Source organism: Leucoraja erinacea, unplaced genomic scaffold (assembly GCF_028641065.1).
Source record: "Leucoraja erinacea ecotype New England unplaced genomic scaffold, Leri_hhj_1 Leri_51C, whole genome shotgun sequence".
Taxonomy (NCBI): domain Eukaryota; kingdom Metazoa; phylum Chordata; class Chondrichthyes; order Rajiformes; family Rajidae; genus Leucoraja; species Leucoraja erinaceus.
This window is the reverse complement of record NW_026576421.1, coordinates 701608-843682: the sequence shown is the minus strand read 5'-3', so window position 1 is coordinate 843682 and position 142075 is coordinate 701608. Positions and strand designations below refer to the sequence as shown.

General features: G+C 50.8%; 4 protein-coding genes across 5 annotated transcripts; all 4 read left to right on the top strand.

The window, feature by feature from the left end:
• Positions 1 to 1391: 1391 nt before the first annotated feature.
• On the top strand, positions 1392 to 11947 carry LOC129694000 (coiled-coil domain-containing protein 50-like). Its single transcript, XM_055630723.1, has 7 exons — positions 1392 to 3004; positions 6487 to 6549; positions 8119 to 8236; positions 9148 to 9215; positions 11289 to 11419; positions 11458 to 11750; positions 11833 to 11947. The coding sequence occupies exons 1-7, from the start codon at positions 2917 to 2919 to the stop codon at positions 11945 to 11947; spliced, it is 876 nt and encodes a 291-aa protein (XP_055486698.1). The 5' UTR covers positions 1392 to 2916.
• Positions 11434 to 19160, top strand: LOC129694019 (serine/arginine repetitive matrix protein 1-like). Its single transcript, XM_055630745.1, has 5 exons — positions 11434 to 12952; positions 14047 to 14184; positions 15582 to 15694; positions 17306 to 17365; positions 19039 to 19160. The coding sequence occupies exons 1-4, from the start codon at positions 12020 to 12022 to the stop codon at positions 17352 to 17354; spliced, it is 1233 nt and encodes a 410-aa protein (XP_055486720.1). The 5' UTR covers positions 11434 to 12019; the 3' UTR covers positions 17355 to 17365; positions 19039 to 19160.
• Positions 19161 to 23165: 4005 nt separating this feature from the next.
• On the top strand, positions 23166 to 52028 carry dvl2 (dishevelled segment polarity protein 2). Of its 2 annotated transcripts, none has more exons than XM_055630744.1 (15): positions 23166 to 23438; positions 36904 to 36973; positions 39167 to 39288; positions 40351 to 40457; positions 40658 to 40787; positions 41781 to 41871; positions 42697 to 42766; positions 43893 to 44032; positions 44785 to 44861; positions 46702 to 46769; positions 47920 to 48054; positions 49211 to 49342; positions 49989 to 50165; positions 50341 to 50568; positions 50924 to 52028. In XM_055630744.1, exons 1-15 carry the CDS (start codon positions 23278 to 23280, stop codon positions 51361 to 51363), a joined length of 2148 nt encoding a protein of 715 aa, XP_055486719.1. In that variant the 5' UTR covers positions 23166 to 23277; the 3' UTR covers positions 51364 to 52028. The 2 variants fall into 2 exon arrangements, with proteins under 2 accessions (XP_055486719.1, XP_055486718.1); XM_055630743.1 differs by having other exon boundaries at positions 47878 to 48054.
• Positions 52029 to 62684: 10656 nt separating this feature from the next.
• LOC129694021 (RNA-binding protein FXR1-like) lies at positions 62685 to 117825 on the top strand. The gene is made up of 17 exons (XM_055630747.1): positions 62685 to 62856; positions 80698 to 80750; positions 90694 to 90787; positions 92116 to 92187; positions 94393 to 94541; positions 95013 to 95106; positions 96843 to 96959; positions 98182 to 98352; positions 101110 to 101188; positions 103382 to 103491; positions 105233 to 105319; positions 110253 to 110433; positions 111628 to 111843; positions 113086 to 113286; positions 114583 to 114677; positions 115196 to 115315; positions 117222 to 117825. The coding sequence occupies exons 1-17, from the start codon at positions 62806 to 62808 to the stop codon at positions 117342 to 117344; spliced, it is 2013 nt and encodes a 670-aa protein (XP_055486722.1). The 5' UTR covers positions 62685 to 62805; the 3' UTR covers positions 117345 to 117825.
• Positions 117826 to 142075: the final 24250 nt, after the last annotated feature.

Sequence of the window (142075 nt, the reverse complement as noted above, 5' to 3'; positions counted from 1 at the left end):
TGCGTCAGCTCCCACGCTGCGTGACGTCGTACGCCAAGTAATCCCGCCCCCCTCGACGTGACGCATTACGTCAAGTTTCCCCCCCTTGCGTGACGTCGTACGCCAAGTAATCCCGCCCCCCTGGACGTGACGCATTACGTCAGTTTTCCCCGCCCCCCCCTCAAGTGAATCCCGCCTCTCTACGTGACGCATTGCGTAGGGCAAAGATCTTAGAGCGAAGCCCCGGGGCAGCGGGGAGAGAGAGTGCCCCAAGACAATGTTTCTTATTTAATGTCCCTTGTCTAGTCTGAAATAAAGTTCATTGTTGGTTTAGAAGAAATATAATTGTGTGTGTTATATACATTTATATAATTTTCATGTATGTGTGTTTATAAACATTTTATTCCTTAACAAGAATCAACAGAATTATGAACTAATTGAATTATGAATCTAACCCTATAATGACGCACAAAAAGTTCCCCCCTGTCAATCACCCTGCGAGTCGGGTCGGTTCCGGTTACTACAAAATCAACTCAAACACTGTTTGTGAGCCATTTAAAAAGAAATGATTTAATAAAACGTTAAAAAAGACAATTACCAGAATCAAATTTTATTCTTGACAAGAAGTTTGAACTGTCAGATTTATGAATCTGACCCACACAAACTGTTGCCCCGCAACATTGATTACAGTGCGAGTCGGGTCGGGTTAGGTAGGCTCAGGTTGCTAAAATGGGCGTGGAAAAATGCCCATGATCCTCTCCATAGCGTACTACACGTCAGCCCATTGCATTTAGCAGGAGTAGCCTATCTTGCTCCGCTATAAGATCTTTGGCGTAGGGTATCCTCGGAGTGACGCGTTACGTCAGGTAACCCCGCCCCTCTGCGTGACGCATTTACGTCAGGTTTCCTCGGAGTGACGCATTACGTCAGGTAACCCCGCCTCCTCACTGCGTGACGCTTTACGCCCAGGTTGCCTCGACCCGCCCCCATCAGTGAATCCCGCCCCTACGACGTGACGCATTACGCCAGGAGAAGCATTACGTCAGGTAACCCCCCACTTACGTCACTCCGTAGACTAGTAATCCCGCCCCTCTGCCTCGACGAGTAGCATTACGTCAGGTAACCCCGCCCACTCTTACGTCACTCCGTAGTCTAGTAATCCCGCCCCTCTGCGAGAAGCATTACGTCAGGTAACCCCGCCCACTCTGACGTCACCCCGTAGCCTAGTAATCCCGCCCCCCTGCCTCGACGTGACGCATTACGTCAGGTAACCCCGCCTACTCTTACGTCACTCCGTAGTCTAGTAATCCCGCCCCTCTGCCTCGACGTGACGCATTACGTCAGGTAACCCCGCCTACTCTTACGTCACTCCGTAGTCTAGTAATCCCGCCCCTCTGCCTCGACGTGACGCATTACGTCAGGTACCCCCGCCCTGCATGACGCGCTCCGTGCGTCAGGTGAGGCCCCGGCTCCAGGTGAGCGGCGGCCCCGGGGACAAGAGCCCGGTCGCGGGGAGAGGCCGAGCCGGAGCCCGGGGACAGGAGAGGCCCAGCCAGGCCGCGCACTCAGCCCCTGCCCCCTAAACCCTCCATAACTCACCTTTAAACCAAGCCAGCCGCCCAACACAAGGTATTTGACTAACTAACCATTAATACTAGCGTAACTAGCGATGAAAACTACAAATAACTAACCAGTTAAAGTCTGGGGACTAAAATAACTAACTGTTGCTGCTTAAAAACTGGTGAATGTAAAATAACCTGGTGTTTGGGAACAGTCTAGAGTAAACTAACTAACTATTGGTGTATGGGACTGATTAGTGTAACATAACTAGCTCTTAACCTATGGAGATTGTAAACAAAATAACTATTGGTATCTGGGATCTATTTAAAGTAAAAGAATGAACTATTAACCCATGGAGTTTGCTTAAATTAAATTACTAACCATTAATGTAATGTTATTGATTAAAGTGAATCATCTCCTGGTGTCTGGGGCTTGACTAAAGTTAAGGAACTAAACACTAACCTGTGGAAGCTGCTTAAGGCAAAATAATTAACCCTTAACCTTGGTTTAGTTTAGAGATACAGCACGGAAACAGGCCCACCGAGTCCGCACCGACCAGCGATCTCTGCACACTAACACCACCCTACACAAACTAGGTACTATTTATATTTATACCAAGCCCATTAACCTACACGCCTTTGGAGTGTGGGAGGAAAGCGAAGACCTCGGAGAACGTGCGAACTCCGTACAGACAGCAACCATAGTCGGGATCGAACCCGGGTCTCCGGCGCTGTGAGGCAGCAGCTCTACCCGCTGCACCACCCTCTGATCAAAGTAAAATAACTAATAAGTAACATCACTTAGTCATTTATAGCTGGGGTATTTGCCCGATAACTAGATTATTGGGGCTAATTGTTTGGTGGTGGGAACTAATTTTAAACTTCAGTAGCTAGTTAAACTAGAGTAACTAGTTATTAAAGGCTAGTTGTTAACTGAACAAACTGCTCCGTAATCAAAGGGAGTTTGTTGTTAATGTAGGGCAACCAGGGGTAATATGTGCAACTAACCGATTACCCCAGTAAATAGTTGACTAAGCAAGCTGCAGTAACGGATTGTTGGTCAGGGAGTCCACTAACTCGTAACTGGAGAGTGACCAGCCTTTAACTCAGCGGTTCAGGCAGCATCCCTGGAGTAAAGGAACAGGTGACGTTTCGGGTCGAGACCCTTCTTCACACCCCATTTTGGAAGTCTTTCATGAGCTTGGTTTGGACGTGGCAGAGAGTGATCGGTCACTGGTTGAAGGGACAGAGTTACCTGGTGGTTTCGGAGAGAGCCGTCGGGGAGGGGGGAGTGGTCCTGTCACAAGGGGTGTCCTGACTACATGGTTCTGAGGGACACTGGGTTTCAGCCGCCCTGCAGCAGTCAGGACAAGAAGACATGCCGATTTGGTGGAGGCCACCCAGGAAAGATGGCTGGCAGCTGACTCAGACGGAAACGCAGGCCGGGAGGAATCGAGTGAAGGAAGGTGAGAATGTAGATGGGTAATGTGGAGGAAGGAACTGCCGATGCTGGTTTAAACCGAAGATAGACACAAATAGCTCGGCGGGACAGGCAGCATTCCTGGACGTCAGTAGAGGCCATTTGGCCCTTTGAGCCAGCACTGCCATTCAATGTGATCATGGCTGATCATCCCCAATCAGTACCCCGTTCCCTCCTTCTCCCCATATCCCCTGACTCCACTATCTTTAAGAGCCCTATCTAGCTCTTTCTTGAAAGCATCCAGAGAACCAGCCTCCACCACCCTCTGAGGCAGAGAATTCCACAGACTCGCCACTCTCTGTGAGAAAAAGTGTTGTCTCGTCTCCGTTCGAAATCTCCGAGACATCCGGAGGAGGCGCTGTCCTGAACGGCTGCCTGTCCTGCAGCTGTCCGTTTTTTTCCCCTTCTTTTTTGTTATTTTTAGTTCGTTTAGTGTACAGTCAGGGGGTCTAATCTTTTTATGTGTGGGGGGTGGTGGGGGGGAGGGGGAAACTGCTTTTCCAAGTCCCTACCTGGTCGGAGGGGTTGCCTTCCTCCGAGCAGCGTCTTCGACCCGTCCTCGCGGCCTAACAGCGGGTCCTGGAGCAACATTTTCCTGAGGGGCCTGCCCAGAACATCGGCTTTGGCGGCGGCGCGGCGCTGGAGCGCTGTCGTGGAGCGGGCGATGCCTTTCCTGGGTCGCCGCGCTGGGACTCCAGTATGCTGGGACTGCCGAAAACATCATCGGTGAGCCGCGGTTCTGCGGAGCGGCCAGCTGCGACGCTGAACTTTACATCCCGGAGCCTGGGATCTCTCGCAGAGATCGCCAGTGTGTGGAGCTCCGTCCGGCGCGGTCAGTTTGGCTTGGAAGCCGCGGGCTCCGTTGGGAAGGCGGCCGTTCCTGGCACCTCAAGCCGCTGGGGGTTCTCCCGACGCCGGAGTACCATCACCCGGCGAGAACATCGGGCGCCGTGGCGGCGACTGTGGAGGCCTCAATAGGCCCGACTTTGGGTGGACAAGAGGGTGGGGACTGAACTTTGTGCCTTCCCCCACAGTGGGAATCACTGTGGGGGGATGTTTTATGTTTGGTGTTGAATTTCTTTATGAATACTTTGTTGTATTTTTTTATTAGTGTGCTGCAAGGACATCAGAATTTCCCCTTGGGGATTAATAAAGTTTATTCAATTCAATTATTCAATTCAATTCAATTCAATTCAATTCAATTCAATGAAATGGCTTGCCCCTTATTCTTAAACTGTGGCCCCTGGTTCTGGACTCCCCCAACATCGGGAACATGTTCCCTGCCTCTAGTGTGTACGAGCCCTTAACAATCAATGGAGAGAAGAAATGGGTGACGTTTCGGGTCGAGACCAGGGACTCGACCCGAAACGTCACCCATTCCTTCTCTCCAGAGATGCTGCCTGTCCCGCTGTTACTCCAGCTTTTTGTGTCTATCTTCATTTAGAACAGTAACTCGGCTTTACATCCTTGCTTTTATATTCTAGTCATCTCGAAATGAATGTCAGTGTTGCATTTACTCCCAACTCATAATGTCATAAGTATTAGGTCATTCGGCCCATCAAGTCTACTCCGCCATTGAATCATGGTTGATCTATCTCTCCCCCCACCTGACCCCCTTCTCCCCATAACCCCTGACACCCGTGCTAAATCAAGAATCTATCTATCTCTGCTTTAAAAATATCCACTGACTTGTGGCCTCCGCAGCCGTCTGTGGCAAAGAATTCCACAGATTCACCACCCACTGACTAAAGAATGTCCTTCTCATCTCCTTCCTAAAGGAACGTCCTTTAATTTTGAGGCTGTGGCCTTTGGTCCTAGACTCTCCCACTAGTGGAAACATCCACTCCACATCCACTCTATCCAAGCCTTTCACTATTTGGTACATTTCAATAAGGTCCCCCCTCATTCTTTTAAACTCCAGCGAGTACAGGCCCAGTGCCGTCAAATACGCCCATCACTCTCCAGCACTTTTGTAGAGTGGTGAATCTCTGGAACTCTCTGCCACAGAGGGTAGTTGAGGCCAGTTCATTGGCTATATTTAAGAGGGAGTTAGATGTGGCCCTTGTGGCTAAGGGGATCAGGGGGTATGGAGAGAAGGCAGGTAACGGGATACTGAGTTGGATGATCAGCCATGATCATATTGAATGGCGGTGCAGGCTCGAAGGGCCGAATGCCCTCTACTCCTGCACCTAATTTCTATGTTTCTATGTCTTAAGTTAACCCACTCATTCCTGGTAGACAAAAGTGCTGGAGAAACTCAGCGGATGCAGCAGCATCTATGGAGCGAAGGAAATAGACCCGAAACGTTGCCTATTTCCTTTGGGTTTCGGCCCGAAACGTTGCCTATTTCCTTCGCTCCATAGATGCTGCTGCACCCGCTGAGTTTCACCAGCATTTTTGTCTACCTTCGATTTTCCAGCATCTGCAGCTCCTTCTTAAACACTCCTTCCTGGGATCATTCTTGTAAACCTCCTCTGGACCCTCTCCAGAGCCAGCACATCCTCCCTTAGTTATGGTGCCCAAATATTGCTCACAATGCTCTAAGTGCGGCCTGACGTGCGGCCTTATAGTGCCTCAGCATTAGTTCAAGTTCAAGTGAGTTTATTGTCATGTGTCCCTGTATAGGACAATGAAATTCTTGCTTTGCTTCAGCACACAGAACATAGTAGGCATTTACTACAAAACAGATCAGTGTGTCCATATACCATGATATAAATATATACACACATGATAAATAAACTGGTAAAGTGCAAATAACAGATAATGTGTTATTAATAATCAGAGTTTTGTTCGAGACGGGTTTAATAGCCTGATGGCTGTGGGGAAGTAGCTATTCCTGAACCTGGTTGTTGCAGTCTTCAGGCTCCTGTACCTTCTACCTGAAGGTAGCGGGGAGATGAGTGTGTGGCCAGGATGGTGTGGGTCTTTGATGATACTGCCAGCCTTTTTGAGGCAGCGACTGCGATAGATCCCCTCGATGGAAGGAAGGTCAGAGCCGATGATGGATTGGGCAGTGTTTACTATTTTTTGTAGTCTCTCCCTCTCCAGGGCGCTCAAATTGCCGAACCAAGCCACGATGCAACCGGTCCCGATATATCCCTGTTTTTGTATTCAAGCCCTCTTGAAATAAATGCGAGCGTTACATTTGCCGCCAACTCATCCTGCGGTAAAATTGAACTGCAGATGCTGGTTTATACCAAAGATAGACGCAAAGTGCTGGAGTAACTCAGTGAGTCTTTAGCATCTCTGGAGAAAATGGGCAGTGACGTTTCACACCGGGACCCTTCTTCAGACTCCAAACATTTTGTGTCTATCTGCAAATTAATCTTTTAGGAATCCTGCACCAGCACTCCCAAGTCCTTTTGCGCCTTTGTTTTCTGAATCCTCTCCTCTCCCCATTTAGAGAGTAGGGTCTACGCCTTTATTCCTTCGACCAAATGATTTCTCTTTTCCGTTTCCTCCCTGCAGTTTGCCAGAAGTTCCAGATTCTGGGAGACCAAACAGTCGCGCACGTCTTACAGGAACAGGAAGGTTAGTGGAGGTGTGTGCGTGCGTGTTTGTGTGTTTGTGTGTTTGTGTGTGTGTGTGTGTACGTGCGTGTGCGTGCGTGTTTGTGTGTGCGTGCGTTTGTGTGCGTGCGTGCATGTGTGTTTGTGCGTGTGTGTGTGTTTGTGTGTGTGTGTGCGTGTGTGATCTTTCTTCAGACTGTAGAGGAACAGCGCGCAAACAGGCCCTTCGGCCCACCAAGTCCGTGCCGACCAGCGATCACCCCGTACACTAACACTGCCCGACCCACTAGGGACAATTTCCAATTTTACCGAAGCCAATTAACCTACTAGCCGTCACGTATTTGGAATCTGGGAGGAAACCGGAGCACCCGGAGAAAACCCACGCGGTCACAGGGAGAACGTGACAACCCATTTTCGGCCCCATTTCCGTAACCGGCTTCCGTCTCCGCACCAAAGACCCCGTAGCGTAGCAAAGATAACTAGTGCGGAGACGGAAGCCGGTTACGGAAACATCCTCGTAAAAATCTTCTGCACATTTTCAGAATTTTAATTTATATATTAACACAAACTGTTCCCCCGCAACGTTGATTACACCACGGGTCGGGTGGGGTCCGGTTACTGAAATGGATGACAAAAAGGCCCACGTTCCGCTCCGTTGCGTACTACACGTCAGCCCATTGCATTTAGAAGGAGTGGTCTATCTTGCTCCGCTATAGGATCTTTGCTCACCTGTGCCCCCCATCCCCCCCCCTCACCTGCGTGAATGGTCTTGTGGTTGCCCCGGTAGCGGAAGGCAGCCCGGCAGGTGATGCCCGAATACAAGACTGCCCGCGTCTCCTTCACCTACACCTGTGCTAGTACCTGTCCCGTGTTACCTGGTGACCAGGGTGGATAGGGTGAACTGTTTTAAATATCTGGGAGTCCACATCTCCGAGGATATGACATGGGCATCACACGCCTCAGCACTCGTGAGTAAGGCAAGGCAGCGCCTTTACCACCTCAGGCAATTGAGGAAATTCAGAGTGTCTCCGAGGATCCTCCAGTGCTTCTACGCAGCGGCGGTGGAAAGCATCTTATCCGGGAACATCACCATCTGGTTTGGGAATTGCTCTGCCCAGGACAAGAAGGCTCTGCAGAGAGTAGTGCGTTCGGCCGAACGCACTATGGGGACTTCACTCGCCCCCCTGCAGGAACTATACAACAGGAGGTGCAACTCCAGAGCAAATAAAATCATGGGAGACCCCTTCCACCCCTGCAACGGACTGTTCCAGCTGCTACGGTCAGGCAAACGCCTCCGTTGCCATGCGGTGAGAACGGAGAGGTTGAGAAGGAGTTTCTTCCCAGAGGCAATTCGGACTGTAAACTCCTATCTCACCAGGGACTAACTCTACTGAACGTTTTTCCTTCCATTATTTATTATGTAAAATAATATGTGTGTTATGATTGTGTTTATAGTTTGGTTGTTTTGTTTGTCTTTTGCACAAAAGTCCGCGAGCATTGCCACTTTCATTTCACTGCACATCTCGTATGTGTATGTGACAAATAAACTTGACTTGACTTGACCACTTGACCAGTGTCCTTCATCCTGCAGTGGAGGAGCACCTGTCTGCCAACAAGCAGAAGGCTCGGCAGGACCGGCAGAGCCTGAAGGTGGCCCTGACTCTGCAGGAGCAGGAGGATGCACACAGCTGCGATCCCGACACACCCAGGTGAGGTGCTTCAGTGGTAGCAGCAGCATTCGGCCCAACCAGTCTACTCCGCCTTTCAATCGCGGCTGATCTTTCTTTCTTTCTTTTAAAATCTTTTTATTAGTTTTTTTCCAAAAAACAAATCCAAACAAAAAGAATAATGATAAACATAACAATGATATTGATACATAGGGATCAGGATTATATTAATAACAGGAATAACCTAAATATGAGCCCTGTATCAAAATACACATTGAATATCGACTTCCCGGTCTCTAAGGGGGGTCTTATAGAAACTTACAAAATTCTTAAGGGGTTGGACAGGCTAGATGCAGGAAGATTATTCCCAATGTTGGGGAAGTCCAGAACTAGGGGCCACACACAGTTTAAGGATAAGGGGGAAATCTTTTAGGACCGAGATGAGAAAATTATTTTTTACAGAGAGTGGTGAATCTGTGGAACTCTCTGCCACAGAAGGTAGTTGAGGCCACACAGTTCATTGGCTATATTTAAGAGTTAGATGTGGCCCTTGCAAGTACAAGCCGAGTCTATCCAGTCTTTCTTCATATGAAAGTCCTGCCATCCCAGGAATCAGTCTGGTGAACCTTCTCTGTACTCCCTCCATGGCAAGAATGTCTTTCCTCAGATTAGGAGACCAAAACTGTACGCAATACTCCAGGTGTGGTCTCACCAAGACCCTGTACAACTGCAGTAGAACCTCCCTGCTCCTAGACTCAAATCCTTTTGCTATGAATGCTAACATACCATTCGCCTTCTTCACTGCCTGCTGCACCTGCATGCCTACCTTCAATGACTGGTGTACCATGACACCCAGTTTGCGTGTGCTGGTCTGTGCTGCTGGTTTGATGGTGATACAAGTGATGCAGTTGACCTCTCGCATGGCTCCAACTCTGCACCCTGTCTCTCCGCAGCAAGGAGATGGAGATGGCGTCTGGACCTTCGGGGGAGAATGAGGAGCCGGCGGGCCGGAGAGACGAAGGTAAACGCAACTCCCCGGAGCAAAGTTCCCGTTCCCTCCCACTGCCCAACGATGCTGCCCTGTCACACGCACAATCACATATACAATTATAAAAGGTCTGGACAAGCTCGATGCAGGAATACTGTCCCCAATGCAGGGCGAGTCCAGAACCAGGGGCCACACACACAGTCTTAGAATAAAGGGGGGAGGTCATTTAAGACTTAAGGGACAGATGTTTAGGGGTAATATGAGGGGGAACTTCTTTACTCAGAGAGTGGTAGCGGTGTGGAATGAGCTTTCAGTGGAAGTGGTGGAGGCAGGTTCATTGGTATCATTTAAAAATAAATTGGATAGGCATATGGATGAGAAGGGAATGGAGGGTTATGGTATGAATGCAGGCAGGTGGGACTAAGGGAAAAAAAGTTGTTCGGCACGGACTTGTGGGGCCGAGATGGCCTGTTTCCGTGCTGTAATTGTTATATGGTTATAAGCCTGAGGTGAGAAAAAAACTTTTTCAGTTGTGAATTTGTGGAATTCCCTGCCACAGAGGGCAGTGGAGGCCAAGTCACTGGATGGATTTAAGAGAGAGTTAGATAGAGCTCTAGGGGCTAGTGGAGTCAAGGGATATGGGGAGAAGGCAGGCACGGGGTATTGATAGGGGACGATCAGCCATGATCACAATGAATGGCGGTGCTGGCTCGAAGGGCCGAATGGCCTCCTCCTGCACCTATTTTCTATGTTTCTATCTCACGATGACATTATTTACCAGCGGACCTAAGCCATAGAAAATAGGAGTAGGCCATTCGGCCCTTCGAGCCAGCACCACCATTCTATAGGATCATTTAAACTCCAGCGAGTACAGGCCCAGTGCCGACAACGCTTGTGATGGATTCACCCACTCGTTCCTGGGATAGACCTCCTCTGGACCCTCTCCATTCCCTTATCCCCAACCAGTCTGAAGAAGGGGCTCGCCCAGAAACGTCGCCCATTCCTTCTCTCCAGAGACGCTGCCTGTCCCGCTGAGTTTCTCCAGCATTTTTGTCTACCCACACACACTGTCATTGCTGCTGCTTGAAAACTCCCTGCAGTTCTAGTCTAAACAGTCAGCTCAGGATATCCCCTTCTGCCTTAATCACTCACCTTGCTGTTCTTCTTTTCCCTCCCTCCTTCCCTGCCTCTTCTCTCTCTCTCTCACCTTCTCTCCCTCTCCCCCTCTCTTCCCATCTCTCACCCTTTCTCCCCCTCTCTCCCCATCTCCCCTCTCTCTTCTTTCCCCCTCTTCTCTCTCTTTCCCCTCTCCTTTTCCTTTCCCCCCTTCCCCCTCCCTCTCCCCCCCTCCCCCTCCCCCCCCTCTCCCCACCCTCCCCCCCCCTCTCCCCCCCCCTTTCCCCTTCCCCCCCCCCCCCCCCCCCTCCCTCTCTCTCCCCCCCCTCCCTCCCCCCTCTCCCCCCTCCCCCTCTCTCTCCCCCCTCTCCCCCCCCTCCCCCCTCTCTCCCCCCTCTCCCCCCTCTCTCCCCCCTCTCCCCCCTCTCTCTCCCCCCTCTCCCCCTCTCTCCTCCGCCTCTCCCTCTCTCTCTCTCTCTATTCCCCCCTCTCCCCCCCTCTCTTTCCCCCTCTCTCTCTCTCTCCCGTCCTCTCCCCCTCTCTCCCCCTCTCTCCCCCTCTCTCCCCCCTCTCTACCCCTCTTTCCTCACCACTCTCACCCCCTCTCTCTCTCTGCCCCATTCTCACTCCTCCACTCCCTCTGCCCCATTCACTTTCCCCTTCTCTCTCTCTCCCCCCTCTCTCCCCCCTCCTTCCCTTCCTCCACCCCCCCCCCCCCCCCCCCCCCCCCCTCCCCCCCCCCCTCGCTCTCCCCCTCTCGCCTTCTCTTCCCCTATCTCTCTTTCCCCTCTTCCCCTCCCAATCTCTCCCCCCCTCTTTTTTTCCTCTCTCTCTCTCTCTCTCTCTCTCTCTCTTTCCCTCCTCTCCCCCCCTCTCTCTCTCTCCCCCATCCCCTCTCTTCCCCCCTTTTTTCCCCCCTCTCTCTTCTCTCCCCCCTCTCTCCGCTTCCGCTCTCCCTCTCTTCCCCCCCCCCCCCCTCCCCCTCTGCAGTCTTCATACTGTGTGATCGGCCCCGATCTCGCCACCCGTTTGTTGCGCGCCCCTCCCCGTGCGAGGGGGAGAGCGAGGAGTCCGGGCGGAGCGGACGGGGACCAGCGCCCAGCCCCGGGACCACCCCCTCGGTACCAGAACCCCTACCTCGGCGCTGGCCCCCCGCCAGCACGGGGAGCCCGTCTGGAGGCCGCGGGGCGTAGGCGAGCGGCGCGGAGACCGGGGCGAGGGGGAGCGCCGCGCCGATCGGAACGCCGCCTCCGACTCGGAGATTCGGCCGCGGCGCCGCCGGCAGCAGAGACGGGGACCCAGGGACGGGGGGCGGGCGATGTCGGAGCTGGGGCGACGGCCCCAGCGCAAGGCGGCGGAGATGGACCCCGGCTCCAGCCGGCACCTCCTCACCGTCGACTCCCGGAGCGAAAACCTCCATCACTCCCCCCTCAACCCTCCTGAGGGGCCACGGCAGGATAGGTGGAAGGATGCGAATGGCCCTCGCCCATTGGCTACGGAAGAGAAGAACGCCCAACGCTCATTGGATGAGCAGAAGCATCCCCATCACCGATTGGCCGCCAATGAGAAGCAGGTCCGTCACCCATTGGTCAATGGGAAGCACGGCCAACACCTATTGGATGTTGAGAGACAAGTCCGTTACCCAATAGCTGATCAGAGAAACGTCCATCACCCATTGGCTGTGGAGAGACAAGTCCATCGCCCAATGGCTGATCAGAGAAATGTCCATCACCCATTGGCTAATGAGAAGCAGGACCGTCAGCCATTGGCCAATGGGAAGCACAGCAATCACCCATTGGCTGTTGAGAGACAAGTCCGTTACCCAATGGCTGATCAGAGAAACGTCCATCACCCATTGGCCGTTGAGAGACAAGTCCGTTACCCAATGGCTGATCAGAGAAACGTCCATCACCCATTGGCTGTTGGGGAACAAGTCCATCGCCCATTGGCTAGTGGGAAGCAGGTCCGTCAGCCATTGGCTGCTGGCCAGAAGCGTGTCCATTGGCCGCAGGCGGTTGGCCGGAACCAAGATGGCCGCCCGTTGCCCGGCAACCCCGCGGCAGCGTGGGTCCCTGCAGCAGGCGGGCGCGGACATCCTTATCCGTCCGGGGGCCGCGGCAGTGGACGGTGGTGGCCCCCCCACGCGCAGCAAGGCCCGGGTCAAGCAGGTCCACTTCCGGCTGTCCCCACCTCCAGCCCCCGGCCAAAACCCATCGGCCAACCAGCCGCGGGCAACCCAACCGCCATTGGACACAAGGGCCGAGCAAGCCTGGCTCCCATTGGCCGGCCGTCCGAAGCGGGTCCACTTCCCATTGGACAAGGAGAGCGACGGCTTCGACCACCCCTCGGCCCAATTGGCCACCTCGGCCGGGCCTCCGACCCCCGTCCAATACCAGCCGGGCAGCAAGGAGGCGGAGGCCATCATCGACTATGTGGCGGTCAAGCGGATCGAGGGGGGGTCTCCGTCCCGGTCCCCGAAGCCCCTCCCCAGCTCAGACCCCGCCCGGCGGTCACCGGCTCATCGCCACTCGCCACAGGCAGCAGAGGGCCGAAGGCAGCCCGCGAGGGGGCCCGCTAGCAGGAGCAACGATGGGCCGAACGGCGCGGTGGACCGAACCCGGGCAGAGAAGACAGCGGCAGTGAGCAGGCACAAGGTGAACTGAGGATTGTATTCACTGGAGTTTAGAAGGATGAGGGGGGGGATCTTATAGAGAAGGCAAGTGAATGGGGTTGAGAGGGAAAGATAGATCAGCCGTGATAGAATAAACGGGGGGTCATTTAAGGCTGAGGTGAGAGGGGATCTTATAGAAACATATAAAATTATAAAAGGACTGGACAAGCTAGATGCAGGAAAAATGTTCCCAATGTTGGGCGAGTCCAGAACCAGGGGCCTCACACAGGCTTAGAATAAAGGGGAGGTCATTTAAGACTGAGGTGAGAAAAAAACTTTTTCTCCCAGAGAGTTGTGTGAATTTGTGGAATTCCCTGCCACAGAGGGCAGTGGAGGCCAAGTCACTGGATGGATTTAAGAGAGAGTTAGATAGAGCTCTAGGGGCTAGTGGAGTCAAGGGATATGGGGAGAAGGCAGGCACGGGTTATTGATTGGGGACGATCAGCCATGATCGCAATGAATGACGGTGCTGGCTCGAAGGGCCGAATGGCCTCCTTCCTGCACCTATTTTCTATGTTTCTATAAGGAGGGGGGAGAGTGGGGGTGAGTGGAGGCTGGGATAGGGCTTATCTTGTGGTCGGAGAGATGCCAAGAAGTGGGTGGGTGGTCTTTGGTGCGTTTAGAAGAATGTGGGGGGGGCTCATTGAAACGTACAGAATAATGAAAGGCCCGGATAGAGTGGATGTGGAGAGGATGTTTCCACTAGTGGGAGAGTCTAGAGTCTAGGACCAGAGGGCACAGCCTCAGAATTAAAGGACGTTCCTTTAGGGAGGAGATGAGGAGGAATTTCTTTAGTCAGAGGGTGGTGAATCTGTGGGATTCGTTGCCACAGACGGCTGTGGAGGCCACAAGTCAGTGGATATTTTTAAAGCAGAGATAGATAGATTCTTGATTAGTGCGGGTGTCGGGGGTTATGGGGAGAAGGCAGGAGAATGGGATTGAGTGGGGGGGGGGGGCGGACTCGACGGGCCGAATGGCCTAATTCGACTCCTGTAACTTGTAACAATGGAGCGGTCCTCGTGGGTGAAGCCAAGTTGTGATGGCCCTTCCTCTGACGTTCCCACCTCCCACCTCCAGGTGCTGGGCGGAGGGGGGGCCGCGAGCAGCCCCCGGCGGGAGGGGCCCCTGGACCCCCGGAGACGGGACGGTGTTGCCAGGAGGGGCGGCCCCCGCAGACGGGCACAGTCGGCAGACCCGATCACCAGCGGGCACAAGGTACGAGGGGGGAAGTAACCTGGGGGGGGGGGGGGGGGGGGGGGGTGCCCCCCCAACTCCTTGGCCCCCTCCCAGACCATTCCCCTCTTCCCACCTGATTTCCCCCCCCCCCCATTCCCCCCATTCCCCCCCCTCCCCCCCCCCCCCCCCCCCCCCCCCCCCTATTCCCCCTTTCTGCCCCTCCCAGCACATCAAGGGCAGTGGAGGCCGGTTCTCTGGATGCTTTCAAGAGAGAGCTAGACAGGGCTCTTAAAATAGTGGAGTCAGGGGGTATGGGGAGAAGGCAGGAACGGGGTACTGATTGGGGATGACCAGCCGTGATCACATTGAATGGGCGGTGCTGGCTCGAAGGGCCGAATGGCCCTCTACTCCTGCACCGATTGTCTATTGTCTATCAACACGCCTCCCCTCCTCCCTCCCCCAATTCTACCCCCCTCCTCCCCTCCCCCCCCCCTTTCTTCCCTGACCTTTGTGGCCCAATGCCACCCCTCTATGCCCACTCCCACCCCTTTCCAGCCCAATCCTGCCTGTACCCCCCCCATTCCTGCCCCCTCCCGACACATTTCCTCCTTCCCCCCCACCTTTCACTCTGTCCCCTCCCCAATCCACATCACCCCCACCTCTTCTCCCCATTCTCTTGTTGTCCTCCCCCCCCCCCCCCACCCTCCCTGTCCGTCTCTGTGTTAGGTAGACACAAAACGCTGGAGTAACTCAGCGGGACAGGCAGCGTCTGGAGAGACGGAACGGGCGACGTTTCGAGTCGAGACTCTGCGTGTCATAGACATAGAAACATAGACAATAGGTGCAGGAGTAGAGGCCATTCGGCCCTTCGAGCCTGCACCGCCATTCAATATGATCATGGCTGATCATCCAACTCAGTATCCCATCCCTGCCTTCTCTCCATACCCCCTGATCCCTTTAGCCACAAGGGCCACATCTAACTCCCTCCTAAATATAGCCAATGAACTGTGTGGCCTCAACTACCTTCTGTGGCAGAGAATTCCACAGATTCACCACTCTCTGTGTGTGTGTGTGACAAAAAAATGTTTTCCTCATCTCGGTCCTAAAAGATTTCCCCCTTATCCTTAAGCTGTGACCCCTTGTCCTGGACTTCCCCAACATCGGGAACAATCTTCCTGCATCTAGCCTGTCCAACCCCTTAAGAATTTTGTACGTTTCTATAAGATCCCCCCCCCCTCAATCTTCTGAATTCTAGCGTGAGCTGTCCCGCTGAGTTCCTCCAGCGCTTTGCGTCAGCCTTCGATTTTAAACCAGCGTCTGCAGTTCCTTCCTGTTCGTATCGATGGTCGTGCCACTGGCCCGGATGAAAATGTGGGGGGGGGTGGGCTGTACCTCTGTGTAACCCGTGTTTATCTCTCACCCTCTCACCCCCACAGATGACAGGTGGGACCTGGCGGCCGACAAGGAAAGGGGCCCAGAAAACGGCCTCACAGCCAACCGCTGGTGCAGCGATTACACACTCAAGGCCATGCAAGCAGTCGAACTGCGGGTGGGTTACCTGCCTCTCCCCCTCCCCCCCCCTCTTCACCCCCCCTCTCTCTCTCTTCCTCTTTTCCCTCTCTCCTCACCCTCTCCTTCCCCCTCTCTTCACACCCCTCCCTCTTCCCCCCCCATCTTCTTCCCCCCCTCTCTTCCCCCCCCCCCCTCTTCCCACCCTCTCCTCCCTTCCCCTGCCCTCTACCCCTCTCCTCTCTCCCCCCTCCCCTCTACCCCCCTCTCTTCCCCCCTCTTCCCCTCCCTCTTCACCCCTCCCTCTCCTCTCCCCCTCTCCCCCCTCTTTCCCCCCTCTTTCCCCCTCTCCCCTCCCCCTCCCCTCTTCACCCCCCCCCTCTCTTCCTCTCCCCCTCCTCTTTTCCCCCCTCCTCCCCTCTCTTCACCCCTCCCTCTTCCCCTCCCATCTCCCCCCCTCCCTCTTCCCCTCCCTCTTCCCCTCCCTCTTCACCCCTCCCTCTTCCCCCTCCCTCTTCCCCCTCCCCTCTTCCCCCTTCCCTCTTCACCCTCCCTCTTCCCCTCTCCCTCTCCCTCTTCCCCCCCTCCCTCTTCCCCCCTCCTCCCCCTCCCTCTTCCTCCTCCCCCCTCTTCCCCCCCCCCCTCTTCCTCCTCCCCCCCCTCTTCCCCCCCCTCTCCTCCCCCCTCCCCCCCTCCCCCTCTCTTCCCCCCCCCTCCCTCTCCTCCCTCCCCCCTTCCCCCCCCTCTACCCCCCCTCTCTTCACCACCCCCCTCTTCTTCTCTCCCCCCCCCCCTCTCCTCTCTCCCCCCTTCCCCTCTTCCCCCATCTCCCATCCCCCCCCCCCCCCTCCTAGCGCTCCACTGTTGGCTGTGGGGTGGGTGATAACGAGTTATACAAACGGTGAAACTCAACAGACCGACAGTGAAACTAGCACGAAGACCAGGGTGGGGGGAGGGGATGGAGAGAGAGAGAGAGAGGGGGGGAAGCAAGGGTAACTTGAAGTTAGAGAAGTCAATGTTCATACCGCTGGGGTGTAAGCTGCCCCAAGCGGGGGTGGGAGATCGCAACCTTCGTGTGGTCCGCCCTGTTTCGACGAATGCAATCAACCCGGCGTGCACAATCAAATAAGATCAAATAGAACAAGTTGTCCGACAACTTTAGGCTGTGCACGCCTTAGGCAAGAAGAGGAAACACTTTTTCTGACAGAGAGTTGTGAGTCTGTGGAATTCTCTGCCTCAGAGGGTGGTGGAGGCCCGTTCTCTGGATACTTCTTAAAGATAGCGGAGTCAGGGGAGAAGGCAGGAACGGGGTACTGATTGGGGATGATCACATTGAATGGCGAATGGTGCTGGCTCGAAGGGGCCGAATGGCCTCTACTCTTGCACCTACTGTCTATAAGAAGAAGCTGCCCGAGCAAAACATGAGGTGCTGTTCGTCCAATTTGCGCTGGGCCTCACTCTGACATTAGAGGAGGCCCAGGACAGAAAGGCCAGTGTGGGAATGGGATGGGGAGTTGAAGAGATCGCCCAGAGGTTTAGAAGCACTCTGTGTCCTCTTGTGTGTTAACTGTTTGTCTATTCAGACATAGAAACAGCTCTGTGTTTCTACGCCTGCGTTGATTTCTCTCTCCTTCTCCTTCCCCGGCGCCAGAAAGCTCAACTGCGAAAGGCAAGGACAGCTGACCGACACCTTCAACTAGCTCAGGACGAGGTGAGTGACCCGTATCCGGGAACGATTCTCCCCCCCCCCCCCTTACAACCCCCCTCGCCCACTCTCAAAATACGGGACAAATTCCCCACGGCAATTCGTTGACCGACTGGTCCGTGGCTGGGTGAATGATGAGTTGGCCCCGAGTGCTGGACTGCACACACACACACAAAGCCCAGCCCAGCAGGCCAGCTGAGGAGTTTTAGAAACATACAAATTAGGTGCAGGAGTAGAGGCCATCCGGCCCTTCGAGCCTGCACCATTCGCCATTCAATATGATCAAGGCTGATCATCCAACTCAGTATCCCGTACCTGCCTTCTCTCCATACCCCCTGATCCCTTTAGCCACAAGGGCCACATCTAACTCCCTCTTAAATATAGCCAATGAACTGTGGCCTCAACTACCTTCTGTGGCAGAGAGTTCCACAGATTCACCACTCTCTGTGTGAAAAATGTTCTCATCTCGGTTTTAAAGGATTTCCCCCTCATCCTTAAGCTGTGACCCCTTGTCCTGGACTTCCCCAACATCGGGAACAATCTTCCTGCATCTAGCCTGTCCAACCCCTTAAGAATTTTGTAAGTTTCTATAAGATCCCCCCTCAATCTTCTAAATTCTAGAGAGTATAAACCAAGTCTATCCAGTTTTGGCCCCGGGGTGCCCCGTCCAACTCACGAACCGATGATCGGACATTCGGTAGAGTTGCTGCCTCACAGCGCTAGAGACCCGGGTTCGATCCCGACTACGGGTGCTGTCTGTGTGGAGTTTGCACGTTCTCCCCGTGACCTCCGACATCTTCGGTTTCCTTCCACACTATTAATTGATTAATTGGCTTGGTGTAAATGTTAAGATTGTCCCTAGTGGGTGCGGGAATAGTGTTAGTGTGCGGGGATTGTCAGACTCATCAGGCAACGGTGAAAGCAACAGGGGTCCTAAACTTTCTGAGGCACAACTTTCATCATTGTATCAAGGAGAAGCTATACTTCACCCTGGTTAGACCTCATTTGGACTCCGCAGTTGCAGCATGGGGACCCATACCCAAATACAAAACATTTCTTCGATCGAACGTGTCCAAAGACAGACAGACAGGCAGCTCGATTTGTTACTAACACCTATGAGAGAGAAGCGAGTGTCACCAAACTTCTGAATTCTCTGGTCAGGGTGGAAGGGACCCTCTCCAAGACACACACACACACGTGAAGCTCACCGTTTGACCTTAACGTTTTTACAAAATGTTAAACGGTCAGCTCGACATAGACTACAAGACCTACACCAAACCCCAAACCAATTAGGAGCAGACGAGGGCATTCGATCCAATTTGTGATCCCAGCTACAAAGACAGACGTGTACAGCAATTCGTTCTTCCCCCGCACACACAATTAAAGCACGGAATAATCTCCACCCAACTATAGTTACCCAACCAGATGCAACTACATTTAAAGTAGCTCTTTCTTCCCAATAACCCTTTCTGGCTTAAGCCCTCCCTTCACCACCTCCACAGTTTAAATTCCATTTGGAATATTTTGGAGGACCCAAGAAACCAAGAATCGCTGGTCGGCACGGACCCGGTGGGCCGAAGGGCCTGTTTCTCTAAACTAAACAGACTGTCCCCTGGGGCAGTGTGGGCGTGCATGTGTGGAAAGGACTGATCCCGGCCAATCTGTCTCCCTGCCGGCAGGAGTTTGCTCTGAATCTGCTGAGGGGGGAGATGATGGCGCTGAGCGTCCGGGAGCGGGAGATGGAGCGGGAACGTCGGGATTCCAGGCCGGAGTGGGACCGGGATCGGGATCGCCAGGATTCCGAGCGTTCCATGGAGATGCCAGACGGGAAGAAGCGGGAGGCGGTCCGGAGCGACAGCCCCCCCTCCTCCTCTGTGAATGTCGACTGGGTGAGTCTGTCTGTCTCCCCCCCCCCCCACCCCCACCCCCCCCACCCCAACCCCCCCCCCCCCCCCCCCCACCCCCACCCCCACACAAGAGCTCCCCCTGACCACCCTTGGTTGGTGGGGGGGGTGGGGGTGGTGGTGGGAGCTGGGGGTGGTGGTGGGAGGGGGGTTTAGAGATGGGGAGGAGGTTGGTGGGGAAGGGGGGGGGATGGGGGGGGGGTGGGGGGAGGAGAGCTGGGCTGATGCTGCATCCAGGGAGCTGACGAACCCCTTCTCCTCCCCACCCTCAGGCTGACGATGAGCAGATGCCGAGGCCGGCGTACTTCTGAGCCAATGTCCGAGCGAGGGAGAGAGAGAGCACTGGGACCCTGCGGACAGCGACCCCTCACCGCGCCGGTGAGTGAACAGGCAGGCGTTCCCCCCCCCCCCCCCCCCCCCCCGACATACACAGGCCGTCAGAGCGTAGAAACAGGGAGCTGCAATGTGGGTGGAAACCAGAAAACCCACACAGTCCCAGGGAGAACATAAAACACGCACACACATGCACGCGCACACACACACGCACTCGCACACACACACGCACGCGCGCACGACGCCAGGTCTGTAGCTGCGAGGCAGTAGCTCCAGCGGCTGCTTCCCGGTGCTGCCTTGTGTGTGTGGGCTCCAGGGCTGGGCCGGGCTGTACTGAGCTGGGCTGGGCCAGGCTGGGCCAGGTTGTACCCCGTGTGTGTGTGTGCTGGGCTGGGCAGTACCCCCGGGCTGGGCTGTACCGGACTGGGCTGGGACTGGGCTGTACCGGACTGGGCTGTACCGGGCTGGGGCTGTACCGGACTGGGCTGTACCAGACTGGGCTGTACCGGGCTGGGCTGGGTTGGGCTGTACCGGGCTGGGCTGGGCTGGGCTGGGCTGTTCCGGGCTGGGCTGTACCGGGCTGGGCTGTACTGGGCTGGGCTGGGCCGGGCTGGGTTGGGCTGTACCGGGCTGGGCTGTACTGGGCTGGGCTGGGCTGGGCCAGGCTGGGCTGGACCAGGTTGAACCCGCTACTGATCGTAGACTCTTCTCTTCCAGGTGTGTGAGAGCGATGGAGAGTTGCAGCCACAACGTGCGTCCCTGTGAATCCACGGCTCCCTCTACTGGGGCAAGGAAGCGCTGCAGCTGTGAAGGTGCAGGCAGCAACTTTATCAATAACCCATGCAGAGTTTTATCTAACTTGTTAAAAGTTATTTATTTTTGGTATAACCGAGTTTCTGTACATAACGAGAGGCTGTATATTTTTGTTCCATCAGAATAAATTGATGTATTCTTCTATCCTGTTGCAGGAGTGAGGGTTTACACGGGTACATCTTTAGGCTTTAGAGATAAAGCGTGGAAACAGGCCCTTCGGCAATCGGAGTCCGCACCAACTAGCGTTCCCCCCCCCCCCCCCCCCCCCCCCGTACACTAGCTCTGTCCTACACACACTGGCTCAATTTGACAACTTTACCAAAGCCAATTAACCCACAAACAAGGAAACCTGAGCACCCGGTGAAAACCCACACAGTCACAGGGAGACCGTACAAACTCCGTACAGACAGCATCCGTGGTCAGGATCGAACCCGGGTCTCCGGCGCTGTGAGGCAGCAACTCTACCCTTCCTTGCTATCCTGGTCTGGATAGGGCTCTTAAAGATAGCGGAGTCAGGGGATATGGGGAGAAGGCAGGCAAGGGTTATTGATTGGGGACGATCAGCCATGATCACATTGAAGGGCCGAATGGCCTCTTCCTGCACCTATTTTCTATGTTTCTATGTAATTTCAGGTAGTCCTTGCTTTCTCCCTCCTTCCCTTCCCCTTCCTAGCTCCCCCACAGCCCACTGTCTCCGCCTCTTTCTTTCTTCTTCCCGCCCCCCCCTCAGTCTGAAGAAACCCGAAACGTTGCTCCATAGATCCTGCCTCACCCGCTGAGTTTCTCCAGCGTTTTTGTCGACCTTCGATTTCTCCAGCATCTGCAGTTCTTTCTTAAACGGTTATATGTCTGAGTTGAATTCTTATTCTGGGCTGGAGATGCAGCCAGTCACAAGGGGCTTCCCATAAACCCCCCCGCCCAATCATCCCCCATCCCCTCCATTGTACCCCATCCCCTCTAACCCAAGTGTAGGAAGGAACTGCAGGTGCTGGTTTACACCGAATATAGACACAAAATACTGGAGTAACTCAGCGGGGCAGGCAGCATCTCTGGAGAGAAGAAATAGGTGACTGTTTCTTCAAACAGGTCTCGACCCGAAACGTCACCCATTCCTTCTCTCCAGAGACGCCTCCTGTCCCGCTGAGTGACTCCAGTATTTTGTGTCCATCCCCTCTCCTCTCCCCCTGTTCCCAATCCCTCTACCCCCCACCCCCCCCCCCTCCCTCCCTCCCTCTCCCTCAATCCCCCCTACTCCCCATCCTCTTCCCTTGGCGCCCAATTCCCTCTGCCCCCCCCCCCCCCCCCATCTCCCCATCTCCCCATCCTCTCAAACCCACATCGCCCCCTCCCCCGTCTGAATCCGCCGTCTGGAAAAATTACAGTGCAGCAAATGACATGGTGTCACATATCTGCGGTTGCTGCATATTACAGGCCCACATGTCAGCTTTACTGTGGCTCACCACATCGTCTGAAGCTCCAGCTTCCCATCAGTCGCTCCCATCCCTGGGACACAACCCCCCCTCCATTACTGGAGCGAGCAGGCAGGACGATACTCTGCCACGCTGATACATTCTGCTGGAATGGGCGCAGGCACATAACAATAAGGAGTAGAACTGAGATGAGGAAAAACTTTTTCACCCAGCTATTTGTGAATCTGTGGAATTCTCTGCCACAGAGGGCAGTGGAGGCCAATTCTCTGGATGCTTTCAAGAGAGAGTTAGATAGGGCTCTTAAAGATAGCGGAGTCAGGGGATATGGGGAGAAGGCAGGAATGGGGTACTGATTGTGGATGATCAGCCATGATCGCATGATCGAAGGTCCGAATGGCCTCTACTCCTGCACTTATTGTCTATTGACTCGAGGCATCGTTTGTCCGCTCCTCTCCACAGATGCTGCCTGACCCGCTGAGTTCCTCCAGCACTTTGCGCTGTGCTCACTGAAACGTTACTGCGCATCTGTACATCTTTTCAAAACACTCCCAATTTACATTTTAGTTCTGAGTGTGTTGTGTGTTGTGTGTGAGTGAGTGAGTGAGTGAGGGAGCAAGCTCACATTCAAGAGTGAGCAAAAGCAGAATCAAAGAACTGCAGATGCTGATTTATCCCAGAGATGTACACAAAGTGCCGGAGTGACTCTGAGTGACTCTCAGCGGGCCAGGCAGCATCTCTGCAGGGGATTTCTCCACACTTGCTGCCTGGCCCGCCAAGTTCCTCCAGCACTCTGGTGTGTGTGTGTGTTTTTTTTTTTGCTCCAGCGTCTGCACAGTTCCTTGTGTCTGTCCCATCGTTGGGTCGGGAATCCCCGTGACGTCATTGGAGTCCAGCGACGTGACGTGGTGGCGCGGTGACGTCACGGGAGGGTAATCCCCCTCCCCCGCACGGGCGGAGGCGTGGTGACGTCATGGGAGGGTAGACTCCCCACGGGCGGAGGCGTGGTGACGTCACGTGAAGGTAGCCCCCCCTCCCCCCCACACGGTCGGAGGCGTGGTGACGTCACATCAGGGTAGCCCCCCCCTCCCCCCCACGGGCGGAGGCGTGATGACGTCTCACGTTGCTTGGGGTGGGGGGTAGAGAGATCACACGTTGACGTTGGTCCCCGTCCGACGCGGTTTCGTCAGACGTCGGGTGGATGAGAGGGAGAGGGGGGGAGGGGGAGAAGAGAACACGTTGACGCGCGGGTCCCCGCTCGACGCGGGTGCGTCAGACGTTTCGTCAGACGGTGTGAGTTGAGGGGAGGGGGAGGGTGAGTTGGGGGGGGGGGGGGGAGCGCTCGAGCCGCAGGAGCAGCTGGAGCTCGAGCTCGAGCCCGGGGCCGTCCGTTAGTCCGCCCGCTCCCGCCATCGCCAACCGCCGCCCGCCGCCCGCCGCCATGGCCGAGACCAAGATCATCCACCACATGGACGAGGCGGAGACGCCGTACCTGGTCAAGCTGCAGCTGCCCGCCGACAGGGTGACGCTCGCCGACTTCAAGCTGGTGCTCAACAAGCCCAACTACAAATTCTTCTTCAAGTCCATGGACCAGGACTTCGGGTAGGGGGCGGGGGCGGGGGCGGCGAGGGCCGAGGCCCGGTGGGTGTGGGGAGAGTCCGTGACTGAGGGGAGAGCGGGCCCAAAACCCAAACCCCTCGACCCCCGTCGACGGGCAGGGGGCTAGGCCCGAGGAGGAGGGGGAGGGGGCGCGGGCACGGCGGGGCTGGAGGGAAGATGGACGCCCCTTATCGTCCATAATTCCCCCAGTAACCACCCCCCCCCCATGGCCAGCAGCCCCCAATACCCCGTCCCCACCACTAAACCCCCTCAAACCCCCCAGTCCTCAGTCACCCCCAAATCCAACACCCATCCTGCCCCCCACACCCCAATCTATCATCTCTCCACCCTGGCTCTCCATCCATTCTGCCCCCCCCCGACCCCCCAATCCACCCAGTTCCCCGCCCCCCCACCCCCGTCCATCCAGTCTTCACCCCCAAATCCCCCCACCCACCCCCCCCCATCCATTCTGCCCCCCTCCACCCCCCAATCCCATCCAGTCTTCACCCCCAAATCACACACCCACCCCCCTGTCCACCCTGCCCCCGTCCCCACCATCTCCCCCTCCCATCTATTCTGCCCCCATCGTCCTGTCATCATCAGCCCCCACCCCTCGTCAATCTTGCCTGTGTCACCCCCCAATCCATTCAGTCTCTTCACCCCCAAATCCCACCCCACCCCCCATCCATTCTGCCCCCCGTCCATCTTGCCCCCTGTCCTCCACGTCAATTCTGCGCCCGCCCCCCCCCCCCCCCGTCCTCACCATCTCCCCCCCATCTTAGAAACATAGAAATTAGGTGCAGGAGTAGAGGCCATTCGGCCCTTCGAGCCTGCATCGCCATTCAATATGATCATGGCTGATCATCCAACTCAGTATCCCGTACCTGCCTTCTCTCCATACCCCCTGATCCCCTTAGCCACAAGGGCCACATCTAACTCCCTCTTAAATATAGCCAATGAACTGGCCTCAACTACCCTCTGTGGCAGAGAGTTCCAGAGATTCACCACTCTCTGCGTGAAAAAAGTTCTTTTCATCTCTGTTTTAAAGGATTTCCCCTTTATCCTTAAGCTGTGACCCCTTGTCCTGGACTTCCCTAACATCGGGAACAATCTACCTGCATCTAGCCTGTCCAACCCCTTAAAAATTTTGTAAGTTTCTATAAGATCCCCTCTCAATCTTCTAAATTCTAGAGAGTATAAACAAATCTTCCTGTTCACCCAGCCCCCACCCCTCGTCAATCTTGCCCCGTCACCCCCCATCCATCCTACCCCCCCCCCAACCACCCTGTCCCCTTACCTCCCATCCATCCTGCTCCCTTATCTCCCCCATCCATTCTGCCTCCTGCCCCCCTCTCCCCCCCAATCCACCCTGTCCCCTTATCTCCCCATCCATCTTGCTCCCTTATCTCCCCATCCATTCTGCCCCCTGTCCCACCCCCCCCCCCCCCCCCCCCACCCCCCCCTTCCTGCCCTCTATCCCTCTGAACCTGAATTTTGTAGTCGCCAGGGCAGTACTCTGCACATCGCCAACTTGGGCAATTTTTACATTTTATCAAGCCAATTAATAGATCCAATTAACCTACAAACCCGCACGTCTTTGAAGTGTGGGGGGGAAACCGAAGATCTCGGAGAAAACACACGCAGGTCACGGGGAGAGAACGTACAAACTCCATACAGACAGCACCCGTAGTCGGGGTCGAACCCAGATCTCTGGCGCTGCATTTTGCTGTAAGGCAGCAACTCTAACGCTGTGCCACCGTGACTGCCCGTATCTCCCCCCCCATCCATTCTGCCCCCCCCCCCACGTACATCTTGGCCCCCATACTTCCTGCCCCCACCCGCACATTCACCATTTCCCCAATACCCTGTATTCTCTGCCCCAATAGCCCCAGCATTGTCTCATACCCAGAGCTTCCTCACAAACACCTTTTCCTGCGCTCATCGTACTGAGCTTTTGACTGTAGGCATGACAATCTAAAAAGGGGGTTCCCAACCTTTTTCATCCGGTTTACCCCCTGGCAACTTTAATAGCGCATAGCAATGTTGTTTCACCTATTTATGAACAACTAATGATGAACAGAACCAAACACAGTCAGTTAATGAGAAAATACCCAAATTTACCCCCTGAGTAAGCGAAATTTGCCCCAGGTTGGGAACCCTTGATCTGAAAGAACCACACCGAACCATCTCCCCTCACCCCCTCCCCCCCCCAAACACACACACACACCATCTCTGGCCCTTACGCCCACTCCCAAAATCCCTTTTCCACACCCCAACTTGCTTCAAGAGATATAATTAGGGCTAACAGAATAGACAATAGGTGCAGGAGTAGGCCATTTGGCCCTTCGAGCCAGCACCGCCATTCACTGTGATCATGGCTGATCATCCCCAATCATTACCCCGTTCCTGTCTTCTCACCATATCCCCTGGCTCCGCTATCTTTAAGAGCCCTATCTAGCTTGAGGAATCGAGAGGTTTGGGGAGAAGGCAGGAACAGGGCACCGGTTTTGAAGATTCGATAGAGTTTATTGTCATGTGTCCCTGATAGGACAGTGAAATTCTTGCTTTGCTTCAGCACAACAGAACATAGTAGGCATTATTGAAAGGCGGTGCTGGCTGGAAGTTTCTATGTTTTTCTCTGTATCAAACTAATTTCCCCGCTTCCCCCCCCCCCCCCCCCCCCCACACCCCGCTCTCCTGCACTGACCCCCCCCCCCCCCACTCGCATAGGCACCCTCCTATGGACTCCCTCCCCCCTGCAAACCTGTCCTCTCATTCCCCACTCAAACTTGTTTCCCCCACTCCAGGGCACACACAACCTTGCCTCTCAGCCCCACTCCCCCCCACATTGCACTCTACTCACCCCCGGACTCTTGCCTCACCCCCCCTCCCCTGGAAACCCCCTCGTCTTCGGTGCTAACCCAGCACCCCGAGGAGGGTTGTCATGTCACCCTCCCAGTGTTGTTCCCCCACTGCACTGCTCCCCCTCTCGATCTGCCACCACCCTCGCCCCACTGCATCCTCCCTGCTCCCATTTCCATTCCCCACCATCCCCCACTTCTCAATTTTGAAATTCCTCCCTCCGACCCCACGGGGATTTGAGGAGCGCTTCCAGTTTTCCTTTCTCCGTTGTCCAGGCTGGTGTGCAGAGGCCCCGCTCTGCCCCTCCCTGCCTGCCCTCTACACAAAATTCCTCCGCTCCCAGCCCACTGTAGTGGTCCCGTTTCGTAATTTGTCAGAAATCTGCAAGTGTTTATAAACTCCCAGCGAGTTCGAGTCTGGATCCACTTAGACCTCCTCCCTCGGAAACCTCCCCACCCCCCTCCCGCAAAAAAAGAAAATCCCGGGATCGTTGTGAAGTTCCCATTCTTATCCTGGTCCAGCTTGGCAGATGTTTATAGTTGAAGGCAATGCACCTCGCTCAGGAGTTGAGGACGTGTGATCCAGTTTCCACCCGTAGTTTTTCCATCTTGCTGACGAGTAACATTCCTGTTTCTCTTGTAACTATTCCTTGGAGTCTGGAATTCTAGCTTGCTGTCTGGGATTCTGGGACATGGTTCTGTTTGGTCTCCAAGCCTTGTGTGTGTTTCTCTCTCTCTCTGTCTCTGTGTGTGTCTCTCTCTGTCTCTGTGTGTGTCTCTCTCTGTCTCTGTGTGTGTCTCTCTCTGTCTCTGTGTGTGTCTCTCTCTGTCTCTGTGTGTGTCTCTCTGTGTGTCTGTGTGTGTCTCTCTCTGTCTCTGTGTGTGTCTCTCTCTCTGTCTGTGTGTGTCTCTCTCTGTCTGTGTGTGTGTCTCTCTCTGTCTCTGTGTGTGTGTGTGTGTGTCTCTGTGTGTGTGTCTCTCTCTGTCTCTGTGTGTGTGTGTCTCTCTGTCTTTGTGTGTGTCTCTCTCTGTCTTTGTGTGTGTCTCTCTGTCTCTGTGTGTGTCTCTCTCTGTCTCTGTGTGTGTCTCTCTCTGTCTCTGTGTGTCTCTCTTTGTATCTGTCTGTCTCTGTGTGTCTCTCTCTGTCTCTGTGTGTCTCTCTCTGTGTCGGTGTGTCCCTGCTCTCTCTGCCTGTCTCTCTGCCTGTCTCTCTCTCTGTGTGTCTCTCTGCCTGTCTCCGTCTCCCCCTCTCTCCCCCCATCTCTGTGTGTCTCTCTCTTTCCCCTCCACTCTCGCCACTCCGAGTGGTGAATTCCTCAGCTTGCCGTACTCCCTTCCCTCGCCCCTTCCTCCCCAGAGGGTGCTTTGGCCGGGTCTGCCCATGGGATGGACGGCCTGCGTCACCGCGTTGAAGGCAAGCTGCAGGAATGCTGTGGGGTTTTTATTGTGAACGACCGCCAGCAGGCCACACAGGACCAGAGCAGGCACCTGGGAATGCAGCCGTGACCGTCTGCCCCCCCCATCCCCCACCCCAGCGCGCTGATGAGACCATCCCTGCATTGATAATTGTCCCTCAGCTGTGCTCTGCCAGACACTGCTTCCTGGGGGCCCGTCTCCTTGTTCAGGCCGGCACTCTGCATTCACACTTGGGTCGCTGAGTCGAATATTGTTGGGGGAGGGGGAGAGGGGGGGGGGGGGGGGGGGGGGGGGCAGGCGCGAGGATGTTTAATTAGTTTGCAGAACACTTAATTAGTTTTGGCTCACACTGGCCCGATGCCATACTGCTGTTCATATCTTACTCTCCTGATCATCACGTGTGTGCATCTTGTGGGATGTCAATTGAGTTTAAGCAACAATAGACAATAGATACAGGAGTAGGCCGATCGGCCCTTCAAGCCAGCACCGCCATTCAATGTGATCATGGCTGATCATCCCCAATCAGTACCCCGTTCCTGCCTTCTCCCCATATTCCCTGACTCCGCTATTTTTAAGAGCCCCATCTAGCTCTCTCTTGAAAGCATCCAGAGAACCGGCCTCCACCGACCTCTGAGGCAGAGAATTCCACAGACTCGCCACTCTCTGTGGGGGAAAAAAGTGTTTGCTCGTCTCCGTTCTAAAAAGTGTTTCCTCGTCTCCGTTCTAAAAAGTGTTTCCTCGTCTCTGTTCTTTTGTGCGAGGATTGCTGGTCGGCTGGGACTCGGTGGGCCGACTGGGCAGTTTCCACGCCAAATCTCTAAACTATACATAAGCATTGGAAAATAAAGTTCAGGAACTGAGGCGGCGTGAATTAAACATGAAAGGTACACAAAAATGCTGGAGAAACTCAGCGGGTGCAGCAGCATCTATGGAGCGAAGGAAATAGGCGACGTTTCGGGCCGAACACCTTCTTCAGACTGATGGGGGGGGGGGGGGAGAAGGAAGGAAAAAGGGAGGAGGAGGGAGCCCGAGGGCGGGGGGATGGGAGGAGACGGCAAGGGCTAGCAAAACTGGGAGAATTCAACGTTCATGCCATCCGGACGCAAGCAACCGCAAAAGGGTTTCGGCCCGAAACGTCGCCTATTTCCTTCGCTCCGTAGATGCTGCTGCACCCGCTGAGTTTCTCCAGCACTTTTGTCTACCTTCGATTTTCCAGCATCTGCAGTTCCTTCGTGAACACCATGAATTAAACATGAGGGGGGGGGGGGGGGGGGGGGGGGGGGGGGGGGTAGGACCCTGTGCCATGTGACAGAAAGCTGTTAGTCCTGATCTACAGGAAGTATTTCCAAGTGTACCAGGCTGGTGTTTACATTTCCACACCAGTTCCTGCTGGTTTTTACTGCAGCCGGAACGAACCATTAGTAACTGTGCTTTTGGCCTACATACACGCTTTCCGAGAATGCGAGTGGGACTGGGCTAAAGCCCTTTGCAAGAGGCCCACGCTGCTCAGAGACGGGAGGGTTGTGCACCATTGTTCGGGGAGTGGAGAGAGAGAGAGAGAGAGTCCAGTCCCAGAGGTGAAGGCAAGGTCTCCTAATCAAGTACATGTTCCAGCATGCCTGCGTTTAATACATCTGGCCACTTCCTCTCCACCAAAGACAGAAACCGATGCTAGTTGGCAAAGAATCTCCAAGTTTCCTCTGTGCTATAGTGCAGCCTCAGCTGAAGGATTTGCAGCAGAGCTTTTAACATGTTAAAGAGCAGTGAATAATTTATTCACAATCTGGCGGACAGAATACTGGCAAGATGAATCTGTTGTATCTCCGCTGTGCGCTAATGGATTGAATAACAGTATGGATTTGGATGAATAAAAGTAGTTAAGTCCATTTGATCCCTCCCCATTCTTCACAAATGTTACAGCACCCAGCTGTTGCCTGAGTGTCCAGCACCTTGGTCTTTGCCCTACATTCTTGGGAAGTTAAACAGAAATCTAGACATCGGATTAAATTTGGGATTGAGTTTTCTACACTAGTTTAGTTTGGAGATAGAATGGAAATGACCATCACCAATTAACAGGCGGCGCAGCGGTAGAGTTGCTGCCTTACTGCGCCCGGGTGAGGCACAGGTTCACTGACACCTCCTGCAACCTCATCTACTGTATCCGCTGTTCCAGGTGTGGATTCCTATACATCGGCCAGGCCGAGCGCAGGCTTGGCGATCGTTTTGCTGAACACCTCCACTCAGCCCGCCTAAACGTACCTGATCTCCCGGTTGCCAAACACTTTAACTCCCCATCCCATTCCCACACTGACCTTTCTGTCCTGACCCCCCCCCCTCCACTGTCAGAGTGAAGCCACAGGTAAATTGGAGAAACAGCACCTCGTATTGGACAACTTACACCCCAGCGGTATGAACATTGACTTTTGTGTTGTGTTGTCTGGAATTCTCTGCCTCAGTGGGCGGTGGAGGCCGGTTCTCTGGATGCTTTCAAGAGAGAGCTAGATAGGGCTCTTAAAAATAGCTGAGTCAGGGGATATGGGGAGAAGGCAGGAACGGGGTACTTATTGGGGATGATCAGCCATGATCGCATTGCATGGCGGTGCTGGCTCGAAGGGCCAAATGGCCTACTCCGGCACCTATTGTCTATTGACTTCTGTAACTTCAAGTAGCCCTATCTCTCTCACTCTCTCTCTGTCCCTCCCCACTCTAGTTCTCCAACTAGTTTCCCCATCCTTCTGATTAATTTTACTTATTTTTTCCCCCTTGTAACTTCCCCTCGGCTAAAAATGAAACATTCTACATTTCCTTATCATCTGCTTTGATATGTCGTTTTCACACCTTACCCCTGCATCACCCACTCCTTCTCTCCAGTGATGCTGCCTGTCCTGCATTTTGTGTTTACTTTTGATCCTGACTACAAATGCTATCTATTCATGGTTGAATAATTCAACGATACTTTATTGTCACATGTACCTAGGTACAGTGAAATCATGTAGCAGAGTATACGAGTTTTGCCACGTTGAAACGTCACCTATTTCTTTTCCCCAGAGATGCAGCCTGACCCGCTGAGTTACTCCAGCGCTGTGTCTCTTCAAAAATGACCAAATGTTCTGCTTTGGTTGTGGCTCTGGGTCAGTACCTCCTCTCCCCCTACCAACCCTCACGGTCCCTCAGATCCACATCAGCCGGTCTCCTCTCCATCCACAAGTCCAACCTCTGCAGTTTTGGGGACAGAACCTTCTCCAGGGCAGCTCCCAGACTCTGGAACTCCCTCCCCCAACTGATCCGCAATTGCGTGTCCCTCACCATCTTCCAGTCCCGCCTCAAGATCCATCTCTTCACCTCTGCCTATCCTTAGCCCCACGTGCCGTCCCTTTTCATCTGTGCATGAATTGCCCCATATTGTGTTTTGAATTGAATTCTGTCTTTACTTTGTGTACTAGTCATGTCTCTACTATTTATTTCATTCCGCTTACATGTTTTTCCTCTACTTGCTAAATTTTTGTAAGGTGTCCTTGAGACTCTTGAAAGGCGCCCATAAATAAAATTTATTATTATTATTATAGTACTGACCCAGGCTATTTTTCCAAGTAGTTCCTTGAAGCCTTTTGCATCTTTTTTAAATTGAACTGCAAATGTGAATATCCTGCATAAAAGTCTGGCGTTTCAACAGTGCAGGGCATCTAATGTTCCACACTGGACTGTTAGCTGAGAGTTCCTGGGTTGAAGTCTCTGGAGGTCACACAGAGCTACTGGGAGAAGGAATGGGCGATGATTCACTATTTAATCCCCAGGAACCCACAACTTCAGTTCAGTTTATTGTCACGTGTCCCGAGGTACAGTGAAAAGCTTTTGTGCGTGCAAACCAGCCAACGGAAAAACAATATGTGATTACAATCGTGCCGTTTACAGTGTGTGGATGCATGATATGGGAATATCTTTCAATGCAAAGTCCGATCAAGGATAGTCCGTAGGTCCCCGATTCAGGACTGCTCTCTGGTTTCGGCCCGAAACGTTGCCTATTTCCTTCGCTCCATAGATGCTGCTGCACCCGCTGAGTTTCTCCAGCTTTTTTGTGTAACCTGCTCTCTAGTTGTGGTAGGACGGTTCAGTTGCCTGATAACAGCTGGGAAGAAAGTCCCTAAATCTGGAGGTGTGTGTTTTCACACTTTTGCCTGATGGGGGAGGGGAGACGAGGGAGTGGCCGGGTTGCGACTCGGCCTTGATTAAGCTGCTGGCCTTGCCGAGGCAGCGTGAGGTGTAAATGGAGTCAGTGGAAGGGAGATAGTCACAAAATGCTGGAGTAACTCAGCGGGACGGGCAGCGTTTCTGGAGAGAAGGAATGGGTGACGTTTCGGGTCGAGACCCTTCTTCAGACTGGTTAGGGATAAGGGAAACGAGAGACATAGCCGGTGATGTGGAGAGATACAGAACGGTGAATGAAAGATATGCAAAGAAGTAGCGATGATAAAGGAAACTACTTTGCAACTACTCTGCTGGGTTGAGTGAGGAATGCCTGCTGTGTGCTCGTGTGAATGGCCAACTCTCTCACCTTTTGTGTTGTGTTAAACTGAGATGGCGTGGGTGGTGGTGGTGGGGGGGGGGGGGGGGAGTGAGATGGGGGGTGGGAGGGGGGAGGCAGGAGCAAGGTGGTTTGACGCTGCCTATTTCCTTGTTTCTGGGCCAACCCATCGCATTCCTTTGAGCCAGCGGATTAGCCGGGCTACTTGAAGTCTGAAAACGTTGCCGCTCGTTACTTGGAGGGTTTGCGGCGTTCCTGATCAATAGACCAGGACCCTTTCAAATGGGAGCCGGGACCCTTTCAAATGGCACCTTCCCTTTTCTTCTGCTAATTAACCACTGGCCGTGCGCTCCAATTAATGGCCCCTGAGGGTCGGCGAGAGAGAGAGACACACGTTCCCCATTTTGCATTTAGCACTGCTGAATAATGTAGACAAAGGTGCTGGAGAAACTCAGCGGGTGCAGCAGCATCTAAGGAGCGAAGGAAATAGGCAACGTTTCGGCACGAAACGTTGCCTATTTCCTTCACTCCTTAGATGCTGCTGCACCCGCTGAGTTTCTCCAACACCTTTGCTTACCTCCGATTTTCCAGCATCTGCAGTTCCTTCTTAAATGCTGAATAATGTATCCGTGCCGCACGCTGTGGAGCAAGTGTTTGAGCAGCTGGGTGCTGACAATGTGCTGCTCTTCATCTTGGCTTTGCGCTCTCTAATTGGGATCACCCGAACTGTCTGATGAAGTAGTCTCCACCCAAAATGTCTGTCTGAAGACGGGTCCTATATCATTTATGGAGGACACCAAAAGTTGGAGTAACTCGGAATATATGAGTCTTCGCATCTCCCTGTGTGTTTTTTTTTTGAAATTCAAGATTCAAGAGAGTTTATTGTCTATTGTCATGTGTCCCAGATAGGACAATGAAATTCTTGCTTTGCTTCAGCACAACAGAACATAGTAGGCATGAATACAGAACAGATCAGTGTGTCCATATACCATCATATAAATATATACACACATGAATAAATAAACTGATTAAAGTGCAAATAACAGATAATGGGCTATTAATGTTCAAGAGTTTTGTCCGAGCTGAGTTTAATAGCCTGATGGCTGTGGGGAAGTAGCTATTCCTGAACCTGGTTGTTGCATTCTTCAGGCTCCTGTACCTTCTACCTGAAGGTTGCGGGGAGGTGAGTGAGTGGCCAGGATGGTGTGGGTCCTTGATGATGCTGCCAGCCTTTTTGAGGCTGGCAGTTTATACATGTGCGTGTGTGTGTGCACATACACATATGTATAAACATACAGAAGGCAGACATATTTCTGGAGTAACTCAGCGGTTCAGGCAGCATCTCTGGTTGAAGGAATGGGTGACGTTCCGTGTCGAGATCTTTCTTCACCCATTCCTTTTCTCCAGAGACGCTGCCTGTCCTACTGAATCTCCCTGTGACCTGCGTGGGTTTTCTCCGGGTGCTCCGGTTTCCTCCAACAATCAAAAGTCGGCTAAGAAAGATTTTTAGATATACAGTGTGAACATGGGCCCTTAAGCCCAGCGACCAGCGATTCCCCGTACGCAAGCACTATCCGACACTAGGGGCGATTTTTACATTTGTACCGAGCCAATTAACCTACCAACCTGTACGTGTTTGGAGTGAGAGGGGAAACCAAAGTTCTCAGAGAAAATTCACGGGGCGAACGTGCAAACTCCGTACAGACAGCACCTGTAGTCAGGATCGGACCCGAGTCTCCAGCGCTGTGAGGCAGCGACTATACCGCTGCACCCCCTGTGCTGAGCTGTTCTATTTTACGGTAATTTGACTAATGGAATTCGTCCTTTCAGAATTCACTGATCGCTACAAATCACAAAAATCTCTGGGATAGAGAATAAAAATTTGCTGGAAGAATTTACAAAGTTTATGTGAGTGAGGAAAATATGTGCTTGCTATTCTTGGCGCATGTCCATATGGTGCAGTTTTCCATGACAGAAAATAGCACTTCAGACCATTATCTGGGAATGTACCCCACCCTGTAATTTGAGGGGCACTTGTCTTAGAGGAAATTGGGTAGTGCCGTGACAGTTTTATGACTTTGGTGATCAGCGGTCTGCTTAGTTCACTTTAACGCAGCAGTAGAGCTGCTGTATCACAGCGCCAGAGACCCGGGTTCCATCCTGGCCACATGCGGAGTTTTCAACCTCCCCGTGATCGCGTGGGTTTGCTCTAGATGCTCAGGTTTACTCCCACATTCCAAAGACTTGCAGGTTTGTAGCAAAGATCCTATAGACTACTCCTGCTAAATGCAATGGGCTGACGTGTAGTACTCAACGCAACGGAGTGGAACGTGGGCCTTTTTTTCATCCATTTCAGTAACCGGACCCCACCCGACCCGACTCGCAGTGTAATCAACGTTGCTGAGACAGAAGCCGGTTATGGAAACATCCTCGTAAAAATAAAAATCATTTAGTAAAAATCTTCTCATTGTCAGAATTTTAATGTATTAACACACACTGTTCCGCTTTGCTCCGCTACGGGATCTTTGGTGCGTAGACGGAAGCCGGTTACAGAAATGGGGCCTTAAATTACCCATGAATCTGCCCATGACCGTACCACGTCTTTTTCGCTGAGTGTGATATATGATCTTTGGTTTGTAGATTATTCGGCCCTCTGTAACTTGTCCCTCGTGTGTAGGGAGTGCATGGGAATGTAGGATAACAGAACTGATGTGAACCGGTGACCGAAGGGCTTGTTACCACACTGTATCTCTCAACGCTAAACCTTCGTATTTGGAGGTTGCAAAGAGTTGAAATTCTGCTGATCCTAACCCCTGACTAAAAACAGAAAATGCAGGAAATACTCAGCGGGTCACACAAACATCTGTGGACAGAGAAACGGTTAATTCTCAAGTGGCAAGAGAGATTTATTGTCATATATGAAACAAAAGAATGAAGTCCTTACTTATAGCAGCACAACAGAACACACTACTGTAAAACTCCAAATAAACACAAGAGACAAGACGAGACAAGAGACTTTTATTGTCAACATGTACCAAAATAAGTCGCCCATTCCTTCTCTCCAGAGATGCTGCCTCCAGCATTTTGTGTGTCTTTGGTGTAAACCAGGATCTGCAGTTCCAGTGATTAAAGGAGTCAGGGATAGTGATGGGGAGTGGGAATCGGAGATACAGGAGACTGCAGTTGTTGCGATCTGGAGCAAAAACAGCTGGAGGTCAAATATTCCTTGTTTCTGTCTTCAAGAGCAGGAATTCCAGCATTTACAATCTGAAGGGAAGCATGGGGCAGGGATGATGGGACAAAGCTTTCCATCTTCGTAGTAATTCTATCTGTAGATGAAGCCGGACTCCACCTCCCACTCCGTGGGAGATTTAACGAGAAATATTTGCATTTCTAAAGCGCCTTTGATCTCGGGAGCTTTGTGTGAGAGAGGCATGAGAAGACATGCACTGAACCAGGAATAATTAAGGGACTGATTGAAAACACTGGAAGGGGATTTAGGATTTGAGGATGTTCCAGAGAAGGTCAAAGAGGAGAGAGTGGAGGGCAAACCTCCCAGTGGCAAAGGAAAATGGAGTGACGGTGTGCGGAGTAACGCGAGGGGGGAAAGGGGGGAGATGGCAGAGATTGGGTGGCACAGTATCACAGCGATATTGCTGCCTTACAGCACCAGAGACCCGAGTTCCATCCTGACTGCGGGTCTGTACGGAGTTTGTACGTTCTCCCCGTGACCACATGGGTTTTCTCCGGGTGCTCCGGTTTCTTCCCGCACTCCAAAGGCATTGCAGGTTTGTAGGTTAATTGGTTTCAATAAAAATTGTAAATTGTCCCAAGTATTTATCAGCACTGACCAGCGGTCACCCGTAAACTAGTTCAATCCCACGCACTCGGGACAATTTACAGAAGCCAATTTACCTGCAAACCCTCGCGTCTTTGGATTGTGGGAGGAAACCGGAGCGCCCGGAGAAAACCCCCGTGGTCACAGGGAGAGCGTGCGATCTCCGTACAGACAGCACCCGTAGTTGGGATCGAACCCGGGTCCCTGGTGCTGTGAGGCAGCAACTCTACCGTTGTGCCACCGTGCCTGGGTGGTGGGTATGAGTGGGCTACCCTTGCCCGCCCCTTGGTGTGTGTAAGATTGTCGTCGGATATCCTACATTATAACAATGACAGCATGGGGCGCTTCACCATTGTGACTGAAAGTTGTTAAAGAACAAAGTTCTCCGTTTCGTCCGTTCCCCCCCCCCCCCCCCCCGGTTCCCTGTCCTAGAGTCAAGTGTGTTTGATTGTCGTATGTATTGACAACGGAACATTGACATTCTGTTAATGAATGAGTACGTTTATTGGCCAAGTATTCACATACAAGGAATTTGCCTTGGTGCTCCGACCCGCAAGTGCCAACATGACATACAGTGACAGCTAGGAAGGACACTTTAAACATTAATAATAAAACATTATTGATTACACATGTGAATTAAATAAAATAAATCTTTGTAGGGTTTTCACATACGAACAACCACTTTGATGCATAATTTCAGATACAATACATCTAGAGTTATAAAATACCAAAGTATTAACTCCTTGCCTCTCCCACCCACATTTTATTTGTGTCTCTAGATTGTCAGCTCTTGGGTAACATCATTTAACTCTGAACTCTTGTGCTTTACAGTGTTGTGAAGGAAGAGATCTCTGATGACAACGCCAAGTTGCCCTGTTTCAACGGCAGAGTGGTGTCCTGGGTGAGAAGTCGTTACTGTGATGGGTTTTTATTTAGATCCTCCCATCCTTGTGTTTTGCAGCCTCTGTGCCCATGTATTTGGGGGGAGGGGGGGGGCTAGTGTGTGGGGTGATCACTGGTCGGCATGGACTCAGTGGGCTGACAATAGACAATAGGTGCAGGAGTAGGCCATTCGGCCCTTCGAGCCAGCACCGCCATTCAATGTGATCACGGCTGATCATCCCCAATCAGTTCCCCATTCCTGCCTTCTCCACATATCCCCCGACTCTTAGAATAAGAATCTTAGAATCTTATTCTTAGAATAAGGGGGAGGTAATTTAAGACTTAAAAATACTTTTTCACCCAGAGAGTTGTGAATTTATGGAATTCCCTGCCACAGAGGGCAGTGGAGGCCAAGTCACTGGATGGATTTAAGAGAGAGTTAGATAGAGCTCTGGGGGCTGGTGGAGTCGAGGGATATGGGGAGAAAGCAGGCACGGGTCATTGATTGGGGACGATCAGCCATGATCACAATGAATAGCGGTGCTGGCTTGAAGGGCCGAATGGCCTCCTCCTGCACCTATTTTCTATGTTTCTATGACTCCGCTATCTTTAAGAGCCCTATCTAGCTCTCTCTTGAAAGTATCCAGAGAACAGGCCTCACCGCCCTCTGAGGCAGAATGGCCTGTACAGTCTAAAGTGACCTGTGCAGTCACTCCTCCCTCGAGTGTTGAGGGCCATGGCTGCAGCTTTCAGTGTCCCTCTCCCCGTTAGCTGACGAGTCTGTTGGTAGAGCAGTTTTTCAAGGGGTTAAATCAGCAGGGCCAGTTATTAGTCGTCGTGGCTGAATGCCTGTGCGAGTTGTTTCCTTTGGGAAGGTAATTAAGGAAACAATCGTCCCTCCGATGGGAACCAGCTGCTGGAGAACACAAGTGGTGCGTGGTGTTTTGGAGCTGCCGTCTATTGTAATGGTTGGGTTATTACAGGAAGCTGTAGGAAGGAACCGCAGATGCTGGTTTCAACCGAAGATTGACACAAAATGCTGGAGTAACTCAGTGGGACGGGCAGCGTCTCCGGAGAGAAGGAATGGGTGACGTTCGAAGGAAAGTCTCAACCTGAAATGTCACCCGTTGCTTCTCCCCAGAATGCTTCCTTACCTGCTGAGTTTTGTGTCTATTACAGGAAGCTGTTTGCTCAGTATCGTCGTATAGATGTGCCGCTGCACTGTTCTTTGTCACAATGCTGAGCGCTGGGCTGTCAAACGGGAAGAGACTGTAGAGACACAGTGTGGAAACACACCCAGTCCCTGCCGACCGATGATCACGCGTACACTAGTTCAACCCCACACACCAGGCACAACTTACAGAAGCCAATGAACCAACAAACCCGCACGTCCTTGAAATGTGGGAGGACTCGGAGAAAACACACGCAGTCACGGGGAGAACGTGCAAACTCCGTAGAGACAGCACCTGTGGTCAGGATCCAACCTGGGTCACTGCCGCTGTAAGGCAGCAACACCTGTAAGGAGTTTGGATGTTCTCCCTGTGACCATGTGGGTGTTCAGGTTTCCCCAAAGACTTGGAAGTTTGTAGGTTAATTGGCTTCTGTAAATTGTCCCTAATCTACAGGATCGAGCTAGTGTACTGGCTGGCACGGACATGGTGGGCCGAAGGGCCTGTTTCCGGGCTGTGTCTCTAAATTATAGCCTGGACCAAGACCAGCAGAATGAGATTGCACATTGTTGGCAGCTGGGCATGACGGGCTGAATGGCCTCCTCCTTAGTTTTATAGCATGGCCGCCCGCGACAAGGATGAATCTTAATGTCTGCAAATTTCCCTTCCTTTACTGGGAACTGAGGATGGGTTTAGTTGGCGGAGGACGGCTGGGGATTGCTGGCACGGTTGCTTCCGTGAGGAATGTGACCAGAAAGATGCTGGCTTAACTAAAGGCCCTGTCCCACTTTCACAACCTCTGCAGAGTTTGCCCATGACTCGTACTCGCAGCATGGTCGTGGGTAGGTCGTGATGCTAGCCGTAGGTACTTGTGGCATCAAGTAGGTCGGGGCGTTTTTTCTAGCATGATGAAAAATGTCCACGAGTAAAAAAGGGAGAGAAAGTGGGACATGCCCTTAATTCTTATTCACACCTAGCCTGCTGGCATTGTAACCTGTGGCCATTGTTTACCACCTAGCCTTGTCTCTCTTCTGTTCCCACAGCTTGTGTCTGCTGACGGCTCGCAGTCTGAAGCCGCCACTCACCCAGCCAGCAGCGTGGTGGAGGTGGCCCCACCGATAGAACGCACGGGCGGAATAGGAGACTCCAGGCCCCCGTCCTTCCAGTGAGTGAACCAGTCCTTTTATTAACCGTGGCAGCAACACACGGAAACTGTTACCATTCGAGTAAAGCAGAGGTCAAGCTGCTGCCTCACAGTTTCCATCCTGACTACGGGGCGCTGTCTGTACGTTCTCCCCGTGACCTGCGTGGGGTTTTTTCCGGGAAGCTCCTCCAGTTGGAGGAAGGAACTTTGCTAGCTGGGCTCTAGGTGGGAAGGGAGGCTGCAACCTCCAAATAAACTCCGAACAACACACGTAGAAACAAGGAACTGCAGGTCCCGTGCCGTGTTTGCAGCTTACAGCACCAGTGAACCCGCCTTCAATCCTGACTACGAGTGCTCTCTCCCTGTGACACCTGTGGGTTTGCTCCGTGATCTTTGTTTTCCTCCCACACTCCACAGAAGTACAGGTTTGTAGGTTAATTGGCTTGGTATAAGTGTAAATTGTCCCTGGAGCGTGTAGGATGGTGTTTATATGTGGGGATCGCTGGTCGGCACGGACTCGGTGGGCCGAAGGGCCTGTTTCCACACTGTATCTCCTCTTCTTCTTTTGTGTGGCGTGCACAGCCTAAAGTTGTTGGACAACTTGTTCTATTTGATCTTCCGTTTGTGCACGTCGAGCTGATTGCATTAGTCGAAACAGGGCGGGCCACGTGAAGGTTGCAATCTTCCACCCCACTGTATCTCTAAACTAAACTAAATTCCAAAGATGTATAGTGTTTAAGAAGGAACTGCAGATGCTGGAGAATCGAAGGTTACACAAAAAAGCTGGAGAAACTCAGCGGGTGCAGCAGCATCTATGGAGCGAAGGAAATAGGCAACGTTTCGGGCCAAAACGTTGCCTATTTCCTTCGCTCCATAGATGCTGCTGCACCCGCTGAGTTTCTCCAGCTTTTTTGTGTAACCTCCAACGATGTATAGTTTTGTAGACTAATTGGCTTGGTATTATTTGTGAATCGCCCCTGGTGTGTGTGGGATAGTACAAGTGTACGGACAATCGCTGGCCAGCGAGGCTTTGGTGGGCCGATGGGCCCTGTCTCTCTAAACTAAAGCAAACTTATCCCACAGTGCCAACGTCACCGGCAGCCGGGAGAATTTGGACAATGAGACGGAGACAGAGTCGGTGGTCCTGTCGCGGAGAGAGAAACCGCGGAGGAGAGAGAGTATGGAGCACGGTAAGACCAAAGGATGGGGGGAAAGAAATTGTTAATTGGCTTGGTATAAGTGTAAAATTGTCCTTAGTGTGTGTAGGCTAGTGTTACTGTGCGGAGATCGCTGGTTGGTGCGGACTCAGTGGGCCTCGCTGTATCCCTAAACTAAACTACTCTTAATCACTGTTCAGTAATACAGCTACGATGTTCTGCCTCCCCGTCAGGTCCGAGGGTTAACGGCCACCCAAAGATGGAACGCCATCTTGCAGGCTACGAGAGTTCGTCCACACTTCTCAGCAGCGAGCTGGAAACCACCAGTTTCTGTGATTCAGACGAGGATGATGCAGCCAGCAGGTAGACCTCACAATGTCTATCTAGGCCTTTCATTATTCAGTGTTCAGTTTAGATTATTGTCACGGGTACCAAGGTCGAGTGAAAAGCTTTTGTTGCGTGCTATCCTAGTCTGAATACGGGTCTCGACCCGAAACGCCACCCATTCCTTCTCTCCAGAGGTGCTGCCTGTCCCACTGAGTTACTCCAGCATTTTGTGTCTGCCTTCAGCAGAAAGACAACACATGATTACAATCGAACCATTCACAGTGTATAGAGATACGTTTAGTGCAAGGTAACGTCAGCAAAGTCCGATCAAGAATAGTCCGAGGGTCACCAAAGAGGGAGATAGTAGTTCCAGCACTGCTCTTTGGTTGTATGTTTCAATGGATTTCGATCCCAACTATGGACACTCTCTGTATGGAGTTTGTACGTCCTGCACATGACCACGTGGATTTTCTCAGAGATCTTTGATTTCCTCCCACACTCCAAAGACGTACAGATTTGTAGGTAAATCGTCTTGGTATAAGTGTAAATTGTCCGTGGTGTGTGTGGGATAGTGTTACTGTTCAGGGGTCGGTGCGGACTCAGTGGGCTGAAGGGCCTGTTTCCATGTAGTATTTCTAAGCTAGTTCTGAGAATGAATAAGTAGGAAGCAATGAATGAGGGAAGGAAAAACTGCTGGAACATGGATGTAAATCAGAAAAGTTTGCCGTGGCAACCCTTAGTGTGCTTGGGGTGGGTGGAGATAGAGAGAGAGAGACGGTGCCATTATATGAGTGGGAAGGAACTGCAGAAGCTGGTAAAACCAAAGGTAGACACAAAATGCTGGAGTGGCTGAGAGGATGAGGCAGCATCTTTGGGGTCTCGACCCGAAACGTCGCCCATTCCTTCTCTCCATGGACGCTGCCTGTCCCGCGCGCTGAGTTACTCCAGCATTTTGTGTCTACGGTGGGATTCTGCGAGTGGGTTGGTGGGAGTTTCCGCACCTTGTTTGAGCTTCTCTCCTCTCCCCAGGTTCAGCAGCTCCACCGAACAAAGCAACACGTCCCGGATCCTGAAACGTCACCGACGCAGGCGGAAGCAGCGGCCCCCTCGTCTCGAGCGGGTAAGACCACCGCACAGACGCCCCGTGAATCAAAAGTACAGTGGCGCAACGATAGAGTTGTTGCCTTCCGTCCGGCACTGTCTGTGTGGAGTTGTGACCTGTCTAGGTTTCCTCCCGCACTCCAAAGACGTGCAGGTTTGTAGGTTAATTGGCTTTGTGTAAATGCAAATTGTCCCAAGCGTGTGTAGGATAGTGTTAGTGTGCGGGGATCGAACCCGTGTCTCTGGCGCTGTAAGGCAGCATCTCTACCGCTGCACCCTAATGAGAAGAGCAATCGGCCTGACTGTAATGTCTCCTACTGTCCATGGGATCACATGTCATAGGAGGAGAATTGGGCCATTCGGCCCATCTCCATTATTCCCGTACAGGTTTGCAGGTTAATTGGTTCGGTGGAAATGTAAAATTGTCCCTAGTGTGCAGGGATCGCTGGTCGGCGCGGACTCAGTGGGCTGAAGGGCCTGTTTCCGCATGGGGTCTGTAAACTGAACTGATCTTTGCGAATAAGAGTTTAAGAAGGAACTGTGCAGATGCTGGAAAATCGAAGGTCGACAAAAGTGCTGGAGAAACTCAGCGGGTGCAGCAGCATCTATGGAGCGAAGGAAATAGGCAACGTTTCGGGCCGAAACCCAAGGGTTTCGGCCCGAAACGTTGCCTATTTCCTTCGCTCCATAGATGCTGCTGCACCCGCTGAGTTTCTCCAGCACTTTTAATCTGTGTGAATGATGTGCTGGAAGGCTGGTGTTGTAGGTGGGCATGGAGTGGAGTGTGGATGGGTTTCAGCTGCCTCTAGCGTGACCATCTTGGATTTCTTTGAACCCTTTGCAGGCCTCGTCGTTCAGCAGCGTGACGGATTCCACCATGTCCCTTAACATCATCACAGTTACACTAAACATGGGTAAGTGAACGATCGCTGCAGCGAGTCCTCCATGACTGACAAGTCCAGTCTTGGTCCGCGGATGCTGGATTGTACCAAAGATAGACACAAAAACGCTGGAGTAACTCGCAGCAGGACAGCAGCAGCATCTTTGGAGAATAAAAATAGGTGATGTTTCAATTCCGAGCTGAAATATCACCTATTCCTTTTCTCCAGAGATGCTGCTGGACCCGCTGAGTTACTCCAGCGTTTTGTGTCTACGGTGTAAGCCGGCAGATCCATTCTCATAGCCCACTGTCTCGGACAATACAGCGGCCGAGACGGACCCTTGGATTCCTCTCTGTGAGGCCATGACGTCTGTTAGCCCGGCAAAACGGAAAATCCAGAAAGACCCTGGAACTGAGGGTGTCGGTAAATCAGTGGTGGACCTGCTCTGTACAAGTGTGTCCTCACCAATGTCTTGTGCAAGTCTGTTTGAACGCCTCTCGGTGCCCAGATAATCGAGACGGCGCTGTCAAGAATTGAGATGTTGTCAAGCTGGCAAGTGTCCAGCGAAGATTGTGTCAGGACTCGAGGGCCTGAGTTATAGGGAGAGGTTGAGTTGAGTAGGCTGGGACTTGGAGCGCAGGAGGATGAGGTGTGTAAAGTCTTGAGAGGAATAGATCGGGAAGATGGACAGCTCCACTTGCCCAGAGTAGGGGAATCGAGGACCAGTGGACATAGGTTAAAGGGGAAAAGATTTAATAGGAATCTGAGGGGCGACGTTGCCACACAGAATGTGGTGGGTGTAAGATTTAAGAACCAGACAGGTACATGGACAGTAGACACAAAATGCTGGAGTAACTCAGTGGGTCAGGCACCATCCTGGAGAGAAGGAATGGGTAACATTTCGGGTCTTGACCTGAAACGTCACCCGTTCCTTCTCTCCGGAGAGGCTGCCTGACCCACTGAGTTACTCCAGCCCTTCGTGTCGACCTTTGATTTTTCCGGCATCTGCAGTTCTTTCTTACTAGTAGGTACATGGATAGGACAGGTTTGCAGCCAAACCCAGGCATGTGGGATTAGTGTAGAGGGGACATGTTGGTCAACGTGGGCAAGTTGGGCCACTGTGTGTCACTCTATGACTCTTGTGTTCCACCATCTACAGAGAAGTACAACTTCTTGGGCATCAGTATCGTTGGTCAGAGCAACGAGCGAGGTGACGGAGGGATCTACATCGGCTCCATCATGAAAGGTGGAGCAGTGGCAGCGGATGGGAGGATCGAACCTGGCGACATGCTGCTACAGGTAACTAGATGGGTCACGCTCTCTCCCCCCAGAGTGTCAATGTGCAACATTAGAGGCCCTAGCTATAAGCTGAGAGGGGGGAAAGTTCAATGGAGATGCGCAGGACAAGTTATTATTTTTTACACCGTAAGAAAGGTTCTGTCTCCCCTATCTATGCCGTTGTTGTGTTCGACATATCACCCCGTCACGGTGGCACAGTGGTAGAGTTGATGTCCATGACTGCTTGAGTTTTCTCTGGGATCTTTGGTTTCCTCCGAAACTCCAAAGACGTCCAGGTTCGTAGGTTAATTGGCTAGAGGTTGTATACTTGGTAGAAGTTTAAACTGTCCCTAGTGTGTGCAGGGCAGTGTTATTTGCGGGGATCGCTGGTCAGTGTGGGCTCGGTGGGCCGAAGGGCCTGTTTCTGCACAGTATCTCTAAGCTAAACAAAACCGCATTCAGACGACAGTGTTTTATTCAGGGTGGTCTACCCAACTATTGCTCAACCAAGCGACACTTTCCCATGGAACGATGTGAACAGAGTTAGACTTTCTCAGTCATCTGACGCACGCACTGCCTCTTGTTTTCGAAGGGTTCGGAATGCTGTGCTGCTAATTTAGCTGTTAACTCCACTGTCAGTTTTATTTTACAATGACATTGATGGATTTTACAAAGTCCAGTCCACGCGCTCCAGGTGTGTGAGGGTGGGGCAGGATATGTCCTCCCGCACTCACACCCGTTTCTTCTTGCCCCCCTCCCCCCTCCCTCCGCAGGTGAACGACATCAACTTTGAGAACATGAGCAATGATGATGCTGTGCGGGTTCTCCGGGAGATCGTGCACAAGCCTGGGTAAGTGGTGCCCGCTGGAGGGTACAGCTTCACAGTCCGTTTAGTTATTTGTCACGTACTGTAGCAACATCTAGTGTAGTTCACCATGTTACTCACATCTACTGAGACTCTTTTTGTTGCTTACTGCCCAGCCACAGTAAATACTCCACGATTACAGTCAAGCTGTCCACAGATACAGGATAAAGGCCGTCCGAGGGTCTCCAATGGGGTAGATGGGACGTGAGGACTGACTGCTCTCTAGTTGGTATAGGATGGTTCAGACATTATAACGGAATGACGTGTAGTGCAGAGTAAAGTCTACTGGACTATCTTTAATCAAAGTGGATTGTAGATAGACACAAAATGCTGGAGTAACTCAGCGGGACAGGCAGCGTCTCTGGAGAGAAGTAATGGGACGAGCCCTTTCTTCAGGACTGCTCTCTAGTTGGTGAGAGGACGGTTTAGTTGCCTGATAACAGTTCAGAAGAAACTGTCCCTGAATCTGGAGGTGTGCGTTTGTCAGAGGGGGAAAGTTCAAAGGAGATGTGCGGGGCCGGTTTATCACATGGGGTGGTGGGTGCCTGGAACACTCTGCCTGGGGTGGTGGTGGAGGCAGGTACGATAGTGTCGTTTAAGAGGGTATTGGATTGGCTCATGGATATGCAGGGAGCGGAGAGAAAATAGATAATGTCCAGACAGAAGAGATGACTTTAAATGAGATCAGACTCAGTCAAAACACTTCTTCAGTCAGTCGAGCTGAAATGTCACCCATTCCTTCTCTCCGGAGATGCTGCCTGTCCCGCTGAGTTCCTGCAATTTTTTGTGTCTTATCTTTGGTTTAAACCAGCATCTGCAGTTCCTTCTCACACAATGAGTGGGTTAACATGATGAGCGTTTGACAGCACTGGGCCTATACTGGCTGGAGTTTAGGTTGAGGGGGGACCTCATTGAAACTTACAGAATAATGAAAGGCCCGGATAGAGTGGATGTGGAGAGGATGTTTCCACTAGTGGGAGAGTCTAGGACCAGAGGTCACAGCCTCATAATGAAAGGATGTTCCTTTAGGAAGGAGATGATGAGGAATTTCTTTAGTCAGAGGGTTCTGTAGAATTCATTGCCACAGAAGGCTGTGGAGGCAAAGTCAGAGATATTTTAAAGTCAGAGATAGCTGGATTCTTGGTTAGTACGGGTGTCGGGGGTTATGGGGAGAAGGCAGGAGAATGGGGTTAGAAACATAGAAAATAGGTTCAGGAGTAGGCCATTTGGACCTTTGAGCCTGCATTCGATATGATCATGGCTGATCATCCAACTCAGAATCCCATCCCTGCCTTCTCTCCATACCCCTTGATCTCTTTAGCCACATGGGTCACATCTAACTCCCTCTTAAATATAGCCAATGAACTGGCCTCAACTACCTTCTGTGGCAGAGAATTCCACAGATTCACCACTCTCTGTGTAAATTTTTTTTTCTCATCTCGGTCCTAAAAGATTTCCCCCTTATCCTTAAACTGTAACCCCTTGTTCTGGACTTCCCCAACATCGGGAACAATCTTCCTGCATCTAGCCTGTCCAACCCCTTAAGAATTTTATTAGGATTAGGGTTAGGAGGGAGAGATAGATCAGCCATGATTGAATGGCAGAGTTGGTGGGCCAAATAGCCTAATTCTGCTCCTATCACCTATCAAAGTGTCTAAGAGTAACTGTTAGTGGTATTGTGGAGTGGCTGAACCTGATTGTGGCAGGTTTCACATCTGAATGTGTAAGTGCGTGACCTGTTCTTGGCCTCCCTCTCGTGCTTTGTGTTGTGTTGGTGGCTCTGTACTGTGTTCGCCGGTAATCTGTGTGCTTTTCCTGTTTTAAGGCCAATCATTTTAACAGTTGCCAAGTGCTGGGACCCATCGCCTCAGGGTTATTTTACATTGCCCAGAAGTAAGTATCGCACCAGCTGTCAGGAGACTTAACTTTTCACTGCCATTAAAGAGCAGAATGTTCCGTGCTATCCCAGTCGGGTTTTATTGGTGGCTTATGTGTAGGTGACATTTTAATGGCCTGAGTTCAGAACGTTAGGAGACTTAACTATGGCATCAAGTCAGAGGAAGCGTGATTTAGATACAGATCTAAGCATAACCTGCTCCGTCCCATCAAACGTTCCCACGATAGTGCATGCACGGGGTAGATTCTAATCAAATCTCACTGCATTATGCTGGTAAATACTCCAGAGGCAGTCTCAGTGTGGCTTTAGATACAGACTGCCCTATCAAACATTCCCAGAGCAGAGGAAGCTCAGTACAGCACCATCCCGTCACAAACTCCCAGGGAGGGACAGCGCAGATTAGAATAAAGCTCTTACAAATTGGATAAATCTCTAGGTTTCATTTCATTGTCCTGTGTGCCGTGGTACAATGCAAAACACGTTATTGGGAGAGGTTGAGTATGCTGGGACACCAATGAGGTAGATAGTAGTTCAGGACTGCTGTTGTGGTAGGATGATTCAGTTGCCTGATAACAGCCGGAAAGAAACTGTCCTTGAATCTGGAGGTGTACGTTTTCACACTTCTGTACCTCTTGCCCGATTGGGAGAGGGGAGAAGAGCAAATCAAACGTGGGTACAATAGGTAGAGCAAAGGGGAAGATACGGAGTGCAGAATATAGTTCTCAGCATTGTAGCGCATCAGTTCCAGAGACACAGTCCAATGTGTGCAATGGGGTCGAGGTGAAAGGGACTGCTCCAGCTTATGGAAGGGCTGTCTGAAGGCTAGGGAAGAAACTGTTCCTGAGATGGGAGGTCCTTGTCCTGTGACGTGATGCTGAATTAGGACAAGGTGTGGGATCCCCCTGTCCCTGTGTGTGTGTGCGTGTGTGTGTGTGTGTGACATGCACAGTGCAGGGCCCAGTGTGGGTGGGGAGTGGGGAAAGGCCCGCGTATCTGCGGTACGTCGCTGCATGCTTCAGTCGCAACCTTTGGTGAGCTCCAGTGTTGATCATTGTTCTTCCTGTGTGCTTCCACTTGTCTCCCCCCACCCTCTCCTCTCTACAGGTGCCCTTCCCTCACTGAGATTCTCTGTGCCTCTTTCCGTAGATGAGCCCATCAGGCCCATTGACCCAGCGGCCTGGGTTTCCCATTCAGTGGCGCTGACGGGAGCCTACCCAGCTTACGGTGCCAGTTCATCCATGAGCACTATTACTTCCAGCAGCTCCATCACCGAAACCGAGCGTAAGTCACTCCCTGCCGCTGCCACTGCCGCTGCCACTGCTTTAGTTTCGGTTTTTAATTTTGGTGATACGGCACAGAATCAGGCCCTTCGGCCCACCAAGTCCACACCAACCAGCAATCCCCGCACAGTAGCATGACCCTACACACCAGGGACAATTTAGGTTTATACCCAAGCCAATTAACCGACAAACCTGCACGTCTTTGGAGTGTGGGAGGAAACCGAAGATCTCTGAGAAAACTCACGGGGAGAGTGTACAAACTCCGTACAGACAGCACCCGTAGCCGGGATCGAACCCGGGTCTGTGGGGCAGTGGGGCAGCAACTCTACCGCTACGGCAGGAAGGGGAGAGGGACAATATTCGTTTATAGAGATACAGCGTGGAAACAGTCCCTTCGGCCCACCGAGCAAAACGCCTTTGGACGAAAAACATGTCCCTGCTGGTTGGGTTTACTTGACACAGTGCGGAAACAGGCCCTTCAGCCCAACGCGTCTGTGCCGTCCAGTGATCACACTGTACACTAGCTCTACGCTACACACTAAGGACAGTTTTTACAGAAGGTTGGTGGTGAACACGGACTTGATGGGTTGAAGAGTCTGCTTCTGTGCCACAATTCTCCATCACCGGGTCAACTTAGTAGATGTAGGGAGGATATAGAGGTACACATCACACAAACAATTCTCTCCCTGAGCAAGGACTCAAGAACAAAAGGCCACAAGACTGTCTAACGCCGCCAGAGAGCCGGGTTCAATCCTGACACACCCCCTTACACCAGCTCTATCCTACACACTGGGGCCAATTTACAGAAGCCAATTCACCTACAAACCTGCATGTCTTTAGAGTGTGGGAGGCAACTGGGAAAACCCCCACGCAGGTCATGGAGCGAATGTACAGACGTCACCCATAGTCGGGATTGAACCGGGGTCTCTGGTGTGTTGAGGCAGCAACTCCATCGCTGTGCCACCATGCTGCCCTGACTACAGAGATCTGATGGGTATCTGTAGATAGCAAAAAGCATAATCCTTAGTGCGACTAAAGACAGTCTCTGGGCGTTTACCTGATTTATTCTTCGTTGATGGATATTGTGGTGTCTGAATGTGACCAGGATAGTAGATGACTCTGATCTCTGTCCAATCCCTTCCCCCCATCTCTCGCAGGGTTCGATGACTTTAACCTGTCGATCCACACGGACATGATGTCGGTAGCCAAGGCCATGGCCTCACCAGAGTCTGGCCTCGAGGTTCGGGACCGCATGTGGTTGAAGATCACCATCCCCAATGCCTTTTTAGGTAAGAGAATTGTTTCTGTACCGATCAGGATGCCAAGCTAAACTAGCCGGCACCGACTCGATGGGCAGAAGGGTGTTTCCGAGCTGCATCTTTAAGCAAACATATACATTGTGTCTCCAATTCACAACCTGCCTAGGATTTAGCTCGATATCGATGGCAAATGACAAAATATCCCTTCAGGTGAAGCATATTCCACACAGGTTGCCCAGACCGTCACACAAACCAACCTCACTTCTATTGACTCCATCTACACCTCACGCTGCCTCGGCAAGACCAGCAGCAGAATCAAGGACCAGTCTCACCCCCGGTCACTCCCTCTTCCCACCTCTCCCATCAGGCAAAAACTATAGAAGTGTGAAAACGCACACTTCCAAATTCAGGGACAGTTTCTTCCCGGCTGTTATCAGGCAACTGAACCATCCCACCACAACCAGAGAGCGGTGTCGAACTACTATCTACCGCTTTGGTGACCCTCAGACTATCTTTAATTGGACATTATCTTGCACAAAATATTATTCCCTAATCATGCATAATCATCCTAACAACACTGTAAAATGGCTGGATTGTTTAACTGCTGACGCAACAAAAGCTTGTCACTGTACCTCGGCACACGTGGGAATGAACTAAAGTGAACTGTCTTTGGCAGGTTCTGACGTGGTGGACTGGCTCTACCACCACATCGAGGGCTTCCAGGATCGCAGGGAGGCGAGGAAGTACGCCAGCAACCTGCTGAAGGCCGGTTTCATTCGCCACACCGTCAACAAGATCACCTTCTCCGAGCAGTGCTACTACATCTTCGGCGACTTCAGCGGCTGCGAGAATTGTGAGTGTGAGACTGGGAGAGACTGGGCTGATCTCGGGCAAGGAATACTCTGCATTTTGTGTCTATCTTCGGTGTCCACCAGCTGCTGCAGTTCCCTCGCACTCACCAGCGAGTGGGCGAGAGCTGCAGTGCTCGACTAGATGCGCGGCACTAACTGCCTTTGTCCTCTCTGCAGATCTGGCCAACCTGTCGCTGAACGACAACGACGGCTCGAGTGGTGCCTCTGACCAGGATACACTGGCCCCCCTTCCACACCCCGCCACCACCCCCTGGCCTATCATGCACTCCTTCCAGTACCCCTACCCGCCACCCCACCCCTACTCTGCACAGCCGCCCAGCTACCACGAACTCACCACCTACAGCTATGGTGGAGGCGGTAGTGCCGGCAGCCAGCACAGTGAAGGTGAGCAGGGAACGAGGGAGGGGGGCTTCCTGGGGAGGGATGGAGGGGATATCCAGCACAATTATGGGGAGCGGGGTTGGGGGAGAACGGCAGCACAGTGAAGGTGAGCAGGGAACGGGGAGGGGGGCTTCCTGGGGAGGGGTGGAGGGGGAGAGGGGATAGCCAGCACATAATGGGGAGCGGGGTTGGGGGAGAACGCCAGCATAGTATAGGTGAGGGGGTGAAGGGAGAGTGGGGCAGCCAGCACAGGGGAGGGGGGAGGTAGGGATCTGGTGGGGGGAACAGCCAGCAGTGACGGGGAGGGTGAATGGACACAGCTAACCCCCCCCCCCCCCCCCCCCCCGTGCAGTTGCAGGAAGCCGGAGCAGCGGGTCTAACCGCAGTGAGAGTGAGCGGCGGGGATTGAAGGACAAGGACGGCAAGGCGGTGGAGTCCAAGTCGGGCAGCGGCAGTGAGTCGGAGGTGTCGACACGGAGCGGCGTGCGGAGGGACGGAGCCGCCAGCGAGCGCTCTGGCCCCATCAGCGAGTTGAGCCACCGCAGCCACCACCACTCTGCCGTGGGCAGCGTACGCTCCCACCACTCAGCTCCCGTACACGCCTTTCCACCGCCCGGCGTCCCCCTGCAGTACAACCCCCTGATGGTGATGATGGTGCCTCAGCCCCCCTCCACCGTGCCCCCTGGAGCTCCTCCCGTCCGGGACCTCGGCTCTGTACCTCCCGAGCTGACTGCCAGCCGTCAGTCCTTCCACATGGCCATGGGGAACCCCAGCGAGTTCTTTGTAGACGTCATGTAACGGAGACAGACCCTGTGCCCCCCTCCCCTCACATGGGGACGGGACCACCGAGACCAACACCGACTGTCGCTGGAGAACCCCCCACACAAGTATTTTAACACAAACTGCGTTTTAGTATAATTTAATTGAAGTATGATTAACAAGTGCAATTCTAGCCATTTTTATCCTTTTTTTGTATTATAAACCAAGACCACACTAAATCTGCCTGTGGATTTAGTGGTACAAACCCTGCTCTCAAATCATCACCTGGGGACCAGACCTGGCAGTAACTGCGCCACAAACTGCCCCCACCGGCAGGCAGGCAGTTCTCACCTGGAGACCAGACCTGGCAGTAACTACACCACAAACTCCCCCCACCCCCCAGGCAGTTCAGTGCCTACAGGGTGCGAAGGGTGGACATGTACGCCAGTCTCCCCCGTGCCTTGCAGATAAGACACAAAGTGCTGGAGTCACTCGGCAGGTCAGGCAGCATCTGTGGAGAAAAGGAACGGGTGATGTTTTCGGTCGAGACCATTCTTTTAAATACCTTTTTTTAGAACACAAGTATCCCGATTATGTTTTTTTGGAATGTTTTTTGAAGAAAGCAATAATCAGTTCATTAGTGCAAGATTGCGATGATTTTTGTTTCTTAGAAAAAATAAAATGAAACTTAGTCTTTACAGCAACGCTGAGTTTGTCTCTTCTCTTTGTCCAACCAATGTCGACACGTGGAACACAGCAGCTAGTTTAGTTTGGCGCACCCAGTCTACACCGACCAGTCCAGACCAGCGATCCCTGCTCTTTAGCACTATCCTACACACACTAGGGACAATTTACATTCATACCAAGCAAATTCATCTACAAACCTGTACGTTTGGAGTGTGGGAGGGAACCGAAGATCTCAAAGAAAACCCACGTCCAAACTACGTACAGACAGCATCCGGGTCTCTAGCGCTGTAAGCAGTAACCCTAGCACTCTGCCACCCTGAGTTCTCGAGTTTATAATCACCTGTCGGACTGTAGAAAGCCCTGCGATGTGGCAATCTCTCCTGAGGTGATTCACTGGTGGCAATCAAAGAATGTTTGACACTGAGCTTTGCCAAAGATGAGAGTTAAAAGGGGCATGTTAAAAAGAGGAGAGAAGCAGGGAGAGATGTCAGTTCGGTATAAACCGGAATCTGCAGTTCCTTAGACACAAAAAGCTGGAGTAAGTGGGACAGGCACCCTCTGGAGAGAAGGAATGGGGGATGTTTCGGGTCGAGACCCTTTCTACATATGGAAACAGGGCCTTTGAACCACCGAATATACTGACCAACGATCACCTGTACGCTAGTTCTATGTTCTCCCACTTCCGCGTCTATTCCTTACACATTAGGGACAATTTACAATGGTTTAATGATATTTCAAGTGGAATTCTGTTTTGAATTGATCACACATGCACGAGTCACCTTTCTTTGGCGCCGTTTACAAAAAGTCCAAAGTCCGGTCCACACACTCGATGTATTGATGTGGCTCCTGATCTAGGCTGCTGCAGGACCTCTGTCGCACTCAACACATGGGCACAAAGTGCTCCAGTAACTCAGCGGGACAGGCAGTATCTCTAGAGAAAAGGGAATAGGTGACTTTTCGGGTTGAGACCTTTCTTCAGACTGGACCCGAAAAGTCACCTATTTATTTTCTTCAGAGATGCTGCCTGTCCCGCTGAGTTACTCCAGCTTTTTGTGCCCATCTTCGGTTTAAAACAGCATCTGTAGTTCCTTCCTATACATTTTGTGTCACTCTAAAACTGCAAACTAAGAATCTCTTACTTAAGAGGTATTAATTGTAACTGCGTGGCGTGGTCAGTAGGTGGCAGTAGGAGCTCAGTGGGAGGAAGCACAAGTTACTACAAGCAATTGTCAAGAGTCAAGTCAAGAGAGTTTGTGTTCCAGATAGGACAATGAAATTCTAGCTTGCTGCAGCACTACAGAATATTTAGGCATATGTGTGACCATATACGATAGGAAATATATATATATATACATACACACAAATGTGTACACAAATTAGCTATACAACCTAAAACCAAACCATGAAGTTCTTACTTGTAGCACCATAACAGGCTTGTAAACACAGTCCTCATAGGTAACACAAACAAAAGAAACTGCAATAAATAATAAAATATTAGTGCAAAACAAAAACCTTAAGACCCGTCCAACCCAGGCAACTGCTTGCTAACCACAGATCTACAAACTCTTAAATCTCTCTTCCTGCAGCACCATTTCCTACTTTAAACTATGATCTGTGGAACTCCTGCGATCATCCCACCACAACCAGAGAGCAGTGCTGAACAACTATCTACCTCTTTGGTCAACTTGACCGGACTTTGTTGGCTTTAATTTGCACTAAACATTATTCCAGGCCCCCTCTCCCTTATCTTTACTATGGATGTACAGTCACTCTACACCTCCATCCCCCACTAGGAAGCTTAAAGCTCTCTGTCTCTTCCTCGACCGCAGAACCAGCCAGTTTCCGTCTACCAATACTCTCCTCCGCCTAGCAGAGCTGGTCCTTACCTCAACAACTTCTCCTTCAACTCCTCCCACTTCCTCCAGATCCAAGGCATAGCTATAGGCACTCACATCAGCCCTAGCTATGCCTGCCTCTTTGTAGGGTACGTCAAACAATCCCTGTTCCAGGCGTACACTGGCCCTATCCACAAACTCAACCTCCGCTACATTGATGACTGCATTGGTGCTACCTCCTGCACCCATGCAGTCGTCAACTTCACCACTAATTTCCATCCTGCACTCAAATTCACTTGGACCATCTCCGACATCTCCCTGCCGTTTCTAGATTTCACAGTCTCCATCACAGGAAACAGACTATTGACCGACATCTACTACAAACCTACTGACTCCCAGAGCTATCTTGACTACACTTCTTCCCACCCTTCTTCTTGTAAAGACTCTATCCCCTACTCCCAATTCCTCCATCAATGCGCATCTGCACCCAGGATGAGGTATTCCATACCAGGACATCGATGTCCTCATTCTTTAGGAAACGGGGGTTCCCCTCTTCCATTAATAGATGAGGCTCTCACTGGGGTCTCCTCGATATCCGGCAGCTCCGCTCTTACTCGCCCTCCCCCCATTCGTAACAAGTACAGAGTCCCCCTTGTCCTCACCTTCCACCCCATCAGCAACATTTTCGCCACCTCCAACGGGATCCCACCACTGGCCACATCTTCGCATCTCCACCTCTTTCTGATTTCCGCAGAGACCATTCCTTCTCAATCTCCATGGTCAACTGGTCCCTTCCTACCCAAATCACCCCCTCCCCAGGTACTTTCCCCTGCAACCGCAGGAGATGCAACACCTGTCCCTTTACCTCCCCCCTCGCCTCCATCCAAGGACCCAAACAGTCTTTCCAGGTGAGGCAGAGGTTCACTTGCACCTCCTCCACCCTCATCTACTGTATCCGCTGTTCCAGGTGTCAACTTCTCTACATCGGCGAGACCAAGCAGGTTCGGCGATCGTTTCACTGAACACCTTCGCTCAGTCGGTCTTAACCTACCTGATCTCCTGGTGGCCCAGCACTTCAACTCCCCCTCCCATTCCCAATCTGACCTTTCTGTCCTGGGCCGCCTCCATTGTCAGAGTGAGGCCCAGCGCAAATTGGAGGAACAGCACTTCATATTTCGCTTGGGTAGTTTACACCCCAGCAGTATGAACATTGACTTCTCTAACTTCAGATAGCCCTTGCTTTCTCTCTCCATATCCTTCCCCTTCCCAGTTCTCCCACTAGTCTGACTGTCTCCGCCTACATTCTACCTCTGTCCCAACCCCTCCCCTGACATCGACCCGAAACGTTGCCCATTCCTTCTCTGCAGAGATGCTGCCTGTCCCGCTGAGTTACTCCAGCATTTTGTGTCTACCTTTGATTTAAACCAGCATCTGCAGTTTTTTTACACACATTGTTCCCTTATCCCTATTCCTTCACTCTAGATGCTGCCTCACCCGCTGAGTTTCTCTAACACTTTTATCTTATCATGTATCTGTACACTGTAAACGGCCCGATTGTAACCATGTATTGTCTTTCTGCTGCCTGCCTGCCTGCACATGATGCAACAAAAGCTTTGCATTGTATTTTGGTGCACATCACAATAAACTAAAATGAAACTGAAACCTACTTGCAACCAAGACAGCTTGTTGTCTGAAGAAGGATTCCATATATTCTCCAGTCCAGAGATGCTGCCTGTCCCTTGTGTGTAGGATTGTGCACTGGAGATCGAAGGGCCTGTTTCCACACTGCATCTTTTAATCTCAACTACCTCCTGGAAGAGCTGGAATTGACCCGAGCAGAGTCTTGATCAAGTGCCCGGTTTCTATACCAGCACCTCTGGAAAGTTTTAAAAAAACGAGTCAGATACATACAAGCATCTTTCTATCGACATGGGAGGTCACGGTGACACAGTGGTAGTTGCTGCATCACAGCTGCAGAGACCCATGTTCGATCCCGACTACGGGTGCTGTCTGCATAAAGTTTGTAGGTTCTCCACATGACCAGCGTGGGTTTTCTCCGAGATCTTCGGTTTCCTCCTACACTCCAAAAATGTACAGGTTTGCAGGTTAATAAGCGAGTTCGGTATTGCAACTGCGCATGCCCAGGTCATGGGTCATTCGGGATAAAGATTCTCGCCAGCTGAGCTTGCTGTGCGTGTACGGACCTGCGTATTAATTTCAATGAGATTTAAAAATAAATGTATCCATCAAACATGTCAGCAGTAGGCCAGTGTACTGCAGGCTGCACAAATCCACAATTGCATCTATTTCAATTATTGACTCAATACAGCACCAGCCTTGAAAACGCAAGAATGTCTGGAACAAACCTGTGAATTATCAAATCCCTGGCATTAGCCCGAGTCACGCCCATTCAAATTCGACATTGATTTACACGAATTACAAGTTGTGTGGTCAACCAATTTGGGACAGTCCTTACATTCCTATCTAAACAACCTTCCTGGAAACAAGGAGAATGTGCTGTGTGGGGGGTAGGTTGGAAAGTTTAGATTGGATTCGAACAGGCTGGTTAAACTTTCATGGTGGGTTGGTTTAAATAAAGATGTTGTCGCTTTAACCTCTGGGGTGGGTTCCAGTCTGTCAGGGCACACAGTTGAGTGGTGATAATTATGAGAATTTGCAGCCATTTGAACCACAGCCAAACTAGAGGCTTCATTCAGGAGTGGGTCGCAGCTCCCCAGCTGATGGGACCTGTTCTCGTTCTCTTTGAAGAAGGCGCTGCCCACCCCAGCGAGTGGGCAAACGTGGAGCCAACCCGTAATATGAGTGGGAGCATTTTCTCAGTCAGACTTTGTCGACAGTTGCGGTGGGGGATCTGGGACAGAGAGAGAGAGAGAGAGAGCTGGTGATGCTGCACAGAAAGAACAGTTTAATAACGACACATTAAAATCTGCCCTTCGGCCACTCGGCAACCTGGGCAGATCTGATCTGACAGCCCTCTCGCTAGCTCGCTGCGTGCCCGATCCTAACGCAGAACCTCCACAAAACCTTTGGGCTTTGGGTAACACCTGTACAAAGAGCCTCTGCTAACAAGGGCTGGCAAACTGTGCTGGTCAACGTGCACTGGGCGAGACGGTTGGGGGAAACGCATCGCAACCACCACAAACTTGGAACAGCATAGATCCTCCACTCAATCTATCCAATACTAAAGGGCAGGCATTTCCCAGTTAAATGTCTTATATCGGATTGGCGACTTCTTCACAGGGCCAACCCTGTACTGAGTTTTCCTCGGAGATGAATCTTTGCCTTAACGGTACATTCACACCGCCTGTAGGTAAAGCATCAACCCACATCACACTGACACAGTCGCTGCTTGCCTCAGATCAAGTATATTTTTACACATAAATTATGAATAAAGATAAGAACATGTTTCAAACACAAGTAATGTTTTCTTATTCCTGTAGCAAACACATTAAGGATTAACTTTTTGAATATCTCATAATTGTAGATTAATGAACTGGACTAGAACAGGGACTGTGTGAGTAGTGTGTGAACAGCAGAACAAGAAAGGAAGCTATTGAGTTGACAGAATTCTAGATTAATTCCTTAATAGTTAACAAATTATACACAGTTTATCCAGCGCTGCATTCACTTTTTTTAAAATCCCGAATGACCTTTGACAAATCCCGTGATTCCTTTCCGTTTATCGAGATTGCTTATTGGCTTGATGTAAATGGAATTTGTCCCGAGTGTGTGTAGGGAAGTGTGAGTGTGCGGGGATCGCTGGTCGGCACGGACTAGGTGGGCTGAAGGGCCTGTTTCCGCACTGTATCTATAAACTACAAAATAAATGAAGCAGTACTCTTCAGCATACTTTTAGTACAGATGAGATGCATGCTGGATTAGTTGGGATTTCCCCATCACTGGGCTGCAGAGGGTCAGAAGAAGTAAACAAGTGTTTCAGAAAGTGAAACTAACTCCAGCTCCAGTAAATCAGGAAAGGAAAATGAAACTGAAAATTAAAAGTTTCAGGTTTGGTCAGATCAATGGGTTTAAATGTGAAAGTCTAGGTCTCCTTTCACTGTTTCAACCACTAAACCGTGATTATTCAAACACTTTTTTGCTTCAAATCGAGTTAGTGGCATAGGTACAGGTACAATATAATACAAGAGAGTTAGATAGAGCTCTTAAAGATAGCAGAGTCAGGGGATATGGGGAGAAGGCAGGAACGGGGTACTGATTGGGGATGATCAGCCATGATCACATTGAATGGCGGTGCTGGCTCGAAGGTCCTGTACCTATTGTCTGAACCTTGCTTGCAGCAGCATCACAAGGACATTGGGATGGAAGATTATAACCTTCACCTGGTCCGTCCGCCCTGTTTCGACGAATGCAATCAACCTGGCGTGCACAATCAAATAAGATCAAATGGAACAGTTTAGGCTGTGCTCGCCATACGCAAGAAGAATACATTGACTCAGACAACACAAAAAAAAAATTCTACATCGAATTTAGAACAAAAAGGTTGCAAAAAAAAACCACATTAGTGAAAAACACAATTAGACAAAAATATGTCTGAGCTAGTTTAGTTTAAAGATACAGCATGGAAAAATGCCCTTTGGCCCACCGAGTCTGTGCCGGCCATTGATCACTCCGTACACTAAAGGGCCTTTCCCACTTTGCGTTTTTTTCAGCGACTGCGAACGTCAGCGACTGACGCCTAAAAACCGTCAAGTTGTACGACACTCCACGTCTCCGTCACGTCAAGCTACGACACTCTGCGTCACCCGTCTTCACAACACAAGAAGTATAATAATCACATTGGAAATGAACTTATTTACAATAAATCTAAGGATTTATGACTTTTTAAGAAATAAATCGTTCATTTAATGCCAGCGTCACCGGACGTCACCCGCAGGACGGCATCGGTCAGCGTGTGACAGGGCACACAACGTGATAAGACACCCCGAAGATTTTGAACATTACAAAATCCAGTAACAATGTTACAAAATTTTGAGATTTTAAAAATCAAGTCTGTAATTTATCCCATCAGATAAAGCATAAAAAGAAGTTTAATTTGATACCTAATTCACTTTCATATCTTCCGTATTAAAAAAATTATGGCCATTTTCATACTCGGAAATTAGCATCTTGTTCCCTATTGCTTTTTCATTGACTTAACACAAAAGCTGTGATCGAGAATAGTCAAAAGCCCAGAACTTTCTTAAAAATTAAGAGAACTGAAAGAAATTTTCAGTTATTATAGATTGAAGCATTCTGAAACAAATATGAAACAATCTTACTTAGATGACTTGAAATTAAAGCATATAATTAGTTAGTTACCTAATTGTAGCTAATTACAAAATTCAATTACTAGATCTAAACATCTATCCATTTCTTAAGAATAGATGAACATTTTTAAATAGCCTAAGTATTCAAATAACACACAAGAATTCACAAAATAACATAATTTTAAAATCTCATTGTCATGGGTTTATAGGCCAAATGGAAGGAATTTAATGTTTAATACCTGAAAATTAATGGCCATTTAAATCAGCTTGCGAGTGGGTTTTTCTGGAACGGGACCATTTCGAATGTTGCGGTTTGCAGTGCTTTAGTCCCCCATATCGGCAGCAAATACACTGCCGGTTCGTTCGGGGACTAAATCACCGTTTTGCAACTTAAAATGTGAATTAAATGCATCTTAAGCAACATTTTTATACATAAAAATAAACGACTTTAATTACCTGTCCCCTCCGTTAAAAAATCCAGCCCCGTTGTCGGCTTTGTTGGCTTCAGAAACTGATTTTAAAATCACTCCAGCCAATAACTTGTCGGGCGAATTTAAAAAAAACAGCCGTCGGAACAATTCCTTAGCCAAAACCTGCACTCCAACAAAATATAATACAGGACCAGGTAGTGAAAACCGCGTTTTAACCCAGCCCCCCCATCAAACGCGCCAAAATCGCGCACACGGCCAGTGGCAGAATTGCAGCGCCGCTGAAGGTAAGTATTGTAACATGCCTAAATCCAGGGGCGACAGGGAGACACCACGGAACACGCCCCGTCACTTCAAGCGTCACCCCACGTCACGCCCCGAACACGCCACGTCACGCCCCGAACACGCCACATCACGCCCCGACCACACCACGCCCCGACAATCTCTTTTCAGGCTATCGCCAAAAATGTCGCCCAAGTGGGACTGGCTATCCTATAACACTATCCTACGCACTAAGCAAGGGCTACATGTATGTAGTGATGTTTGTATTTAGAAACATAGAAAATAGGTGCAGGAGTAGAGGCCATTCGGCCCTTCGAGCCTGCACCACCATTCAAGATGATCATGGCTGATCATCCAACTAATTATCCTGTATCTGCCTTCTCTCCATACCCCCTGGTCCCTTTAGCCACAAGGGCCACATTTAACCCTCTTAAATATAGCCAATTAACTGTGTGGCCTCAACTACCTTCTGTGGCAGAGAATTCCACAGATTCACCACTCTCTGTGTGTGAAAAAAAATGTTTTTCTCATTTCGGTCCTAAAAGATTTCCCTCTTATCCTTAAACTGTGTGTGTGACCCCTTTGTTCTGGACTTCCCCAACATCGGGAACAATCTTCCTGCATCTAGCCTGTCCAACCCCTTAAGAATTTTGTACGTTTCTATAAGATCCCCCCTCAATCTTCTAAATTCTAGCGAGTACAAGCCGAGTCTATCCAGTCTTTCTTCATATGAAAGTCCTGACATCCCAGGAATCAGTCTGGTGAACCTATTTAATCTATGAACCACTGTTGTTTGTTATACTATTCTTATACCAATGTAAGGTAGACAAAAATGCTGGAGAAACTCAGCGGGTGCAGCAGCATCTATGGAGCGAAGGAAATAGGCAACGTTTCGGGCCGAAACCCTTCTTCAGACAGTCAAGTCAAGTTTATTCGTCACATACACATATACGAGTGCAGTGAAATGAAAAGTGGCAATGCTCGCGGACTTTGTGCAAAAAGACTATAAACTATAAACACAATCATAAACACACAAATATTCTTTTACATATAAATTACATACAAAAATCCAAACAATAAATTAAAAAACATAAAACACAAGTACAAACAACGCAGCAAAACCAAGCAAATAAAGTTAATAAACAATTCGACACCTCACTGGTCTACAAAGGCCATGGAGAATAGATATGTCTTCAGGAGTGATTTAAAAACAGCTAGAGAAGGGGCCTGTTTAACGTGCAGAGGCAATTCATTCCACAATCTCGGAGCCGACACAGCAAAGACACGGTCCCCTCTGAGCTTCCGCTTAGTCTTTGGCTCAATCAGGAGCAGCTGATCATCTGACCTGAGAGAGCGGGAGGGCGAATAAGGGTGAAGAAGCTCAGATAGGTAGGACGGGGCAAGACCACTTAGGGATTTAAAAGTAAATAAAATAATTTTAAAACGAATCCTATACTGAATAGGCAGCCAGTGGAGAGAGGCCAAAAGGTGAGAAACATGATCATGCTTTCGTGTGCCTGTCAAGAGACGAACAGCTGCATTCTGTACCATCTGGAGACGGGCGATGGAGGACCGACTAACCCCCAGATACAGTGCATTGCAGTAATCCAGCCGGGTGGTAACAAAGGCATGGATTACCGTCTCAAAGTGCTTCCTTGACAAAATCGGCTTTATTTTTGCCAGCTGCCTCAGATGAAAAAAACCAGATTTAACAACAGCCCTTACCTGACAGTCAAATCTAAGCTCAGGGTCCACTTTAATCCCCAGGTTCGTGATGTTAGGTTTGAGATATGCAGACAAAGAGCATATATGTAAAAGAATACTTAGTTGTATGTTCTGTTGTTCTGCCTGTTTTATGATGTCTTGCTTGTTTTCTTTTTTCTGTACAGCACTTTGGTCAGCTTTGGTTGTTTTTAAGGTGCTTAACAAATAAAGTTATTATTATTATTATTATTATATTAAATATTGGAAGGAAAAACGTTCAATAAAGTTAGCCCCATGTAAATGTAAAGCACTTTGGCCAAACAGAGTTGTTTTTTTTAAATGTGCTATAGAAATAAAAGTGACTTGACTTGACTAAGAACAACTTTACAGAAGCTAATTTACCTACAAACCCCACACGTCCTCGGGATGTGGGTGGAGACCGGAGCGCCCGGAGGAGAACCCGCGCGGTCCGGACCGAAGAATCTGGGCCTCGGGCGCTGTGAAAGTTTTGCTTGTTCGGTTTAGGGGACGGAAACAGGCCCCTTCGGCCCCACCGGGTTGATGCTAGCCCCATCTATTAATTCTATCAACAGTTTTTTACCTCATCCTGAGGGAGGGAGGGGGCTCAAGAAGAAAACCGTCGTCGTCGTCGTCGTCGTGTTTCGAGCGGGAACGGCGGCGGTGGTTGACGCCCCGGGCACCACGTGACGGGGGGGAGGGGAGGGGTCACGTGGGCGCTCGCGGGGGGGAGGGGCAGACTTCAAATCCCAACCGCCGTTGCCCGAGGGGACCCGTGATCGACGGCTGCGCCGACCAATAGCACGGGGGGGAGGAAGCGTGGCCGCTGACGGACGGGCGACGCGGCCAATCGGCATCCCCGATCGTCGGAGTGTTCGGCCAATGGGGGGGGTGGGTAGGCGGGCCGGTGGAAGGGGGGCGGGCGCGGCGGCCAATGAATCCGAGGGCGGGACTCTGGGCTGTCGCTGATTGACGGGCGGGGGGACCAATCGCCGCGCGGTGTGCGTCGGAGCGACGGGGTGGTCGACCAATGGCGGTGGCCGGTTGAGGGGGCGGGGCCGGCGAGGGCCAATCAGCCGGGGCGGGGTGGGCGGGACTCGGGGTGGGCGGGGGGCGGGGCTTGGTTAAGAGCCGGGGCGGAGACGGCGACCGGGCTCTTCGCTCGGCGGCGGCAGCTCCGGGACGCTGCGGTGGCTCCAACACCACCGGCAACGGCAGTAGCAGCAGCTCCGAGCGGCCATGGACGGGCTGGCGGTGGAGGTGCGCGGCACCAACGGCGCCTTCTACAAGGTGAGGCCGGGGCCTGACTCTGAGGCGGACGGATGGGAGTGAGTGAGTGAGGGCCGCCATGCGGGGCCCGGGGCTGGCGCTACGAGGGACCCCCGGCCCCGGAGAAGCTGTAGGCCCGGCCCGTCGGCAGCCCCCCCCCCCCCCCCTCTCTTCAGGCCTGCTACTCTATACCCCCCACCCCACCCCCCCATCCCCACCCCACCCCCACCCCCCCACCCCCATCCCCCCCCCCATCCCCATCCCACCCCCCCTCATCCCCCCCCCCATCCCCCACCCCCCCCCTCATCCCCATCCCACCCCCCCCCCCCACATCTCCATACCCACCCTCTCATCCCCCCCCTCATCTCCCCCCACCCCCCATCCCCCTCATGTCCCCCCCATCCCCACCCCCCCCCTCATCCCCATCCCACCCCCCCTCATCCCCCCCCCCCCACCTCTCATCCCCCCCCCCCTCTCATCCCCCCCCCCTCTCCCACCCCCCACCTCTCATCCCCCACCCTCCCCCCCATCTCCCCCCCCCACCTCTCATCCCCCCCCCCTTCTCATCCCCACCCCCCTCCCCCCCCCCCCTCCATCCCCCATCCCTCCCCCCCCCACCTCTCATCCCCCCCCCCTCACCCTCCTCACACCCCCCCACCCCCCCCCCCCCCACCCCCCCCCCCCCCCACCCCCCCCCCCCCCCCCCCCCCCCCCCCCCCCCCCCCCCCCCCCCACCCCCCCCCCCCCCCTCATCCCCATCCCCCCCCTCATCCCCTCATCCCCATCCCCCATCCCATCCCCCCCCAACTCATCCCCACCCCTGGGGCCTCCATGCCGCTTGTACTGTTGTGTATTGCCTTCCCTCAATGCTCCAGCCCTCCCCACAACCCATACTCCCTGGCGCCCCTTCCCCGTTTCCCCAAACCCCTTCTCCAACTCCCCCACCCCCTGTTTTTCCACCTTTGTGGGTGTCTCCCTCCATATCCCTCTAACTCCCTCCCTTCTCCCAATCCCTGCTTCTGTGTTCTACTCCCTTCCCCACTCACTCTCCAGCCTGCTACCTCCACCCCCTTCTGCATGCCACCGATCATCCCTCCACCCTCACATAATCCCAGATCTGCCATGACTCCAAGAGAGAGAACAGTGAAGCAAGGAGGTAGAACAGCAGAGCACTGACTTCATTGTCTTTTTTATTGTGTGCTTGCTCCTGTACCCCTCCTCCCCAGGTCCTGACGGCACTGTGAAATAGACTCTCTCCCTAGTACCATAATCTGATCCCCCCCCCCCCCCCCCCCCATTACTATTTCTGTATTTCCCCCTCTTCACCACCAACCAATCCGTGCCCCTCTTTCTCCCTCCCCCCCCTCATCTGTGTCATCTTCCCCTTTCCTGGCATTTCCCTCTCCTCCTGCCCTTGCCCCCCCCCTCCCCCCCCCCCCCCCCCAATAACTGCACGCTCCACATTTCTCTTAGTCCTCCCAATGTTTTGGCAAGCTATGGTGGCCAGTATTGTCTTGGCCGGCTCTTTCTGCTATTGATAACGTGGAGACTTGTTCTGTCTGGTTCCAATTAATCAGATGACCTGTATGTCTGCACTGGTGTGTGTTTAAATCGTAAATTATTTTCTGGAGATGGCTGCAGGAGCTGTAACCAGAGATCCTTTTGATTGGCATTGTCCCCTGCCTTGCCTCTGCCTCCTCCTCTCCTGCATATTAACAATTTCCTTAATCTTAAAATCACCCCTTCCCTTTATTCCAGTGACACCATGTCACGTTTTGCTTGAAGCTTGGTCATGGGGTGAAAGTAGACTTCTTGGGGGTGGCATAGTGGTAGAGTTGCTGCCTTACAGCAACACAGACCTGGCTTCTATCCTGACTATAGATACTTGTCTGTAAGGAGTTTCCACCTTCTCCCCGTGACCTGTGTTGGTTTTCCCCCGGGAACTCCGGTTTTCTCCCACACTCCAAAGACGTGCAGGTTTGTAGGCTAATTGGCCTGATAAATATGTAAATTGTCCCAAGTGTGTGGGATAGTGTTGGTGTGTGGGGATTACAGGTCGGTGCGGACTCAGTGGGCTGAAGAGCCTGTTTCATCTCTGTACCTCTAAATTAAACTTGTATAGTGATCTGTGTGAGGTGTTGGAAAGGGTTGCTTCTGAAGGGACAGGTGGGGAGAGAGGGATCCAACTATGCTTCACTGTGTCGTACCCAACACATTTGAGGTTGTTGGAGATCGGCCTCAGCTTAGTATCTGTCACCCCAACACCACGGCTAATTGTAGAAACGAGGAACTGCAGATGCTGATTAATACACAAAGTGCTGGAGTAATTCAGCACCTCTGGGGAACATGGATGGGTGACGTCTTGGGTCGAGACCCTTCTTCAGACTCAGTCCAATGTTCTCCAGCGATGCTGCCCGACCTGCTGAGTTACTCCAGCACTTTGAGTCCACTAGGGCTGCGTGATTGGGTTTTGGTGATCATTTAAGGAAGGTGGAGGGGTTTGGGAAGATAATTCCTAAATTTGTGGCTTAAGCAGTTGAAGGTACGTTGTGCTACTGACGGAGTCTTTCAAGCGATCTTGGAACAGGGAAAACTAAGCTTCGTATTCAAGGATACACACTCTGAATAATATCGTCATGTTCTCTTTGCCAACAAAAGCAAAAAGCTAATGGGGCTGTCCCACTGTACGAGCTAATTCAAGAGTTCTCCCGAGTTTCCCAGATTCGAACTTGGAGAGATACGGTAATAGCCACTCGTGTGTACTCGGGGCTCTCGTGGACATTTTCCAATGTGTTGAAAAATCTTCACGAGTCTTCCCGAGCTTACAGCGTTTCCCGACTACCTGCCGTTAGCGTTATGAACCGCTAAGAGACGTCCCTGAGCTCCGACGTACCCACAACATACATTCTACTTGCTTACCACGAGTTAGATTTTTTTTTAAAACTTGGGAGAGCTCTTGAATTAGCTCATACAGTGGGACAGCCCCTAAAGAATCCCTCGCACCCAACCACGGCTAATATCTGAATAGTCCACATGAGCTTGCAAGACCCACATTCCGAGTGGCTGAGAGATGCTTTGGAGAGTCTAAAGATCCCAGTTTTTTACCGTCTCCTTTTGCCAAAGGCCGAATACAGTGGAGGCTGGGGCGTGAAGTTACAAATCTATTAATAAGCTTACCACAGCGAATGTATTACAGTACAGTACAGTGTGGATGAGCAGAGCTAGGGCGGAATTCACTCCAAACGATGAGAAACCTGAATCTAGTGACTTGGGGGACTTGTGCATCATTAAAATGTCATGAACCAGCACACAATAAATCAAGAATGCTGCAAGTTATACACATTGGGGGCTTGAGATTTACGACTTCTTTCGCTAGACCACATGTGGAATACTGAGCTCCATTCTGGGCACCAGCTCGGGGTAGATATTTTTAGCCTTGGAGGGAATGTGGTGTAACTTCTGCGATTGATAACTTAATTCCTGACTTAAGTTGTGCATGATCCCGACTGCATCTTTGGCGACCAAGTGCCCCAAATTCTTCTCTCAAATTGTTCCTTCGCTCCCCATTTGAAGTCCCTCTTTAAAATAAAGCACCTGTTACCCGTTTGCTGACTCTGAGAAGTTATAGGAGCAGAATAAGGCCGTCGGACCCATCAAGTCTACTCCGCATTTGAATCGTGGCTGCTCCTCAACCTCATTCTCCAGCCTTCACCACATGACGCCCGACACCTGTACTAATCAAAACTGCGTTGATCTCCGCCAAAAGAAATCCACTTACTTGGCCTCCACAGCGGTCTGTGGCAAAGATTTCCAGTTTCATTGTCTTTTTGTCCAAAGAAACTTCTCTGTCTAAAGATGTTTGGTTTGATAGCACTTCTGAGGGAGGTCTAACTTGGGGTTGCGTTGTTGTGTTCTGGTTGTTGGGTAAATACAGTTGCTACAAAGGTTCAGCGAATGAGTAATTTTCAAACCATTCATTTGGGTTTTCGCTGAGCTGGGATCCATGTTCTCCAGAGATGTGTAGGAAGGAACTGCAGATGCTGGTTTACACCGAAGGTAGACACAAAAAGTTGGAGTAACTCAGCGGGACAGGATAGAAGGAATGGGTGACGTTTCGGATCGAGACCCTTCTTCAGACTGAGAGTCGGGAACGGGTACTGAAAAATATAGATGGTAGCCGGCTCAGGCAGTTACTCCAGCATTTTTTTTAAGAAGAGCAGATATGATTTGTGCAGTTTGCATTTGTCTCAAGCCGTGTTTACGTTTATTATTGTCACGTGTACAGGGGTGTAGTGAACAGCTTTGCATGCGATCCAATCAGATAATACTAAACATAAATACAATCAAGTCAAACTCCAGTACAATAGGTAGAACAAGGAGGAAGATACAGAGTGCAGAATATAGTTCTCAGCATTGTAGCACACCAGTTCCAAGAGACAACGTCTAAAGTCCACAATGGGGTAGAGGTGAATTGGACAGTACCTTAGCGTATGGAAAATCTGAAGAAGGGTCTTGATCCGAAATGTCACCTATTCCATCGCTCCATAGGTGCTGCCTCACCCGCTGAGTTTCTCTAGCATTTCTGTCTACCTTAGCTATGGAAATATCATTTGTGAGTTGCTCCAGTCAATCAGGTCCATGTGCAGGCTAGACCTACACTGTTTAATACACTCTTCTCTGCAAAGAGGAATATACAGAGTGAAGAGTGCAGTTCTCAGCATTGATGTTTGCATTTAATTCCTAATAATGTTTTTAGTGGGGGTGTCATCCTAATTGTATAGTCATGGTGACATAGAGCATGGAAATAGGCCATTTGACCCAAGTCATACATGCCAACAATGTTGTCCCATCTAAGCTAATCGCATTTGTCTACATTTAGCCCATATCCCTCTAAAGATTTACTGTGCATGTTCCTATCCAAATGTCTTTAAAATGCTGTTCTAGTATCTACCTCCGCTACTTCTGGCATCTCATTGCATACACCCAGCACTGAGTGGAAGAAGCTGCCTCCAGATTGAGCAAAACACAAAGTGATGGAGGAACTCAGCTAGTCAGGCGGCATCTGTGGATGCAACGGACAGGCGACACTCTGGGCTGGGATCCTTATTCAGATTGGTGAAGACTCCAGTCTGAAGAAGGGTCCCGACTTGAAACGTCTGTTCGTGGCCTCCACGGAGGTAGAACTAAGTTCCTCCAGCAGTTACGCGAGACACCAAATTACACGAGGCAAAACCTGCAGGCTCCAGAGGTGGGAAACCTGTACCCAGGGGGAGATGCACTCAGGGCATTGCAGTGTAGGTGTGAGCTAGATGGATGGTAAATGGGACCGTGACAGTCATGCAAACACGTCCACAGTGCCTCAGTCAGGCAGCACGGTGGTGCAGCATCACAGCGCCAGAGACCCGGGTTCGATCCTGACTATGGATGATGTTAGTGCGGAGTTTGCATGTTCTCCGGTTTCTTCCCACACTCCAAAGTACAGGTTTGTAGGTTGATTGTTTAAGAAGGAACTGCAGATGCTGGAGAATCGAAGGTAGACAAAAGTGCTGGAGAAACTCAGCGGGTGCAGCAGCATCTATGGAGCGAAGGAAATGGACAACGTTTCGGGCCAAAACCCTGTAGGTTAATTGGCTTCAGTAAGCTGTAGAATTGTGCCTAGTGTGTAGATTAGTGTACTGGTCAGTGCGGACTCCGTGGGCCGAAGGGCCTGTTTTTATGCTGTATTTCAGTGCTCTGCTCATACCTCCTTGTTTCATGGTCTCTCTCAGAGTAATCTTTTAATCTATAGAAAAACTTTTTTGAATAACTATTAAACCTGTAGGTTTTTTTAAATGCCCTACTTTGGAATTGCAGGTTTAAAAATTGTCCATTTGGCCCATCCAGCCTGTGCCAGCTCTCGCTGTTCAAGCAAGCATTTGCATAGAGAAGCTTCTAACTGTTTGTAGCTATGTGTGCTGAAATTTGACTGGACCGGTGGCTTAAACAAACCCAGCACTCAATTCTTGCAGAAGGAAAATTAAAGTTGGTGCTGCCGAACAGTGGCAGGCTTGGGCCAGTAAAAGGGTTAAGTATTTTGAAGTAGTGCATTTCTCTAATCCAGTTTAATAATGTAGACAAAAATGCTGGAGAAACTCAGCGGGTGAGGCAGCATCTATGGAGCGAAGGAAATAGGTGACGTTTCGGGTCGAGATCCTTCATTCTGATGTGAGGGTTGGGGGGGGGGGAGAAGAAAGGAAGAGGCAGAGACAGTGGGCTGAGGGAGAGCTGGGAAGGGGTGGAGAAACCAAGGACTACCTTAAATTCGATACGGCAATGTTTATACCGCTGGGGTGCAAACTACCCAAGCGAAATACGAGGTGTCTCAACCCGAAACATCACCCATTCCTTCTCTCCAGAGATGCCTCCTGTCCCGCTGAGTTACTCCAGCATTTTGTCTCTATCTTCAGTTTAAACCAGCATCTGCAGTTCCTTCCTACACATACATGATTGCAATCTAGCCATCCACAGTGTACAGATACAAGATAACGGTAATAACATTTAGTGCGAGGTAAAGTCCGATTAAAGATTGTCTAGGGGTCTCCAATGAGGTAGATGGGAGGTCAAGACCGCTCTCAGGCTGGTGAGTGGACGGTTCAGTTGCCTCGTAACAGCTGGGAAGAAACTGTCCCTGAATCTGGAGAATGGTCTCGACCCGAAACGTCACCTTTTCCTTTGCTCCATAGGTGCTGCCTCGCCCGCTGAGTTTCTCCAGCATTTTTATCTACCTTCCCTGAATCTGGAGGTGTGCGTTTTCTCACTTCTGTACCTCGCGCCTGATGGGAGCGGGCAGTGGTCTTGGCCTCTATGATTTTGATTTCAAGCCCCCGATTCCCTCTGCTCCTCAGAAGGAAATTGTCTTATTACCATGGCTATACGCGATTTCAAACCCGTGTCATAATAGATAATTCTGAACAGCTTAGGTGACCTAGGAAGCCACTTAGTTTGAGCGTAATGAGCAAGAAGGTGACAAATGCTGGCCTTCTCAGTGTTGCCGACATCTGTGAATTCATTAAACCCCATCAGAAGTGCTTGAACCTTTGGGGATGTAATGGGCTGAATTAGTTTGCTATCTCTACGCTGGGAAACAGCTAGGTACACAAAAATGCTGGAGAAACTCAGCGGGTGCAGCAGCATGTGTGGAGCGAAGGAAATGGGCAACGTTTCGGGCCGAAACCCAAAGGAAATAGGTAACGTTTCGGGCCGAAACCCAAAGGAAATAGGTAACATTTCAGGCCGAAACCCAAAGGAAATAGGCAACGTTTCGGGTCGAAACCCAAAGGGTTTCGGCCCGAAACGTTGCCTATTTTCTTCGCTCCATAGATGCTGCTGCACCCGCTGAGTTTCTCCAGCATTTTTGTCTACCTTCGATTTTCCAGCATCTGCAGTTCCTTCTTAAACAGCTTAGCTGTACAGTTTTACTCCACGGTAGACTCAAAATGCTGGAGTAACTCAGTGGGACAGGCAGCATCTCTGGAGAGAAGAAGGATGCGGCCTGTCCCACTGAGTTACTCCAGTATCTTGTGTCCACCTGCGATTTAAACCAGCATCTGCAGTTCTTTCCCACACAGTTTTACTTCACGATCTGAATCACTCTTACCGTTATTGTAGACACAAGGAACTGCAAATGCTGATTTACAAAAAAAGACAAAGTGCTGGAGTAGTTCAGCGGGTCAGACAGCATCTCTGGAGAACATGGATAGATGATGTGTAGGAAAGAACTTGAAATGCTGGCTTAAATTGAAGGTAGACTCAGCGGGACAGGCAGCATCTCTTGGGAGAAGAAATGGGTGACGTTGTGGGGGTGATGATGATGTTTTGGGTCAGGTCTCTTCTTCACCTTTATAGACTTTAGAGATACAGCATGGAAACAGGCCCTTCGGCCCACTGAGTCAACGCCGACCAACAATCACCTGAACACTAGCACTATCCTACACACTGGCGACAATTTACAATTTAACTGAAGCCAATTAATCTAAAAGCTTGTTTAAGAAGGAACTGTAGATGCTGGAAAATCGAAGGTAGACAAAAATGCTGGAGAAACTCAGCGGGTGTAGCAGCATCTATGGAGCGAAGGAAATAGGCAACGTTTCGGGCCGAAACCCTTTGGGTTTCGACCCGAAACGTTGCCTATTTCCTTTGGGTTTCGGCCTGAAATGTTACCTATTTCCTTTGGGTTTCGGCCCGAAACGTTGCCTATTTCCTTTGGGTTTCGGCCCGAAACGTTGCCCATTTCCTTCGCTCCACAGATGCTGCTGCACCCGCTGAGTTTCTCCAGCATTTTTGTGTACCTGGATCGTCAGGATTGAACCCGGGTCTCTGGCGTTGTGAGGCAGCAGCTGTACCGCCGTGCTACCCTATCCATGTTCTCCAGAGATGCTGCCCGACCTGCTGTGTTACTCCAGCACTTTGTGTCTGTGTCTCTTCCGCTCTTTCATTTGTCAGCCGAACAGTTTGTCCATCTGTGGGAGTTATTTTTCCGATACATCTTCAGAAAGTGGTGTATTCTGGCGGGGGCTGAAGTTTAGTTTGTGGACCAGAAGCATGTTTAGTTTGGGAGGAGGCAGCAGCTGGGAAGTAACTCGGGTTAAACTCCCCATTGTCTGGGCGATTGGTGTTTGACCTTAAGCGCAGAAACATTCACAGGGCCGAGTAAATGCCAATTGTAAATCTCAACGCACTGAGCACAAAATGACATTCAGTCGTTTAAATTCCTCCCCCATTTTCCATCTGCTGCGAAGTCCTGTCTGTAACCATGGGGACGTGCTGGCTGGCTCCCTCTCACAGAGACCGTGAAGCAAAGACCGTGAATTGCAGGATGATCCATCGCCCTGACTGGGGCAACCTCACAAACCCAGTTTGCTGCAAAAGCCCCAAAAATAACGTCACCATGTCTTGCAGCTTTTGGTAAATTTTGTGTTTAAAATCTCGAATGGCGTGGTGCTGCTCGTGGCTTCACCACATTGTACATAACTCTTTGTTTTCCTCAAACACTAGCTCTGGGTATCCCCCCCCCCGCACTGTGTATTTACAACTTGCAGTTATGCCATTGAATGGCGCTGGAATTAAGACGCTTCACCCACCACTGCCGAGTATCGTCACCTGATAGGCCAGTTAAATATTAATTTCCTTTTGTTTCTCCCCCTCTGCACCACCCTGATGTTTTTATTCTGTTGCCAAAGCTGCGATAATTTTACAACATCGTCAATGGTTTGTAGTCTAATCGAGCTGGCTGGCCTTGCTGTTCACTACTGAACTAATCCTCACCACCTATTATACACACCTTTCATCACCATTGGTATCGTGCAGTTACTTACAGCCATGTAGAAAACCCGGAACGACAGCCCTCCCATTAAATAGCAATGAGGTTAATGGCCGCGCAGTGTGTAATGTCTGCCACGGACTGACCCGAGAGGGATTGCTCTGTTGCACTGTGGAAGGATGAATGTGAGGGGGAAATATATTAACTAATGGCCAGACCATTAACGTCACTGATGTACAGGGGGATCTTGGGCATCCATGTCCTTAAACTCCCCTGAAAGTAGCGACACAAGTAGACAGAGTGGCAAAGAAGGCATAAGGCATGCTTGCCTTCATTGCTAGGGGCATCCAGTACAAGTGTCAGAGGGTCATGAAGGAACTGCAGATGCCTGTTTACACAAAAGTGCTGGAGTAACTCAGCTGTCAGGCAGCATCTTTGGAGAACATGGAGAGGCGATGTTTTGGATCGGGACCCTTCTACGCAAGTGGGGAATATTCCAGCACATTCCTGATTTGATCATTTGGAAAGGCTTTGGAATACACCTGCTGGCTGCTTTTGAAACCACAGTATTTGCATTAGTTTAGTTTAGAGATACAGCGCGGAAACGGAAAGAACTACAGATGCTGGCTTCAATCTGAAGAAGGGTCTCGACCCGAAACCTTCTTTCCAGAGATGCTGCCTGTCCCGCTGAGTTACTCCAGTACTTTGTGTCTGCCTTCGGCCCACCGAGTCCGCGCTGCCCAGCGATCCCCACACATTAACACGGCCGTACACACACTGGGGACAATTTACATTTATACCACGCCGATTAACCTCCAAACCTGTACGTCTTTGGAGTGTGGAAGGACATTCACGTGGTCACAGGGAGACGGTACAAACTCCGTAGAGACAGGCACTCAAAGTTGAGATCGATCCCCGGGTCTCTGGCACTATAAAGCAGCAACTCTACCGCTGCGGTTCTGTGCCGTTGATCCAGTTGCATTTCTGGTCAGTGTTGAACCTGTGCGATTTGGATGGCTGAGGGTGGGGTATTGAAGGCTGGCAGTGGCAAGTCGGGGTGGCATTGAGGGCCAACCGTGGCCGGTCGGGGTGGCATTGAAAGCTGGTGGTCGCGGTGGCATTGAGAGCTGGTGGCGGCGTTTATAATGCTCCCCTGTCCACTCTATAAAAGATAAACCAGCTGTGAATCTGCAGTCATTAACGCCACTAATGGTCTGGCTAAACTGCAACAAATAAGAACCTCATTGTTCCATTGCCGGTACAGATGACAATTAAACACTCTTGACTTTTCATTTAGCAAATGCAGAATGACTCATTGTGCCCAGCTTGGTGACTTTCATTTTGGTCTCGTCGCCTTGTTTCAGTCTGCGCTGCTGTTGAGCCTGTTTGATTGGGAAACACTTCATGATACATGCATGAGTGTAAAAGCTGGACCTTATCCACCGATTGCGAATGACTCCGTTTTCCAAAGGTTTAATTAATGGGTTATACTTGACTACTGATCTCACCGTTGCAATCTTTCTCTTGATTCGAGCATAAGAGCTGAGCAGTTTAGGAATGGTGTCGGAAAGAGTTTGTGGTGGAACTCTGTATCTTACTGAAAGTTGGAAGGTTCAAGAGTGAGATTTTTGGGCATTAGACAATAGGTGCAGAAGTAGGCCATTTGGCCCTTCGAACCAGCACCGCCATTCGATGTGATCATGGCTGATCATCCCCAATCAGTACCCCGTTCCTGCCTTCTCCCCATATCCTCGGACTCCGCTATCTTTAAGAGCCCTATCTAGCTCTCTTGAAAGTATACAGAGAACCAGCCTCCATCGCCCTCTGAGGCAGAGAATTCCACAGACTCACAACTCTCTGTGAGAAAAAGTGTTTCCTCGTCTCCGTTCTAAATGGCTTACCCCTTATTCCTAAACTGCGTGGCCTCTGGTTCTGGACTCCCCCAACATCGGGAACATGTTTCCTGTCTCTAGTGTGTCCAAACCCTTAACAATCTTATATGTTTCAATACGATCCCCACTCGAGTTAGATAGAGCTCTAGGGGCTAGTGGAATCAAGGGATATGGGGAGAAGGCAGGCACGGGTTATTGATTGGGGACGATCAGCCATGATCGCAATGAATGGCGGTGCTGGCTCGAAGGGCCGATGGCCTCCTCCTGCACCTATTTTCTATGTTTCATCCTTCTAAACGCCAGAGTGTACGAGCCCAGCCGCTCCATTCTCTCAGCGTATGATAGTCCCGCCATCCTGGGAAGTCGTGTGGGTTTGCAGGTTAACTAGTATCTGTAAATTGTCCTTGGCGTGTGGGATAGAACCAGTGTGTGGGGATCGCTGGTCCTGGTGGACTGAAGGGCCTGTTTCAGCGCTGCCCCTAAAATCTCTAAACTAAATTAAAATCCAGTTTCTATCTCCTCAAAACAATTTAACCTTGTATTATTCTTGCACCTTATCCACGTCCCTTCACTAGCAATGTCTGAAGAAGGGTCTCGACCCGAAACATCACCCATTCCTTCTCCCCAGCGATGCTGTCTGTCCCGCTGAGTTACTCCAGCATTTTGTGTCTATCCCTTCATTAACACATTCATTAACTCTCCCATCCCAATTCTCTCCACTCTCCGTCCAGCTGGCCTTTCCTCGTAGTTAAGATTTTAACCAGCCCACATCATTGCAACTATCGCATCTTCCCAGTCATGTGGTGATTAAAAACCCTTGCCAACTGATCAGAACTCTACGCTAGAGATTGTGCAGGCTAGACTTTATTCCTTGGAGCTTCAGAGACTGAGGGAGATCTTCTAGAGGTGTATACGACCATGAGGGGAGATCTTGTAGAGGTGTATACATCATAAGGTGATTAACGACTTGTGATCGATTTTAAATGAGGGGAAAATATTTAAAAGGATGGATTGTATGCGGAACGAGCTGTCAGAGAAAGTGGTTGAGTCTGACACCATAACGTGCAAAAGGCATTTGGACAGATACGCGAATAGGGAAGATTTAGAGGAAGTGTTTAAGAAGGAACTGCAGATGCTGGAAAATCTTAGGTAGACAAAAGTGCTGGAGAAACTCAGCGGGTGCAGCAGCATCTATGGAGCGAAGGAAATAGGCAAGTTGCCAGGATTGTTTTTCTGCTGTGCTCCAAATTCGGTGGAATAATTGGAGTGTTTCTGGATTTTGGTTCAGAGTGTTTATAACAGCCATAGAAATGCCTGGTTTAGTGGCGAAAGAGCCCGCTAATCTTGTCACCAGCGGTAGAGTTGCTGCCTCACAGCGCCAGAAATCTGGGTTCCATCGTGATTTTGAGTGCTTGTCTGTACGGAGTTTGTATGTTCTCCCCGTGACCTGCGTGGGTTTTCTCCGAGATCTTCGGTTTCCTCCCACACTCCAAAGACGTGCAGGTTTGTAGGTTCATTGTTTTGGTATACCTGTTTTTTTTTTCTTTACTCAGAGAGTGGTAGCGGTGTGGAATGAGCTTCCAGTGGAAGTGGTGGAGGCAGGTTCATTGGTATCATTTAAAAATAAATTGGATAGGCATATGGATGAGAAGGGAATGGAGGGTTATGGTATGAGTGCAGGCAGGTGGGACTAAGGGGAAAAAACATTTGTTCGGCACGGACTTGTAGGGCCGAGATGGCCTGTTTGCGTGCTGTAATTGTTATATATGTTATTTATTATATACCTGTTTTAAAAAAAAAACTCTGCTAATGTGTGTAGGGTAGTATTAACGTGTGGGGATCTCTGGTCGGTGGGCCGAAGGGCCTGTTTCTGCGCTGTATCCCAAACTAGTCCTGAGCAATGCAGTTAACTTGGTCTGCTCAGCATAGGGTGCAGTCCTAGTGTAGAGTATTTTTACCCCAGAGTTGTTTATCCCCAGAGCCGGCGTGAGTGACAATGGCAGGAGTTGTTGGGGGAGGCAGCCTGGAGCCAGTGAGGTGGCCGTGCGGTGATTGAATGCCGTGCGGTGGGGGGGGGGGGGAGGCCTGTGTGAGGCAGAGCACTGTGCAATCCGATCCCCGCATTTTGTCAGCTTTAAAAGAAAACTCCATACTTGAAATAATCGGAGTCCGCAAAAGGGCACAGGCTGAGTGGTGCGAGCAAGCAATCCCTAATATGGACGTGTCACCGATCCTGGCATCCGCTGCCCCTCTGGTAATGTTACCTCTCCCAGCCGTGTCCAGTTGATAATTCGTCAGTGACAGTCACAGGTGACTTGGGCTGCTGAACATGTGCTCGCCCTTCCTGTCGCTGCCGCCATGTTACGGGGCCTCACCTCTGCTAATTCCCAACTTGTAGACTTGGGCAAGAGCTCTGGTGGACAAAAAAGCTGGAGAAACTCAGCAGGTGAGGCTGACTGAGTAACGTGCTACAAAAGCTTTTCACTGTACCTCGGTGACAATACACTAAAGTGAAACTGGTAATCGGAGAGCAATTTTCTCATGGCCTAGGTAACAATCATAATGGGGCACTTATTGCGTTGGAAGACATGGGTGTTGGCTTAGAAACATAGCATAGAAACCAGGTGTAGGAGGAGGCCATTCGGCCCTTCGCGCCAGCACCGCCATTCAATATGATCATGGCTGATCATCCAAAGTCAGTACCCCGTTCTTGCCTTCTCCCCATATCCCTTGATTCCGTTTGTCCAAAGAGCCACCGTATTTCCCAGCGATGAAGACGCACCCCCATTTTGAGTTGCTAAATTTTGAAAAAAAGGCTGGCGGGACTGGATGAAGGGTTTGGTTTAGTCCAGGGGTCAGCAACCTTTTTTGTACTGGGGCCAGGAGCCATGTTTGTGAGCGGATGGCAATCTGCAGTTTCCAGATCGCCTCCGTGCCCTGGGAATAGCTGTAGTTCCCAGGTCGATTTGTAGGCTAATTGGCTTGTATAATTGTAAATTGTTCCTAGTGCAGAGGATGGTGCTATTGTATGGGGACGATCGCTGGTCAGTGTGGACTCAGTGGGCCAAACGGCCTGTTTCCACGTTCAAGTCAAGTCAAGTTTATTCGTCACATACGAGATGTGCAGTGAAATGAAAAGTGACAATGCTCGCGAATTGTGCAAAAAACAAACAACAAACAGAATGAAACAGAATCACATATTACATATTTGTGGGAGGTAGTGAAGAAAAAGGGGGGAAAACAGCAATTTTAAAAAAGGCACCACACAACAGTAAATGGTACAGCAAAGTTAGTTCCTGGAGACTTAGGAGTTTACAGACCTAATGCCTCTGGGAAGAAACTCCTTCTCAACCTCTCCATTCTCACAGCATGGCAACGGAGGCTTGTATTTCTAAACTAAACTATTAAAGATCTTTAAAATTTAACATTGACATCACACTGAATTAGCAGAACTTGTAAAGATTGATATTGTTCCTTTAGTCCCAGGCTTGCTTCTGATTTAATTAGTAGTGGTCTTAAAGCTGTACTGCACAGAAGCCAGTCTTTCAGCCATCTTTTCGAGCTGTACATTAAGGAACCACGCGCGCCGTTCGGACGAAGTGCTGGAGTAACTCAGCGGGTCAGGCAGCATCTCTGGAGAACATGGATAGGTGATGCTTTGGGTCGGGACCCTTCAGGAGCGTCTGAAGAACTCTACCACTGGGCAGCCCCAATGCATTCTTCATGTTCTCCAGAGATGCTGCTTGACCTGCTGAGTTACTCCAGACTTCGTTTTTTTTTGTTGTAAACTAGCATCTGCAGTTGAGTTGCATTGTGTCTAAGTTGGCATTTTGGGCTCGTCCCATTTCAGGTATTTGGCCCATAGCCTTCTGAACATTCCCTGTTCATAACTCTTCAAATGTCCTTAAAACTGCAGTATAAAGCCCCGTCCCACTGTACGAGGTAATTCCCGAGTTTTTCGGTAAGGTGACTCTTTGGGTCGGGGGGGGGGGGGGGGGGGGGGGGGGGAAGAGTGCAGTGGAGAGATAAGTTTGTTTGGCCTTCCATCACAGCGATGTGATGGATGTTTATGTAAATTGTGTTGTGTCTTGGGTCTATTTGTTTGTAATGTATGGCTGCAGAAACGTCATTTCGTTTGGACCTCAAGGGGTCCAAATGACAAATAAATTGAATTGAATTGAAGTTTTCCCCTGATTCGAACTCGGAGAATGTCCGTGGCGGGTCCGTGGGAGTTCGTGGATGTCTCCTAGCGGCTCGTAATGCTAACGGTAGGTACTCGGGACGTTTTTTCGTCCATGTAAAAAGCCAAGTCGAGCTTATTCGCCACATACACATACGAGATGTGCAGTGAAATGAAAAGTGGCAATGCTCGCGAACTTTGTGCAAAAAGACAAACAAACAAACTACCAAACAGAATGGAACAGAATCACATATTCTTTTACATATTAAATATTGTGGGCGGAAGGAAAAAGGGGAAAAAACAGCAATTTAAAATAAAAGCAGTAGAGTGGTACAGTAAAAGTTAGTCCCTGGTGAGATAGGAGTTTACAGGCCACGAGTAAAAAAATGTGGCCAAAAAATGTCCACGAGTTTTAAATAAATGGTTACTTTTTACTCGTACGAGCCGCTACGAGACATTCACGAACATTCTCCAAGTTCGAATCGGGGGGGAAAACTCGGGAGAACTCGTGAATTACTTCGTACAGTGGGACGGGGGCTTAATGCCATTGTGAAAGAAATGTCATTCAGTGTTGCCGTCACCGTGAATGGAAACTTTGGTCATCCAAAATGGCTCGCGTGAAATGCATCCTTGATTCCTGGGCCAACTGTTGGCACGGGGCCATGAGTCCGCCATTCAATGTTGTGGTCGATGTCGGTCATAAGGACAGTTGCCGAAAATACGCTCCAATAGCTGGCTGGCTGGCTCCATGCTAAATGCGGCATTGTTGTCAGATGAAATGCTATTTGGCTGAGGTTGTACATGTGTGGCTGAGAATGAGCTGCCCTCAGTAGTATCGGCTCGGGGAAGAAATATTCACGCACCAGGATAATGTGGAGTAACTCAGCGGGACAGGCAGCAACTCTGGAGAGAAGGAATGGGTTAGTCTGAAGAAGGGTCTCGGCCCGAAATGTCACCCGTTCCTTCTCCAGAGATGCTGCCAGTCCTTGCTGAGTTCCTCCAGCATTTTTCCTGCTAACTCAGCGGGACAGGCAGCATCTCTGGAGAGAAAGAATGTGTGACGTTTTGGGTCGGGACCCTTCTTCAGACAGTCTGGGGGGGTAGGGGGGGGAGGCACAGAGATAAGGAAGAGGTAGGTGTGAAAAGGACAGATCAAAAGGGACAATGGTCAAGTCAATGTCGAATGGATCATTGTTAGTTGAGGGGAAGGTGACGGCGAGGAACACAATCAGTAAAATTTAATCTGAAGGACAGTGAAACTAGTCAGCGAACTAGAACAAACCTGCGTGTAGGAAGTGTTTAAGAAGGAACTGCAGATGCTGGAAAATGGAAGGTAGACAAAAGTGCTGGAGAAACTCAGCGGGTGCAGCAGCATCTATGCAGCGAAGGAAATAGGCAACGTTTCGGGCCGAAACGTTGCCTATTTCCTTCGCTCCATAGATGCTGCTGCACCCGCTGAGTTTCTCCAGCACTTTTGTCTACCTGCGTGTAGGAAGGATCTGTCGATGCTGGTTTAAACCGAAGGTGGACACAAAAAGCTGGAGTAACTCGACGGGACAGAACATAGTCTTGCTTGTGGACTGGTAGAGTCAGCGAGCAGCAGCAATCTGAAGAAGGGTCCCGACCCGAAACATCGTCTGGTACATTCCCTCCACAGATGCTGCCTGACCCGCTGAGATACTCCAGCACTTTGTGTTTTGATCATGATCCCAGCATCTGCGATCTCTCGTTTCTCAAATTGCAATTACTTTTGTATTAGCCAGAGGTGGGGGTGATGGAGGGGTGTGATGGATGGGGAATAATGTAAATATGTTGATTATTTTATCAGTCAGGAGCCATTTGCCTGGGTTTGGCCGAAATCCTCCTAAACCTTCCCTATCCATGTACCTGTCCAAATGTCTTTTAAGTCACAATTATGCTTGCCGTTACACTCTAGTTTATTGTCACGTGTACCGAGGTACAGTGAAAAGTTTTTTGCCAACAGAAAGACTATACATGATTATACTGCACAGATAAAGGATAAGGTGTCTAATGGCCCTGTCCCACTGTACGAGTTCATTCCAAGAGCTCTCCCGAGTAACAAAAAAAAAAATCAAACTTGTGGTAAGCACGGAGAATGAACGTAGCGGGTACGTCGGAGCTCGGGGACGTCTCTTAGCGGCTCGTTACGCTAACGGCTGGTACTCGGGAAGACTCGCTAACGGCAGGTAAGCACTGGAAGACTGGTGAAGATTTTTCAACATGTTGAAAAATGTCCACGAGAGCCCCGAGTACCGACGAGCGGCCATTACCCGTAAATCTCCGAGTTCGAATCGGGGCAAACTCGGGGAGAGCTCTTGGAATGAACTCGTACCATGGGACAGAGGTGTCCAGGTGTGGTACTCTGAGGAATGGAAACTGATATTCTAAGTGTATGATGTTCTCTTCCCCTTGTTCGTCCCACTGTGTGTGCGTTTTTTTTCTCTGTACTCATGGGTTTTTTCTCTCCCCAGGGGTTTGTGAAAGACGTGCACGAAGATTCCATCTCCATCACATTTGAAAACAAGTGAGTGTCCGTTGTTGAACCCTCGTGTGTCTGCGTGATGACCAGCGCTCGCTGTGGCCACGTCTCTCTGCACTCAGCAGTTGTCCTCTCGTAAGAAGACACAAAGCACTGGAATAACGGGAGATCAGGAAAGGGTACAGAGAATAGACACACAAAATCTGGAGTAACTCAGCAGGACAGGCAGCATCTCTGGAGAGAAGAAGCGCCTCGACCTGAAAAGTCAGTCTAAAGAAAGGTTTCCACCCGAAACATCATCCCTTCCTTCTCAGCGGGTGCAGCAGCATCTATGGAGCGAAGGAAATAGGCAACGTTTCGGGCCCAAACCCTTCTTCAGGCCCTTCTATTTCCTTAGGTCTGAAGAAGGGTTTCGGTCCGAAACGTTGCCTATTCCTTCGCTCCATAGATGCTGCTGCACCCGCTGAGTTTCTCCAGCACTTTTGTCTATCTTCGATTTTCCAGCATCTGCAGTTCCTTCTTAAACACATCCATTCCTTCTCACCTGCTGAGTTACTCCAGCTGTTTGTTTAAGAAAGAACTGCAGATGCTGGAAAAATCGAAGGGAGACAAAAATGCTGGAGCAACTCGGCGTCTATGGAGCGAAGGAAATAGGTGACATTTCGGGTCTTGGCTGAGGCCAAGTCGATGGATATTTTTAAGGTGGAGATTGACAGATTTTTGATTAGTACGGGTGTCGGGGGGTTATGGGGTGAAGGCAGGAGAATGGGGATGAGAGAAAGATAGATCAGCCATAATTGAATGGTGGAATAGACGTGATGGGCCAAAAAGCCTTAGTCTGCTCTTAGCACTTATGAACCGATGGCGTGCACGGCCTAAAGTTGTAGGCCAACTTGTTCTATTTGATCTTCCGTTTGTGCACGTCGTGTGTTTGATTGCATTAGTCGAAACAGTGAAGGTTGCAATATTCCACCCCGTAACCGATGTCAAGAGAGGTCACTCTCAACGTCAGGGAATTGGTCGAGTCTCCATTTTTGTCGACTACATTGTATGATTTGTATTGCAGAGAGCATTTTATTTTGCAATGGCCGTTTTGCAGTTACTTGAATTGGCACTAAAACGGATGCGCAAGGATCTTGGATTCACTTCCAGACGCAAAATGTCGGGATAACTCAGTTGAGACCCTTCTTAACGTCACCCATTCATCATAGAAAATAGGTGCAGGAGTAGGCCATTCGGCCCTCCGAGCCTGCACCGACCGCCATTCGATATGAACATTGCTGATCAGCCTGCACCGACCGCCATTCGATATGAACATTGCTGATCATCCAACTCAGTATCCCATCCCTGCCTTCTCTCCATACCCCCTGATCCCTTTAGCCACAAGGGCCACATCTAACTCCCTCTTAAATATAGCCAATGAACTGTGTGGCCTCAACTACCTTCTGTGGCAGAGAATTCCACAGATTCACCACTCTCTGTGTAAAAAATGATTTTCTCATCTCGGTCCTAAAAGACTTCCCTCTTATCCTTAAACTGTGTGACCCCTAGTTCTGGACTTCCCCAACATCGGGAATAATCTTCCTGCATCTAGCCTGTCCAACCCCTTAAGAATTTTCTAAGTTTCTATAAGATCCCCCCTCAATCTTCTAAATACTAGCGAGTACAAGCCGAGTCTATCCAGTCTTTCTTCATATGAAAGTCCTGCCATCCCAGGAATCAGTCTGGTGAACCTTCTCCTTCTCTCCAGAGATGCTGCCTGTCCCCCGAGTTACTCCAGCATTTTGTGTCTATCTTCGATGTAAACCATCGTCTGCTGTTCCTGCCTGCGTATGGATTCTCTTATTATGGATCAAAGCCCTGCTCTCATCTCGCAACCTCTTAGTTAGATGCTTTAATTTAGTAAATGGTGAGTGTGTTTTCAAAATTGTCCCTGCTCCAAGGCAGTACTAGTGCTGTAAAGCAGAGTACCTTGATGCTCAGAGTTGCTGGCAACAATGTTTTAATGTAGAGAGCCTCTTCCATTACCACACGTCATGGGATATTTCAGGATCGTTATCAAACAAAAGAAACAGCGAGTCATGTCAGGAGGTTCATAAGTGATAGGAGCAGAATCAGGCCATTTGGCCCATCAAGCCCATGCAGTATAATATAGATAAATGTGAGGTTATCCACTTTGGCGGAAAAAACAGGGGGGCAGATTATTATCTCAACGGGGTTAGGTTAGGTAAAGGGGAGGTGCAGCGAGACCTGGGCATCCTTGTACACCGGTCACTGAAAGTTGGCGTGCAGGTATAGCAGGCAGTGAAGAAAGCTAATGGAATGTTGGCCTTCATAACAAGAGGATTTCAGTATAGGAGTAAAGAGGTTCTTCTGCAGTTGTATAGGGCTCTGGTGAGACCACATCTGGAGTATTGTGTACAATTTTGGTCTCCTAATTTGAGGAAGGACATCCTTGTGATTGAGGCAGTGCAGCGTAGGTTCACGAGATTAATCCCTGGGATGGCGGGACTGTCATATGAGGAAAAGATTGAAAAGACTAGGCTTGTATTCACTGGAGTTTAGAAGGATGAGGGGAGATCTTATAGAAACATATAACATTATAAATGGACTGGACAAGCTAGATGCAGGAAAAATGTTCCCAATGTTGGGCGAGTCCAGAACCAGGGGCCACACACAGTCTATGAATAAAGGGGAGGTCATTTTAAGACTGAGGTGAGAAAAAACTTTTTCTCCCAGAGAGTTGTGAATTTATGGAAATCCTTGCCACAGAGGGCAGTGGAGGCCAAATCACTGGATGGATTTAAGAGAGAGCTAGATAGGGCTCTTAAAAATAGCGGAGTCAGGGGATATGGGGAGAAGGCAGGAACGGGGTACTGATTGGGGATGATCACATTGAATGGCGGTGCTGGCTTGAAGGGCCGAATGGCCTCCTCCTGCACCTATTGTATATTGTTATTTACGCGTCACAACACGCACGCGCATGGTGACGGAGACAGTCGCGCCCGGCGCACCAGGATTTTGGGATGTACAAAATCTTCGCATGCCATCTGTGTGACGTGAAAATGGTGCCCAAGTGGGACAGGCCCTTTAAGGTGAAACAGTTATACAGCAGTCCCTCTCAGCCCAACATCTGCACCTCTGCAATGCTTAGTAAGTAAGTGTATTGGCCAAGTATTCACATACAAGGAATTTGCCCTGGTGTTCCGCCCACGTAACAACATGACATACAGTGACAGTTACGAATGACTCAGAAAACACTAAACATTAATAATAATCAAACATTAATGATAAAACACCATTGATCAAGCATGTGAACCAACAAAATACCAGATCAAAGGGAGGCTACAGATTTTTGGCTGTTGAGTAGAGCAACTACTCGTGGATAAAAACTGTTTTTATGTCTGGCTGTGGCAGCTTTGACAGTCCGGAGTCGCCTTCCAGAGGGAAGTGATTCCAAGAGTTTGTGGCCAGGGTGAGAGGGGTCAGAGATGATCTTGCCCGCTCGCTTCCTGGCCCTTGCAGTGTACAGTTATCCAAGCTAAAGCCATTTGCCTCTCAGTTTGACCCATATCCCTCTAAACCTTTCCTTTCCTTGTATCTATTCAAATGTATTTTAAATTCAATTCATGCTGCATTTATATCCCTGCATTTCAAGCGCTCAGATATGGAAAATCTTACCGCTCTAGTCCCCTTTAAATATTTCTCCTCTTGCCTTAAACCTCTGCCCTCGTTTTAGACTCATCCACCTATGGAAATGGTGCTAGCCTATCTATCTCCCCCCCCCCCCCCCCCCCCTCCCCCTCCTAATTTTATACGCCTCTGAGGACAGCTAACAACCACCTCCACTCCAGGCAACATATTCACAATCTGTATCATCTCCCAATAACGCCAAACCTCATGTAGGCATTGTCCTTGTAAATCTTCTCTGCACCCTCTCTAACTTAATTACACCCAACCTATTGCCTGGTGACTAGTGCTATATAGAATGCAGCCTGACCAATTCTTTATATAGCTCTATCTGGCTCGTCTTTGAAGGCAGATGCCGTATTTAATTACTCTACTCTGTCCTTATCTCAACTATAAATTTCTCTTTGTCAGGATCCCAGCCTTGTTCTTTTTTGGTCCGTCGAGCATGAGTATGTTGCCGGCCTGCTCTCTCGGGGATTAATTTGTTAAAACAGTTCCTTGGTCCTCTTTTGCTGACTTCTAAAGTGCTCCCTAATCCTTCAGGCCACTGCTATTTCCAGCAACTTTAATGCTGCCTCTAGTTTTTCTCACCAGCCCGGGATGCATCACTTCTGTATGGGTTTTTTTGCCTGAAATCCATGATTTCAATGCCAATAAACAGCAAAATCACCAGCGGCAATGGTGAAAAGTGGGGTCTGAGGAAGTGTCTCGACCTAAAACGTCACCTATTCCTTTTCTCCAGAGATACTGTCTGACCCGCTGAGTACAGGGGAGATGCAACGAGACCTGGGTGTCATGGTACACCAGTCATTGAAAGTAAGCATGTAGGTGCAGCAGGCAGTGAAGAAATCAATTGGTATGTTAGCATTCATACCAAAAGGATTTGAGTATAAGAGCAGGGAGGTTCTACTGCAGTTGTACAGGGTCTTGGTGAGAGCACACCTGGAGTACTGCGTACAGTTTTGGTCTCCTAATCTGAGGAAAGACATTCTTGCCATAGAGGGAGTACAGAGAAGGTTCACCAGACTGATTCTTGGGATGGCAGGACTTTCATGTGAAGAAAGACTGGATAGATTCAGCTTGTACACCTAGAATTTAGTTTGAGAGGGGATCTTATAGAAACTTACAAAATTCTTACAAAATTCTTAAGGGGTTGGACAGGATGTTGGGGAAGTCCAGAACAAGCGGTCACACAGTTTAAGTATAAGGGGGAAGTCTTTTAGGACCGAGATGAGAAAATCATTTTTTACACAGAGAGTGGTGAATCTGTGGAATTCTCTGCCACAGAAGGTAGTTGAGGCCAGTTCATTGGCTATATTTAAGAGGGAGTTAGATGTGGCTAAAGGGATCAGGGGGTATGGAGAGAAGGCAGGGATGTGATACTGAGTTGGATGATCAGCTATGATCATATTGAATGGCGGTGCAGGCTCGAAGGGCCGAATGGCCTCTACTCCTGCACCTATTGTCTATGTTTCTATGAGTTACTCCAGCTATTTGAGTCTTATCTTCTGCCTTGCACTCAACTCTGACGGTTGTGGAGGTGGGGGAGATGATGGCAAGACTGTGATGGATTTGGACACGAGAATGGACATTTTTGCTGCAAAAGCCTAACATAGATCATCAAAACAAACTAAAGAGTCAAAATTATCTGTCTAGACGTTACTTGCCTTCAAGTGAGAGGCGTTTCCTAATACATCAGAAGACTGCCCCAATCTGGCATCTAGCCCTCTGCTTCAGGCAATTTGAAGTATTTTAAACCTTTCAACGTTCATTCCAGATCTATGTAAATTTGATCTCGTACACAAGAGAAAATGCCCAGATTAATTCCGTTCCTAAACCACTGGGCACCTTTTTAATTTAGGTTGGAGATACAGCACAGAAACAGGCCCACTGAGTCCACGCCAGCCAGCCATCGATCACCGCACACTAACATTACCTGACACTTCTTCTTCTTGTGTATGGCGTGCACAGCCTGAAGTTGTGGGACAACTTGGTCTATTTGATTGTGCACGCCAGGTTGATTGCATTCGTCGAAGCAGGGTTGCAATCTTCCACCCCTGACACACTAGGGACAATTGACAATTTTAACCAAGCCAGTTAGTTAGCCTACAAACCCGTATGTCTTTGGATGGTGAGAGGAGAAATCCCCACACACAGGTCACAGGTACAGACAAACCCGTCGACAGACAGCACTCCGTAGTCAGGATCGATATTTAAGAGGGGTTAGATGTGCCCCTTCTGGCTAAGGGGAAGGCAACAAGAAGGCAGGTACGGGATACTGATTTGTGACCATCTGCAGAACGGCGGTGCAGGCTCGAGAGGGCCGAATGGCCTACTCCTAGCACCTAATGTCTATGGTTTTTCTATGTCTCTCGCTCTGTAAGGCAACAACTTTACCACAGCCATTTGTGACCATCTGCAGAACGGGGTTGAGAGGGAAAGATAGATCAACCATGGATGGAATGGACTCGAAGGGCTGAATGGCCTAATTCTGTTCCTATCCCATATGGTTCCATCTACGCATGGCTCAGCAATTGCCAGTTTGCTTCTGCACTGGCCTGGCCTGGCCAGAGACGTGTCTGACTCGGCCTCATCAGACTGGGATAAAGAGCAGACTTCTGCCTTTGGTCTTGTTGGGAAATTGTCGACTGTGTGTTCCTGGATTTCATCTGGCCACAGCTGGCTTTGAGCTCATTTATGTATTCTGTTAGCCTGACTTTGAAGTGATAAATGACAGCTTTTTATTGGTTATTCAATCCTGCTGGCCTTGCTTTAATCAGGGTGAGAGGGGAAGTGGAGTGTTTTCTGGTGGTCGGTACCTTGAAGTGGGTAGTCTGTTCTGTGCCTTGTAACATCAATACTGTGTACAGGGCTTGTCCCACTGTACGAGGTAATTCAAGAGTTTCCCCCGGGTTCTCCTCTGATTCGAGCTCGTGTAATGTACGTAGCGGGTACGTCAAATGCATTTCGTTGTCTCTGTACTGTACACTGACAATGACAATTAAAATTGAATCTGAATCTGAATCTGAGCTCGTATGAGCAAAAAGTAACAATTTTTTCATCACTAGTGTATTTTTACATTTTTCACAGTGTTGAAAAAACGTCACGCGTTTCACGAGTACCTACTGTTACTCGTACGAGACTATAAGATTGGACACGCTAGAGGCAGGAAACATGTTAGAAACATAGAAAATAGGTGCAGGAGTAGGCCATTCGGCCCTTCGACCCTGCACCGCCATTCAATATGATCATGATCATCCAACTCAGCTGTACCTGCCTTCTCTCCATACCCCCTGATCCCTTTAGCCACAAGGGCCACATCTAACTCCCTATTAAATATAGCCAATGAGTGTGGCCTCAACTACCTTCTGTGGCAGAGAATTCCACAGATTCACCACTCTCTGTGTGGAAATCTTTTTCCTTAACTCGGTCCTAAAAGATTTCCCCCTTATCCTTAAACTGTGACCCCTTGTTCTGGACTTCCCCAACATCGGGAACAATCTTCCTGCATCTAGCCTGTCCAACTCCTTAAGAATTTCGTAAGTTTCTATAAGATTCCCCCCCTCAATCTTCTAAATAGAAACTTACAAAATTCTTAAGGGGTTGGATGTTCCAATGTTCCCGATGTTGGGGGAGTCCAGAACCAGGGGCCACACACACACACACACAGTTTAAGAATAAGGAGTAAGCCATTTAGAACGGAGACGAGGATACACTTTTTCTCACAGAGAGTGGTGAGTCTGTGGAATTCTGCCTCAGAGGGCGATACCGCGCGCATCTCCATGCGCCCATCCCACGCTACTCGTGCGTCACAACGTGACTGCCACATTTTTGGATGTCACGTAAATGCCGCGCAAATGACAGCCAAGTGGGACAGGCCCTTTGGGATCCTGGATCCCATTCACATCCCTTGCCTTGTTCCAGGTTCATCCAAAGTTGCTCACCTTGCATGGTTTGAGTGAGCGAGGGCCAAGCAGTAGACGGTGCGTACTAGGACCTGTGAGCCTTTGAAGGATCCTCATGCCAACTCCTCGTTCAATGTGGAATTAGTGCTGCAGTGGGTTGAGAACTGGCCACGTGCCCAAATGCAGAATTTGTTAAGTCACTGGATTTGCTGTGGTGTCTCTCGGGATCAGTGTTAAGACCAAAGCTACTTGCTATTTTTATGAATGGTCTGGATGTGATGAGGGGGAATCTTATTAAAGGGCAATGGTTGGCTAGTCGGTTCCACAGTAAAGGGGAGGCATTTGGACTGAGGTGAGAAAAAAACTTTTTCACCAGAGAGTTGTGAATTTGTGGATTCCCTGAGGGGGAGGCCAATCACTGGATGGATTTAAGAGAGAGTTAGATAGAGCTTATAAAAGGATATGGGGGACAAGCGGGGTTATGATCGGGGACGATCAGATCAAAAAATTCTTAAGGGGTTGGGCGAGTCCAGAAGATTGTTCCCATGTTAGGGGTCCAGGACAGGGGTCACAGTCTTAGAATAAAGGGGAGGTCCTTTAACACCGAGATGAGAAAAAACTTTTTTCACACACAGAGTGGTGAATTTGTGGAAACTCCCTGCCGCAGAGGGCAGAGGGAGTTAGAAGTCCCTGGATGGATTTAGGGGATCAGAGTATGGAGAGAAGCTCTAGAGGCTAGTGGATGTCAGCCATGATCATATTGAATGGGGTGCAGGCTCGAAGGGCCGAATGGCCTACTCCTGCACCTAATTTCTCAATGAGTGGCGGGGCTGGCTCGAAGGGCCGAATGGTCTCCTCCTGCACCTATTTTCTATGGTTCTATGTTAAAATACTGGATTGCCCAGTCAGGGTTGTTGCAGAGTTAGGGGTGGGCTGTACATTCGGGGGGGAGGGGGGGGGGGGGGGTTAGAGTGAGTAAGGGGAGTGGAAAATTTGAGGCGGTCGATGTCCCGCTGGCAGTTTGAAACGAAAAGGTCTAAAGAAGGTAGATGGCCATCCGGGGAAATCCAACAGGAGACTGGAGAAGGGGTCGTCACTGGGTGGTGAGGACTACTTCCCATGGGGGAAAAGGTGCAAAGGCGGCGGAAGAAGAGCTTTATATCGTGGCGGGCACTGAACTCGTTGAGGTGGGGATGGAGGGGATGACATCTCGGATCATGAATGTTTTATTATTAATGTTCTATGTGTCATTCCTAACTGTCACCATGTCGTTGTCGCTTGTGGGCGGAGCACCAAGGCAAATTCCTTGTATGTGAATACTTGGCCAATAAACTCCATTCATTCATTCTGACAGGTCTTGACATTTTGACAGTGGAACATGGTCTTCAAATAAGATAATAATAGACAATAGGTGCAGGAGTAGGCCATTTGGCCCTTCGAGCCAACACCAGCACCGCCATTCAATGTGATCATGGTTGATCATCCCCAATCAGTACCTCGTTCCTGCCTTCCCCCCATATCCCCTGGCTCCGCTATCTTTAAGAGCCCTATCTAGCTCTCTCTTGAAAGCATCCAGAGAACCGGCCTCCACCGCCCTCTGAGGCAGAGAATTCCACAGACTCACAACTCTCTGCGAAAAAGTGTTTCCTCATCTCCGTTCTAAATGGCTTACTCCTTATTCTTAAACTGGGCCCCTGGTTCTGGACTCCCCCAACGTCGGGAACATGTTTCCTGCCTCTAGCGTGTCCAAACCCTTAACAATCTGAAGAAGGGTTTTGGCCCTAAACGTTGCCTATTTCCTTCGCTCCATAGATGCTGCCGTACATGCTGAGTTTCTCCAGCAATTTTGTCCGCCCTTAACAATCTTATATGTTTCAATAAGATCCCCTCTCATTCTTCTAAACTCCAGAGTGCACAAGCCGAGCAGCTCCATTCTCTCAACATATGACAGTCCCGCCATCCCGGGAATTAACCTGGTGAACCTACGCTGGGCTCCCTCAATAGCAAGAATGTCCTTCCTCAAAATTAGAGGACCAAAACTGCACATAATACTCCAGGTGTGGCCTCACTAGGGCTCTGTACAACTGCAGAAGGACCTCTTTGCTCCTATATTCGATTCCTCTGGTTGTAAAGGCCAACATGCCATTCGCTTTCTTCACTGCCTGCTGTACCTGCATGCTTACTTTCATAGACTGATGAACAAGGACCCCCAGATTCCCTCCTATATGGACTTCATTGCTCCGATGTGAGCACCTAGTGTAGGAAATGAATGTACTAATTGCGTTCTGTTTGTGGGGGGGGGGGTGGATTGCTGGAGTTGGCCCCCACATTCTCGCGTTGCACTCATCCTGCTGCTGCACGTGACAATTAACTAAACTAAACTTTGTCTGCAGCTGGCAGCCCGAGCGACAGCTCCCCTTCAACGATGTTCGCCTTCCGCCACCCGCCGACTTCACCAAGGAGATCACTGAGGGAGACGAGGTGGAGGTAAGATGGGCAGCGAGGTGCCTCTGTTTTTGGCGATGGTATCCGAGGGTTCTGTCACTACGAGGTGGTTGGTGACTGAGGGCGGCGTGGTGGTGGAGTTGCTGCCTCACTGCGCCAGAGTCCCGGGTTCGAAAGATAGAAAATAGGTGCAGCGGTAGGCCATTCGGCCCTTCGAGCCAGCACCGCCGTTCAATATGATCATGGCTGATCAACCAACTATTTCATAGAAACATAGAAACATAGAAATTAGGCACAGGAGTAGCCCCTTAGCCACAAGGGCCACATCTAACTCCCTCTTAAATATAGCCAATGAACTGGCCTCAACTACCCTATGTGGCAGAGAGTTCCAGAGATTCACCACTCTCTGTGTGAAAAAAGTTCTTCTCATATCGGTTTTAAAGGATTTCCCCCTTATCCTTAAGCTGTGACCCCTTGTCCTGGACTTCCCTAACATCGGGAACAATCTTCCTGCATCTAGCCTGTCCAACCCCTTAAGAATTTTGTAAGTTTCTATAAGATCCCCTCTCAATCTTCTAAATTCTAGAGAGTATAAACCAAGTCTATCCAGTCTTTCTTCATAAGACAGTCCTGACATCCCAGGAATCAGTCTGGTGAACCGTCTCTGCACTCCCTCTATGGCAATAATGTCCTTCCTCAGATTTGGAGACCAAAACTGTACGCAATACTCCAGGTGTGGTCTCACCAAGACCCTGTACAACTGCAGTAGAACCTCCCTGCTCCTATACTCAAATCCTTTTGCAATGAAAGCTAACATACCATTCGCTTTCTTTACTGCCTGCTGCACCTGCATGCCTACCTTCAATGACTGGTGTACCATGGCACCCAGGTCTCGCTGCATCTCCCCCTTTCCCAATCGGCCATTCGCTCCAGAGTGCTGCCTCATCCGCTGAGTTTCTCCTGCATTTTTGTCTGCCATCCAAAATCTGTGCCCCATTCCTGCTTTTTCCCCATTTCCCTTGATTCCCTTAGCCCTGAGAGCTAAATCTCTCTCTCTCTCTCTCTCTTGAAATCTCTTTTAGAACAGGAAGAAGTTTAGTTAGAAGCCAAAACTGAGAATTAGATAAAGGAATATTTAAGAAGGAACTGCAGATGCTGGAAAATCAAAGGCAGACAAAAATACTGGAGGAACTCAGCGGGTGGGGCAGCATCTATGGAGCGAAGGAATAGGTGACGTTTCGTGCAGTGGGCTATTTAGCGGATTCTATGCTAACGAGACTAAACAGCGCCCCACTTGCCCGCCCGCTCCTCCCGTCTTTACTTGATTGCAGTTGAACAAGGCTGTAAACTGATTTCTGACCCTGTTCTAGGTGTATTCGAGAGCTAATGAACATGAGCCCTGTGGATGGTGGATGGCGAGAGTGCGGATGATGAAGGGAGATGTGAGTATGATTCTGGCCGACACGTCCTCCAGGAAACCCAGCGGCTTGTGGTCTTTGAGAGAGAAGGCGGCGGCGCAGAGGGTAGTGCCGCTGCTTCTCTGCACCAGCGACCGCGATTCGCTTCTGACCTCGACCGCTGCCTGTGCGGAGTTTGCACGTTCTCTCTGCGACAGCCTGGCTATCCTCCCGGTGCTCCGGTTTCCTCCCTCATCCCATAGATGTGTGGGTTTTGCGAGTTGGTTGGCCCTCTGTAAATTGTGTAGGGAGTGGAGGAGAGCGTGGGGGGTAACATGGAACCAGTGTGAACCTGTTTTCCTCCGGGTGCTCCGGTTTCCTCCCACATTCCAAAGACATGCAGGTTTGCCCTGGTCAACAAGCCTCCCCCCTTCCTTGTTTTTTTACTGTATAATCACAATCTGATTGTATGCATCTGCAAAAATTAGGCACAATGATCCATGAAGTATTAAGTACCGGATCCTTAATGATATAATTTGCTAAGTGCTTTCAAACTATCCTGATGTGCTGTGTTGCTGTAAATGTAGAGGACTGGTCCACCTGGCAGCGTTGTGCTTCCAGCTTTTATACGTGGACTGGGGCGAGCAGAGGGTAGCGCTGCGTTAGAGTTGCTGCCAATGCAGCGCCGGAGACCCGGGTTCGATCCCGACTACGGGGGGGGGCGTGGCGAAGGGGCTGTCTGTACGGGGTTTGTACCTTCTCCCTGTGACCGCCTGGGTTTTTTTTTCCAAGATTTAGTTTAGTTTAGAGACTCAACACGGAAACAGGCCATTCGGCCCACCGGGTCCGTTCCGACCAGCGATGCCCGCTTTCACGATCTAATTCACGACCTTTTTTTACTCATGGACATTTTTCATCGGGCTAGAATAACGACCTGACCTACTTGATGCCACGAGTACCTACGACTAACATCACGACCTACCTACGACCTCGTGACGATCATAGAAACATAGAAATTAGGTGCAGGAGTAGGCCATTTGGCCCTTCGAGCCTGCACCGCCATTCAATAGGATCATGGCTGATCATCCAACTCAGTATCCCGTACCTGCCTTCTCTCCATACCCCCTGATCCCCTTAGCCACAAGGGCCACATCTAACTCCCTCTTAAATATAGCCAATGAACTGTGGCCTCAACTACCCTCTGTGGCAGAGAGTTCCAGAGATTCACCACTCTCTGTGTGAAAAAAAGTTCTTCTCATCTCAGATCATGCTGAGAGTATGAGTCCTGGGCAAACTCCGCAGAGGTTGTGAAAGTGGGACAGGCCTTTAACTCTGAAGAAGGGTTTTGGGCCGAAACGTTGCCGCCTATTTCCATCGCTCCATAGATGCTGCTGCACCCCGCTGAGTTTCTCCAGCTTTGATGTGTACCTTCGATTTTCGAGCATCTGCACAGTTCCTTCTTAAACACAAGGCCCTTAACACTATCCTACACAGACACGGGACATTTTTTTTTAAACATTTGCCGAGCCAAGTAACCTACAAATCCGTATATCTTTGGAGTGTGGGAGGAAGCCGAAGATCTCGGATAAAACCCACGCAGATCACGGGAACGACGTACAAATTCCGTTCAGACATCACCCGTAGTCGGGATCGAACCCGGGTCTCCGATGCTGCAAGGCAGTAACACTACCGCTTGGCCGATGCGCCTGTTTTCACGCTGTATCTCTAAACTAAACAAAATTGAGGAGATTGAAATATGTAGGCTAATTGTAATTAGCAAAGAGGTCCTTCTGCAGTTGTACAGAGACCTAGAGAGACCACACCTGGAGTATTGTGTGCAGTTTTGGTCCCCTACTTTGAGGAAGGACATTCTTGCTATTGAGGGAGTGCAGCGTAGGTTTACACGGTTAATTCCCGGGATGTCGGGACTGTCATATGCTGAGTTTAAGAATAAGGAGTGAGCCATTTAGAACAGAGACGAGGAAACACTTTTTCTCACAGAGGGTGGTGAGTCTGTGGAATTCTCTGCCTCAGAGGGCGGTGGAGGCTGCTTTCAAGAGAGAGCTAGATAGGGCTCATAAAAATAGCGGAGTCGTGGGATATGGGGAGAAGGCAGGAGCGGGGTACTGATTGGGGATGATCAGCCGTGATCACAATGAATGGCGGTGCTGGCTCGAAGGGCCAAATGGCCTCCTCCTGCACCTATTGTCTATGATCCCCTTAACCCCTGCCACCTCTTTTCTTCTCCAGTTTTACGTCATAGAATATGCTGCCTGCGATGCCACGTACAATGAGATAGTCACCATGGAGAGACTTCGTCCTGTCAACCCTAACAAGACTGCCACTAAGAGCCTGTTCCAGAAACACACCATCCCTGTGCCGGACGACCTTAAAGAAGCGTGAGTCCTGTTTGAGAATTAAAACTGGTTGATCCTTATGGGGCCCTGTCCCACGGTACTAGTTCATTCCAAGAGCTCTCCCGAGTTTAAAAAAAAAAATCAAACTGGTGGTAAGCACGGAGAATGAATGTAGCGGGTGCGTCAGAGCTCGGCGACGTCTCTTAGTGGCTCGTAACGCTAACGGCGGGCACTCGGGGAACTCGCTAACGACAGCTAAGCTCGGGAAGATTTTTCAAGCATGTTGAAAAATGTCCACGAGAGCCCCGAGTACTGACGAGCGGTTTGGAGGAACATGAGCCAAGCACAGGCAGGTGGGACTAGTGTAGATGGGCCAAAAGGCCTGTTTCTACACTGTATTGCATGAACTCGGTGATGCAGAGATCAGTTGACAGCTGTTGGAATGGTTGTATTTGTGGTCCTAATTACATTTATTTTCCCTTCCCTCCCCAACCATTCTGTTTGCTTTTGCAGCTGCGCAAATGAGAATGCCCACAAAGACTTCAAGAAAGCAGTTGGCGCGCACTCCATTACGTTCAACGCCACCAGCAACGAGCTGGTCCTGCTGGTAAGAGCCCGCTGCATTAATACCGCTGGCCTGCCGACCAGCTCAAAGGGTGGACTGTTTCTGTGGCCGCCCAGCATCTGTTGGGATGCTTTGAAAACGAGCTTTAGGTTTTACATTGACACGGTGTTTATGCATCAGTGCGCAGGGATATTAAGAGTCCAGATGCGGGACGGTTGGGCATCGGTAGAGCTGCTGCCTCTCAGCGCCAGAGACCTGGGTTCCATCCTGACATTCTCCCAATCACCACGTGGGTCTGAAGAAGGGTTTTGTCCCGAAACGTTGCCTACTTCCATCGCTCCATAGATGCTGCTGCACCCGCTGAGCAGGAACGGATCACGTTTCGGGTAGAAACCCTTCTTTAGTCTGTCTTTACAGGTCGAGACCTTTCTCCAGAGATTTTGTCGACCTTCGATTTTCCAGCATCTGCAGTTCCTTCTTAAACACATCTTATCTCTGGTTCCCTCCCACAGTCCAAAAATGTGCAGGTTTGTAGGTTGAATTAGCATCTGTAAATTGTCGCTGGTGTGTCGGTAGGACAGTGCTCTTGTACAGGGTGTTTGCTGGGTGGCGTGGGGCTTTCTCTCAGATCCTCGCTTTCCTCCCACACCAGCAAGGACTTGCAGGTTTCTAGGCTGATTGGCTTGGTGTAAATGTAAATTGCCCTGAGTGTGTGTGTGTGTGTGTGCGCAGGATAGTATCAGTGTGCGTGGATCGCTGTTGGGGAAGTCCAGAACTAGTGGGGTCACAGTTTACGGATAAGAGGGAAGTCTTTTAGGACCGAGATGAGAAAATCATTTTTTGCACAGAGAGTGGTGAATCTGTGGAATTCTCTGCTCAGAAGGTAGTTGAGGCCAGTTCATTGGCTATATTTATATGCACCAACATCTGGATGAGAGGTCCACAATGGTGCACGTCAACATCTGGATGATCTGGTCTACGATCTCAGAGCAAAAGGATTTGAGTACAGGAGCAGGGAGATTCTACTGCAGTTGTACAGGGCCTTGGTGAGACCACACCTGGAGTATTGCGTACAGTTTTGGTCTCCAAATCTGAGGAAAGACATTCTTGCCGTAGAGGGAGTACAGAGAAGGTTCACCAGACTGATTCCTGGGATGGCAGGACTTTCATATGAAGAAAGACTGGATAGACTCGGCTTGTACTCGCTAGAATTTAGAAGATTGAGGGGGAATCTTATAGAAACTTACAAAATTCTTAAGGGGTTGGACAAGCTAGATGCAGGAAGATTGTTCCCGATGTTGGGGAAGACCAGAACAAGGGGTCACACAGTTTAAGGATAAGGGGGAAATCTTTTAGGACCGAGATGAGAAAAAACATTTTTTCACACACAGAGAGTGGTGAATCTGTGGAATTCTCTACCACAGAAGGTAGTTGAGGCCAGTTCATTGGCTATATTTAAAAGGGAGTTAGATGTGGCTAAAGGGATCAGGGGGTATGGAGAGAAGGGAGGGATGGGATACTTAAGAGGGAGTTAGATGTGGCCCTTGTGGCTAAAGGGTATGGAGTATGGAGAGAAGGCAGGGATGGGATACTGAGTTGGATGATCAGCCATGATCATATTGAATGGCGGTGCTGGCTCGAAGGGCCGAATGGCCTACTCCTGTACCTATTGTCTATGTTTCTATGCTGGTTGATGCGGACTGGGTGGGCCGAAGGGCCTGTGTCCTTGCTGTATCTCTAAACTAAACTGATGCCCTCTTCCTTGCGCTCTCTTGCAGTCCATAAATGAGTCGACGGTAAAGCGTGCGGGCTTGCTGAGTGAGATGCACTTCCGTAGCATCCGGACCAAGCTGATGCTCATGTCCCGGAATGAGGAGGCAACGAAACACCTCGAGGTGAGTTCACGAGCTCCGGGAGCAGAATTAGGCACCGACATTATGGGCCGAAGGGTCTATCTCTGTTCTGTTCTGTTCTAGATACTCCACCCTCGTTTCTCTCAGTCAGCCACATGAACACGGCTTTGGATTTCTCGTTTCGAGGAACTGAACGGCTTGGTGGCGCAGCGGGTAGAGCTGCTGCCCTCATCCTGTTACGAGACGCCGGCTCGGTCCTGACCTCGGGTGCTGTCTGTGTGGAGTTTGCACATTCTCCCTGTGACCGTGTGGGTTTCCTCAGAGTTGTCCTAATCTGAGGAAAGACATTCTTGCCGTAGAGGGAGTACAGAGAAGGTTCACCGGACTGATTCCTGGGATGTCAGGACTTTCATATGAAGAAAGACTGGATAGACTCGGCTTGTGCTCGCTAGAATTTAGAAGATTGAGGGGGGGGATCTTATAGAAACTTACAAAATTCTTAAGGGGTTGGTCAGGCTAGATGCAGGAAGATTGTTCCCGATGTTGGGGAAGTCCAGAACAAGGGGTCACACAGTTTAAGGATAAGGGGGAAATCTTTTAGGACCGAGATGAGAAAAACATTTTTCACACAGAGAGTGGTGAATCTGAGGAATTCTCTGCCACAGAATGTAGTTGAGGCCATACAGTTCATTGGCTATATTTAAGAGGGAGTTAGATGTGTCCCTTGTGGCTAAAGGGATCAGGGGGTATGGAGAGAAGGCAGGTACAGGATACTGAGTTGGATGATCATATTGAATGGCGGTGCAGGCTCGAATGGCCGACTCCTGCACCTATTTTCTATGTTTTCCCCACATCCCAAAGACGTGGGATTAAGTGGTCGCTAAAATTGCTCCTCGTGTGCAGTGTGGATGCAAGAATGGGATACCATAGAACTAGTGTGTGGGTCGAAGGGCCTGTTCCCATGCTGTATCTGTGAACTAAATGAACTAGTGTGGGCAGGTAATCTCAATGTGATCAGCATGGATTCAGTGGGCCGAAAGGCCTGTTTATATGCTGTACCTGTGAAATAAATAAACAGACACTTGCGTGAGCAGGTTAGCATGTACTCAGTGGGCAGAAGGGCCTCTTTCCATCCTGTATCTCTGAACTAAATTTGTGTTGGGCGTGTACTTGTACTGTTCCCGCGCGGTGCCGTTCCACGTTGTGCAGACTCGGCCCGCGACAGAGTTGAGCGTTTACGGTTTCACTCTCCCCCCCCCAACAGACCACGAAGCAGCTGGCAGCCGCCTTCCAAGAGGAGTTCAGCGTGCGCGAGGACTTGATGGGCCTCGCCATCGGGACGCACGGCGTCAACATACAGCAGGCCAGGAAAGTCCCCGGGGTGACGGCCATCGAACTCGACGAAGACACTTGCACCTTCCGGATCTACGGAGAGGTGAGCCGCCCGCAGGCACCCGGTCTCAGCTCATCGTCACGTGTGCAAAGGACAGTTCTTGTCACGTACAACAATTGGTGTCGTGAAATTTCAGTTGCCATTTGCAAAGTAGGCATGCAGGTACAGCAGGCAGTGAAGAAAGCAAATGGCGTGTTGGCCTTTATAACACAAGGAGTCGAGTATTGGAGCAAAGAGGTCCTTCTGCAGTTGTACAGAGCCCTAGTGAGACCACACCTGGAGTACTGTGTGCAGTTTTGGTCCCTTAATTTGAGGATGGACATTCTTGCTTTTGAGGGAGCCCAGCGTAAGTTTACAAGGTTAATTCCCGGGATGGCGGGACTGTCGTATGCTGAGAGAATGGAGCGGCTGGGCTTGTACACTCTGTGGAGTTTAGAAGGATGAGAGGGCATCTCATTGAAACATATATGAGATTGTTAAGGGCTTGGACACGCTAGTGGGAGGAAACATGTTCCCTATGTTGGGGGAGTCCAGAACCAGGGGCCACACACACAGTTTAAGAATAAGGAGTAACCCATTTAGAACGGTGACGAGGAAACACTTTTTCTCACAGAGAATTGTGAGTCTGCGGAGGCAGGTTCTCTGGATGCTTTCAAAAGAGCTAGACAGGGCTATTAAAGAGAGCGGAGTCAGAGGATATGGGGAGAAGGCAGGAACGGGGTACTGATTGGGGATGATCAGCCATGATCACATTGAATGGCGGTGCTGGCTCGAAGGGCCAAATGGCCTACTCCTGCACCTGTTGTTGCTTCGATGTGGCTGGTCCAGGGCTAGTTGCTCAGCACTGCTTTCAGAATGGCTCAATACTGTTCTGAAGAGCCTGGTGTACCTGCACGCAAACAAATGCTTTTCGCTGTACCTCGGTACACGTGACGATAATAAACTAATATCAAAGGTGTGAACTGATTTTTCACACGGCCAATCTTCAGAACTGGCGGAAGACAGGCAATTAGAGTTGGAATGACATTGTTATATAAGCAGTCGGCAGTTTGGTAGAATCAGAATCACACTTTATTCACCAAGTATGTCTTGCAACATACGAGGAATTTCTCTTGCCAGGTCAGTCATACAAATAAAAAGCAACAGGTCACTCAAAAACACATTTTAACATGAACATCCACCACAGTGACTCCGACACATTCCTCACTGTGATGGAAGGAGTTAGAGAGTTGACGTGGAAAAGCTTTTCCCACTGAGAGTAGGGAAGATTCAAACAAGGGGACATGACATGAGAATTAAGGGACTGAAGTTTAGGGGTAACATGAGGGGGAACTTCTTTACTCAGAGTGGTAGCTGTGTGGAATGAGCTTCCAGTGAAGGTGGTGGAGGCAGGTTCGTTTTTATCATTTAAAAATAAATTGGATAGTTATATGGATGGGAAGGGAATGGAGGGTTATGGTCTGAGCGCAGGTAGATGGGACTAGGGGAGATTATGTGTTCGGCACGGACTAGAAGGGTCGAGATGGCCTGTTTCCGTGCTGTAATTGTTATATGGTTATATTATAAGGCAAAATAAAGTTCAAGTCCATCCCTTAGTTCTTCCTCGGTCGTGGGCCTCGAGCCCCCGGTTGACGGGATGATCTTGACTCCCGTAGCCGGCGGCGTTTGGGCCATCCGAGGCGATCAGGCTCCCGCATCGGGGGAGGGGGGTGTCAGCACCCCCGTGCCGGGCAGTCGGGGCTGGTCGAACCTTCTGCGGCGTTGCAGCTCCCGACTAGCCTCTCCCGAGACTGCGAGCCCTTGTTGGCAAGTCTGCGGTGGGAGCGATCCCAGGCAAGGGATCCGCTCCGATGTAAAAGTCCATGCTCACCACAGTCCGAGGAGGCTCCCAGAGGCCGGAGAATAACCATATAACAATTACAGCACGGAAACAGGCCATCTCGGCCCTACAAGTCCGTGCCGAACAAATTTTTTTCCCCTTAGTCCCTCCTACCTGCACTCATACCATAACCCTCCATTCCCTTCTCATCCATATGCCTATCCAACTTATTTTTAAATGATACCAATGAACCTGCCTCCACCACTTCCACTGGGAGCTCATTCCACACCGCTACCACTCTCTGCGTAAAGAAGTTCCCCCTCATATTACCCCTAAACTTCTGTCCCTTCATTCTGAAGTCATGTCCTCTTGTTTGAATCTTCCCTATTCTCAAAGGGAAAAGCTTGTCCACATCAACTCTGTCTATCCCTCTCATCATTTTAAAGACCTCTATCAGGTCCCCCCTTAACCTTCTGCGCCCCAGAGAATAAAGACCTAACTTATTCAACCTACCTCTGTAACTTAGTTGTTGAAACCCAGGCAACATTCTAGTAAATCTCCTCTGTACTCTCTCTATTTTGTTGACATCCTTCCTATAATTGGGCGATCAAAATTGTACACCATACTCCAGATTTGGTCTCACCAATGCCTTGTACAATTTTAACATTACATCCCAGCTTATATACTCAATGCTCTGATTTATAAAGGCTAGCATACCAAAAGCTTTCTTGGGATCTGAAAATTGGGATCTGAAAATTGATCACATCTCCGGAAAGGTACGAAACTTGAAAACAAGTTTCCCCCCCCTCCCCCCCCCCCCCCCCCCCCCCCACATAAAACACACCAAAGAACATTAAAACAAAACTTTTAATAAACGAAAAATAACAAATAGAAAGAAAAAACAAACACTGCCGGCAGGGCTGCCATCTCCCCCGGCAAGTACTGTATAATGCTTCAACTTACCTTCCCTTTCTCTCCAGACACCAGTAGCTGTGAAACAGGCCAGAGGCTACCTAGAATTCTCCGAAAGCTCTGTCCAGGTTCCACGCAGCCTGGTGGGTAAGTGATGGTCAAACCCTCTTCACTGACTCCATCTCAGCAGTCGCTTCAGGAGGTTTCCACTCGTGGGAGAGTCTCGGACCAGAGGGCACAGCCTCAGAATTTAACTACGTTCTTTTAGGAAGGAGACGAGGAGAAATGTATTTCAGTCAGCGGGTGGTGAATCTGTGGAATTCTTTGCCACAGAAGGATGCGGAGACAAAAGTCAGTGGATATGTTTGTGTTGATATAGATGTATTCTTGATTAGTACGGGTGTCCAGTTATGGGGAGAAGGCAGGAGAATGGGGTTGGGAGGGAGAGGTAGATCGGCCATGATTGAATAGCCTTGATGGGCCGAATGGTCTAATTCTACTATCACATATGGTCTTATCAACTAGTTTGTGGGCGGCACAGAGGTGTAGAAGCTGCCTCACAGCGCCCCCGACCCCCATTTGTATTTGTGTACATTGTGTATACAAGTGTAGGTTGGTTACTTCACCCCTCGCTCCCAGCAACAAGATGAACCGATTGAGAACTTTTTTAAAAAGTGACTTAAAGCAGGTGGCTGCACGCTGCCGCGTTGGAGATTTATGTGACGATCCCATCCGTGATAAGCTCGTAGGAGGTTTACTCAGTGACAAAGTGCGGAACTGAATTAACATTGAAGTAGCCAATCTCCAGGTCCCTAAGGTGGGCCGACTTGGGGCTGTGTTGGGTCACATGAGTACCTGCACGGATGTACGGCACTTTGGTCAACGGGAGTTGTTTTTAAACCTGCTATATATTTATTATTATTATTATTAACCAAGCTGAACATGCTTGGACAATCGCTGAACTGGCTGCTTCCCACACAAGGTCTGTAGGCTCTGGCCAATGAGCCGAGCCCGGTTTAATGTCCATACTACCGACACCTCCTACCGTAAATTGGCGTCCACAACCCACCCCTCCCTGGCAGCCTCGAAGATCTATCGAACGGTGCCTCGCCTGTAACAACTCCCGTGGTCCAGGGTGGGAATTCTGTGCCGCCTACGGCAACATTTGCCACTACAATTGGTTGGTGTGACGTAACCAATCTACAGCTGGAGAAACTCAGCGGGTGCGGCAGCATCTATGGAGCAAAGGAAATAGGCCTTGATGCAGGGTGGGAAGAAGAAAGGAAGAGGAGGAGACAGAGGGCTGAGGAAGAGCTGAGAAGGGGAGGAGACAGCAAGGGCTACTGGAAATTGGAGGAGTCAATGTTCATGCCACCGGGGTGCAGACTGCCCAGGGGGAATATGAGGTGCTGCTCCTCCAGTTTCCGATGGTGCTCACTCTGGCCATGGAGGAGGCCCAGGACAGAAAGGTCGGATTGGGAATGGGAGGGGGAGTTGAAGTGCTGAGCAATCAAAGAATGTCACTGTGCCTCACCACAGGTGACAATAAAGTATTCCTCCTCTTCCTCTTATTGATGAGGATAGCAGGGGGTTGCGGGAGTGGGATTGGTAAAGAAAGCGAATGGTATGTTGGCTTTCATTGCAAAAGGATTTGAGTATAGGAGCAGGGAGGTTCTACTGCAGTTGTACAGGGTCTTGGTGAGACCACACCTGGAGTATTGCGTACAGTTTTGGTCTCCAAATCTGAGGAAGGACATTATTGCCATAGAGGGAGTGCAGAGACGGTTCACCAGACTGATTCCGGGGATGTCAGGACTGTCTTACGAAGAAAGACTGGATAGACTTGGTTTATACTCTCTAGAATTTAGGAGATTGAGAGGGGATCTTATAGAAACTTACAAAATTCTTAAGGGGTTGGACAGGCTAGATGCAGGAAGATTGTTCCCGATGTTAGGGAAGTCCAGGACAAGGGGTCACAGCTTAAGGATAAGGGGGGAAATCTCTGGAACTCTCTGCCACAGAGGGTAGTTGAGGCCAGTTCATTGGCTATATTTAAGAGGGAGTTAGATGTGGCCCTTGTGGCTAAGGGGATCAGGGGGGTATGGAGAGAAGGCAGGTACGGGATACTGAGTTGGATGATCAGCCATGATCATATTGAATGGCGGTGCAGGCTCGAAGGGCCGAATGGCCTACTCCTGCACCTAGTTTCTATGTTTCTATGGTCTCAGTGGTCGACAAATCATTTGCCGTTATGACGTTAGCTGGTCTGTAGCTGAAGGCATGAATTTCTCTCGGCTGGTTTGTCACTCACGTGTGTCTCTGTGCTGTCCCACCACACAGGCAAAGTCATTGGCAAGAACGGCAAAGTGATTCAGGAGATCGTGGACAAGTCCGGGGTGGTGAGGGTTCGAATTGAAGGCGACAACGATAAGAAGCTCCCCAGGGAGGAGGTGAGTGAGTGGTCTCGTGGAACGCCCGCAAATATCCCCCCCCCCCCCCCCCCCCTCATAAGTGATAGGGGCAGAATTAGGCCACTCAGCCCATCGTCTACTCTGCCATTCAATCATGGCTGATCTGTCTCCTAATTAGCCCCATTCTCCTGCCTTCCCCCCCATAACCCTTGACACCCGTACTAAACAAGAATCTTTCTATCTGTATATATTACTAAAACTCTCATCTTGACCACTTCCTGTCTGCGTTGTAATTAAATTTGCCCAAAAACTATCCCCCATAGCGCCACGATTTTGTGCCACCTTACCCACCATACTCCTCTGCTGCAAGTCAAATACGTTTTGTTCCGATCGGTGAAATAGTATAAAAGTTATAAAGGTCCCCCCTCCCCCACACAGGTCTCCCCCCTCCACACCCACCCCCCGTCCCTACACCCACCCTCCCCCATACATCAGCCCCTCCCCACACACCCCCTCCCCCCCCACAACACCCCCTCCCCCACACCCCCTCTCCCCATACACCCCCTCACACAACCCCTCCCCCCACACACCCCACACTCCCCCACACCACCCCCTCTGTCACACCCACTCCCCCCATCACCAACTCCCCCACACCCAACCCCCCCCACACACCCCCCTCCCCCACACACCCCCCGGTCCCCCCACACCCCACCCTCCCCCACACCCACCCCCACCCACACACATCCCCTCCCCCCACACTGGGCCCCTCCCCCACACACCCCCCTCCCCCACCCACCCCCCACCACCACCCCCCCTCCACACCCACCCCCTCCCCCACCACCCCCTCCCCCCACCCCCCCTCCTGGAATATCACCCCCCTCCCCACATTGCATTTCACACACCCCTGACCCCCCTCACCCCCCCCCCTCCCCCCACCCCCACTCCCCCGCCCCCCCCACACCCCCTCCCCCACACACCCCCTGGCTCCCCCCCCCACACTTTTCTCATCTGTCCAGATTTTCCCCCTTGTCCTAAACTGCAGGTCCCCATTCGAGCCCCTTCACCTCCCCCCACATCCAGATCCCTGGCCTCCCCTGTCCAACCCCCCTCTTCCACACCCTTCCACCCCGCCACACACACCCCCTCCACCCCACTTAATCCCCACCCTTCCCCCCACACACCCCTTCCCCCACACCCCTCCAAATTCCCACCCACACCACCCTCCAACACCTCACACCCACTGCCCTCCCTGTTCCCCTGGTGCGTGGAACACCCCCTCCCCCACCAACCCCTGGTCCCCCCCCACACACCCACCTCCCCCACACACACCACCCCCCCCCACACCACCCCCTCACCCCCTCCATTAAGATTAACACATCCCCTCCCCCTCCCCCATCCAGAGAACCACTCCTCACCGCCCTCCCCCACAGAACTGCTTCCACAGCCCCTCTTCCCCCACTTCTCTCCTCCCCAAACTTCTTTCTCATCTGTCCTAAAAGACTTCCCCCTTATCCTGTGTGGCCCCTTGTTCTGGACTTCCCAACACCGGGAACAATCTTCCTGCATCTAGCCTGTCCAACCCCTTAGGAATGTTGTAAGTTTCATGGAATCATTCTTGTTAACCTCCCCTGGACCCTCTCTCTGAGTCAGCACATCCTTCCCCCCGATAACGGGGCCCACATTTGCTGTCACTCCTCCAGTGGATGTGGTCACACAGCCGTACGCAAACCCCGCTGACTCTCGCAGCTCATCCGTGCGTCTGCCTCTGTTGTTTTTGCAGGGAATGGTGCCGTTTACTTTCGTTGGCACCAAGGAGAATCTGGTCAATGCCCAAGTGCTGCTGGAATATCACCTCTCCTACCTAACGGTAATTGCTCGACTACATTTTAAAGGTACCGCGTGAAACCGGCCCTTCGACCGTTTTTTTAAGAGCCCTATCTAGCTCTCTCTTGAAAGCATCCAGAGAATCTGCCTCCACCGCCCTCTGAGGCAGAGAATTCCACAGACTCACCACTCTCTGTGTGAGAAAAAGTGTTTCCTCGTCTCCGTTCTAAATAGCTTACACCTTATTCCTAAACTGTGTGTGTGTGTGTGTGGCCCCTAGTTCCGAACTCCCCCAACATCGGGAACATGTTTCCTGCCTCCAGCGTGTCCAAGCCTTTAACTATCTTATATGTTTCAATGAGATATAAACATAGACAATAGGTGCAGGAGTAGAGGCCATTCGGCCCTTCAAGCCTGCACCGTTCGCCATTCAATATGATCATGGCTGACCATCCAACTCAGTATCCTGTACCTGCCTTCTCCCCATACCCCCTGATCCCTTTAGCCGCAAGGGCCACATCTAACTCCCTCTTAAATATAGCCAATGAACTGTGTGGCCTCAACTACCTTCTGTGGCAGAGAATTCCACAGATTCACCACTCTCCGTGTGAAAAATTTTTTCCTTATCTCGGTCCTAAAAGATTTCCCCCTTATCCTTAAACTGTGTGGCCCCTTGTTCTGGAATTGCCTCTCATCCTTCTAAACTCCAAAGTGTACAAGCCCAGCCGCTCCATTCTCTCAGCAAATCCTACACACTGGCGACAGAAGCTTCTGTTACAGAAGCCAATGAACTCACAAACCTGTGCTTCTTTGGAGTGTGGGAGGAAACCCTACGGGGAGAACGTACAAACTCCGTACAGACAGCAGCCGAGGTCAGGGTGGAACGTGGGTAACAGGCGCAGTGAGGCAGCAGCTCTACCCGCTGCGGCACCGTGCTGCCCTAAACGATACTGTGTGCTGCACTGGTTCCCACTGTGTTGAAGAGAAGAATTCTGTGTACCAGAGGCTGTGAGTGTGTCGGTATTACACTTCCACTCCACATGCAACGCTTGTTAATTTCCCGACTGCCATTTGCTTGCCCACCCCGGGAATGGGTTTCCAAAGCTCATCACTTGTGCGTCTATATTCGACTCGCTGTCGCGACCCCTTGGCAGTGATCCCGGGGGGGGGGGGGGGGGGGTTGAGTGGGGGGGTTTGGGAGGGGGTGTCTGGCGTTGTGAGAGGCACTGCTCCTGGGCACTATCCCCTCCTGCGAGGCCCACTCCCTCCCCCCCCCCCCCCATCCCCCCCCCGATACCCAGCCACAGCCTTCTGTCACCGCCCGCAAAGGCAGAGACTCTTAAAAATCCGTTCAGCTGCTCTTGTAGATCAGCGGCCTGCTAACGGCTCTCCCCTCTCCCTCCCAGGAAGTTGCTGCCACCTGCAAATTCCTGGGTTGCCTTTCACCAGCAGGAGGGTTAGCTCCATTTTTCATCTTGTGCAGGGCAGCGTGGCTTCCTGTGTTCTTTACCCCCCGTAAGCTCAACTCTCAGATTCAGATTCAAACTTCATTGTCATTGTGCAGTGTACAGTACAGAGACGACAACATAAATGCACTTAGCATCTCCCCCAGAAGAGCGACATAGAACATGAGCAATTAATCATAGCACAGGAACGGGACCGTCAGCCCACAATGTGGCCCAAGGCTTCAGAAGGCGCTGGTCAGGCCACATTTAGAACCAGAAAATAGTTGCAGGAGGAGGCCATTCGCCCCTTCGAGCCTGCACCGCCATTCAGTATGATCATGGCTGATCACCCAACTCAGTATCCTGTACCTGCCTTCTCTCCATACCCCCTGATCCCTTTAGCCACAAGGGCCACATCTAACTCCCTTAAATATAGCCAATGAACTGTGTGGCCTCAACTACCTTCTGTGGCAGAGAATGCATTTCGTTGTCTAATGCATTTCGTTGTACACTTACAATGACAATGACAATTGAATCTGAATCTGAATCTGAATCTGAATTCCACAGATTCACCACTCTCGGTGTGAAAAATGTTTTCCTCATCTCGGTCCTAAAAGATTTCCCCCTTATCCTTAAACTGTGTGTGTGGCCCCTTGTCAACACACACCCCCTCCATCGGAAACAATCTTCCTGCATCCCCTAGCCTCTCCAACCCCTCAAGACGTTTCTCATCTGTCCTAAAAGATTTCCCTCTTATCCTTAAACTGTGTGTGACCCCCTTGTTCTGGACTTCCCCAACATCGGGAACAATTTGGAGTACTGTGAGCAGAGTTGGGGCCCCGTATCCGAAGAAATCCGAGAAACACTATCTAAATGGCGTCAAGTTGGGACAAGGGGAAGTACAACGGGATCTGGGAGGTCCTTGTACATCAGTCTATGAAAGTAAGCATGCAGGTACAGCAGGCAGTGAAGAAAGCGAATGGCATGTTGGCCTTTATAACAAAAAGGAATCGAATAGAGGAGCAAAGAGGGGATGATCAGCCATGATCACATTGAATGGCGGTGCTGGCTCGAAGGGCCGAATGGCCTACTCCTGCACCTATTGTCTATTGTCATAAGGATGTGCCGGCTCTGGAGAGGGTCCAGAGGAGGTTTTACAAGAACGATCCCAGAATTGAGTGGGTTAGCGTAAGATGAGCGTTTGACAGCACTGGGCCTGCACTCGCTGGAGTTTAGACGGTTGAGGTGGGGCCTCGTTGAAACGTACAGAATAGTGAAAGGCCCGGATAGAGTGGATGTGGAGAGGATGTTTCCACTAGTGGGAGAGTCTAGGACCAGAGGGCACAGCCTTCAGAATTAAAGGGAGCTCTTTTAGAAAGGAGTTGAGGAGGAACTTCTTTAGTCAGAGGGTGGTGAATCTGTGGAACTCATTGCCACAGAATGTAGTTGAGGCCACACAGTTCATTGGCTATATTTAAGAGGGAGTTAGATGTGGCTAAAGGGATCAGGGGGTATGGAGAGAAGGCAGGTACGGGATACTGAGTTGGATGATCAGCCGTGATCATATTGAATGGCGAATGGTGCAGGCTCGATGGGCCGAATGGCCTCTACTCCTGCACCTATTTTCTATGTTTCTATGAATGGTGGCTCGAAGGGCTGAATGGCCTCTACTCCAGCACTGAGGAGGTCTCATTGCAGCATCTCTCAGCTGTTTCCCCGCCCCACCCCCGCTCCTCATCGCCGCATGGAATATGCCAACCATGACCTCCAATCACCCCAGTCGCAACTTAGCTGCAACGGTGCCCCCTGCAGGCCGTCCCTTCCAACAGCAACCTTGCACCATTCGCCATTCAATATGATCATGGCTGATCATCCAACTCAGTATCCCACCCCTGCCTTCTCTCCGTACCCCCTGATCCTCTTTAGCTGTATTAGTCCATCTGCTGCAAGGGTGGACAAAAGTGCTGGAGAAACTCAGCGGGTGAGGCAGCATCTATGGAGCGAAGGAAATCTATGGAGCGAAGGAAATAGGCAACGTTTCGGGCCGAAATCCTTTCGGATTTCGGCCCGAAACGTCGCCTATTTCCTTCGCTCCATAGATGCTCCCTCCCCCGCTGAGTTTCTCCAGCATTTTTCCTCCACCTTCGATTTTCCAGCATCTGCAGTTCCTTCTTGAACACAAAGCCTCCTGTGTGAGGGAGATGAGAACGTGTGGCGGACCCAGGTGGCAGGTGAATAGGTGGCGCAGCGGGTAGGGATGCCGCCAGAGACCAGGGTTCGATCCCGACTACGGGCGCTGTCTGTGCGGAGTTTGCACGTTCTCCCCGTGACCTGCGTGGGGTTTCGCCCAGATCTTCGGTTTCCTCCCACTCTCGAAAGACGTGCAGTGCAGCCCCGTGACAATGAAGTATTTCAATCCACGCTGTTGCATGCATTTTGTTGTCTCTGTACTGTACACTGACAATGACAATTAAAATTGAATCTGAATCTGAATCTGGGGCGGTGTGGCTAAACAATTTGTTTAATCTGCTCTCTCTCTCTCTCTCTCCCCCCCTCTTCCCCTCTCTCCGCCCCTCTTCCCCTCTCTCCCCCCCTCTTCCCCTCTCTCTCCCCCCCTCTTCCCCTCTCTCTCCCCCTCTCTCCCCTCTCTCTCCCCCCCCCCTCTCTCCCCCCCTCTTCCCCTCTCTCCCCCCTCTCTCTCCCCCCCCTCCCCTCTCTCCCCCCCTCTTCCCCTCTCTCCCCTCTCTCCCCCCCTCCCCCCCTCTTCCCCCTCTCTCCCCCCCCCCTCTTCCCCTCTCTCCCCCCCTCTTCCCCTCTCTCTCCCCCCCTTCTCCCCCCTTCCCCTCTCTCCCCCCCCCCTCTCCCCCCCCTCTCTCCCCTCTCCCCCCCTTCCCCTCTCTCCCCCCCTCTCCCCCCCCCTTCCCCTCTCCCCCCCCTTCCCCTCTCTCCCCCCTTCCCCTCTCTCCCCCCCCCCTCTCCCCTCTCTCCCCCCCTTCCCCTCTCTCCCCCCTTCCCTCTCTCTTCCCCCCCCTTCCCCTCTCTCCCCCCTTCCCCCTCTTCCCCTCTCTCCCCTCGTCCCCCCTTCCCCTCTCTCCCCCCCTTTCTCCCCTCCCTCCCCCCTCTCTCCCCCCCCTTCCCCTCTCTCCCCCCTTCCCCTCTCTCCCCCTCCCCCCCTCTCCCCCCCTCCTCTCTCTCCCCCCCTTCCCCCCTCTCTCCCCCCTCCCCTCTCTCCCCCCTCTCTCCCCCTCTCCCCCTTCCCCCTTCCCCTCTCCCCCCCTTCCCCTCTCTCTCTCCCCCCCCCCCCCCTCTCCTCTCTCCCTTCCCCTCTCCCTCCCTTCCCCCCCCCCTCCCCTCCCCTCTCTCCCCCCCCCCCCTCTCCCCCCCTCTCCCTCTCCCTCCTTACTCTCGCCCCCCCCCCTCTCCCCCCCCCCCCTCTCCCCCCTCTCCGCCCCCTCTCCCCCCTTCTCCCCTCTCTCCCCCCTTCCCCTCTCTCCCCCCTTCCCCTCTCTCCCTCCCCCACATGGGCATCAGGAAGTGGAGCAGCTGCGTCTGGAGCGGCTGCAGATTGACGAGCAGCTGCGGCAGATCGGCGTGGGTTACCGCCCGCTGTCGGGCCGCGGGGACAAGGAGCGCGGCTACGCCACGGACGACAGCACGGCCTCCTCCATGCACAGCGCCCGCTCCTACAGCGGCCGGGGGCGTGGCCGGCGAGGTGCGTGCGTGCGTCCGACGCACGACCCGTGCTTTACCGTCTCGCGCGCGCGCGCGGACGCACGTGGAAATCCTTGCCTTCGCAATCAGTCACCAGAGCAAAGTTGCCGTACAGTGACAGTCCACTAAAGTCGTTGCCGTCCTCCACATTCACAAAGTGTCAAGAAATAGTCCCGCACGCCAGGTTTTGCCGCCGTTTTCAAAATCCGGTCCAGTCTCCGCCCGCTCTAGTTGTCATAGAAACAAAGACAACAGGTGCAGGAGTAGAGGCCATTCGGCCCTTCGAGCCTGCACCATTCGCCATTCAATATGATCACGGCTGATCATCCAACTCAGTATCCCGTACCTGCCTTCTCTCCATACCCCCTGATCCCTTTAGCCACAAGGGCCACATCTAACTCCCTCTTAAATATAACCAATGAACTGTGTGGCCTCAACTACCTTCTGTGGCAGAGAATTCCACAGATTCACCACTCTCTGTGTGTGAAAAAAATGTTTTTCTCATCTCGGTCCTAAAAGATTTCCCCCTTATCCTTAAACTGTGTGTGGCCCCCTTGTTCTGGACTTCCCCAACATCGGGAACAATCTTCCTGCATCTAGCCTGTCCAACCCCTTAAGAATTTTGTACGTTTCTATAAGATCCCCCCTCAATCTTCTAAATTCTAGCGTGTACAAGCCGAGTCTATCCAGTCTTTCTTCATATGAAAGTCCTGCCATCCCAGGAATCAGTCTGGTGAACCTTCTCTGTACTCCCTCTATGGCAAGAATATCCTTCCTCAGATTTGGAGACCAAAACTGTACGCAATACTCCAGGTGTGGTCTCACCAAGACCCTGTACAACTGCACAGTAGAACCTCCCTGCTCCTATACTCAAATCCTCTATGGCAAGAATGTCTTTCCTCAGATTAGGAGACCAAAACTGTACGCAATACTCCAGGTGTGGTCTCACCAAGACCCTGTACAACTGCACAGTAGAACCTCCCTGCTCCTATACTCAAATCCTCTATGGCAAGAATGTCTTTCCTCAGATTAGGAGACCAAAACTGTACGCAATACTCCAGGTGTGGTCTCACCAAGACCCTGTACAACTGCAGTAGAACCTCCCTGCTCCTAGCCGAGTTCCCTTCTCTTCCCCCCTGCCCCCCCTACACTCAGGGACATTCTCCCCTCCCCTAACGCCAGTGTCTTCCTTCAGCCGACAACAACTCTGACTTCTCCAACGCGTCGGAGACGGAGTCTGAGCGCAGGGACGAGCCGGGCGACTGGTCGCTGAACCAGGGGGAGGAGGAGAGGGATCGCCGGCAGCTGCCCGACACCAACCGCAGGCGACCGACTGGTGGCCGTGGGCGCGGTGCCCCCAGCACACGGGGACGAGGCGGGGGCCGAGGGGGCACCTCCTCCATCAGCGCAGGTAACCATCACCTAACTGCCCCCCGCACACCACACACCAACACCAACCCCGTCAATAACTCAACAGTCGTTTGTGAACGAACTTCAAGACAAGACAAGACTCAAAAAGGTAGACAAAAAATGCTGGAGAAACTCAGCAGGTGAGGCAGCATCTATGGAGCGTTGGGTCTCGATCCGAAACGTCACCTATTCCTTCGCTCCATAGATGCTGCCGCACCCGCTGAGTTTCTCCAGCATTTTTTGTCTACCTTCGATTTTTCCAGCATCTGCACAGTTCCTTCTTAAACATCAAGAGAACTCAAGTGATTTTTTGGCCAATCAGATAGAACAACTAAATATTTACTTACACTGCGCACACACACACACACACACAAGTACATACGCACGCACACGCGCACACACACACACATGCAAACGCACACACACATGCAAACACACACTCAGATTCAATTTTAATTGTCATTGTCAGTGTACAGTACAGAGACAATGAAATGCACACACACACGCGCGCGCACACACACACGTACATATGCACACATACATGTACACGCACACAAAAATAATATAGAATAATATGATAAGACTAGTGCAAACTTCAAACTTAGTACATCACCCAACCTCTCATAAAATGGCGTTTTGTTAGCAGCAGCGCTGATAAATGACAGGAGCAGATTTAGGCCATTCGGACCATCAAATCTACTCCACCATTCAGTCATGGCTGATCGATCTCTCCCAACCGCATTCTCCTGCCTTCTCCCCATAACCCCTAACACCCGGACTAATGGGGAATCTATCTGTCTCTCTGCCTTAAAAATATCAACTGGCTTGCCCTCCACAGCCGTCTGTGGCAGTGCATCCCACAGATTCACCAAAGAAACTCCTCCTCATCTCCTTCCTAAAAGATTGTGCTTTAATTCTGAGGCCGTGCTCTCTGGTGCTGGACTCTCCCACGAGTGGAAACATCCTCCCCACCCTGTCCAGGGCGGATTTACCTATAAGCAACGGCAACTGGTCGGCGCTGGGCACTTTCTCCCTCGCTTTGAATTGTGGGAGATTTGGCCGCCATGGCTGTCCGCTCGCTGCCTCCCCGCCAGCGCTGAAAACCAACGCGGAGGGGGCCTCACAAGTGGAACAGCTCTTCATGTAAATCCGGCCCTGCTCCCCACCCTGTCCAGGGCCCTTCACCGTGCGAGTACTGTTCCTGCCGGGTGACGTGCGTGCTGTTTTGATTTTTCTCCCCCAGTGCTGAAAGACCCCGACAGCAACCCCTACAGCCTGCTGGAGACGGACGAGACTGACCAGACGGGAGACACGGACGCCAGCGAGTCGCACGCCAACACCAGCCGGCGGCGGCGCTCCCGCAGACGGCGCACAGACGAGGACGCCACCATGATGGACGGCGTGGTGGAGTCGGACAGTGCCTCCATCAACGAGAACGGTGTGGGTAGGTGGGCGCTCATGAGGGACAATCAGCCATGATCACATTGTATGGCGGTGCTGGTTCGAAGGGCCGAATGGCCTACACCTGCACCTATTGTCTATTGTCATATATGATAGAAAATAGGTGCAGGTATATTCCCTTCGGGCCTGCACCCCCATTCAATATGATCATGGCTGATCATCCAACTCAGTATCCCATCCCTGCCTTCTCTCCATACCCCCTGATCCCTTTAGCCACAAGGGCCACATCTAACTCCCTCTTAAATATAGCCAATGAACTGTGTGGCCTCAACTACTTTCTGTGGCAGAGAATTCCACAGATTCACCACTCTCTGTGTGGAAAAAAAAATTTCTCATCTCAGTCCTAAAAGATTTCCCCCTTATCCTTAAACTGTGTGTGTGGCCCCTTGTTCTGGACTTCCCCAACATCGGGAACAATCTTCCTGCATCTAGCCTGTCCAACCCCTTAAGAATTTTGTAAGTTTCTATAAGATCCCCCCTCAATCTTCTAGATTCTAGCGAGTACAAGCCGAGTCTATCCAGTCTTTCTTCATATGAAAGTCCTGCCACCCCAGGAATCAGTCTGGTGAACCTTCTCTGTACTCCCTCTATGGCAATGAACCTTCTCTGTACTTCCTCTATGATAGGAGCAGAATTAGGCCATTGGACTCACCAAGTCTACTCCGCCATTCAATCACGGCTGATCTATCTACCTCCTCCGGCAGCTCGTTCCATACACCCGTCACCCTTTGTGTGAAAAAAGTTGCCATTAAATCTTTCCCCCCTCACCTTCAACCTCTGTCCTCTGGTCCTCAATTCACCTACTGTGGGCGAGAGACTCTGTGTGTGCAGCAGCATCTATGGAGCGAAGGAAATAGGCAACGTTCTCCCCATATCCCCTGACTCCGCTATCTTTAAGAGCCCTATCTAGCTCTCTCTTGAAAGCATCTAGAGAACAGGCCTCCACCGCCCTCTGAGGCGGAGAATTCCACAGACTCGCCACTCTCTGTGTGAGAAAAAGTGGGAGAATGGCCTACTCCTGCACCTATTGTCTGTTGTCTAAAACGGCGCACAATACTCCAGGTGTGGTGTACAACTGTCCCGCTGAGTTACTCCGGCTTGTTGTGTCCCTGTCTCGCGGAGTCTGAACCTTCCCCGCTAATAAAGGGCGTTGAGGGGGGCTGTTTGTGTGATGAGGTCGCGGGTAGGCAGGCAGGCAGGCCGTGCTGTAACTGAGCCTCAGGCAGAGCTGGGAGGGGCCGAGCAAAGTCACAGTCGCTGTTTCTCTCTCTCTCCCCAGACGAGGCCGAGGGGAGACTCCCCCGTCGCAACAGGAGCCGCAGGCGTCGAAATCGTGGCAGCAGACTGGATAGTTCACTGAGCAGAGACAGACAGGCAACCAGGTGAGTGTGCGGGGGGGGGGGGGGGGGGGGGGGGGTGGTCCTGAGCAAAGATCATATAACGGAGCAAGATAGTCCACTCGACGAAAAAGACGTAGTACGGTCATGGATAATTTTCGGCGCCATTTCTGTAACCGGCTTCCGTCTCCGCACCAAAGATCCCGTAGGATTCTAGCGCAGAGACGGGAGCCGGTTACGGAAACATCCTCGTAAAAATAAAAGTTCTTTGGTAAAAAATCTTCTCCTCATTTTCAGAATTTAAATTTATTAACACAATCTGTTCCCCCGCAACGAGTCGGGTGGGGACCGGTTACTGAAATGGCCGACGTTCCGCTCCGTTGCATACTACACGTCAGCCCATTGCATTTAGCAGGAGCGGTCTATCTTGCTATGGTATAGGATCTTTGGTCCGGGGCTAGTTGCCGGTGATATGAGCTCCTCGGAGCGTGAACCTCTGCGCTCCTTGCCCCCCCCCCTCGCCCCCCCGTCTCGCTTCTGACATGTTTGCTCACCTCAGTTACAGTGGCCGACTTCATTTCCCGCGCCGAATCGCAAAGCCGACAGCGCGTCACGCAGACAGAGGAACCGGAAAACGCCCCCAAACCAGAGCCTTCTCCCGAGAAGAAGCGGCAGGTAAGGACTCTCCGTCTACCCCTCCGTCTAGACCTCCCTGTCTGCTGCTCCACCTGCCCTGGCCGCCCGTGTTAACCAGACTGCGGAACTGGCGCCCGCATCGTAGAGCCCACCGCCATTCGGCCCGTCCTGCTCCTGCCAGCCCCAATTCCCAAACCCCCCCTCTGCACTCCATACCTTGTCTTCCCGATCCTATAGTCTTGTGAATCTGTGGAATTCTCTGCCAGAGAAGGCAGTGGAGGGCGATTCACTGGATGTTTTCAAGAGAGATTTGGCTCTTGGGGCTAATGGAATCCAGGGATATGGGGAGAAAGCAGGAACGAGGTACTGATTGTGGATGATCAGCCCTGATCATATTGAATGGCTCGAAGGTTCGATTGGCCTATTCCTGTACCTATTTTCTATGTTTCTATGAATGTTAGTGAAACCTCCGCCACTCAGACGGAGGGATTCCCTGTCATCCCTGCTTATCCGTGTGCCTATCCAAAAGCCTCATACATTCCACTAGTGTATCTTTCTCCCAACATTGGCACGTTCCAGGCGCTCACCACCCATTATTATTTTAAAAGTTAGCCAAACATGTCCTTTTAGAAAGGAGATGAGTAGGAATTTCTTTAGTCAGAGGGCAGTGAATCTGTGGAATTCTTTGCCTTGAGGAAGGGCATTCTTGCTATTGAGGTAGTGCAGCGTAGGTTCACCAGGTTAATTCCCGGGATGGCGGGACTGTCATATGCTGAAAGAATGGAGCGGCTGGGCTTGTACACTCTGGAGTTTAGAAGGATGAGAGGGGATCTCATTGAAACATATAAGATTGTTAAATGCTTGGACACACTGGAGACAGGAAACATGTTCCCGATGTTGGGGGAGTCCAGAACCAGGGGCCACACACACAGTTTAAGAATAAGGGGTAAGCCATTTAGAACGGAGACGAGGAAACACTTTTTCCTCACAGAGAGTTGTGAGTCTGTGGAATTCTCTGCCTCAGAGGGCGGTGGAGGCCGGTTCTCTGGATACTTTCAAGAGAGAGCTAGATAGGGCTCTTAGAGATAGCGGAGTCGGGGGAGAAGGCAGGAACGGGGTACTGATTTGAGTATAGGAGCAGTTGTACAGGGTCTTGGTGAGACCACACCTGGAGTATTGCGTACAGTTTTGGTCTCCAAATCTGAGGAAGGACATTATTGCCATAGAGGGAGTGCAGAGACGGTTCACCAGACTGATTCCTGGGATGTCAGGACTCTTATGAAGAAAGACTGGATAGACTTGGTTTATACTCTCTAGAATTTAGAAGATTGAGAGGGGATCTTATAGAAACTTACAAAATTCTTAAGGGGTTGGACAGGCTAGATGCAGGAAGATTGTTCCCGATGTTAGGGAAGTCCAGGACAAGGGGTCACAGCTTAAGGATAAGGGGGAAATCCTTTTAAAACCGAGATGAGAAGAACTTTTTTCACACAGAGAGTGGTGAATCTCTGGAACTCTCTGCCACAGAGGGTAGTCGAGGCCAGTTCATTGGCTATATTTAAGAGGGAATTAGATGTGGCCCTTGTGGCTAAGGGGATCAGAGGGTATGGAGAGAAGGCAGGTACGGGATACTGAGTTGGATGATCAGCCATGATCATATTGAATGGCGGTGCAGGCTCGAAGGGCCGAATGGCACCTAATTTCTATGTTTCACCTGGAGATGATTTCTGATCACATCTATGGATTGGCTGATCGAATCAATGGCCACTCCTGCATCACATTGTTTCTATGGATTGGGGATGATCAGCCATGATCACTTGAAGGTGCCGAAGGGCCTCCTCTACTCCTGCACCTATTGTTTATTTATTGTCAAACTCCATCGGACCCCACCCACTCACTGTGTGTGTTCTGTGCTTGGATTTCTCCCCCCCTCCCCTCCCCACAGGAGCAAGCGGAGCCTGTCCAGGAGGCCGACGAGATAGTCGCCAATGGCCCCGCGGCCCCTCAGGAAGACGAGCAGGAGGCCGGCACTACCGCCAAGCAAGCTGTGGTCAACGGCGTCCCCTAAAACGCCACCGTCGCCCGACCCGCGAACCTCAGCCCTGCTTGCATCATGTTTATTCGATAGTGCTTGTCAAAGCTTGCCAAAGATAGAGATTGAATACTACTCAACTACCCGACTCGACACAGCACTCGCCCTTCCCCTCCCCCCCCCTCCGCACCGGGTGGAGTCTCAAGGGGGGGGTGGGGGGGGCGTTCTGACGTATATGTGTATCTGTTTTTGTTTTTTTTTTTGAGATTTAATTAAAAAGTTCGAGGAAATGTAAAAAAAAAATTTAACAAAAAAAAAAACACACGCAAAAAAAAACCGCATAAAAAATAAATAAAAGATGTTGTGCCTTCTGACAGTGTAAAAGAAAACTGGGGGGGTGGGGGCTGTTTTCTGGCATTTCCATGGCCCGTGGACAGTGACTGAGATATATATGTGTGCGTGTGTATATATCTTAAAAACGGTTTGGATAGAGAAGTTGAAGATAGATAGATCAGAGCAACTCTGGTAGGGAGAGTGAAGAGGGGGTGGGGTGGGGGGAGGGGGGGGGGTCAGTTACTTAAAGCTGTTTCAAACAATAAACAACAAAAAAAATCTTTTTTGTTAAAAAAAGTTAAAAGCAACATAGGAAAACCAGTGTGCAATCACTTCTGCTCAGAAGCCACTGTATATCGATCCAGCCTGTATAACGTGCACTGATTAGTAAGTCAAGGGGTGGGGTGTGTATAGGAACAGCTAATGTTAATGGTGGCATTGGTGGGTGGGGAGAGGGGGGGTGGGAGGAGGAGAGAGGGGATGAGTCGAAACAAACAAAAAAAAAAAAGTACGTTGGATTATACTGCTGGTTAGAAATGTACTAACACTGGAGAGAGGTGTCGACGGACAGAGAGCGCGAGAGAGAAAGGGAGAAAGACGGGCAGGAAGGGTCAACAAGGGCTCCGGAAACAGTGAGGCGAGAGGAGACGGTCGGGAAGGCCAGCAGTCAGACAAAGCAGCTTCATTTAAACACGAAAAGGTTAATTTATTTTCACTGTACAGTATTTAAAAGAAAGGAGGAAAAAAAAACCGCCCAACGCCTAGCTGCTGTTTTTTTGTTTTTTTATCATCGCATTAACCTATAGCCGGGAGTTTGTGTGTGTGTGTGTGTGTGTGTGCGCGTGGACAGGGTGTATAATTCTCAAGCCGTTTCTGTTAACCCACAATGTTGCACGCGCGTGTGTGTGTGTGCGTGAGATCATAAGGTGACAAATGCAGCAAAAAAACTCCTAATCTTAAAACTTTTTTTTCGTCCCCCCCCTCCCCGAACCCACCCTCCGACCCGTTTAACATTACTTCGTGGCCACCCTGAGGGTAAAGCCCGTACGGGACGGAGGTGGCTCCCATACTGTGACCCTTCCTGGCCATCAGCAGTCGCTCAGATGTCAAGAGTATCCCGGAGGCTTGTACCTTGGGTGAGATGAGGAGGGGCGAGGTGTATATTCCCAATGTGCAAAAAGGAACTGCAGATGTTAGTTTAATCCGAAGATAGGGCACACACAAAATAGCTGGAGTAACTCAGCGGGGGACAGGCAGCGTCTCTGGAGAGAAGGAGCGGGTGACGTTTCGGGTCTGAGGAAGGATCTCGACCGGGATCTCCAGAGGGGCTGCCTGCCCCCGCTGAGTTACTCCTGCTTTTTGTGTCTATCTGTCTGTCGGGTGTGTTCCAAGCTCTCCAGGCTTGGGGTGACTAAGTGTTCAAGAAGGAACTGCAGATGCACGAGAATCGAAGGTAGACAAAATTGCTGGAGAAACTCAGCGGGTGCGGCAGCATCTATGGAGCGAAGGAAATAGGCAACGTTTCGGCAACTATTTCTTTCCTTCGCTCCATAGATGCTGCCGCACCCGCTGAGTTTCTCCAGCAATTTTGTCTACCTTGGGGTGATTAAGATAGCCCACTGCGGCTGGAGTCCCTTGGGGCTTTTTGGGGTGGGGTGGGGGACAGAGAGGCGAGACGTTGATCACACTGGCTGCTGTGTCCAGCTGGCACTAGGTGGGTGGGAGCCAGCTGGCTTTTGCTCTCTGTATCCAGAGCGGAGGTCAGATCGAGATGGCGTGCGTGTGTGTGTGTGTGTGTGTGCGAGAGAGAGTTCCCCCACCCACCTCAGTGTTATCTCCCCCCCACCCTCAAAAGGTTGGAACGGTTTACTTTCTCTTTTGATTTTTCCCCTCCGTGCATCTTGGACAGTTTGTGAAAGTTGTACGAGACTGCCTTCTGCTGTTGGTTTGGATTTCTTTGTACACTCCGGTTCTCTAACACTGATGACATCCAAGCTGTTTTTTTCCCCGTGTGTGAAATCCCAAATTTTGTTCTATATCGGTTTCATTTTTTTGTTTTTTTTTTCCTTTTTTTAATTTCGTTTCTTTTGGTTGATGTGCAATATGTTTTTTTTTTGTATGCAAGTAGTTCCAAAATAAAGTTTGATCTTCCATCTTCTAAATGGCTGCTGTTCCTTCAATCCCTATTCCACTTGGTGATGGAGTGCTTTATGTTCTGACATCGGGGGAGAAGGATAAAGAACTGGGGAGAGACAAGACTTTGCCTTCCATCACAGTGAGGAGGTGTTCGAGGAGATTCGAGTGCACGAGGAGATTCACTTTAACCATACAACAATTACAGCACGGAAACAGGCCATCTCGACCCTTCTAGTCCGTGCCGAACACATAATCTCCCCTAGTCCCATATACCTGCGCTCAGACTATAACCCTCCATTCCCTTCCCATCCATATCACTATCCAATTTATTTTTAAATGATAAAAACAAACCTGCCTCCACCACCTTCACTGGAAGCTCATTCCACACAGCTACCACTCTCTGAGTAAAGAAGTTCCCCCTCATGTTACCCCTAAACTTCAGTCCCTTAATTCTCATGCCATGTCCCCTTGTTTGAATCTTCCCTACTCTCAGTGGGAAAAGCTTTTCCACGTCAACTCTGTCTATCCCTCTCATCATTTTAAAAACCTCTATCAAGTCCCCCCCTTAACCTTCTGCGCTCCAAAGAATAAAGCCCTAACTTGTTCAACCTTTCTCTGTAACTTAGTTGCTGAAACCCAGGCAACATTCTAGTAAATCTCCTCTGTACTCTCTCTATTTTGTTGACATCCTTTCTATAATTAGGCGACCAAAATTGTACACCATACTCCAGAATTGGCCTCACCAATGCCTTGTACAATTTTAACATTACATTCCAACTTCTATACTCAATGCTCTGATTTATAAAGGCCAGCACACCAAAAGCTTTCTTTACCACCCTATCTACATGAGATTCCACTTTCAGGGAACTGTGCACAGTTATTCCCAGATCCCTCTGTTCACCTACATTCTTCAATTCCCTACCATTTACCATGTACTTTGATGGATGTTTGTGAAAATTGTGTGTCATGGTTTTTATTCTTGTTCGTACGACTGCAGAGACAAAAAATCTCGTTTGAACTTGGGTTCAATTGACAATAAAAGGCTTTCTGATTCTGAGAATCAGGCCAACACTTTTTCTCACAGAGAGTGGTGAGTCTGTGGAATTCTCTGCCTCAGAGGGCGGTGGAGGCCGGTTCTCTGGATGCTTTCAAGAGTGAGCTAGATAGGGCTCTTAAAGATAGCAGAGTCAGGGGAGAAGGCAGGACCGGGGTACTGATTGGGGATGATCAGCCGTGATCACATTGAATGGCGGTGCTGGCTCGACGGGCCGAATGGCCTCTACTCCTGCACCTATTGTATAGACGCTGTGAAAGTCACTGGCTCAACTACCTCCTCTGGCAGCCAAGTTCCACACACCCCTTGGTTTGGAAAAGGTCAGCCGTGGTTGAATGGACAGCGTAGGCTCGATGGGCCAAATGGCCCTAATTCTGCTTCTGGGACTTATCAACTGATGTATCAACTGGAGCAAGTGGTCGCCTTGCACCCCACTTTAAGTTGACCACACACACATACACACACACATATATATACACACACATATATATATACGCACACACATGCAGACACACATATATATACATACACACAGATACATACACACACACACATAGAAACATTGAAATTAGGTGCAGGAGTAGAGGCCATTCGTTGTCTCTGTACTGTACACTGACAATGACAATAAATTGAATCATTTCATTTTTCATTTTGTTCGGCCCTTCGAGCCTGCACCGCCATTCAATATGATCATGGCTGATCATCCAACTCAGTATCCTGTACCTGCCTTCTCTCCATACCCTCTGATCCCCTTAGCCAGAAGGGCCACATCTAACTCCCTCTTAAATATAGCCAATGAACTGGCCTCAACTACCCTCTGTGGCAGAGAGTTCCAGAAATTCACACACATACATATGCACACACACATATGCACATACATGCACATATACACACACATATATATATATATACACATACATACACACACCCCTACACACGCACACACACACACACACACACACACACACATACATATACACACACATATATATATATATACATACATACACACACACACACACCTACACACGCATACACACACACACACACACACACACACCCCTACACACACATACATACACACACACACACACACACACCCCTACACACGCACACACACAGACACAAACACACACACACACAAACCATCTGATCTCAATCCGTTCCACAGATGTACAGTCAAGGAAATCCCAGGAGAAACAACATCCCCACCCACCAGAGAACAGCAGAATAGAAGCCTTTCCCCTCTCGGACGCTGCCCGACCCGCTGAGTCTCCCAGTGTTTAAGAAGGAACTGTGCAGATGCTGGAAAAATCGAAGGTAGACAAAAAAAAAATGCTGGAGAAACTCAGCGGGTGCAGCAGCATCTGTGGAGCGAAGGAAATAGGTGAAACCCTTCTGCAGTCTGGGTTTTATTTGGTGTGTTGGACTTTGGGGGGTGTCTGGGTGGGGGGAGGGGAGGGGGTGGGTCTCGGGGGAGGGAGGGGGGTTTGTTTTTGAATCGCTCTGTTGGTGGCAGCTCCTAGGAGACGGTAGTTGTGACGACTCCGGGCCCCATTGTGAACGGGGCGAGGCAGCAGAGAGGCGAGAGGAGGGGGTAGGAACACAGTCTGGCGCCTTGTGCCCCGGTCATTCCCACACCCTACAGTTGCCTTTCACACACCATGTCGACTGTGACCACCACCCTGCTTCATAGCTTCGTCCTGGTCGGTTGCATCCTGACCACCTGGATAGGTAAGTCCTAGCCAAGACTGGACATTGACCTCCAAAGGCAACAGTCCCAACCCTCTCTCCCCAAACCAGTTCCCTTCAAAACCCCTCTCTCCCCAAACCCAGTTCCCTTCAAAACCCCTCTCTCCCCAAACCAGTTCCCTTCAAAACCCCTCTCTCCCCAACCCAGTTCCCCAGTTCCCTCTCTCCCCAAACCAGTTCCCTTCAAAACCCCTCTCTCCCCAACCCAGTTCCCTTCAAAACCCCTCTCTCCCCAAACCAGTTCCCTTCAAAACCCCTCTCTCCCCAACCCAGTTCCCTTCAAAACCCCTCTCTCCCCAAACCAGTTCCCTTCGAAAACCAACAGACTCGCCACATCGGAGGTCATCTCACCATCTCACCATCTCATCTCACAAGAATATTGGTTTAGAAACATAGACAATAGGTGCAGGAGTAGAGGCCATTCAGCCCTTCAAGCCAGCACCAACCACCATTCATAGAAACATAGACAATAGGTGCAGGAGTAGAGGCCATTCAGCCCTTCGAGCCAGCACCAACCACCATTCATAGAAACATAGACAATAGGTGCAGGAGTAGAGGCCATTCAGCCCTTCGAGCCAGCACCAATTCACCATTCATAGAAACATAGACAATAGGTGCAGGAGTAGAGGCCATTCAGCCCTTCGAGCCAGCACCAATCACTATTCATAGAAACATAGACAATAGGTGCAGGAGTAGAGGCCATTCAGCCCTTCGAGCCTGCACCAACCACCATTCATAGAAACAGAAAATAGATGCAGGAGTAGAGGCCATTCAGCCCTTCGAGCCAGCACCAACCACTATTCATAGAAACATAGACAATAGGTGCAGGAGTAGAGGCCATTCAGCCCTTCGAGCCAGCACCAACCACCATTCATAGAAACATAGACAATAGGTGCAGGAGTAGAGACCATTCAGCCCTTCGAGCCAGCACCAACCACCATTCATAGAAACATAGGCAATAGGTGCAGGAGTAGAGGCCATTCAGCCCTTCGAGCCAGCACCAACCACCATTCATAGAAACATAGCCAATAGGTGCAGGAGTAGGGGTCACAGCTTAAGGATAAGGGGGAAATCCTTTAAAACCGAGATGAGGAGAACTTTTTTCACACAGAGAGTGGTGAATCTCTGGAACTCTCTGCCACAGAAGGTAGTTGAGGCCACACAGTTCATTGGCTATATTTAAGAGGGAGTTAGATGTGGCCCTTGTGGCTAAAGGGATCAGGGGGTATGGAGAGAAGGCAGGTACGGGATACTGAGTGGATGATCAGCCATGATCATATTGAATGGCGGTGCAGGCTCGAAGGGCCGAATGGCCTACTCCTGCACCTAATTTCTATGTTTCTATGAGTAGGCCATTCAGCCCCGCCCCCATTAGGCACATATAAACATAGCCAATAGGTGCAGGAGTAGAGGCCATTCAGCCCTTCAAGCCAGCACCAACCACCATTCATAGAAACAGTAAATAGGTGCAGGAGTAGAGGCCATTCAGCCCTTCAAGCCAGCACCAACTACCATTCATAGAAACATAGACAATAGGTGCAGGAGTAGAGGCCATTCGGCCCTTCGAGCCTGCACCATTCACCATTCAATATGATCATGGCTGATCATCCAACTCAGTATCCTGTACCTGCCTTCTCTCCATACCCCCGATCCCTTTAGACACAAGGGCCACATCTAACTCCCTCTTAAATATAGCCAATGAACTGTGTGGCCTCAACTACCTTCTGTGACAGAGAATTCCACAGATTCACCACTCTCTGTGTAAAAAATGTTTTCCTCATCTCGGTCCTAAAAGATTTCCCCCTTATCCTTAAACTGTGACCCCTAGTCCTGGACTTCCCCAACATCGGGAACAATCTTCCTGCATCTAGCCTGTCCAACCCCTTAAGAATTTTGTAAGTTTCTATAAGATATGATATCCCTAACCACTGTGTTTAAGAAGGAACTGCAGATGCTGGAAAATCGAAGGTAGACAAAAATGCTGGAGGAATTCAGCGGGTGCAGCAGCATCTATGGAGCGAAGGAAATAGGATTCTTCGCTTTAGACAATAGACAATAGATGCAGGAGTAGAGGCCATTCGGCCCTTCAAGCCAGCACCGCCATTCAATGTGATCATGGCTGATCATCCACAATCAGTACCCCATTCCTGCCTTCTCCCCATATCCCCTGACTCCTCTATCTTTAGGAGCCCTATCTAGCTCTATCTTGAAAGTATCCAGAGAACCGGCCTCCACCGCCCTCTGAGGCAGAGAATTCCACAGACTCACCACTCTCTGTGAGAAAAAGTGTTTCCTCGTCTCCGTTCTAAATGGCTTACCCCTTATTCTTAAACTGTGTGTGTGTGTGGCCCCTGGTTCTGGACTCGCCCAACATCGGGAACATGTTTCCTGCCTCTAGCGTGTCCAAACCCTTACCAATCTTGGATGTTTCAATGAGATCCCCTATCATCCTTCTAAACTCCCGAGTATACAAGCCCAGCCGCTCTATTCTCTTAGGTCACCAGTTTCCGAATGACGTCAGTCGGCAACTGTGCGGGGAAGGTTTTCTGGCGTTTTGCCTCATAATGTCGGCACCAGAGACCCCTGGTTCGATCCTGAGCACGGGTGCTGTCGGTACGGAGTTTGCACGTTCCCGAGAAAGCAGGAACGGGCTAAAGGGATCAGGGGGTGTGGAGAGAAGGCAGGTACAGGATACTGAGTTGGATGATCAGCCATGATCATATTGAATGGCGGTGCAGGCTCGAAGGGCCAAATGGCCTCTACTCCTGCACCTATTGTAGAAACATAGAAAATAGGTGCAGGAGTAGAGGCCATTCGGCCCTTCGAGCCTGCACCGCCATTCAATATGATCATGGCTGATCATCCAACTCAGTATCCCATCCCTGCCTTCTCTCCATACCCCCTGGTCCCTTTAGCCACAAGGGCCAAATCTAACTCCCTCTTAAATATAACCAATGAACTGTGTGGCCTCAACTACCTTCTGTGGCAGAGAATTCCACAGATTCACCACTCTGTGTAAAAAAAAATTTTCTCATCTCAGTCCTAAAAGACTTCCCTCTTATCCTTAAACTGTGTGTGTGGCCCCTAGTTCTGGACTTCCCCAACATCGGGAACAATCTTCCTGCATCTAGCCTGTCCAACCCCTTAAGGATTTTGTAAGTTTGTATAAGATCCCCCCTCAATCTCCTAAATTCTATAGAGTACAAGCCGAGTCTATCCAGTCTTTCTTCATATGAAAGTCCTGCCATCCCAGGAATCAGTCTGGTGAACCTTCTCTGTACTCCCTCCATGGCAAGAATGTCTATTGTCGTTGAGGTAACTCTCTCCTTCCTCCACACACAGAGGCTGCCCCAGTGATGAAGCCAATGCCCTTCGAAGATCAATACATCACCGAAAGTAAGTGACCTCCTCGGGGGGAGGGGAGGGGAGGGGACGGGTGGTCATGTTATGTGTGGAACTGGGGCATCGACCAAGACCAGAGATCAGACTCGCCGCTGGGTACGGGGTGAAGCTCCCTCTGCACCTTCGAGCCTGCACCATTCGCCATTCAATATGATCATGGCTGATCATCCAACTCAGTATCCTGTACCTGCCTTCTCTCCATACCCCCTGATCCCTTTAGCCACAAGGGCCACATCTAACTCCCTCTTAAATATAGCCAATGAACTGTGTGGCCCCAACTACCTTCTGTGGCAGAGAATTCCACAGATTCACCACTCTCTGTGTGTGAAAAAAAATCTCGGTCCTAAAAGATTTCCCCCTTATCCTTAAACTGTGTGGCCCCTTGTTCTGGACTTCCCCAACATCGGGAACAATCTTCCTGCATCTAGCCTGTCCAACCCCTTAAGAATTTTGTAAGTTTCTATAAGATCCCCCCCCCCCCAATCTTCTAAATTCTAGCGAGTACAAGCCGAGTCTATCCAGTCTTTCTTCATATGAAAGTCCTGCCATCCCTGGAATCAGTCTGGTGAACCTTCTCTGCACTCCCTCTATGGCAAGAATGTCTTTCCTCAGATTAGGGGACCAAAACTGTACGCAATACTCCAGGTGTGGTCTCACCAAGACCCTGTACAACTGCAGTAGAACCTCCCTGCTCTTATACTAAAATCCTCTATGGCAAGAATGTCCTTCCTCAGATTAGGAGACCAAAACTGTACGCAATACTCCAGGTGTGGTCTCACCAAGACCCTGTACAACTGCACAGTAGAAACTCCCTGCTCCTATACTCAAATCCTTTTGCTATGAGATCGTAGACCAGATCATCCAGATGTTGACGTGCACCATTGTGGACCTCTCATCCAGATGTTGGTGCATTTGTTGATCAGGTCCTGGCCGTGCCGACTAACACCCTCCTCTGTATTCTCAGTTTCAGCAATTGACTATCCTCAGGAGAGGATCGAGGCATACACAGATGGAGGCATGGTGGAATACATCCGAGACAAGAGAGCAGGTACCGTCTACACACCCCTCCTGCTGTACACGACTCTCCCCCTCTCTCCCTCTGTCTCTCTCCCTCTGTCTCTCCCTCTGTCTCTCCCTCTGTCTCTCTGTCTCTCCCTCTGTCTCTCTCCCTGTCTCTCTCTCTATCTCTGTCTCTCCCTCTGTCTCTCTCTCTCTGTCTCTCCCTCTGTCTCTCCCTCTGTCTCTCTCTCTCTCTCTCTCTCTCTCTCTCTCTCTCTCCCTCTCTCTCTCTCTATCTCTGTCTCTCCCTCTGTCTCTCTCCCTCTGTCTCTCTCCCTCTGTCTGTCTCTCTCTCTCTCTCTCTCTCTCTGTATCTCTCTCTGTATCTCTCTCTGTATCTCCCACTGTCTCTCCCTCTGTCTCTCTCTCTCTGTTTCTCCCTCTGTCTCTCATAGAAACATAGAAAATATGTGCAGGAGTAGGCCATTCGGCCCTTCGAGCCAGCACCGCCATTCAATATGATCACGGCTGATCATCCAACTCAGTCTCCCACCCCGGCCTTCTCTCCATACCCCCTGATCCCCTTAGCCACAAGGGCCACATCTAACTCCCTCTTAAATATAGCCAATGAACTGTGGCCTCAACTACCTGTGGCAGTGAATTCCAGAGATTCACCACTCTCTGTGTGAAAAATGTTTTCCTCATCTCGGTCCTAAAAGATTTCCCCCTTATCCTTAAACTGTGACCCCTAGTTCTGGACTTCCCCAACCTCGGGAACAATCTTCCTGCATCTAGCCTGTCCAACCCCTTAAGAATTTTGTAAGTTTCTATAAGATCCCCCCTCAATCTTCTAAATTCTAGCGAGTACAAGCCGAGTCTATCCAGTCTTTCTTCATATGAAAGTCCTGCCATCCCAGGAATCAGTCTGGTGAACCTTCTCTGAATGAATGAATGAATAACCTTTAATAATCCTTTACAGGAAATTACAGTGCCACAACAGCTTCAAGACAGACATAACACCACACATTTCAACAGATATCTTCAATACATAATAAGTTAAAAATTTTGTGCATTATAAAACCTTATAGCAGCTGGTATACAAGACTTCCTATGTCTCTCCGTTTTGCACATTGGTGCAATCAGTCTCTGACTGAAGATGCTGCACTTGATCACCTTCAGGGCGTGGAGTGGGTGAGTGGGGTTGGTCATTATTGAGCCTAGTTTTTTCAGAGTTCTGGCCTCTGCCACCTGCTTGACCGTTAGTTGCTCTGCCCCAACCACTGAGCCGGCCTTCCTGATCAGCTTATCCAGTCTGTTTTTGTCCGCTATTCGGGCGCCTTCTCCCCAACAGGCCACAGCAAAAAACAGAGCACTGGCCACCACTGAATGGTAGACACTGCACAGTACTCCCTGTACTCCCTCTATGGCAAGAATGTCTTTCCTCAGATTAGGAGACCAAAACTATACGCAATATTCCAGGTGTGGTCTCACCAAGACCCTGCACAACTGCATTAGAACCTCCCTGCTCCTATACTCAAATCCTTTTGCTATGAATGCTAACATACCATTCGCTTTCTTCACTCCCTGCTGCAACTGCATGCCTACTTTTAATGACTGGTGTACCATGACACCCAGGTCTCGTTGCATCTCCCCTTTTCCTAATCAGCCACCATTCAGATAATAGTCTACTTTCCAGTTTTTGCTCTCCCTCTATCTCTCCCTCTATCTCTCTCTCTGTCTCTCTCTCTCTGCCTCTCCCTGGTACTGTCTAAATGGCGTCAAGTTGGGAAAAGGGGAAGTACAACGGGATCTGGGGGTCCTTGTACATCAGTCTATGAAAGTAAGCATGCAGGTACAGCAGGCAGTGAAGAAAGCCAATGGCATGTTGGTCTTTATAACAAGAGGAGTCGAGTACAGGAGCAAAGAGGTCCTTCTGCAGTTGTACAGAGCCCTAGTGAGACCACACCTGGAGTATTGTGTACAGTTTTGGTCCCCTAATTTGAGGAAGGACATTCTTGCTATTGAGGGAGCCCAGCGTAGGTTCACCAGGTTAATTCCCGGGATGGCGGGACTGTCATATGCTGAGAGAATGGAGCGGCTGTGGGCTTGTACACTCTGGAGTGTAGAAGGATGAGAGGGGATCTCATTGGAACATACTGTATAAGATTGTTAAGGGTTTGGACACGCTAGAGGCAGGGAAACATGTTCCCGATGTTGGGGGAGTCCAGAACCAGGGGCCACACACACACAGTGTAAGAATAAGAAGTAAGCCATTTAGAACGGAGACGAGGAAACACTTTTTCTCACAGAGAGTGGCGAGTCTGTGGAATTCTCTGCCTCAGAGGGCGGTGGAGGCCGGTTCTCTGGATGCTTTCAAGAGAGAGCTAGATGGGGCTCTTAAAGATAGCGGGGATATGGGGAGAAGGCAGGAACGGGGTACTGATTGGGGATGATCAGCCGTGATCACATTGAATGGCGGTGCTGGCTCGATGGGCCGAATGGCCTCTACTCCTGCTGGACACGGTTCTGATGGGACTCCATTTTGATAACCGGCCTGTCTCCTGCATGATGGACCTCTGGGGATGGGAGGGACTGGTGGGGAGAAGGTTGGGGGAGGTGTGAGAGGGGACGGGCAGGGACGTCGAGAGAGGGGGGGGGGGGGGGGGGGGGGGGGGGGGGGGGATATCGGGGAGTCCTCTTGTTGGGACCAGGGTGGGGGGAGGAGGGAAGGGAAGTGCATTGCCCATGGTAACGTTCCTTCCCTTGCCTTGGACAGAACCATCTCCAGCTCCGACATACGTTGAAGAGGTCCTCACCACCAGTAAGTGGCGCCGACGCCAGGGGTGCCCCCCCCCGTTGCACTCGTCACCCATGAGGGTGGGGGGGGGGGGGCAGGGGCGAGTGTCCCTCGCCTAACCGGCCAAGTTCTCTACCGCCCCCCCCGCTCTTCCAAAACGTCCCGTCTCTCGGCAGCGGGTTCGATCCCGACCTGCCTGTCTACGCGGAGTTTGCACGTTCCGCCCCGTGACCCTCGCGGGGGGTGGTTCCCCTCTCCCCCCTCCCCCCTCCCCCAACCTTCACCCCACCAGTCCACCAGTCCCCAGAGGTCTATCGCGCCAGATGGGCCGGTTATCAAAATGGAGTCCCATCCAGAACGGTGTCCAGGTGCAGACAGGCCGGTTATCAAAATGGAGTCCCACCTGAACCGTGGCCTGATGCAGACAGACAGCGCGGAAACAGGCCCTTCAGCCCATTCAGCGATTGCCCCGTATGCTAGCACACTCCCACAGAGGCGGAGGAGATTGGTTCAACTGGGAAGAATAGTTAGTGTGGACACTGTGGGCCAAAATGAATGGATACGTTTAGCTGCCAAGTAATCACATACAAGGAATTTGCCTTGCTGCTCCACCCACAAGTGACAACAAGACATACAGTTAGGAATGACGCATGAATAAGTTCACCAAACTGATTCCTGGGATGTCAGGACTTTCATATGAAGAAAGACTGGATAGACTCGGCTTGTACTCGCTAGAATTTAGAAGATTGAGGGGGGATCTTATAGAAACGTACAAAATTCTTAAGGGGTTGGACGGGCTAGATGCAGGAAGATTGTTCCCGATGTTGGGGAAGTCCAGGACAAGGGGCCACACAGTTTAAGGATAAGGGGGAAATCCTTTAAGACCGAGATGAGAAAGAAAAACATTTTTTTTCACACACAGAGAGAGTGGTGAATCTGTGGAATTCTCTGCCACAGAAGGTAGTTGAGGCCACACAGTTCATTGGCTATATTTAAGAGGGAGTTAGATGTGGCCCTTGTGGCTAAAGGGATCAGGGGGTATGGAGAGAAGGCAGGGATGGGATACTGAGTTGGATGATCAGCCATGATCATATTGAATGGCGGTGCAGGCTCGAAGGGCCGAATGGCCTCTACTCCTGCACCTATTGTCTATGTTTCTATACAACATTAACAAAGGGGTAGCTGGTCCCTGATGTCAGATGGTCAACATCTGGATGGCTTTGGACCCTGTCAACATCTGGAATGAGGTGCTTTCCCTTTCTCTGTCTGTCCGTTTCCGATCAACATCTGGATGGTTGAATCACAGGGGCAGTCAGTCAATGCCCAGGTGTTTTGGTCCGTGGGTCAGATGGTCAACATCTGGATGGCTTTGGACCTTGGGCCCCTGGTGGAAGATTGTCAACATCTGGAATGAGCAGAGCTCGGAATCCAGTGTACCGCAGAGGGGGGGAGTCTGTCAGCATCTGGACAAGGTTCTGGATGGGACCCCATTTTGATAACCGGCCTGTCTGCACCTGGACACGGTTCTGGATGGGACTCCATTTTGATAACCGGCCTGTATACATCTGGGCACCGTTCTGGATGGGACTCCATTTTGATAACCGGTCTGTCTCCTGCACGATGGACCTCTGGGGGAGGGCTGGTTGGGGAGGAGATGGGAGAGGGGGGGGGGGCGGACCAGAGGAGGAGGTCGTTGAGGCAAGGGACCACCACCACCCCCAGGGTTTTAAGTTGCAGGTGTAGACAGGCTTGGAGAGGGGGGGGGGATATATGTGGGCCACACAAGCGCAGGCAGGGGGGGGGGGGGGGCTAGTGCAGATGGCTCTCCTCACCGCCAACCCCCTCCCCCTTGCAGCCCGTAGCCTCGAAGGACGGGGGGTGATCGAGGGGAGCCGGGATAAGAGGAGCGCGGGTGAGTGCGGCCGACCCCTGCTGACCTGTGACCCCTGACCCCTCACCGCCCCACCCTCACCCCTCTGGTTAGTGTCAGTTAGTGTTAGTTATCCCTTCGGTGTCGCCAGCTCTGGTTAGTGTTAACCCTCTCCTCAGTATCATCAAGGACCCACACACCATCCTGGCCACACACTCATCTCCCTGCTACCTTCAGGCAGAAGGTACAGGAGTCTGAAGACTGCAACGTCCAGGTTCAGGAATAGCTACTTCCCCACAGCCATTAAACCTGGCTCGGACAAAACTCTGAACATTAATAGCGCATTATCTGTTTATTTGCACTGTATCAGTTTATTTATTCATGTGTGTATATATGTATATAATGGTATATGGACACACTGATCTGTTCTGTATTCATGCCTCTACTATGTTCTGTTGTGCTGAAGCAAAGCAGGAATTTCACTGTCCTATCTGGGACACAAGACAATAAACTCTCTTGAATCTCGAATCTTCTCTCCCTCCCACAGAACATGCCGTGATGTTTCGACCCATCAAGGAATATGTCACCACCAGTATGTATGCTCTGGAAATCTGGGAATGGGGGTGGGTGGGTGGGGGGGGGAGGGGGGAAAGAGGGGGAGAGAGTGACAACACAAGGACTTTAAGACATTTGCCTTCCACCACAGTGAGGAGGGCCTGATAGACTCCCAGTGGTGGATGTTAAATTTGTGTTAAGTGTGTGTTGTGTTATTTTATTCTATGTTAAGACACAAAATTCCATTCAGACTGACAAGTCTGAATGACAATAAGGGATTCTTGATACTTGATTACAATCTAGACAATAGGCAATAGGCGCAGGAGTAGAGGCCATTCGGCCCTTCAAGCCAGCACCATTCGCCATTCAATGTGATCACGGCTGATCATCCCCAATCAGTACCCCGTTCCTGCCTTCTCCCCTGACTCCACTATCTTTAAGAGCCCTATCTAGCTCTCTCTTGAAAGCATCCAGAGAACCGGCCTCCACCGGCCCTCTGAGGCAGAGAATTCCACAGACTCGCCACTCTCTGTGTGAGAAAAAGTGTTTCCTCGTCTCCGTTCTAAATGGCGTTGCCCCTTATTCTTAACCTGTGGGCTTTGGCAAACATTTTAATTTATCCCTCGTGTGCTAGATCGTTGTGTCGAGTCTGCTCCGACCAGCAAACTCCCCGCACACAAGCACTGTCCCACACGCACTGGGGTTCGAACCCCCCCTCCCCCCCCCGAGAGGCAGCAGCTCCACCCGCTGTGCCAGCGCCCGTAGCCGGTGCGTAGTTTTCGACGTCAACCCTCCCCCCTCCTCTCTTCCAGCCCTCGTTGCGCAAGACGATGATGACGTCATTGAGATTATCCGGGATAAAAGGGAGGCAGGTGAGCGGACAGGGGGGAAATCCGGGGGGGGAGGTGGGGGGGGTCAGGGGGAAATCCCGGGAGGGGGGGAATCCGGGGGGGGTGGGGGGGGGGGGGGCAGGGGGACAAACGCACCCCCCCCCACCCCTGTTTTGAGAGGTGGGGGACACCTTCCCCCCCCCATTTTTTTTTTTAATCTGGGGGGAATGATGAGAGGGGGGGATGAGAGGGGGGGGAGGAGGGGGGGAGGGAAGGAGAGAGGAGGGAAGGAGAGAGGAGGGAAAGGAGAGGGGAGGGAAGGAGAGGGAGGGAAGGGGAGAGGGGAGGGAAAGGAGAGGGGAGGGAGGAAAGGAGAGAGGGGGGGAAAGGAGAGGTGGGGGGGTGAGGAGATGGGGGAAAGAGGAAAGGGGGAAGGGAGAAGGCGAGAGGGGGGAAAGGAGAGGTGGGTGGGGGGGGAAAGGAGAGGGGGGGAAGGAGGAGAGAGGGGGGGAAGGACGGAGAGGGGAGAGGAAGGAGAGGGGGGGGGCAGGAGAGAGGGGAGGGAAGGAGAGGGGGGAAAGGAGAGAGGGAAAGGGAGAGGGGAGGGAAGGAGAGAGGGAGGGGAGGGGAAGGGAGAGGGGGGGAAGGAGGAGAGGGGGGGAAGGAGGAGAGGGGGGGATGAGAATGGAGGGGGGGGAAGGAGAGGGAGGGGAGGGGAAGTAGAGGGGGGAAAGGAGGAGAGGGGAGGGAAGGGAAGGAGAGAGGGGGGGGAAAGGAGAGGGGAGGGAAGGAGAGGGGGGGAAAGGAGAGACGAGGGGGAAGGAGAGAGGGGGGAAGGAGAGAGAGGGGGGGATGAGAATGGAGGGGGGGAAGGAGAGAGGGGGGGAAGGAGAGGGGAGGAGGCAAAGGAGAGGTGGGGGGGTGAGAAATGGAGGGGGGGTGAAAGGAGAGGGGGGGAGGGAAGGGATGAGGGAAGAAAGGAGGGAGAGAGGGGGAGGGGAAGCCAAGACACTAAGAGCTTGTTCTGTTTGCCTTAGGGAACCCAGGATCCAAGTTCTGGCCGGTTCGAGAATCGGGGGCTACAAGTAAGAATTCAGAGACGGTTTGGGGAACGTTACCCCCCCCCCCCCCGCAGTGTTAGGCCCCAGTGTTTTGCCCCTGGAGAACCACCTCCACGGAGCGGTCCCGGGGGGCTACTGAAGGGGGGGCAGAGGGGTGGGGGGGGGGGTTTGTTTGACAGGGACCGGCCTAGGGCCTCAGGATATGATCTTCCCCTCCTTCTCTCTTCCAGCACGTCGGCCTGTGAGAAAAGGCTTCACCCAGGCCCATCGAGAGAAAAGCGAGCAGGGTAATATCCCCTCCCCCCCCCATTTTCCCCCTCCCCCACCAACATTTGTCCCCTTGTAAAAACAAGTCACAGAGTTATCGAGCCATCCAGGGTGGAAACAGGCCCAACTTTTGCCCAGAACGGCCAACACTAGTCCCAGCTACACCAGTCCCACCAAGCCCGCGTTTGGGCCCATATCCCTCCAAACCCATTCCTATCCGTGTACCAGTCTTAAGTGTTTCCTAAACCAGCCTACGCTACCTCCTCCGGCAGCTCGTTCCGTACACCCACCACGAAAAAAATTGAATCGAAGGTAGACAAAAAAAAGCTGGAGGAACTCAGCGGGTGCAGCAGCATCTATGGAGCGAAGGAAATAGGCAACGTTTCGGGCCAAAACCCTTTGCGTCTATCTTCGCTTTAGACAATAGACAATAGCTGCAGGAGTAGAGGCCATTCGGCCCTTCAAGCCAACACCACCATTCAATGTGATTCGGGTTTCGACCCGAAACGTTGCCTATTTCCTTTGGAATTCAGCCGAAACGTTGCCTATTTCCTTCGCTCCATAGATGCTGCTGCACCCGCTGAGTTCCTCCAGCATTTTTGTCTACCTTCGATTTTCCAGCATCTGCAGTTCCTTCTAAAACACCATTAAATCTTCCCCCCCTTCTCCTTAAACCTCTGTCCTCTGGTCCTCGATTCCCCTACTCTGGGCCAGAGACTCTATTCCTCTCACGATTTTGCACGCCTCTCTGAGATCGCCCCCTCGTCCCTGGTAAGGCCAAGTGATGGAAGCAGAATTAGGCCATTCGGCCCATTCAATCAATCATGGCTGATCTGTCTCTCCCTCTTGTCCCCATTCTCCTGCCTTCTCCCCTGACACCAAATCTATCTATCTCTGCCTTAAAAATATCCACTGACTTGTGGCCTCCACAGCCGTCTGTGGCAGAGAATCCCACAGATTCACCACCCTCTGGCTAAAGAAATTCCTCCTCATCTCCTTCCTAAAAGAACGTCCTTCAATTCCGAGGCCGTGACTCTCCCATTAGTAGAAACATCCTCTCCACATCCACCCTTTCACTATTCTGCACGTTTCAATGAGCCCCCCCCTCATCCTTCTAAACTCCAGCGCCTTTATTCCTACGACCACTATACTCCATCTGCCACTTCTCTGCCCACTCACCCGACCCGTCCAAGCCCTTCTGCAGAGAGTCCCTGCCCTCTCTACACCACCCTGCCCCTCCACCTATTTTCGTACCATCCGCAAACTTGGGTCACTGAGCCTTCAAACATAGAAACATGGAGACATAGACAATAGGTGCAGGAGTAGAGGCCATTCGGCCCTTCGAGCCAGCACTGTTCGCCATTCATTGTGATCATGGCTGATCGGCCCCTATCAATAGAAACATAGACAATAGGTGCAGGAGTAGAGGCCATTCGGCCCTTCGAGCCTGCACCATTCGCCATTCAATGTGATCATGGCTGATCATCCAACTCAGTATCCTGTACCTGCCTTCTCTCCATACCCCCTGATCCCTTTAGCCACATCTAACTCCCTCTTAAATATAGCCAATGAACTGTGTGGCCTCAACTACCTTCTGCGGCAGAGAATTCCACAGATTCACCACTCTCTGTGTGAAAATAAATGTTTTTCTCATCTCGGTTCTAAAGGAATACCCCCTCATCCTTAAACTGTGTGTGTGTGGCCCCTTGTTCTGGACTTCCCCAACATCGGGAACAATCTTCCTGCATCTAGCCTGTCCAACCCCTTAAGAACTTTGTAAGTTTCTATAAGATCCCCCCCCCTCAATCTTCTAAATTCTAGCGAGTACAAGCCGAGTCTATCCAGCCTTTCTTCATATGAAAGTCCTGCCATCCCAGGAATCAGTCTGGTGAACCTTCTCTGTACTCCCTCTATGGCAAGAATGTCCTTTCTCAGATTAGGGGACCAAAACTGTACGCAATACTCCAGGTGTGGTCTCACCAAGACCCTGTACAACTGCACAGTAGAACCTCCCTGCTCCTGTACTCAAATCCTCTATGGCAAGAGTGTCTTTCCTCAGATTAGGAGACCAAAACTGTACGCAATACTCCAGGTGGGGTCTCACCAAGACCCTGTACAACTGCAGTAGAACCTCCCTGCTCCTAGACTCAAATCCTTTTGCTATGATTGCTAAAAAGGATTTGAGTAATTCACCATGTAGAAATGACAGCAGTGTTTATACATAGTTCCCCCCAACACATTTCAGGGCACCATAACACCTATCTCGCTGAATTACTCCGGCACTTTTGCGCCTATCTTAAACCAGCACCTGCAGTTCCTTCCTACACATTCTACACTCAATACTCTGACCGATGAAAGTCTTTTTGACTGCCCTATCGTATAAAATACTTTAACGTAAGCGTGGACGGGTCGGACAGTATATTTTCAGATGTCACCAAGATGGGCAGATGAGTGGCAGATGGAGTTTAATTGGGAGTGTGGGGAGGGGGCGCTCTCCCTTGCTCCGGCACCGTTAGTCCATGCAATCTGAGTCCGCCACTCACCCCCCCAGACCCGGAAGGAGCGTGGGGGATTCCCGCCTGCCTCGAACCTCTCTCCCTGTAGCTCAGGCCCCTCTCTCCCTCCTAAATCTCCCCTGCGCGCCCCCATCCAGCTCGATGTATCAGGTTTAGAAATACAACGTGGAAACAAACAGGCCCTTCGGCCCAACGAGTCCATGCTGACCAGCGATTTCCCCCTCCCCAGTACATAGAAACATCGTAAATGGGTGCAGGAGTAGAGGCCATTCGGCCCTTCGAGCCAGCACCGTTCGCCATTCAATATGATCATGGCTGATCATCCACAATCAGTAACCCCGTTCCTGCTTTCTCCCCATATCCCTTGATTCCGTTAGCCCCAAGAGCTAAATCTGACTCTCTCTTGAAAACATCCAGTGAATCGGCCTCCACTGCCCTCTGTGGCAGAGAATTCATTGAAACATAGGCAATAGGTGCAGGAGTAGAGGCCATTCGGCCCTTCACTAGCCCTTCGAGCCTGCACCAACCACCATTCATAGAAACATAGACAATAGGTGCAGGAGTAGAGGCCACTCGGCCCTTCGAGCCTGCACCATTCGCCATTCAATATGATCATGGCTGATCATCCAACTCAGTATCCCATCCCTGCCTTCTCTCCATACCCCCTGATCCCTTTAGCCACATCTAACTCCGCCCTCTTAAATATAGCCAATGAACTGTGTGGCCTCAACTACCCTCTGTGGCAGAGAATTCCTCAGATTCACAACTCTCTGGGTGGGAAAAGTTTTTCCTCATCTCAGCCCCAAATGGCCGACCCCTTATTCTTAAACTGTGTGTGCCCCCCTCGTTCTGGACTCCCCCCAACATTGGGGGACATTTTTCCTGCATCTAGCTTGTCCGATCCCTTAATAATTTGATATGTTTCTATAGGATCTACAGTAGCACTTGCTACACGCTAGGGAGAATTTAAAATGACAGTAACACGCACACGTCTTTAGAGTTCTGCATCTGTTTAAGATCACCCTTAATCCTCCTGCAATCCAGTGAATGAAGTCCCAGCCTTCTCAACCTCTCTCCCTGTTACTTAGAAACATAGAAACATAGAAAATAGGTGCAGGAGTAGGGGCCATTTGGCCCTTCGAGCCTGCAACACCATTCGCCATTCAATATGATCATGGCTGATCATCCAACTCAGTATCCCATCCCTGCCTTCTCTCTATACCCCCTGATCCCTTTAGCCACATCTAACTCCCTCTTAAATATAGCCAATGAACTGTGTGGCCTCAACTACCTTCTGTGGCAGAGAATTCCACAGATTCACCACTCTCTGTGTGTGAAAAAAAAATGTTTTTCTCATCTCGGTCCTAAAAGATTTCCCCCTTATCCTTAAACTGTGTGTGTGTGTGGCCCCTTGTCCTGGACTTCCCCAACATCGGGAACAATCTTCCTGCATCTAGCCTGTCCAACCCCTTAAGAATTTTGTAAGTTTCTATAAGATCCCCCCCTCAATCTTCTGAATTCTAGCGAGTACAAGCCGCTAGTCTCGGCAACATCCTCGTAAATCTTCCTCTGCCCCTTCCCAGCTGGACGGCATCTCTCCTACACTTGACACCTGTCCTATTCCTGACTTGGGTAGGGGATGTGGAGAGGATGTTCCCACTGGTGGGAGAGACCAGGACCAGAGGGCGCAGCCTCAGAATTAAAGGACGTTCCTTTAGGAAGGAGATGAGGAGATATTTCTTTAGTCAGAGGGTGGTGAATCTGTGGGATTCTTTGCCACAAGGAAGGCCGTGGAGGCCACAAGTCAGTGGATGTTTTTAAGGCAAAGATGGTGTGGGCATCAGAGGATATGGGGAGAATAGACAACAGGTGCAGGAGGAGGCCATTCGACCCTTCGAGCCAGCACCATTCGCCATTCAATGCGATCACGGCTGATCATCCCCAATCAGTACCCCGTTCCTGCCTTCTCCCCTGACTCCGCTATCTTTAAGAGCCCTATCTAGCTCTCTCGTGAAAGCATCCAGAGAACCGGCCTCCACCGCCCTCTGAGGCAGAGAAGGATGGGAGGGAGAGACTTGATGGGCCGAATGGCCTAATTCTGCTCCTATCGCTTATGAACTTAGGACCCAAAGCGTTTGCCCGTCCACGTTGTCCGGAGATGCTGCCTGACCCGCTGAGTTATTCCCGGCGCTCCTTGCCTGTGCTGTTCCCGGGATGTCGGGACTGACATATACATTGAAAGAATGGGCTCGTACTCACTGGAGTTTAGAAGGACGGGAGGGGGGATCTTATAGAAACATACACAATTCTTAAGGGATTGGCCAGGCTAGATGCAGGAAAAATGTTGGGGGAGTCCAGAAACAGGGGGTCACGCACACACACCCACACACACACACACACACACACAGTTTAAGAATAAGGGGTAAAGCCATTTAGGACTGAGACGAGGAAATACTTTTTCACCCAGAGAGTTGTGAGTCTGTGGAATTCTCTGCCATTGAGAATGGGGATGATCAGACATAGAAACATAGACAATAGGTGCGGGAGTAGAGGCCATTCGGCCCTTCGAGCCTGCACCATTCGCCATTCAATATGATCATGGCTGATCATCCAACTCAGTATCCCGTCCCTGCCTTCTCTCCATACCCCCTGATCCCTTTAGCCACAAGGGCCACATCTAACTCCCTCTTAAATATAGCCAATGAACTGTGTGGCCTCAACTACCTTCTGTGGCAGAGAATTCCACAGATTCACCACTCTCTGTGTGTGCAAAAAAAAAATGTTTTTCTCATCTCGGTCCTAAAAGATTTCCCTCTTATCCTTAAACTGTGTGTGTGGCCCCTTGTTCTGGACTTCCCCAACATCGGGAACAATCTTCCTGCATCCAGCCTGTCCAACCCCTTAAGAATTTTGTAAGTTTCTGTAAGATCCCCTCCTCAATCTTCTAAATTCTAGCGAGTACAAGCCGAGTCTATCCAGTCTGTCTTCATATGAAAGTCCTGACATCCCGTGAATCAGTCTGGTCACGTTGAATGGCGGTGCTGGCTCGAAGGGCCGAATGGACCTATTGTCTGTTGTCTATTGAAGGCAGTGGAGGCCGATTCAACAGATGCCCTTCAAGAGAGAGTTAGATAGAGAGCTCTTAAAGATAGAGACAAAAATGCTGGAGAAACTCAGCAGGTGAGGCAGCATCTATGGAGCGAAGGAAATAGGCCACGTTTTGGGCCGAGACCCTTCTTCAGACAGGAACGGGGTACTGATTGGGGATGATCAGCCACGATCGCAGTGAATGGCGGTGCTGGCTCGGAGGGCCGAATGGCCTCTACTCCTCCTTCCAAATCTGAGGAAGGACATTATTGCCATAGAGGGAGTACAGAGAAGGTTCACCAGACTGATTCCTGGGATGTCAGGACTGTCTTATGAAGAAAGACTTGGTTTATACTCTCTAGAATTTAGGAGATTGAGAGGGGATCTTATAGAAACTTACAAAATTCTTAAGGGGTTGGACAGGCTAGATGCAGGAAGATTGTTCCCGATGTTGGGGAAGTCCAGGACAAGGGGCCACACAGTTTAAGGATAAGGGGGAAATCCTTTAAAACCGAGATGAGAAGAACTTTTTTCACACAGAGAGTGGTGAATCTCTGGAACTCTCTGCCACAGAGGGTAGTTGAGGACACACAGTTCATTGGCTATATTTAAGAGGGAGTTAGATGTGGCCCTTGTGGCTAAAGGGATCAGGGGGTATGGAGAGAAGGCAGGTACGGGATACTGAGTTGGATGATCAGCCATGATCATATTGAATGGCGAATGGTGCAGGCTCGAAGGGCCAAATGGCCTCTACTCCTGCACCTATTGTCTATGTTTCTATGTTTCTATTGTCCATTGAAGTCTGAAGAAGGGGTCTCTTTGGGCTAACGGATTCAAGGGATGTTGGGAGACGGCAGGAAGTAGGACGATCAGCCAGGATCATATTGGATGGCGGTGCTCTCCTTGAGGGGCCGAATGGCCTACACTCCCGCGCCTATTTTCTATGTTTCTATTGTATTTCTATGTGTTCGCCATTCCAATAATGGTTCTCCCTCCCCCGCACAGAACCGTCATCATCCGGTCGGCCCTACCTCAAAGAGTACATCACCTCCCGTAAGTGCCTTCCGAGCATCCAGCCAAATACCTCCTTGCCTCACAGTGCCCGGGGGGGTCCCAGCCACTGCTTTTCACTCCGGGTGCTCCAGTTTCCTCCCACACTCCAAAGCCGTGCTCGAGTTGACTTGAAACATGTGAGATTGGTTAAGGGAGGCAAAAGTTGCTGGAGAAACTCAGCGGGTGGGGCAGCATCTATGGAGCGAAGGAAATAGGCGACGTTTCGGGCCGAGACCCGACATATTAAGGGTTTGGACACGCTAGAGGCAGGAAACATGTTCCCGGTGTTGGGGGAAGTCCAGAACCAGGGCCCACACACACACAGTTTAAGAATAAGGGGTAAGCCATTTAGAACGGAGACGAGGAAACACTTTTTCTCACAGAGAGTGGTGAGTCTGTGGAATTCTCTGCCTCAGAGGGCGGTGGAGGCCGGTTCTCTGGATGCTGTCAAGAGAGAGCTAGATAGGGCTCTTAAAGATAGTGGAGTCATGTATATATATATATGTGTGTGTGTGTATGTGTTTGTGTGTGTGTGTGTGTGTGTGTGTGTGTGTGTGTGTGTGTGTATATGTGTGTGTGTGTGTGTGTGTGTATATATATGTGTGTGTGTGTGTGTGTGTGTGTATGTGTGTATATATATGTGTGTGCGTGTGTGCAGCATAGTGTTGGTGTGCGGGGGGGAGATCGCTGTTGCTGAGGTTATGGTTCAAGAGGCAGATGGTTGTTGTGGGGAGAAGAGGCGGCTCCTGGACCTGGACGTCGCAGTCTTCAGGCTCCTGCACCTTCTGCCCGACGGCCAGGGGTGTGAGACGTATCCGGGGGGGGGGTGTGTGTGGGTCTCTGACCAATGCCGGCTGTTGGCTGCTGCTTCAAGGCAGAGACTTCTGTAGATCCCATCGATGGCGGGGAGGTCAGTAACCCACGATGGAGCGGGAAGTCGTCACCTCTCCCTGTCGTCTCCTCCGCTGTTGCTCATGTCCCTGACATTTTGCTCTGTCTCCCTCCCTCCCTCTCTCTCCCCCTCTCTCTCTCCTCCCTCTCTCCCTCACATTCTC

Excerpts from the sequence above, each read along its gene's own strand:
- dvl2 (XM_055630743.1), top strand. The coding sequence starts at position 23,278 with ATGGCCGAGACCAAGATCATCCACCACATGGACGAGGCGGAGACGCCG. Across the intron at positions 40,458-40,657 it reads GAGAGAGAGTATGGAGCACG|GTCCGAGGGTTAACGGCCAC; the intron begins GTAAGACCAAAG and ends CCTCCCCGTCAG. Across the intron at positions 48,055-49,210 it reads CTCCATCACCGAAACCGAGC|GGTTCGATGACTTTAACCTG; the intron begins GTAAGTCACTCC and ends CATCTCTCGCAG.
- LOC129694000 (XM_055630723.1), top strand. The coding sequence starts at position 2,917 with ATGCCGATTTGGTGGAGGCCACCCAGGAAAGATGGCTGGCAGCTGACT. Across the intron at positions 6,550-8,118 it reads CGTCTTACAGGAACAGGAAG|TGGAGGAGCACCTGTCTGCC; the intron begins GTTAGTGGAGGT and ends TTCATCCTGCAG. Across the intron at positions 11,751-11,832 it reads AACCCTCCTGAGGGGCCACG|AAGCATCCCCATCACCGATT; the intron begins GCAGGATAGGTG and ends TTGGATGAGCAG.
- LOC129694021 (XM_055630747.1), top strand. The coding sequence starts at position 62,806 with ATGGACGGGCTGGCGGTGGAGGTGCGCGGCACCAACGGCGCCTTCTAC. Across the intron at positions 90,788-92,115 it reads CTGAGGGAGACGAGGTGGAG|GTGTATTCGAGAGCTAATGA; the intron begins GTAAGATGGGCA and ends ACCCTGTTCTAG. Across the intron at positions 115,316-117,221 it reads CTCCCGAGAAGAAGCGGCAG|GAGCAAGCGGAGCCTGTCCA; the intron begins GTAAGGACTCTC and ends CCCTCCCCACAG.
- LOC129694019 (XM_055630745.1), top strand. The coding sequence starts at position 12,020 with ATGTCCATCACCCATTGGCTAATGAGAAGCAGGACCGTCAGCCATTGG. Across the intron at positions 12,953-14,046 it reads CGGCAGTGAGCAGGCACAAG|GTGCTGGGCGGAGGGGGGGC; the intron begins GTGAACTGAGGA and ends TCCCACCTCCAG. Across the intron at positions 14,185-15,581 it reads CGATCACCAGCGGGCACAAG|ATGACAGGTGGGACCTGGCG; the intron begins GTACGAGGGGGG and ends TCACCCCCACAG.